The following is a 144179-nucleotide window of genomic DNA, read 5'->3' as shown; positions in this document are numbered from 1 at the left end:
CTTCGTGTCACACCAGTGTTTGTTTTCTTTGCTTTCCTGAAGTACCTTTAGTCCAATTTGATTAGAACCAATCCAGCTTTTTATTTTTTTCCTGCATACAGACATTAATTAAATGCCAAAAATTGGATGATTAATGAAGAAATGATGGTGGGATTCAAAGCAAACCCTCCTAACCTTTGCAGCCCTTTACAACAGAATATTGAAATGAGTGTTTTAAAAAGACCTTTATAAAAGCCTTCCATGAACAAACAATTCAGATAATATTTGTTGGCAGAAGAATTTGAGAGAAGTGGAAAACTAAATGAGCTCTCTCTGATTCCTCACCCAGTTTTCATAAAATGGTCATTTCTCCCAAATAATCGAAGAAAAATTAACTCTGTTCTCACGTTTGTTGCATGAAACCTGTAAGACCTTTTCCTTTTCAGCTCATCAGAGCTATAAATCTTCTAAACGCCAAAATTCTACCTTTTCTCTTTACAAGGACTCAGCCATCCAAATTTTGACTCCCAATAACCATCGGAATGGGAGCCAACAGCTTTTATGCAGATCAGCTCAGGAGCTCAAAAATGGAATTGGAAATCTCACCAAGAAAAAAAAAAATAGATACGGGGGAGAAATAGAAGGACCAAAGAGCAACAACAACTCAGTGGCAGAGGGTTCACCCTGCAAAGCTCGGTTTTACTGCTGAGTGACTGCGCCTCCAACATCTCCATCAAGGATCTGTGGGAATTTGATGGAGATAAGCTCATGTAGCTGTAACCACGTTTTAAAACCATCCATCATGAGTCAAAACAGCAGCTCTGTGAAAGGAGGCAGCTCCAACGAGGGCAATTAGACACTTATTGAGCCAATTTATTAACTGCAGTTTAACTGATTTGTGAGGAGGTCGGCCTTGGCGGGGAGTTGGAACGAGATAATCATTGAGGTCCCTTCCAACTCAAACCAATCTGGGATTCGGTGATAACGCCCAGAATCTTGATGTTATCAGATAAATCCCCTGCTTAGGGAGACAAAGAGGTGCCGAGTGTGGCAGTGACACCTCGAGAAGGGCCCTTTGATAGTGCCTGGGTTGGAGTGATGTCTCCCTGTCCCCAAGAGCCCATGGCTCGGGAATTCCTGAGAGCACCATCCAGGAATACCTGAGAGCACCTTCCAGGGATACCTGAGAGCACCATCTGGGAATTCCTGAGAGCACCATCCAGGGATACCTGAGAGCACCATCCAGGGATACCTGACAGCACCATCCAGGAATTCCTGACAGCACCATCCAGGAATTCCTGAGAGCACCATCCAGGGATACCTGACAGCACCATCCAGGAATTCCTGACAGCACCATCCAGGAATTCCTGAGAGCACCATCCAGGGATACCTGACAGCACCATCCAGAAGTACCTGAGAGCACCATCCAGGAATTCCTGAGAGCACCATCCAGGGATACCTGACAGCACCATCCAGCAGCTGTGCAGGCTCAAACAGAAACACAAAAACTCAGCCCGGAACAGTGGAATTAACTGAAGAGAATACAAATTAGCCCACAGATTTATTCCTCACACTGACATAATAAACAAATATTGCTGGTTTCCCGTGGTGTAATACATCCTTGTTCACTGCTTCACAACTCACTCGGAGCTTCATCATTTTCTCTTCGCTGCTTCTAAATGGCTGATTTATCCCATACTTCAGGAAATATTAGTCTGTTTACAGTGCTCAGATAGCAAACAGATTGTGCATCATTGAAGTAACAATGTGGAGACTTGCCATGGTTGATTGTTGTGCTCTTCACCTTACTTTTCTTTACTTCATGCATCAGAGTTTTAGAGAAGAGAAGCAAACTGCATCCGCTCTGTAGTGAAGGGAAACGTGATTATGGATCTTTGTAATGACTTTTGGATAACTTCAGCAGCTCAGAGTGGCTCCTGCCTTTGGAAAAATGTGATTTGGTCAGTGCATGACTCAAGAAAAGAGCACAGGTCTGCAAAGCACAGGAAAGATGGTGGGCCCCAAGGTGTAAACTGAACCAACATCCTGTGGCCGAGAGAAAAACCGAGCTGCAGGTTTTGAATGAATGGAATCATAGAACACAAAAGGGTTTGGGTGGGAAGGGAACCTAAAAATCATCCCATCCCACCCCCTGCCATGCCACCTCCCACTCTCCCAGGCTGCTCCAAGCTCCATCCAGCCTGGCCTTGGACACTGCCAGGGATCCAGGGGCAGCCCCAGCTGCTCTGGGCACCCTGTGCCAGGGCCTGCCCACCGTCCCTCACAGGGAGGGATTTCTTCCCAATATCCACTCTAGCCCTGCCCTCTGGCAGTTTAAAGCCCTTAGCCCTTGTCCTGTCACTCCAGGCACAATTCAAACACAGAGAAGCCCAAACATTCCTCATGGAGAATTCACAATTCAGAGGAGAATAAACACTTTCTCCTGTCTTGGAGACACCCAAACCCTCCCTTCACACTTCCCAAAGGCAGACACAGAGAGGAATCAGTGCAGGAACGAAGACTGAGACAGTCCTGTTTGATAAACGTTATTCATTGCTCTTCTCTTTGCTCTCAGAATGAGAAATACTCTCATGCATTAAGCATGCAATACTTATTTTTCATAATGAAATGCGCCAAATATTGAAAAATTCTCAGTAGAATTCTTGTAGATGGAATCTTCATCTATAGATAAGTTGACAGAGTTTCACTATGAACTTTCCTAAGGATCTCATTTGTGGGAATGAAGTGCCAGAGGGGTTCTAGGCTGGACTTGCACAATCCCACAGAAATTAAAACATTCCTAGTTAAGACCCACAACCACAAAATTAAATTGAAGGTCTTGTACTAATTCTGAGATTTAAAAAACTCTCATGAGATCCAGTATTATTAAAATTTAAATAAATAAAATGCAAGACTGCTGTAAGTTCTCTGTGCAGCGAGAAGAGTGCTCAGACAGCACCAGTGTTAGGGATTTCGATTGAAATTATCTGACAGACTTTATTCCACCTTATTATGTATAATTGCTTCTAGATTTCTGATTTAGTTTCTTGACATTAACACAGAATATAAATTAGAAGTTACTTTATAAAGTGAGCTCCACTGAGAGCTGAGAGTTTGGAATCAAATTCCATATAGATCAAAATACCCACAATTTGCTCTGTAGCACTTGAGTTTTACTAAATGAGTTAAAAGGCTTGAAAAGTTTCTTCCACACTTTCGAACTCTAGACATGAAACTGTGCCTAATTATGTTATTTTGTGCTGTATTCTAATATGTCTGTTAAGTTATTCTATGTAATATGTAAAATGAATCAAAGGCTGCCAGAAGGTTTAATTTGCTTTTGGAGCATTTTAGCGAGCAATATGTTAGAAAGTGTAATTCACAGTTTGTTTCAAATGAGGGGAAAAACAGATATATCAATGGAAAGTGAAACTATTTTACCTCGATTATTGATCTTAGAACCCGGAACATTTTAATTAAATCTCCCATTTGCAATTTAATGCTCTGGTTTTGCATGAACAATCACTGGGATGAGATGAAGGATGTCTGTGAGAGGTGTGCAAATCAAACTGCTCACAAGTGTGGGGGCTTGAAGGGAGGAAAGGGTCACACGTGGCAAGGGCTGGAAGAAAACTGCTTCCAAAGCATCTGCTTGGAGTTCCTCTGGGATTTTCTACCTCGCTCCAAGGGCTGAATGATTTAGTCCATGGAGAAAATTGGAATTTGAGGTGGATTCTTCTACCCCATTCCCATCCTTCTGCAAGACAGCAAGGACATTCTCACCAGTTCCTCTGCCCCGGCAAGGAGCCCGAAGCACAATTATTTTCCTTGTTTTTTTACTCCAGGTTACAGCAGCTGGTATTTCTGGATGAGTTTCTGTCAAGAAATTCCTACATCCATCCCTCTTGTGCTCCACCCTGGGGAATAAGGGCTGAGCTGAGGGGAAGCTGCCTTTCCCTCACCTCCCACCATCCGTCGGCAGCTTCATATCCCCCTTCTTCAGCCAGGCAGCATTTCTCCCCTGGATGCCTTTGGGAATTCTTGAATCAAGGGAAACATTCCAGTTTTAATCCATCTGTGGCTCTGCCCAGAGCCCTGCTGATCCCTCTGATCTCCGCGGGGGCTGGGTTGGAGCAATCCCATATTTCCATGCTCAGGTTGGGCAGAAATCTGCCCTGAGGACTTGGAGTCCTACACAACATCCTGTAAATCCCAGCAGTGGCTTTTTGGCCTGGCCAGTACAGTTGGATTTGATGGCCCATCCCTTTCAAGTGCCACATCTCCTGCAGGAGATCCAGCACGAGCATATGGCATCGATAGGATGGGATCTGTCTGTTGGAGATCTCTCTGATCAGACCATTTTATCTTCACCGTCGTTACATGCAGGAAAATCTGCTTACAGGAGAGGAATCTGTCCCTAAAACATTCAAACCAAACCTCTCAGGACACTGAGGTTGTTTAGGAGGAAGTAGAAAAGCCCCAGGAGTTTAGAGATGGGCAGGGTCATTAGCACTGGCATTAGCACGGAATCGTTCTGTTTGGAGAAGACCTTTAAGGTCATTAGGTCCGACCATTCCCCAGGCACTGCCAAGCCCACACTAATCCATTTAAATACCCGCACGGCTGGGGACTCCACGCTTCCTTGGAAAACCTTTTCCAACGCTTTTGGTGAAGAAATTTTTCCTGATATCCATCCTAATTTTCCCGTGGTGCAGCTTGAGGCCCTTTCCTCGTCCTATTGCCTGTTCCCTCCTAAAGCCTGTACAAACTACACCAGCTCTTACCCAGCTGATTTTTAAATTTTCTAGAGAAGAACTTAAAAGAACTCGATTTTTAAAATTTTCTCCCATCATACCAATACTTAATTAATAAATTTAATGGGATTGCCAGGAGCCCCAATAACATCTCTCAGCACTTCTCCATGCCCACTGCTTGCAGGAGAAACTTTTCCCCTCAAATATCTTTGCTGAACCTTAATTACAGCCCTGTTATCTGACACTCCTGTAGCAGCAGATTGAATTCCACAGGTGCCACCAGAGGAGCAGAGTCCGTATCCATCACCTGATCCTGGAATCCGTGGACACTTTGGTGTCTCTGCTTTCACCCAAACCACCCAGGACAGATGAGCAGGGACATCTGTACATCACAACAAACACACAGCCCAAGCCTTTCCTGGCTCTCTCTGCAGGAAAACCAATCCCTCCCCACAAGTGCTGATAGCACGAAACCCCCGTGCGATCAAGCACTTCCCTATCCCACTGAATTATTTCAAGTGGCTATTCCTCCGTGTGCTTTTCCATTTCTGCATAGCTGTAGATTTCCAGCTCTCCTGAATAGTGCTGCAAAACATAATAATCCTGCTGCTCTCCATCCAGCTTAATAACACCGAGAGATTGGCTAATAAATCTCATTTTTGAAAAAGAATACATTTGTGATCATTTTGATTTGCTTTCTGCTTTTCCGGATTCGATTTCTCCTGTTCTACACTGCAATTTTTCTTTTCTATATCGGGGGAGGATAGGAAAACAGTTGTTTTTTTTTAGTTCAAAACTGGGACCTAATATTGAAAATCAGTGGTTCCAACTGCAAAGGCAAAATCACTTGAAATCATTAAAGCTATGGTAACATTACAGTGTTTTCACATTCACAGAAATCTTTTAATGAAATGGTGTTTCAACCCATTTGCAAGATCCATTCAAACCCCAAATATCTTTTTTTTCCCCGTCCTCTTATCTAAATCATAAACAGCCAGCTGAACTCATGGATTGAATCTTTGGAAATAAATTACTGAAGTAAATGAGTAATTTTTCTGCTTCTGATTTCTGTGATCTGCTCAGGATTGCTGCAGGTGTATTTATTATTAATATTTGTTAATCAGGTGTTAATTACTAGGCCAGGCCTCTCCCTGCACATGGCTGTTGGCAGCAGACTCCTGAAATTATTGAATATTTGCTATTTACTGTGAGGAATTCGTCATCTGAGTGACATGGGTTGTTTTTGTTTTATGGCAGACCATATAGGAAAATAACTAAAAAATGGGAAACATCTTGGTTTGCATGGAAGTCGAGACAGATGAAGGAAGAGCACCCATATCTCAGTGATGTACGAAAAATTATTCATGAAAATATTAATGAATATTGAAAGATTAAAGGACTGGAATATAACCAAACCCAAATCAGTCTCTGGAATTCAAAGGAGCATATTCAGAATCAGTTTGCAGCAGTCCAAGAGCTACTTGAGGCTTCTCCAGTGTGTAACACCCCTTGTAAAATTAGTTACTGCATATGTGAGCTCGTGTGCATCCAGAGGAGAGAGCAAGTCCCAAGTGAGCTCCTCTCATTCTCTGATTTGCTGTTCCATGACTTTTCCTAAGGAATGGCACTTTATCAGCAGGCAACACACCAGGATGAGAGGGGGAACTCCCACCAGCAATCCCAGTGCTTCCCCACTCCCCCCAAATCTCATTCCTGAGCTCTTCTCCGCTGCTCTGCTCAGCTGCTGTGGATCCCTGTCACTGCTACGGCTCCTGGCCTCTGGAATTTAATATTCCAGCACATCCCTGTATTTATTTGGAGTTGAACACACAAATCACACCTCTATTTTTCATCTGATTCTCCTGCATTGAGCTGGAAGTCAACAGCCTGGGAAGGAGCAAATCTGACCTCAGGTCTCCTGATATTCCCTCCTGGGCTTCCTCTGGGATTTCAACACAGTTACACTGCATTAATACTTGAAAAAAAAAAAAACAGATTTGGCTGGGATTTGTTTTCCTCTGTTGGGGAGGGATAGGGAGAGAGGTGAGTGATTGTTTTAGTAATATTTGAAAATTGCTAGAAATTAAAAATCAAATAACTTCCTTTGAAATTGAGAGCTTGGATTTTTCTGAGGTTTTTACTGGAAGATCTCATTGACAGCAGTGGGTCAGAGGCTGGCCCTGGAAAATGTGTTTTATACCCCAGTGAGTAACCCTGGTGTCTGGCTCAGAGCGGGACGAAACCCTGGCAACAGGAGTTGTCAGATAGATCTAATCAAAAAGCAGGAAAAACAGTAAACAGCACTCAGGACCTCTGGGAACAATTCCTTCCCCTGAACTGCAGGCAGGGGAAAAATCTTTACCTGAGCTACATTCCAGAGCAAGTTTTCCATGGAAACCAGGTCCAGGTGAACACCAGCACCACATCTTGGAATCACTGAGCCCAGAGTAGAGGGCACCTGGAGCCAGGGTCACACTGAGAGAGGCTCTCACTGGGAAGTGAGATAAGCTCGACTTAAATCTCCCTAAGCACTCACCTCAGCAGTGTCTCTCTGCTGGTATCTTGGATCAAAATGTTCCTTTACTATGAAACTCTTCCTTTTTTACATTTCCTACAGTGCTTTTCTGGGCAGAATGGGAGGAAAAGGCAGGGAGAGAATATTGGGTAAAATTGGGCCGCTTGCAGCTCGTTGCAGAGCCCTCCTGGTGAAATCTGAACTGATTTCAGCACAGGAGAGCTGGAGAGGGACTTCTTTAAGGGAATGTAGCATTAGGACAACAGGGAATGGCTTTGAACTGCAAGAGAGCAGCCTTAGATGGGATATTAAGAAGGAATTCGTTCCCTGGGAGGGTGGGCAGGCCCTGGCACAGGGTGCCCAGAGCAGCTGGGGCTGCCCCTGGATCCCTGGCAGTGCCCAAGGCCAGGCTGGACATTGGGGCTGGGAGCAGCCTGGGACAGTGGAAGGTGTCCCTGCCCATGGCTGGGGGTGGGATGGGATGAGCTTTAAGGTCCCTTCCCACCCAAAGCATTGTGGGATTCTGTGATCCACACTCGTTTGGCATCAAAACAAGGTTTAATTTGAAAACTTGTATTTTTCCAAGCTACCACCTCTGTGCAACCCCTAATTGGACTTCAAACTCATCTGATTAAGATGTCTGTCTGTTAAAGAAATACAAACCTAAATATTTCTGGGTCATTTATTTGTGTTCATCGACAACACTAAATATGACCTCTATTCCTGAATGTATTTCAATGTGCTAAAATCAATATATCCAGAATCAATCCTTCCATTCAACTCTGAGCTGAAGAAATGCAGCTCAAGGTTGCAGCAGACCAAAAATTTGTCTGGTTCATTTCTTAGATGAGCTTCACTCTGCTGTTATTTCATTTAGGCTCTGCACAAAAGGCAGGTGAATGGCCCAGAGCCCACATCTCCCACAGCCACATGAAGGATAACAAACCCAGCTTAGAAGAGGTGATATGCAAAAAGTTAGAGGAGACAAATGAATAAAGATTTTTTTTTTTTCCTCGTTCTGAATTACGTACAGTAGAAATAGGAGCCATTTATTATTTTGTGGTTGAAATAGAGCTGCCAGCATTATCCAGGCAATACTTAGATAACCCCCAGGAGAGATAAGCAATAAAAAGTGCCCTGCAAGCAATATTGCCTCCTAAAGCACCACGGCCAGATGGATCTACAGCTGAATTTCATAGAGCATCAGTGATAAATTACTTCCAAATTCATCTGTGATTTACAAATATCCTTTGGAGACTAAAGAATATCTCCTTATTTTAATTAACCACCATTGCTGTCTTCTCAAAACAGGGTGGAAATCTCAAGTGCAGGTGATGCAAACCCTTTCACCAAAATCTGAGCTATTAGCTCAGAGAAATTCAGAGTTCTGCCTCCTTATCTTCTCAAACTGGATTTGTTCTGGGCAAATTTCTAACAGATGGTTCCCAGTACCTAATGAATACAGCAGGCCATTACAAATGGGACACGAGATGCACTCAGATAAAGCAAAAGGAGTTTGAAAGAGTGTTTAAAAATACTTCAGAAGTTCAGGCAAATGTAGCTAATTTAGACTCAGGTACAGCTAATGACTTGAATTAAAACAACAAGACAGAAAAGGTTTTCAATTTGAAATTAAACTCATTTATCATTTAATAAGCCTCCCTCTTGTTTGAGAGCTTTGCCAGAACTCCTGGAGTAGCTCACGTCGCTCTTCCATTAAATACTTTGTGTGAAAATGGACTAGTGATGGGGTTTTTTGTTTCTTTTTTCAAGACTATAAACAGAAGTGGAAAAAAAAAAAAAGGAAACTTGAGTCATACAATCTATTCTTTAAGAACTACAGAAATAAAGATTTGGGGATTAAAAAAAGGCAGCAAAGTTGAGGAGAATTTCCCAGCTGCAGGAATAAAAGAGGTTTCTGAGCAGATGTTCCCAAAATATCCATTCCAGGCTCCAGGTGCTGAAGGTTGAATTGAACAGGATGTAAAAATAAAGGGTGTGCTGGGAAATGGGGTGGGGTGAAGGATATCGTGGAGTTATCATGGAATCCCATGGGATTTTCTCCAATTTACTCCAGACTCCTTCAATCTTGGCTCCTTCCTTGGCTGTGAGTACAGCACAGGATGAGTGAAAGGCGGCTGCAGGATAAAATTGTGTGCGAAGCAGCTTCTCTTCAGGCATCTCCAGAATATTCTGGGCTCGCTGTCGCAAGGTGACAACAGGATTGCCTGGAAACTCTCTGTTCTTCCAGCCGGTGTTAAAAAGACCATCAGAGGCTTGCTGCTCTTTTCCTGCCTGCTGTAAAGGAGAAAATGGGGAGGAAACTGAATTTTGTACCTGCCCCAAGGAGCCCCCAGCTGTCTCTGTCCCCTGTTTCAGGGCAGAAACCATTCCTGAGATAATGAAATGAATTGTTTCAGTGCTTGATAACCCTTTCCATGAAGAGTTTTTCCCTAATATCCAATCTAAACCTTCCCTGGCACAACTTGAGGCCACTTCCTTTTGTCCTGTCACTTGTGATGCCTTTTCCTGGTCTTAAAACCAAGAGTCAAACACGGTTAGAAGGGAAAAAGGGATTTTACCTTGGTATTTATTTTAAGGATCCTTAGGTACACCATGCCCAGGTTGAATGTACTGAAATGCACACAGCAATGCCCACCCCAAAAGATCTGGTACAACATTATAGGTGTTACTAATTAGCACATCTATCAAAGATTCCCCAATGAGAGGCTCGAGTGAGCCGCCCCCCCCCAAGGAACCTTCCCCTGGATGGTTCTATCTCAGTTTACAGAATGTGTTCTGGAGAGGACTTTGGGGTCTGGGCCACACTGATCCCCAGCTACGAAGCTTCTGAGATGTTGAGACTCCTGGCTGAACAAACAAGGCCAAGAATGTAGGCAAAAAGCACTAAGAATACAGGAGTTGTAAAAAGGTATAAAAGGGGTATGAAAGAAAAGGCAAAAAATCTTCATGGCATCACCTGTACAGACCAGGGTTTGTGCAAGTGACTGTAAAAGTGACAACACCTGCTTAGGAGAATGACTGACATGACAGAGCTGTGCTGCATTTTTAATGACAACAAGTGTAATTTTCTAAAGAGATGGATGCACAACCTGAGACAGGGAAAAAGCCAATACCGTCCTGTTTGTCATCAAACACTCTGAAATGTCTTCAGATGGGAACAAAATCCCAGTGTGGCATGTGGGATGGGAATCTCTCATGGAGGTGTATTGACGATGCAAGTGGTTTAATCAGTTAAATTATCATTTTGTGCAGAAAAAAGGCAGATTTGCTCAATGACCTCACTGCTCTGGGGAAGGAAGAAGAAATTGTCAATAAAAGCAATTACAAGTTAAATGAGAGAGGCAAGCACTGTACAGAATGGGTCTTGCTTTTTAAAAAATTTTTTTTTAAATTTGTAATTGCAAATAATTGTCCTGCCACAAAGCAAGCGTGTCTCACAACAGGTCAATACTGGAGGATAACCCTGGAGATAAATACAGTTGGGTAGAAAAGAAAATTTAAGTGATGATTCCTGAGCAAGCTCTTCCTGTGTGATAATAGGAAAGATTTAATTTGCTGAATTGGTATAAAAAGTGATCTTGATGGTGAAGTGGAAACAGAATTCTTGCAAGATTTCAGGCTCTACTATCAGCATGAACCCTAAAAAACTCATTTTCATGTGGTTTAGAGCAATTTTTACCCCGTGAGGTGCTTTCTCAGCAGGTCCATCCCTCCACTGCCCCGTGGGAATTCCCAGGAGTAGCCAAAGGCTTGGTTCGGTGATGTTTTTGGGCTGATTTAAAGTGGAAAAATGGGCAGTACCATCCATAACATGAGATACCACAGTGGACAGCAAGACTACAAGGCATAGTTCAATTAACTCTGGTTTTGTGTGATAATTCTCTGTGGGGAAGGATGGTATCCATATGTATAGATGAGAACTGGGCTGCAGCATCATGGGAGACTTTTTTCTTTTTCCAGAAGTCTTAGCCAGAGTTTATTTTACTGATGAAACAGCATGGACTGCTAAGGAATATTATTTTTCATTCGTGCATGCATTCAGAGAGCCTTAGAGTGGGTTGGGTTGAGAAGGACCTTAAGGATCATTCAGTTCCACCTCCTGCCATGGGCAGGGACATCTCCCACTGTCCCAGGTTGCTCCAAGCCCCGTCCAGCCTGGCCTTGGGCATTTCCAGGGATGGAAATAAAGCAAAGCTCCCCGTGGGTACCTGAACTGAGCATCTGTAAGCAGCCAAAAACAACTTGCAGGGACATCCAAGGCCAGCAGCAGCTGATTTCCTTAGGAGGAGAGTAAATCTTCTTTACAAGTGACGGGGTTCAGTGTGAGACACAACTTCAGTGTCACAAATCCCCAATTTCCAAGTGAGCAGATGACAGGAGTGTCTTGAGTGCTGACGAGTTTACCTGCATAAAGCACTGGAGTGCAAATAATTATGAATTGCATTGATCACAGGGCTTTAATGGCAATCTAAAATGCAGGGCGAGGCTGCACAAACATTTGTGCCATCAGCAAAGCTGCTTTGAGCCTTTCCCGTTGGCTCCTGCCCTGCCTCCCGTCCTGCTGCAGCCTCCAGGGTGCAGATCCCAGCGTTTGAGGGTTTGCTGTGAGCAGGACAGATGGAATTATCCGGATTAAGGAACTCAAAGCACAACAAACCTTCAGGTTATATATTTTCTAACTCGGATCATTCCCTGATCCAATTTACAGAGCAGCCCTGGAGTTACAGTGAGAGTGAGGAACCAGCAGGGGGGGGGAGGAAGGACCAGGAATTCTGATGCTTCAGCCTGAGAAAATGCTCTGCTGCCCACAGCTGTTTTGTGTTGCCTGCTGAGATTCCACTCAAACCTCATCTTAAACTCGGTGATTAGGACATGGATATTAAGGATATGGGGTTTTTTTTTTCAGTGGGCGGGTTTAGATAATGTCAAAGAGCAAAACTTCTCAATATCCAGACTGAGTCTGGCTCTTCAAGGTCAGGTTGGATGGAGCAACCTGGGATAGTGGAAGTTGTCCATGGCAGGGTGTTGGAAATAAATGAATTTTAAGTTCCTTTCCAACCCAAACCTTTCTGTCATTCCTAAATGCAATGTGGGCTTTTTTTTCCAGCTGAACCTTTCAACACATCCACGTGCAATGGTTGTTGGGGTCAAAATTCCAGCCCTGTGGAAGCAGAAACCTCTGGGAATTTGGGGGAGCAAGGGGTAGGTGAGGTGGGGGGACCTTTGCCGCCACTGCAGCAGTGAAGGAACTGTGAGCACCGAGCACCAGAGGCTGCATTCAACCAGAATTTTTCCTAGGAAAATATGATTTCCAGGGTAATCCTGTCATGTGGCTCACAGGAGATGGAAAACAGCTTTGGATGTCTCAGACTCTTCTGTTTCCAGTCTATTCAAACCCACCCGAGGATTGTTTCAAAGCGCTCAGAATGAATAAGTTTCCATTCCAGGTGTCTCTTGGTTTTTTGATTACAAATGAGTTTTCAGTCCACCTGAAACAGATCAAACATTACCACTGGGAGCTGCCAGTGGGGCTTGGGCACTTCTGGAATTCCTGCTGCTGGGTGTATTATGAGAGCAAGGGAGCAGGACTGCAAAACCTGATTGACGTTGTTGAACAGAAAACGGAAAAATAAATTATTTTTTAATAAAATTGGAAATGAAAGCTGAAAGAAAGCTGTATGTCCCTAGCAAGGCAAAAAAGCATGAGGAGAATACCCATTATAACAGAAAGTATTGAAAGCCCTGAATATTTGTTCTCAAAAATAGAAAAGATGAGCTGGCTCAGAGCTCTGATCTGGGCTCCCTGTTGATGGATCTGCCTGTTTCCTTGCTTTGTTTTCCTCTTTAACAGTTATTATCCCTTCAAATATCGAGGGGAGAGAACTTTTTTAATGTTTTATTTTTTTTTACTTGAAGCCTCAAAGTAAGAATGCTTGGACAATTTTCATTCTACATCCAGAAGACCAAACGTTCTCTTTTCTTCATGCTGTGGAGAAACATGAAAATGGAAGGACTGGACTGGGATTCACCATCCCAGTTCTTCATCAAGGGAATCTTCTCTTCCCAGATCCCCAGGGTTGCTGGTACTGGGATGGGGTTCCAACACCAGGGAAGAGCCTTCCGTGTCTCCCCACTATCCTGAGTGTCCATCACTGTCGCCTTGGCAGAAATTTCTGCCCCTCCAGATCTTCCCAGTGCAGTCATTCCTCAACCCAATTCTGTCAAGGAGATCCAGTTAATTCGAGCACTTTTAATAGAAGTTTCTGGCTTCCTTTTCCGAGCTGGGTGTTTTTGACAGACTGTGGAGCTGAGTGGGCAGGGAATGAGTTACACTTGGACAGATGGTCCCTGAATTCCCAGTGTTGTTACTACAGCCATAGAGGGGCTGGGATAATGGAATAAAGGATATTGGAGCTCTTGTGCAGGAGAGATGGAAACAGAGAGATGGACACAAAGCCTGGCCTGGAAAAACTCACCTCCCTATAAGACCAAATACCCAAGAGAGGTGAGAAGCTGAAATTCCATAAGTGGAATGAAGCATCTCCCTAATGCCACAAGCGAGAACAGAGTCCAGATCCTAGAGGAAAACCCCAGTGATGGTAGGATCTCCCAGATTTGTGGGCAGATTCAAGGGGTTTATCACCACGTTGGCTTATCCCAAAAGACATTGATAAATTAGGCCCTTTTGGATAATTCCCTGGGCTTCTCCTGGTGGCAGCAGGGAGGCAGGAGCTGCTAATGGGGTCCAGCCTGCAGAGATCAGCCCAGGCTCACAAATGAACCCTCTAACAAGACCAAGAATTGAACTCCTTTCTACTTCTGTTGACTTAATCACAAAGCCAACACTTCCTGCATCCAGCAGAGCTCTTCCAAGCCTAAATCCAGTCATTTCATTGCATTAATGGGATGCAAAGATATGAATACCATGGATAATATCCTAATTGTCTTCATTACACCACAGCTGGTTTGGGTTTTTCTTTTACGTTTTCATGTCACCCACTGCCAGAATGAATAATCCTGCCTTAATTGCTAATTGATCACTTTTCTTTAATTCACAAATTGGCCGTAGGAAAGAGCTCTGTGTTATCAGGGAAGAGGTGAAAACGTGCTTAGATAAGGTCAGGAATTTCTCTGACAGGTATTTGTACCTGGAAGCCCAATTCAGACACATCAGTGGCTAAAAGGGGAATGGGGATAATCACAACAAATGCCATATCCCAACTGCTTTCTCTGTGGTTTCAGCTGGGTTTTTCTCCCTGCATTTCTGTTTAATGAATCCACTGCTAGATGATGCTGTTAGCAGGGATTCCTGTTCTTTCTTTGATACCTCAGAGCCAACAAAGTGGGTTGTGGTGGTTCAACAATTATGCCATTAACGGCTCCACATGGTTGGCAAGTGTTGCTAAGGAGATAAAATTTTTTTTTTTAATAGGTGTGTAATTCAAGGTGGAACCTGAAGTGAAATTTCTGCCTTGTTTGCTGTCATCCTGCTCTGGATGTGACAGTGAGAGAATCTTGTTCCTGTTGTTTGGGAGCACGAAGGAAGGGGAACAGAGTATTGAATTTTCACTTGTTTTTTTCCATCTTCCTAAAGCATTTTCTGGCCTTTTAAATTTTCTCTATCATCAAGTTCTTACTGTTGGAGTTGTAAGATGGGCTCTATAAATGTCTTTCCCTCATTATATAATGCCTTCAGTCAGGCTGTCGTCTATAATTCAGTTCTGCTCTTTAGTCTGTAAACACCAACAGGAGATTTTTCTCTAAACTCCTTCACATTAGCAGGACTTTAATTTGATTTCCAAGGGGGATCAGCTGGACAGATGAAACACTCCTGCTTAGGATGGGACAGCATGGGACTGTCCATGACTCTTGGAATTCCTTAGGAATCGCTGTCTGTGACTACAGGTGGTTCAGGAATAGGGAACAGAGGTGATGCCACCCCTAAAGCTTTCTTCAGACACGTTCCTACAGCACTGCCCAGTGCCTTGGCTGGAATTTTGATTGAGGAACACTAAGATGAATCTTAAAGCTTAACCTTCCAATTTGTGCCTTTGTCTTCTGGCCGCTCTGAAAACTTTGGAGGAATCTAAGGAGGAATCCGAGGAGGCTCGGAGCAAACTCCCCTTCCCTTGACCTGCGCTACATTTGCAATTCCGCTCTCTCCATTAGCAGGGAGCCTCGGGCTGATGGCAGTGAAGCTTTCAGCTCTCAGGGAATTGTTTTCCAGACTCTGAGGCTCCTGCTCAAGCTATCCTGGGATTCCATGGTTTAATGACATCCCAGAGCCATAGCCTGGGGCAGCAGAAAGCCGTGGACAGGAGGATTCTGTGCATTTCACATTTTCTAAAGATTTAGGGCAATCACGAAGATTTCCTGAAAAATGTGTCAGGTTTTCCAGCATGTAAAATTCTGACTTTTGGGAAATGAAATTTCTGTTATCCCTGTAATCCTGGGAGACAGGGGAGAAAGTGAAAATGGATGTGTTTGGGATCTATGTCTTGGCAGGATTGAAAAAAGAGGTTGATTCCTCAGGAATAATATTAATATTAATAAATACTAATACTACTAATAATATTCAAACCAACATAAATACTATGGATGTGACCCTGTGGCTCCCCCTCACTTTTTATTCCACGGATGTGGAGAACATCAAGGATAGTATTCCAAGGTCAGGTCTATGCCTGTGCTGCCGCATATCCCAACAAGTGGATTTATTTCATTTCAGTTTGTTCACCCACCTGACCAGGCTCCTGATCCTTCTATTTCCTGCTTCATTAATACAAGTTTAAAACCTATTTTTTGACAGTCTGTTTGGATGCTGCTGGCTGAAGCACCTCAAGCCCCAGATTTGCAGGTATCAGGAAGACAATCCAAAGGGAGATTTTGCTGATTGCCACAGATTGATCGGACCAAGACGTGATGGATCCTGAAGTTGGGGTGCACGTTACTGAAGCACCAGAATATTCACTGTGGTTCACCCACCACTTCAAGGTTTTCATTTTATTGCTTTTCTTCTTCTGGAGGTGCCAGAGAGACCAGAGGGAGGAGAATTGCTGAGGGATGATTTGGAATTTCTCTCAGGAATGTGGACAATGTGGAGATGAGTAATGCAGCTATTTCTGATGAAGGAAAATACATCCCATAGACAGCAAGCAGCCAAACCCTTGATTCTTTCTATCAGGGCTCTGTGGGTGCACAGGTCGTTGAGTTTTTGATTTTAAAAGTCTTTTTTCAAGAGCTGTGAGCAGAACAAGGCCAAATCCTCGGATGACGAGCACAATCCTTGTGTGGATGAGCTGCTCTGTAAATGACAAATGAGTCACATCATTTTGGCTAATTGATCTTGTCTTGTGTGTCTGTTTATTAACAGGAAACCACTGACTGCTGTTCCCAGTTTGCTTTTGTATGGAAATGAAGCTTGCAAGTAGTTACCAGCCAGGTTCCCAGGGAACTGGGATGGTGAGGGATCACCAGGCATTTTCAGGTGGATTTGTGCTCATGCGATGGAAACAGCAATTTAGTTTTTTAAATTTTATTTTCTTTTTCTTTTTTTAATGGTAAGCTAAGTCATGGCTTGTTCCTAGCAGCCACTCTTTGGGGTTAGCAGGGAAAATAAATCTATGGACATGGTAATATTCCCAAGGTTTTGGACTATGTTTAGTGCTTCTATCTTCAGGCACCTGCAGCACCACCCCTGACTTAGGAGCTGGTTGTTAGAAACTCCGTTTTTGACCTGTATCAGCATTTCTCCAACTTCCGACACCTTAGAGCAATTTTTTTTCCCTGAATTAAAATTGGTGGATCTCCACTGGCCAAATGGATGTGCAGAGAAGAACAATGGAGCTGGGGAAGGGGCTGGAGCCCCAGGAGCGGCTGAGGGAGCTGGAAAGGGGCTCAGGCTGGAGCAAAGGAGGCTCAGGGGGGACCCTGTGGCTCTGCACAACTCCCTGACAGGAGGGTGGGGTTGAGCTCTGCCAGGTGGGGTCAGGCTCTGCTTCCAGGGAGCAAGTGATGGAACGGATGGGAATAAATGGCCTCAGGTCCTGCCAGGGTCACCATCCCTGCGGGTGTTCAAAATATGGTTTAGTGGGCATTGGGGTGTTGGCCAGATCTTGAATTTAATGATCTTGGAGGTCTCATCCAGCCCTAACGACCCTGTGATTCTGTTTCTGCAGTGCTGGTACAGCACAGAAATGCCCCCGAGCTTTATTTCCCCACCGAGCTGCTGAGCTGCAGCAGTTCTGCTCTACTTGGTGTCAAACCCATCCTCAGAAATGGGATAAGAAAGCAAATATTCAGCTCCACTTGTCTATATTTCTAAGGGGGAAGTGACATTTCATAAATACTCGACTATGCTGTTCTCAACATCCAATTTTCTATATTGGATTCATTGCTCAAATCTACTTACTTTAGGAGGCTGAAATGTTAATCTAACAAGTCCTGCAGTTTTACAAGCAGTGTGTGGCTTTTCTTTTCATCTGGCACTTGCATTTAAATGACCCTACAGCTTTAGGGCATTGAGACAACCATTATTTCATTATAACACTTCCATACAATAATAAATAATTCCATGCATGATAACTCTAGAGAGGAAACAACTTGTGTGTGGTACGGCTGGGATCAGCTACGGAATTAATATGTGCTATTAGGAAAATTTGTCTGTGGGCACGGCAGGAAACGTGTTCCCAGAGGCCAGATATCAACTGTGCAGCAAAACCGAGCTGCTCCTCACGCTGCCGTGCTGGTTCCCTTTTTGACCTCTGCATTGGAACTGCCAGAGAAAAATTCCAGTTAGTGACAGTTCTGGTAGATTTGAGCATTTGCAATTTTGCAGCCAGCACCGGCTCTGCTCAGTGCACCACTGAGCACTTGTCAGCTGTTAATCAGCTGAAGTCAATTAGTGCTCTCACTATGGATTTGTTCAGGGTATGACAGCCCTGAGTGGCTCTGTGGGACTAGAAAGCAGCTGAGAAAGGCGAAAGAGACATTTCTAGAAATTCCTTGGTTCTGCACCACAAACTTAGGACACTTATGCAAATTTTGATCAAAGTTTTACCTTAAAGTTTTGAGTTTTAACCAGTCCCAATGAGCCATTTAATTTAGAATTCTAAAGCTTCTGGCCAGCAGGACAGGGCAGTTGGTTTGTCCTAGGAATGGTCACCTGGAGTTTTTCCCCTCAGAGGAACTTCCTGGATGGGGAATTGCCCAGCAGGTGAGTGTGGGGTCACCCCACTGCCACACCTTTGTCTCAACAGGATTTTTGTGTGGTCATCTGTTGGACCCAGGATTGCTTGTGCCCAGTGACTACTGGGAAACATGAAGGGACTCCAACATTATGGATAATGTGGAATAAGGGCGAGAAATTCCTCCTTTTTGTGAGAACATAAATGCTGGGTGGGGTAAACTTGCCAGAGCTCTTGGATGAGCTTCTTCGGGCCCAAGGTTGGACTTGAGACCTCCAGAGGCCCCATCCAGCCTCACTTATCCTGTGCTCCCAAGAAAGTGGCAGGAGAAGTACAATTCACGACTTTTTGAGACTCTAAGAAGCTTTGAGAAGAAACATTGTCTTGACTTTTCAAGAAGATGCAAATTATCGTGATTCCAAGTCTCCCCTTCCAGAGCAGCACACAGCTCAAACCAATTAACTTCATTCCTTCAGAATTTGAGGAAATGAGCTTTCACATTCAAAACAATTTGAAACTTTGGGTTAAAAATTTTAATTTGGCTTCAAAGTTCACCTCTTTGCTCTCAGGAGATGCATTCCATGGAGCACTGAATATATGCATGTACATGGACAATGGGGATTCATTAACTGGGTGAAGTGTGGGGACTTTCCTCTGTTTTGTTGACACTTCCTTTCATATGGAAAATGCAGCGCCAAACTCTCATCTATTCATGTTGTGGCACCCCTTGTAAAAGTCGATATGTCACTATTTTCTGTGTGTCAGCCCAGACTGATGGCAGTGCTGACTTTAAAGACAGGTCAGGAAGGCACCGGGGAAAAAAAAGCAACAACCTTTGCTGACGCTAAATGTCACAGAACAAAGATTTAGCTGCACTTTCCAGAGCTGACACGCAAAACGTGGCCACTGTGGAGAGCAGGGTTTGCTTAAAGCCCAACAAAATCTGCAATATTATACCCAGATACCTCATTGCTTCCTCATTCCCCTCCGAAGCTCCAGTTTTAAGGACTGAGCTCTCTTTCAGCAGTGCTGCAGCTCTGCATCTCCCAGGGCAGTGCTCGGTGGAGTTTTGCAGCGCTTGCTCAGCCTTCCCCACCAGCTGGGAGTGCATCCACTCATATCCATTTCAGGATATTGTCTCCTTTCCCATTAGCCCATTACTCCCAGTGGATTCAGACTAAAAGTTTGGCTTAAAACTGCTTTTGGCTACTCAGACCGGCATTAGAGCAGCTTGAGGAGAGAGCAGAGGCACCGGCTGGAAGCGCCTCAGACCCGGGAATTCTGTGCTGGCATCAGCCCCATTTCCATTCCCCGTCTCCTGCTATTTTTTAAAATTCATGCATTACCATAAGGCTGCAGAGCACTGCAGAAATCCATCCTCTGACATCCTCAACACGAAAAGTTGAGGCTGAGAGCTGAGCTGAGTCTTATTCACAGAAGCAATTGTCATGCCAGCGAGCCACCCTCCCCGCAGCGACCGGGATGCAGGGATTGGGATGCCGAGATCTCTGCCTGGCACTCTGCAGAGGTCACTGTTTGGGATCGATGGATTGGGAATCAGACAATTTGCCTGGGTACAGTTTAAGACCTGATTTCTGTCTGTTCTTGCCTGTGACCTCTATTGTGCTGCCCATATTGTTCCTTCAGCGCTGGAAATCAAAGGCAAGCGCAGCCTAAAAATACTTGAGCAGAAAAAAAAGAGCTTTAATAACTTGGTCTTACTTTTGCATTTCAAAGGGTCTGTCACATCACTCAAAGAGCCACATGTTTTTAGAGATAATGCCACCTAGACCAGAGACAGGATTCTATTCACACCAAAAATTATTGGTTTTTTAACTGAATTGGAGTGAAAATAGAAGTGAACAAGATACTCTCCTGTCCAGGGGTTTGCTGTAGAATATGTCAGTTGGAGGTCACTTGATTATATATATATATATATATATATATATATGGATATGAATCTGTATAAAATGTGTACAGCCAAGCCTGGAAGTGGCAGAGCAGCTTTGTCACCTGGGTGTCATCCATTCCCAAAGTTTTCCTGGATATTAATGTAGGATCTTATGGGATCTTATTTATAGGAGCATTAAAGAATTCCTAACAATCTTCTGTCATTCCTAGTTCCATGCTGCACCTTACTGGGAAAGCATGAAAACAAAGCCAACCACTTAAAACTCAAATATTCCACTTTTAGCTTCTTCTGGTATTCCATTCCCAGAGAACTTGCATCTTATATCCAACATTTTAAGAACTTTGATCAGCACAACAACATCTGGGAGATTTGCTGGAACTGGAGGATAATTTCTAGTTGCAACTTGGTTCTTAATAAACAACAGATTGAATAATTGTGAGTGACAGCCATAATTATTTAAACTATTGCACTGTGTAGCCCCCACCTCCCCTTTAATGGTTCAGGGAAGAATGCATGTATCCGATTAGCATGAATTTAATTTACTGTCTCATAGAAAATGCAAATCAAGAAGGCAAAACTTTAAGTAGCATTCATTTAGTTTTTCATGCAGCACAAGGATTCTTACCAAGGGTGAGGCACAAACAAATCAGCATAAACTTTGTGAGTAATTTGAATTTATCTGTGAAGGTGGAGTAGAGTGCTGAGTGTTCCCTTTATGGTCTGGATGATGCTGTTCTGGGAATCCTGACTTGCTTGTTCTTTCTCTGCCAGTTTTCTCAAACATGCTGGGATTCATCCCCTCTCAAATTCTTCACTAAGAACCCTTATTTATTTTTATTTTAATTTATTTTGAGGTCAGCTCTTCAGCAATACCAGTGAGCTCTGAGGGTGTGAATTCCCCAAATATTTTCAACCCAAGACCAAGATTTAGCTTTGCTTTAACTCTGACACTTAACTCTCAGTGGATGATCCATCTCCTTCCTTGGGATGATTAACCTGGAGCAGTTTTGAGGGATAGGGGGGTCAGCAGCCAGATCAACATCTCAACATCCCCACTCAAAACAGCCTGGGAGAGGCTGCTCTCCCATACACAAAACCTCCCCTCAGAGCCTTTTTTCTGGCAAGTCTGGGGAAATAAGCAGGCTTTGAAGTACGCCCTGAAATCCTCTCCAAACTGCAAGTTTAGTACAGCTTTCTACAGCATGACAAGATTTTAACATGATTCCCATGTTTATATATGTATATATATATATATATATATATTAAGTCAGAGTTCCTTATTTATCATAGGATTTGAGAAACAAAGGTCTCCTGCCTTTGATTTCCTGGGAGAAAACATTTTACAGATGCCTCTAGAGAGTTCTGAGGGTTGTTTAAAGTCATCTGCTGTTTTTAAAGACGGAAGTTCAAGGGAAATGAATTCAAAGGAGCTCAGAGGAGAGAAGCTGAAGTTGGCACAGCTTCTCATTTGTGTATTCCTTAGCTCTGATTTGAAGGAAGGAAAAATCTCCTTGTTTTGTAGAGACAGAAGGGCTGAAATTGTAAAGTAAATAAATCAGCCCTGAAGGAGGGAAGACTTTTTTTATCATCTGGATGTAAATCCCACACAAATGGAATTGTAAGCAGAGGTTAAGGGAAGAATACAATGGTTGAAGGGCTGCAGCCTCATCTACTCTCTATTAAAGATGCTGTTCAAAGCAAGGTATTGGCATAAAATCTCTTGGGGAAGCATCAAACAAGACTGAAATGTTTATGAAAAATGGTGGGAAAGTGTAACTTTCTTAATTTTCTTTGCAGTTTTCACTGTACATCCCCATCTGTGTTCAAAACACTCTTCTGACATGATCTCCCTTTTTTTTTTTGGAAGTGCTGGAATGCCTGATAACATCTGGGAGATTTTCTAGAATTGGAGGATAATTTCTACTCGTAATTTGCTTTTATAAAGTACAGATAACACTTCTGAAACAGAAGAAGTGGGAAAGAGCATCCTGCAATCCCTTTCCCCAGGAATCACTTGACCTTTGGAACGGACCCTGTCTGAGAAGCTGCTGCTTCTTCTCTTCAGGGCTCTGTTTAGAAACAAATACAGCAAAAAGCTCCACCTTTCCTGAAAAATGTTTCTTTAATTCACCTGCAGCAACAGCAAGAGACTTTATAAACAGCCTGCAAGAGGCCTTTCTGATAATTTCTGCTTAGAACATCACCTTAAATTGTTGCATCACATTGAACTGGAAAAATAAGAAAAAAGCTTAAGTTAATTAAAATAAATTGATTGCCTTTCATTTACCACTGGCGTGTTCGCAGTTTCCTCATCTGTGGCACCTCCTGAACTGCTCACAACATGACACAATAATTTCAGCGAGGATGCAGTGATTGCATTATCTCATTTGGAACACCGTGGCATCACGGGAAGGCAGATTATCAGACAAAATGGTGTGTCAGCTTCATTCCTGAGAAAGAGGAATTCTAGAGATGATCTTTCCATCAGATCCAATATCTGCTGTTCACAGTAAGCAGCTGTATTTTCTGCTTGAGCATAGTTAATTTTTTTTCTGTCTTGGCCATATTTTCTTGATTACCACAGGAATATCTTTGTCATTCTATTTTCTATAAAGCCAAGACAGTCTCTCAATTTCATTTATTTGCGTCTTTATTTAGCTCCACTTTTTTGCCCAACACATTTCGGGCTCAGTGACTTCAGAATCCTCTCCAGAGCACATAAGGCAAGGGTTTGACAGCTCATTTTAGACCTCTCTAAGCCAATCTTCTCCAGCCTGCACATCAGGTACCTCTTGTCCAACAGTCTGGATCAAGCCAGACCTTTGCTGGATTAAGTTGTTGAAGACAAAGAGGGCAGGAAGCACCTTTGACAAAAATTTGTGTAATTTATGATGATGATCATAAATGCAGCTTAAGAATTCTACTTTGCAAAGATCATTTTACTTCATTTTATCAGCAGAACAATGTCCAAGGAGTGTTTTTGCTTAGAGACCTCACTCTTATTGCTTTTCTGACCCCCACTTGCCATCTCACACTCTTGCATGTGATGTTGATCAATATTGTGAGAAACCTGATCTGGTTGTCATTGAAACCACAGCAAAGCTTTCTTCCTTTTTTTTCTGACTGGAAACACAACCAGGCTCTGATTTTTGTCTTTTAAATAACAAGACAGTTTAGAGATGAGTCTGTATGTGGCTTTATTTGATGTGGTGATGCCTTTCCTGGAGCTCTCACGGCCACATCTCTCAGCTCTTTCCATGGGGGCCAGAGAGAAAAGCAAGAGAAGGATAAAACAGCTCTGAAGATGTCCCCAAAATAACAAAAAATGCAACTAACTAAATTTACTTTATGGCAGTGTTTAATCTTTTCAAATGATTTGAGGTTTGTTTTCCAGCTCCTTCCCTGGTAGTTTCTCTGAGCTTGACATCAGTGAATTCTTTGTCCATGCTCTTCCCCAGACTGAATAAAACCCTGGTGAAAATGTCTAACCACGACTTTCATAATCCACTTTTGCAGATTAATATCTACACTGAGCTGTGCTTTCTGTCCAGCCTGCCTGGCATGCTCTCTGCTGCCTTCAGTACACCTTCAAATAAACACTGGTCCCAAAGAAAGGATTAATCTGTCATTTCTTATTTAAATCCTTTATCAATAAATATTTGAAATTAAGACAAATGTGATAAATAAGGGATTTAATTAACAACAGAATTTTGGTGTTCTTTTCCTTTCAGGCTGGCTTTGGCCTTTATGCTTTCTGAAGTCTGTGGAGATTATTCAGTTTCTCTTGCAATCTTTTAATCTCTTCTATATGAAATATTTAAACTTTCAACATGTAATAATTATGAATAAGATCAAGATTGGATCTTACAGCTACCTAAGGTAAATTCTTTCATTTCAGCTGGTGATGGCCTGAGAGTATCCAAGATCCACGTTCTCCCGTTTTCTTTAAGGCAATATTGTTGCCTCCTCTCTTATTTCAGTGTCCTCATCATGTTTCAGACTTGCTGACTGAAAGAGCCAAATTCTACCTGCTTGATTTGCCTATAAAACCCGATTCCTGCAGTTGTTTTTTCTGAGATTTGGGTTTAGGAGGGACCTGAAGTCTTTGGGTTTCTTAGTCAAGTTCTAACTGGAGTGTGAAAGGGCACAGAAAATTCTGTTGCAGAAAATGGAGCTGAGGTCCTCAAAAAGAGTGAATTTATCTCCTAATCCTGTCCATGTACTTGGAAGTGCTGAGTTGCACTCAAGGACCTTAAGGGTCTTCTCCAGCCTAAAAAAATCTGTGATTGTTTGTCCCTGATTTGAAATGGACTGATGGTCGTGCCTAACAGGAATGCCTGCCTTCCTTCCTTCCTTCCTTCTGAATTCCTTCCTTCCGAATTCCTTCCGAATTCCTTCCTTCCGAATTCCTTCCTTCCGAATTCCTTCCTTCCTTCCGAATTCCTTCCTTCCTTCCTTCCTTCTTTCCTTCCTTCTTTCCTTCTTTCCTTCTTTCCTTCTTTCCTTCTTTCCTTCTTTCCTTCCTTCCTTCCTTCCTTCCTTCCTTCCTTCCTTCCTTCCTTCCTTCCTTCCTTCCTTCCTTTCCTTCCTTTCCTTCCTTTCCTTCCTTTCCTTCCTTTCCTTCCTTTCCTTCCTTTCCTTCCTTTCCTTCCTTTCCTTCCTTTCCTTCCTTTCCTTCCTTTCCTTCCTTTCCTTCCCTCTTTTTCCAGCTCCTCATGAACTGCCTGAAACCACATCATTATTCCAAGAGAAGCCTCCTTTGATTCTCCTTTTTATCACCACACAACTTTTTACAGGTAAGACGTGTAGATTGTTCCTTCAGCAGGAGCCTTCCTTATTCCAGCTCCGAGGCACAAACACATTGTTGAGTTTACACGGAGTTTTAGTTCCTTGTTTGTTCTCCTTTACCTTCACTTCAAACTGGGGATGTAAAAATAGCACGTCTTCATTTTGTTGATGCCAATTCTGGCTCTATGTAGGGCAAATCCTTCCTGGTTTTGTGGCTTCATTTTATATCTCAGTCAACATTCTGCTGTTTGATCTTTTTTTGGTCAATAAGGAAAGCAGCTTTGGTGACCCTCTCTCTGTTCCTTACCATGTGCTGTTTAATAATTGGAATTATGTGGCTTTGCTGCAGAAAATGTGACAGACAAGGCACATTCAGAACACCAACCACCAAAATGGGGCAATGGGAACCTCCTGGAAAGCACTCCCTGTTCTGCTGTGGGCCTCACTCTCCCTTTGCACAAAAAGCAGGGGGAAAAATAGGAAAAAATACCTAAAAGTTTCCTTTTTCCCCTTTTTTCGGTAAACTTTGTTTCTCCCTGCCTGGCAGGAGGCAGAAGCAGCTAATGTCTCCCTGCTGAAAGCATTAACTGATTGCATTGTTGCTTGAGCACAGCAGCTGTCCTTATACATTTAGACTCCCAGTGACAACAAAATTAAGGCAGCCTCCCCTTCTGTCAGGCAATAAAATGATTTTGTCAACTTCTTTATTTCTTCTGAGAACTTCTTAGTGCCTGCCTTTCTGTGGCTGTGGTGAGATGCTACATCTGAACTGATCACAATGAAGGAGACCTTTTACTTAGTGCTTTCCAGAGAAGAAGAACAAAAACCAATCTGTATTCCGGTGTGCCCTGAGGGCTGATTTCCTCCACTTTTCCATTTGCTTTGGCTTGGTACATGTGGGTGGGTGTTTAATCTCATTTATGCCACCAGTGCTCTGCTCAGTAATTGCCCGTGGCTTGCTGGTGTCTGATGAAATGGATCTTGCTGTGACACCCATGGAAAAGAGCAGATCCCTGGTTGGGAGGAAGGAGGGTGCTCCTGCAGGGGCTTAACTCTTTCGCTTTGGAGTCTGGAAGGGTCCTAAAGCTTTCTGCAAGATGATAAAATGAAATATCCACTTATGTCTGGCAGGCTGTGCCAGTGACGCCAGCTCACCCTGGCACGGGAAGGGCTCCCAGGGGAGTTGGAGCCAAAGTCCGCCTGCTCTTGCTCTCCTAAAGGACACAGGGAAGGGATAACCAAGCTTTTGGATGTCCTGCAATGACTGTGTTGGTGTCCTGCTGCTGCTCTGGGCTCTGTCAGAACCCACCTAATCAGGCACTTTTGGAGTTGCTCTCAGATCTCCCGCAGGCAGAAGTTCAGTGGTCTCAGGGAGGCAGACCAGGCCAGGCTTGGGCTCGTAGAGCATCTCCACATTCCTTTCCAACAATTTTATACCTCTGCTTTTCAGGGCCAATGGTTCACTCTGACTCACCCACTAATTTGGGCTTTTATTTTTTCATTTTGCCCTTTTTACCAGACAGTGATGTGACAACAAGGCCATCTTTAAAAGCCAGGGAGAAGCCCCACATAGTTTCCCCTGCCAGGATCTTAGGATGACATGGAAGCATAACAGAGTAAGAAAATAATTTTAAACTCGGTCTTTTCCTCTTTCAATGACCTATTTCGGATACTTCTCCTGCAGCAGCCAACCCACCTTCAAGAAGAGCATTGAAGGTGTCTCAGTGCTGCTGAATTGCTGATTTCTGTGGTGAAGAGACCTCTGCATTCCCAGGTGCTGATGTTATATATATTCAAACTTCAATATGCTTTGTTTTAAATGGGAAAATCACCCTTCAATCTTTTAATAACTTCTTTTCCCCAGGTCTGATTGTGTCTCTTTACAAGCAGTTGCCAGTTCCAACTCAAAAAACACCAACTCTGCTATAACTTATAGACTGCAGGGTTAAAAAACCCACAGCACCAGGCTACATCATCCAAATTTGCCACAGCAGGATCCTTCACCTATTTTCAGAAACATTTAGTTTTATTTTTTTCCTCTCCATCTGACCCTTGCAGCTCAGCATTGGTAATTAGCCCCCTGCTTCTCCCGTAGCTACTAAAAACCAGGGAAAAATAAATGTTTCCATTTGAAACCATTATTGCAAAGGCACCGCCGTGGAACACTGGAGACTCACTCCTGATGTAAGGGAGATTTTCATAAAATGACACTCAGGCATTTGGGGTTTAGCCTTCAGAATTAGGAACAGTATATTTTCTTCTCTTTTTTCTTCTTTTTTTTTTTTTAAATTTTAACGAAAACTTGAGGCAGTGCCATTTCTGTGCTTCAGAGTCTGAACTCAGCTGTTAAAATCTCAGCTTGAGATGCTTTCAGCCTAAAATCCCTAACAGAAACCCCTCCAATTTGAGATAATAAAAATTACTATTAATGTAAGCAACGAAAAAGTCTTTGGGAACATCATCTCTTCTCCAATGGTACCCAAAGGAAAGAATGTTTATATGGAAGAATAGTCAAGCAATGATTTTCTTTTTTTAAACTGTTGTTGCAGGAGATCTGCAAAGCAATTTCCCATCACACGTGGTCCTAACAGTGCTTGGAGATTTTTGTAGCAGCTCCCTCCCCAAAATATCCTTCCAATTATTCCAACTGTGCCTCTCAGATCAAACTCAAAGTTTAAGGATGTGGGAAAAGGTTGGATCAGCTGCTCAGAGCTTTCTGCAGACAGATACAATTAAGCTGATATTTCACTGAATCATTAAATATCCAAATCAAACCAGAACTTACCAAAGCCTCACAGGAAGTACTGTTCCTTGTTAGCTCTGACTCTGCCACTCTGCCTCTTGTTCAATCTATGGATTCAAATTTAAATCCTATTTTCTTCCTTCTGCAAGGGACATTTTAGAACAGATGTTATTGACTGAGAGCCTAATCCTGCAATGACACTGTGGCCAACTCATCCAATTTTCTTATGAAATGGGATGGTTTTCTTTAAGCTTCAGCTGCTTGTATCAACCACTTGTTTAAGGAGCTCAGCCTTTCATTCATTTCAAGGGAATTTCTGACAGGATTGAGGGCTTTGGGCTCACACTGAAGGTTTAAAAAGCCCCACATGTCCAAACATCAAAATTATTGCCTGTTTTGGGTAATAATTGTGATTTTTTAATGCTTTCATCCAGAAGTAAGGGGGTGTGTTCACTGGCAGTGCAGTGCTTGCTGGATGGGGCACAACCCTGAGAGCCAAAGATGGGTGTTAATTCTTGGAGGAGACTGAAACAACAACCAGAAAATCATGATGGAACACCTCTCCAATGAGGAAAGGCCAGGAGAATTGGATTTGGCCTGGAGAAGAGAAGCTCTGGAGTGACCTCATTGAGGCCTTCCAGTGCCTGAAGTGACAAGAAAGATGGAGAGAGATTATTGACAGGGGCCTGGAGTGACAGGACCCAGGGAATGGCTTCCCACAACAGAGAGTGGGTTTAGATGGGATACTGGGAAGGAATCCTTCCCTGGGAGGGTGGGCAGGCCCTGGCACAGGGTGCCCAGAGCAGCTGGGGCTGCCCCTGGATCCCTGGCAGTGCCCAAGGCCAGGCTGGACATTGGGGCTTGGAGCAGCCTGGGACAGTGGGAGGTGCCAGGGCCATGGCAGGGGTGGGATGGGATGGACTTTGAGGTCCCTTCCCAACCCAAACAATGCCACAATTCCATAATTTTAGAGTGTCCACTGGCTTAGCTTGAAGACTCTGGTTCCCCCATTTCTCTCATCTGCACTTTATACTCTCAGGGACAAATCCAGAACTAATGTTTGTGTGTTTTATTGAGTTCCCCTTTTCCTGTAAAGGTTTTATTTACTCCACTCCTGTCTCAATGCCACTTTGCTTCAGAAATTCTCCTCAACTTTGGCTTTTCTTGCAGCACAAAGGCAGCAGGAGAGCCCTTAAAGACATCATCAAAATCTTTATTTTCATGCCTTCCAAAGCCCCTGGAAATACAGATACTACACATCATTGTAAATAGCATTTCTCTTAATGCAATGATCTCGTTCTAATCTTCCAGTGGTGTGAATGTGCTTAGAGAGATAGATGCTAAATAAATTAAAATGAGCTAAGAGAAGATGCTTCATAACCCTAGAAATATTGCAGGCATTATTTAAAGCAGTTAATATTTTTACTGCCTCATGAATGCTAATCTCTGAGAAATCTCAGGTACCAAATATAGTTTTAATTCTCAATTTTAGTTCTCACAAACTGGAACTGTAAATTAATTTCAACACTATAAAAAGTAATAGAGAGGTTTATTTTCTTAAGCAATCTGCCTCATTCAGCTGCAGACTGGGTCTGAATTAATGGTCCTGGCATGCTGAATACAAAATTAGCGATAATGTGAAATGCACGTAATGATAATATCTGCTGCAAGAGTTACAGTGCTGGGGTCCAAATTTTTTCTTGTTAATCTACTCCATTACTACTAAAACACATGATACTGAGCATCCTCTCTGGCACTTGAGTGCTTTTATGAGGGCTTCTTTACAAAGAATGGCTCCTTTTGCAGGATCAGAGTAGCCCGAGCGTGCTTCATTCTTTTGGGAATGCTTTAATTGTAGAATTAAGGTCCCTGTTGTATTTCCATAATCCAGTGTCAGGAAAGATAAAACTTTGGAGAAGTCACTGGATGTGACTCCAAAGTTCAGTCTGGAGAAAGAAAAGGAGTTGTTAAACTCTTCTTTTACTGAGAAAAATTGGAAGGAACAGGGATCCACAACGAAGCCGCCTTGCAGCTCAAGGACAGCACCCACTTTCCCTGTCCCACAAGTTCCCTGGATTATAGACTGAGGGTTTATATGGATCTGCAGGAACATTCACAGAAATGTCAGGACAAAAGGTGAGAAGCAACCCAGAGGAATGCATGAGGGGGTTGAAAATGTGATCAGGAAAGGAAGGGAAGAGAATCAGAGGCTGTGGGAAGCACACGTGAAGAAAAAGTGGCTTCCAGTGATCCTGTTGTGCATGAGAAACCGAATAAAAACCTTTTTATTTCCTCTTTTATTTTATTCACTTTGTGTTTTATATTTCCTGCCAGTGATAGGGCACTGCCAAAGAGATTTAGTGCTTGGTTTCTCTCCCTAACAGGAGCAACTCACAAGGCTTGCTCTGTCCCTTGGCTCAGACCACGTTTATCAATGAGCTTTATGCAATCATGGGGTTTATCTCCATGCAGCTCTGACAGTGTCCAGGTGGGGTTGGGGGGGTTGGACCTGTGCAGACCTGGTGGAGGGGGTGGGATCAGGAGCCCAGATCGCCCCAGGGCAAGCTCAGCCCATGGTGCCTCCACCAGGCCCAGGGTTATTTGGAAGCTCTTCCAGCCAGGCTGTGAATCACTCTGTGCTTGTGGCATTAAACAAAACTCAAAGCAAATAGCAAAGCAAGAACAAACTTCTGCTCCAGTATTAAAGGTGAGATGCTTAACCTAAGAGTGTGAAGAGAATCCCAGAATCCCAGAATCACTGAGGCTGGAAAAGCCTTCCAGGATCATCCAGCCCAAGCTGTGCCCAATCCTTGAAGACTGAAAGCCACCTCCAGCCCTTCCTTGGGCACCTGCAGGGATGGGCACTCCAAACCTCCCTGGGCAGCCCCTGCCAAGGCCTGAGCACCCTTTCCATGGAGAAATTCCTCCTGATGTCCAACCTGAGCCTCCCCTGGCCCAGCCTGAGGCCGTTTCCCCTCGTCCCGTCCCTGTTCCCTGGGAGAAGAGACTGATCCCCACCTTCTTTTATTTTTTCTTGCTGTGGGAGGAGCTGATAGCCCAGAAAAAATCCAGGGACAGTGTTGGGGAGACTGGGCTGGAGGTGGGGACAGCTGCCTGGGGCAGTGGTGGCACCTTCTGCCTAGAACACAGTGGCTTCCAAAGGGTTTTATACCTTATGTGGTGAAAATGAAATATTTGGTGCTCAGCAGTGTTTATTTTGTTTTCTTTCCTTTGGACTAACGAGGCTGAGTCAGGAAACCATGCAGGGAAAATCAGTATGCAGAGTGCAAGCATCAATTTAAATCTACAAAGTTGCAGTGGGCTATATAAAGATTTATTAATCAAAACATTTGCAAAATATTGACTGTGCACGTACGTTGTGAGGCCTGAGAGATCATCTGCAAAGCAAAGCTTGAATTAATCACTTCTTCTCATCTGTTAATCTTTAAAGAATTAAAAAATTATGTAGCAGATATTTGTGGGTATTTTTCGAACTAATTTCATTCTCTACGTTCAAATTATTTCTACTCAACAGTTGTCGTGTAGAGGGAGGAAACAACAGCTCGGGGCAATCAGCCAAATTTTGGCTCCCAGAACAGGGGGTGTTTTGGGGGGGGTTATTCCTGGATCTTTCCCACCCTGAGGGGACAAGTCCAGAGCCCAAAAATCCTGAGGGACAAAACACAACCACAGCATCACACCAAGAGCATTTTGGTGCCTCTTTTGGCTTCAACAGCTCTGGGAAACACAGATCTGGGGAAATCTGGTTAGAAGGATTTGGCAGCACCCGTTCTCTGCAAAAATAGATGTATTACAAGGGAAAAACAGAAGGAAATGTGGTTTTTTTGGAGGAAAAACCCTCATGTTTTAGTATCCAACCAAAGAAAAGTTCCAATTTTTCTTTTTAAAATGGTGCTTTGTTTAGACTTTAAAGTTTAGACTTTAAAAAGTCTATCTTGAGTTAGCAAAATGCAAAATATTATTCAAAAGAAGTAATTAATTAATTGATAAATTAAAGAGGGTAGTGATAGGACAAGGGGGAATGGCTTTAAATTGACAGTGGGCAGGGATAGATGGGACATTGGGAAAGAATTGTTCCCTGTGAGCGTGGGGAGGTGCTGGGATGGAATTCCCAGAGAAGATGTGGCTGCCCCTGGATCCCTGGAACTGCCCAAGGCCAGGTTGGGAGCAGCCTGGGACAGTGGAAGGTGTCCCTGCCTATGGCAGGGGTGGGATAGGATGGGCTTGAAGGTCCCTCCCAACCAAACCATTTCCATTATGAAGTCAATGTTAAAATGGGAAAATTCTCTCGGCTAAAAAATGAGCAATGTTTAGGTTATTCAGAACCAGAAAAAACCCCCCAAAGCAGCCCAACAAAAAAGGAAAGCTGCAAAGGACTAAACCCCAAATTTTTTGGGCACCTCCATCTTGCCAGCTCTTTAAAACCATGAAGGCACCCAAATTTCTGCCTGAAAGTCTCTGTAAACCATTGCAGCTCTTCGGTTACCAGCAAATTGCTTTAATGAAGGCCTTGCCTGGAAAAACAGGAAAATGTGAGGGTGTTTTGGTGTCCACAGACCTCAAAAGCAGAGCCATAAAAGTCCAGTCTCTCTGATTAAGGCGACTGGGACAGAGATGTCCCTGCCAGTGCCTGCCTGGCTGGGAGCAGCCCATGGAAACACATTCAGCATCCTGCCCACTTTGAATGATGCTGAAAGCCTTGTCAGCCGCTGGATATTGCAGTGATTAAAACCCAATGCCGTAATTTGGGCTGGGCTCTTTAATTGTATGGAACGCCCAGGTAGGTGCCAGCACAGCCCAGAGTGGCTGTGAATCAATAAGTGCCAGCAGGCTTATTTTACTCCAAGTTGTGAAGTGCCACAAAGCAGCCCTGCTGTCATCGATGGCTTTAATTTAAAAAAGAAGAATCAATTTGTAGGGCTGGCATGATGGGGAGCAACGGCCATGATTGTATTTCAGATGTGCCTTTGAGTGGCTTTATGAAGATGTTTTATAAACAAGGTTTTAAAGTGCAAGGCAAGTTGTTATTTTATGTCCTCCAACAAGCAGTAAGTGAGAGAGCCAGGGCTGTATTTATAGCAGGATGGGTTTATGGAGGAAATCTTGCAGTGGCTGGAGGAAGGAATGCACATCTCCTAATGCAGAGGGAGGATCGGGAGCTCCTGCTTGGGAATGTGGTGCCAGAGATGAATTAGACAAATTATTCTGGGCCCTGGGCAGCAATGTCTGTGCTGTACCCTGCCTGCTAGTGCAGGAGCACTCCTGTGATTCCCCTTCTCAGGCAGAAATGTGGTGCTGTTTTCATTACACAGCTCTCTGTTTCCTGCCCCTCAAATATACACACCCACTTGGGAGTTTGCATGTACCTGTATTTCATATATCTGTAGGAAAGATCACTTACTTGCTAACCTTTAGTTTTATACTTTTATTCTGAATTTCCTTTTTGCTGAGTGCACTCAGCTCCCCTGTGTGGGCCAGCGTTGGAGGGGGTTGTGCCCCTCATTGCCCCAGGTGCCCAGAGCTGCATTCCTTCCTTGGGGACAGAAATTCCTCCTGAGCAGAAGCGTGGAAATGTAAATCCATAAACCCAGACTGTTCCCTGCCTTAAATCCATTGTTTGATGGAATCAACTTCATCTTTTGCCATAATTACAACAACAGAGCACAGCTCTCCTAACAGATAATTGTGATGCTTGGATGTTGGAAGAGAGGTGTGTGCATATTAAACAGGAGCAAAGGTTTATTTTATGAGTCAGACTTAAAGAGAAATTTTAAAAGCCTTGTGAAACTCAATGGTCTGGAAGAACTTTTCTATTAGAGAGTATTTCTGAACTGCAACAGTGTGGGTTTTCATGGATGTTCTCTGTAGAAGCTGTTTATTGATCTATATTAATTTTATTTTACATATTTCACCAGAAAATGCAAATATACAAACATGTAAAATATATAAAAATATAAATATAAAAAAAACCTATAAGTATCTATTAAAAATATATAAATACAGTAATACTGATTTGTAAACTGAAAGCAGCACAGATGACATGAAATAAAAGTATTTCATCCTCTAACCTGGGCGCTGGGATATTTGAAGGGCTGTGGGGAGGATGCAGCTCTGCACCCCAGTACTTGTTAAAAAGTGGAATTTCCTTGGCCTGGCGGAGCAATTCCACCAGGAGAGCAGCTCAGAGTGGCTGTGATTAACAGCCAGGTGCTGCAGGAGCACAGGGCTCTTCCCTCCTACTGGGAAAGCCTTGGAACAGCCAGGATCAGCAGCTGTTAGCTCCACTTTATGGCGCTGCAAAGCCACGAGGTGCTACAAGAAGCTCCAACTGCAGACAGCACCTGCCCTAAAACAGCAGGAAAAGCAACTCTCCATTCTCTGGGGAGACACCTTGAGCCCTTCCTAGGAGCCCACCCGAAACCCCCAGTGTCTGGGGAAGGGGACAGTGACATCAACTTTAGGAGCAGCTCTGAAAAACCCGTCCAGGCATTGAAGTGAGAAGAAGGAAGAGCAGGTCAATCCTCCTCCTCCAAATCCAAATGCCTGCCTGCCTTTTTACCATGCCAGCCTTCCAGCCTCTTGCCTGCCTAAGGCTGGGGGTTGGACTTAACTCAGGCAAGGTAATTCCAGAGGGGTTAAGCCTTGGAACTTCTTTCCTCCGCTTTGCAGCAGTGATTGTCTGCTACTTTTCTCTGCTGGAAGCAGGAATACAAAAAAAAGCACTTCTGGCTCAGCAAGTGGATGATTTTTATCAGCTCATTTTAGTCAATAAAGAAAGAAGTCAATCACTGCTGGAAAATAGCACTTTCCAGTGCTGTATAAACCTGGCCAGTAGAATTGCAGAATAAATCAATAACTGCATTAATCAATACGATGTAAACTGCTGATCTCTGTGGATAAATTGTACTGGTGTAAGAAGGCTTTTAAATAAATTCCAAACCCACTCAAACTGCACAGGCTTTAAATCTACTGAGGGCGCTGGGATCCGGGCAAGAGTTGTGCTGTTTCTCTTTAAAATCTCTGGGATAGCAGGGCTGCAGAGTAATGTAATTAAACATGGTCGTAGTGCTCCCACAGACTACTGCAGTGAGAGCTCCAGAAAAGATCTCTTCACTCAAATTTGCCAGAAAAAAGGGATTTCAGGGTCAATAGGGTGAGCAGGCTCTGGCACAGGGTGCCCAGAGCAGCTGGGGCTGCCCCTGGATCCCTGGCAGTGCCCAAGGCCAGGTTGGACATTGGGGCTTGGAGCAGCCTGGGATAGTGGGAGGTGTCCCTGCCCGTGGCAGGGGTGGCACTGGATGGGCTTTGAGGCCCCTCCCAACTGAACCCATTCCATGATTTCCATGATTCCTATTTCTGTGATTCTGAGAACAGGAAGGGGTGCACAGAGAAGGGAAGGCTCCTCTGCCACCACCTTATTTTACAGCCCCAAGAGCTGCAGGAGGTTTGGCCTCCATTTTCTGTAAAGCCCCACATTCAAGCATCTCAGTTTTTATTTTACCTCTTGCCATAACAGTAACCCAGTGCAAGGCTACTGGCAGGGCCTAGGGATGGTTTATAAGGGAAAAATGGGATTAGGCCTGAGGAGATGGGACCCAGGGAGCAGCAGAGGGGTTGGGGCAGAGGGGTGTGGCTGGGAATGTGGCTGGAAAAGCAGCACAAGGAGACAAGCAGGTACATAAATGAGGAAAGTTTCTGTTGGACACTTCACTGAAGGTGATCGGGAAAAAACAATTTTTAGGAGGTGACGGCCAAAGTGCAACAATTCCACCTATCTTATTGAACACACCTTACAAAAAACTTCTGCCCTTCTGGGATGCCTTAGCACTTCAGGATTATTCCAGCTCATTCCATAAAGATGACAAACATTTGTAGCTGGTTTTCAGTACTGAAATATATTGGTGTCTAGAAAATAGGCCAGGTAAAGAAACAATGCACAGCAGTATGATTAATATGACATTTTAATTGCTACCTCAGACATATTTTCAAGTAGTAAGTGCTAGGAACTGACAAAAGAAGTTCCTAATAAAAAAGCCTGGGTGATTTGAGCTATTTAGAGGCCCTCATTGTACCGTGCTGTCAAAATGTCCAACTGACCTTTCCTCATGGTAAATTTTTCCAAGGAAGATTTTATACAGGCTATTTTAATAGTGCTGATTCCCCACCCTCTCCCCCAGTTTTGGGATTAGATAATGGCCAGAGAGCGAGAAATGTCAAATCCTTACCTAGACTCTGGATTTGGCTGGGGGCACTCTGTGTGAAGTCTGTGGAACCTTATTTAAATTTTTAGGTGGATATTTCTGAATGCATCGTTTGCCATTATTTTACATTTTCAGATGGGAGCAATTCTGGAGGTGCTGTCCATTCCATAAATTCAGTCAGGAGCAGAAGGAGCATATGGAAAATAACTCAGCTCAGTGGAGGGAGGCTGGGCCACTCCTTGGCAGGAATAACGCACGGACAGCGGGGAGGGTCCTGCTCTACCTGCACCGGGGAGAGCTCATCATCCTTGTGGGAATAGCCCAGCAGTCCTCTGTGACTGCCACCAGCCCTCAATCTGCTCCATCCCAAGGCCAAAACATCCCTGGCAGTGCCCAAGGCCAGGTTGGACAGGGTTTGGAGCAGCCTGGGACAGTGGGAGGTGTCCCTGCCCGTGGCAGGGTTGGCACTGGATGACCTTAATGTGCCTTCCAACCCAAACTGTTCCAGGATTCTGCTCTTCCATGACATTGTGGCTACACCTACAGAGGCACTTGAAACCTCATTTTTAGGAGCACTGAGATGTAGCAGCCCTTAGGCACATCCAGGGCAAATTTGGGGGATGATATCTTGGAAATATCAGTGCTGGAGGGGAAGAAACACATTGGTTTATTCAAGTTCTGATGTCTTTTGTGTTCCCTGAGCAGACAGAAATCCATGGAGGGGGTCCAGAGGGAGCCAGGATCCCCTGACACCACCCACAACACCCCAGCGAGTCCCCAAACCTCTGTGAGCAGGTTAATTCCCTCCTCCACAGGGGCCCTGCAAATCACAGGGGGAAATTCTCTGCGACTGAGGCACAAGCAGATATTAATAAAATCTTTTTTGCACATTTACAACACATTTGTTCGTGAGTGTGATTTAGAGCTCGGTGTCAAGGCGTCACCAGGGCTGCATTCCAACGACCCACAGAAAACAGGGAGTTTCTGCACTCCAGGATAATGTTGATTTAGGGGCTGGTACAATAACACACATGGGCTCTTTTATTTCATTTCTTGGCATTCCTATTCAAAAATTGCCCTATAAAGAAGGGAGAAGACGTTAAATAAAGTTTAAATGCTCGTAAATCACAAAGAAACATTGTGCTTGGAGTGAGCGGAAACATTTGGAGAGGCTCAAAATTGCTTTTTTCATGGAGAAATATTTTGTTGATGTGTTAAATTCAAAATGAAAATCCCTGACTGTGAGTCTCTTTCATGTTTTGGTACTTTGCTTAGGTTATCAAAAGAAAATAGGTATTATTTTTCCAGCTATCTGAAAACTTTGGCTGGTCTGTGATTTTCTCTAAAATCTGCTAAGACTGGGCCCAAAATTCCCTTTACTGGGCACCTTTAAATGGGGTTTTTAATTCAGGTTCTTGGCTGTTAAAAATCAGGAGCACTGCAGAGTTTTTCTGTTGTTTTCATTTCAACTTCTGGTTTTAGGGGATTTATGCTGTTCCTATTTCCAAAGGTTTTCCTGCAACTCTGAGTGACAAAACTCTTTTTTGACCCTTTCTCTTTTCTTTTTAATGAAAGCTGCCAGCCATGTGAACTCTTTCCATTTCAGCATCAGCTGCTTTAATAACATTTTCACATGAAAAGAGCTGGACTTTCAGTGCTTTGGGCAGCTCAGACTCAATTCGTCCTGGTGAAACACCAAAAAAAGGACTGGGCAGCTGAAGGAGAGAAAATGAACCTGCACAAGTTCTGCACAAGTGATTTAGGGAGGATGGGAGGAGCTGCATTTAAAGTTTTTCTCCTTGAGGCTGCTTAGTTCTGCTCCTGAGGCAGAATATTCACCGTGGAAGCTCCATCTCCGAGGGAGCTCAGCAAGGGAACAGATTCACTGATATTCCTGGGATTCCTCAGTTGTCCCTTTTTTAAAAAGGGCTGATCCCATGGGAGTGGCAAGATGGAGAAATGCCGAGGTTAAAGAGCCTGATTTGGATCTTCTACAGTGAGAAAAGAGCATCGGTGCTGCACAGAAATGAGAAGAAATCTGCAGAAGTGATTCATTGCTTTCTTCCACCGCAAAGAAAAATGTTTTTACTTCATTAAGGCATTATCAGGATTTTTAATAGCACGTTCACTTCTTTCTAAAGCATTCTGCTCTTTTGAAAGCTGTGTTAAACCTCTTCCTAATAACTCCTGTGATTAGGAACTTTGTAGAAATCCCAGAGGACAGACTTCTAATAGTGGCATTTTATTTCCAGAGCCTCCCTGTAATTAAGCATCTCTCAGACCTTCTATTGAGCTCCAACTGCTCTGCAGAAAATCCCTTTTTGCTGGAATGAAAAGATGTTTTGGGTAAACTTAGCAAAGAATTCCATTTATGTTATGAAGTACAAGAATTTTAAGTTCAGTTTAATGAAGGGAAATAAAAAATATCCATTGCTTAATGGACACAAGAAGGTCTGGGAGTGACCAGAGGTGCTGTTGGAGACCTGCTGGGAAGGGATGATGCAAAAAGCTCTTTCAAAACCAAATAGGGGTGACCTCTATAAAATATTTTATTGAATTCAGTGTGGGGGTTATTGAACATTGCCAGCTGTAAGTGATCTTTAATGTCCCTTCCAGCCCAAACCATTCCACGATCCTGGGAGGTGATACTTGCTTGGACATCATTCTCTACCATGGGGCTTTGCAATGATTTTGTCATTTTGGAGTTTATTTTCTGCCAGCCCAGCCCGTGGGCTCTGTGAGGAATCAGAGAATCAGAGCAAGGTTTGGTTTGGGCAGGACCTTGAGGAGGGACCAAAGCTTTGGAGCTTCCTCTCTGAATCCATATTCCCGTGGATAACAGACACGGTGAATGTGTTCTTTGAAGGATTTTCATGCACACATGAGCTTCTTTTACTCATTCATGTGCTGACACATCCTCACCCCCATTCCAACAGTCCTCCTTTTAAAAATATTTGGGGTATTTGGTTATCTATGTAGTGAAAAATGTTTACAAAGAAGATACAACGTGGATCTGACAGTGGAGAAAAGAAAATAAACTTCAGAGCAAAGAGAGAAGGAAGAAAAGATTTCCCAGTTATGACATCAGGCAAGAAACACCTTTTATCAGCTGCAGTTCAAGCTGGCAGGAGCGTGGCTTCAAGTGTTGAGCTTCATCTCCTGACTTGAAAGCCAAACTCTGGTGTTTAATTTGTCATTCTGGGGACTCAGGAGACTGCAGGGCTTAATTAGCTGCTTTTATTTATATTTCAAGATGATGAAAATCAATGTTCTTCTCATTTACCTTCACGCCCAACCCAAAGATGAATCTTCACTTTCAAGCCACAGCAAAGAATAATGAAATCAGGAGAGACCAACTGATCCTGCTTAATGACAGATTTATTTCAATCTCCCTTAAGATATTCAGCTTCTCTGGAAGATTTTTTGATCAGAACAGTCCTTGCATGGAAAAGTCCTTTGAGAATAGGCAAAAAATCTGATGGTGTAAAAGGTGCTGCTTTTTCAGCTCTGGTTCAAGGCCTGCTGATGTCATTGAAAGTTTTTCCATGGAATTCCAGGAGTCTGTAGGACTCCTTTTATTTAAATTCCCCTTTTTCTGCAGAAAATAGCACAGGGCACTTCAAATAATGCATTTTATGACACCTCCTCTAATACAGACAAGTGCAAAAAGTAAACAAATAGCTTTTATTTAATTGAAAGTGGGGTTTCTTTTAACAGGTTACATTGAAGAACACAAGATAAATAATATCCACATCACAAGAGTTTTAAATCTCTTCTTCCCTCTGTGGTATCAGCTTAGCACAGGTTGACATTCCGTTAAACTGCTGTTCCAATAACAACTCCTTGGAAAAACATTGAGACCACCCACGTGCCAATCCCAAATTAGGTTTGGCACTGCTCCATTTAATTAATGCATGTTGATTTGATTTATCCATTCATTTCCAAGCCTGGTTTTAAAAATTCATGGAATACTGATACCTAATATTTTCTTAATGATAGACCACTTCTACCTCCCTCCCCCTCCCCAGTGTTGTTCTTTAGCAGGAATGGTGGTTATGGTGAGGAATTAAGATAAAATCTACATTTTTTATTTTTAAAAGTCCACAGCTGAGCATTGCTTGAACCAGCAAGGGAAAGAACTCAACAGCAGGATCCCAGATGTCAATGCATGATTTATCCTTTGGGATAATTTTACTGCTCCAGAGCTTAAACCTGTAAAAGTATAAACAGACAGAGGTAGATCTGTGTCAAAAATTAGTTTTTCTTTGCATTTTAGCTTAACAGCAATCTCTGTTCTATTTTCAAAATGAAACGTTATCCACAAATGTTATTTCCATTTATTTGTTTATTAAGATGCAGTGGCCATTCCATGGAGTAGGGTTTTGGATCAGCTCCCCACTCTTCCTGTGACCATCCTATTTGAGAGGATTTTGACTATTTGGTTGCAAAACTATTATAAATTTATATATTTTAATATATTTATGTTATAAAAATGCTCCCTTTCCCATGAATAATAAGTAATTTATGAAAGCAGAGGCTGCACCCTGGGCCACCCCACCCCAGCCATGGGTCAGGGCTGAGCCTCTCTGTCCCAGCAGCAGCTCCAGGGCAGATTTAGGTCCATGTTATGTGTGAGTTCTTTGACTTTCACAAGAAATCTGCTTCCTCTGTCCTTCCTTGAGCTCTGCAGGCCGGGGCAGTGGAGACCTGCACTAAAAACAAGGTGTGGAGCAAAATCTTCTTTAATGAATGTGAGAGTATAGGAGACGAACTTATGGGAGCCAGCACCAAAAAGCACCAGGAGGGAGGACACCTATGGCAAGGGAAAGGCTGGGAATCTGTTGTGCTTAGAGGCACAGATTTCTTCTTATGCAACAGCATTCAGAGGGGAAAAAAATCTCTCACTTACTCGATATTTTTGGAATCCTAATTTCCTCACTGCTGCTGCCATCGCCACCATCACTGACGGTTCTTATCTCGATGAGATAATCTTCTTCGAACGGGACCAGGAGTTCAGCTGAAGTGTTGTTTGTCTCCAGGATATGGGCTTTGCTGTGCCTGTTCTGTCTGTACAGAATCTAAGCAGAAGGGGATTGGGAAACAAGAGTTATTTCATTTAGTTTTAAGTTTTAATGGATTTTTGGGGGGGCTGAGAGATTCTTCTGTTGTGTCCCAAAGTTTTCTGAGCACTCTCAGCATCCTGCAGGGGATTAAAAGCAATTTAAAACAGGGGAATAAATTCTGTAGGATTTTGGTGTGGGTACCACAGCAGGTGGTTTCCTAGGACCCAAGAATAATCAAAGAATCCTGAACTGCAACCGAACTTTAAAATACATTTTTATTCCTCTAGAATGAGATTTATGGGAGTGCTTTTTAGTTCATTCACATAGATCTTTGTGTGAGTATCTTCCAGTCTCCGTTCTAAAGGTACATTTATGAATTGACAGAGAGTGAGAATGTTTAAATGTGGTTTATGACTGTCTTTAATGCTTAAAAAGCTATTCTCTACTTCTTCTATATATGTGAAACTCCTTCCCTGGAGATGTGAAAGCAAGATGTGTAAGTAAGATTACAAGGGGACAAGAAAAATCCAGGTTTGGGGACAGAGGGTCCCTGTGTTGGGATAATGAAGTCCTACTCTGAAGGAATATTTGCATAAACATCTGCCAACCATCCCAATAAATCCAGAAAACTCACCATTTTCCAGGTAATGAACACCTGCCTTTCTTCAATCTCTCTTTGCACCTCTATTGAAACCAAGATATCTGATTACTGAGGTAAAGAAATCACTTACTTTGTAGCCCAGCACCTCCGATTCATTCTCCATTGTTTTCACATGCTCCCAGTTCAGACAGATTTTGGAATTTGTCAGCTTCCAGGCAATATTTGCTGGAGGTTGACTTGGTGCTTTAAAAAAAGAAAAGATGATGATAATAATGAGATACAATTGAATATTAATTTTCATGGAGTAGCTGAAAGAGCTGCTGATATGGGAGCAGCAAACGCTTGGGTGATTCAAACCTAAAAGAGTAAAAAACCATTTTCCAGTCCGTCATTGCTCTGGTGTTAGTCAGAATAAAGATCTATTCATAGCACAGACCCTCTTGCTGTGAGACTTCATTTGCAAAATTAGGCACAGCCTGACACTGTCTGACAGTTCAAGTTATATTTGAGAGATTTTGTGGAAGGAAAATGTTGTTCCTCTCTGTATTTCCATGTCCTAGAGGATGTTTTGCTGTCTGGATCTCAGAAAAAGCTCAATCCGAGAGCAAACTACAGAAGCCACGATTTCCATCAGCCAGGACAGGTTACAAAGAGCTGCACATGAAAGTCTCCATGTGATGCACCATGAAACATTGTAGGATTTTAGAATTTCTCAGCACAATAGGCTGAGAGCAGCTTTTTCAAAGGCTTTTTATGCCTAAGTGCGAGGACTTTGAAAATTTGCCTACAAGTGACTGGAATCGAATCCCGTGTGAACATGTGAGGGTGGAACTGTGCCTTTGAACTGGAGCTCGGATTTAGGCCAGCACATTCCCTCCTGTTCCATGGCACGTCCTCCCAAGCCCTGCTGGGTGGTGGCACAGGAAAGAAGGATTGGAACAGAAGTAAAAAAAAGAGGAGAGATTTGGAGAAACACATTCCAGCCTGGACTTTAAATTGCTTAACTCTGGGATCCTTCTCTTCCCCCCTCTATGTTGGTGATTAATGGATGTCACTTGGAAGGAACAGTTGATTTGGTGACAATTCCTTTCATTTCCCACAGAGATAAAACAAATTGATGGGCCCTGCTGTTTCATATCCATCTGCCTCATGACTTTGGAGAAGTTGAATCCATCCCACTGGTAGGGATTGAGGTGTTGAAGGAGCTCCCAGGTGAATAGCCAGGGATGTCCTTCCATCAGCCACACTGTCAGTGTTGGAAAAGATTCATTTCATTATGAAGACATTTATCTACTCTCACATACATCAAACTGCAAATTTATTTAAATATGGCTTGAAAGCTCTTTGTTGCTTTCAGGAAATATTTTATATAAGGAATTGGATAACAAAAACAGTCACAAGAGGCAAAGGATGTCAAATACTTCATTGGCTGTGCACTCTGAAGAGGTTTGAAATCACTCAGAAATGGGTGAATTACTGCCTTGTCCATAACTTTTTGAGATAGAAACTTAAAGCCATCTTAACTCATGATCTTGAGTCTGAAAAAACACCACAGGAGGATCTGTAAAACAAAATTATCTGGGTTTTTTTTTTTCAACCAAAAACTGGAATAAGCGGCAACAGCACTTTCCCAAATCCATAGGAATATCTGCAAGCAAAAATAAAGAGTTCCAGGTCTAAGACTGGCAGATTATTTCCTCAATTAATTTCTTGTAATCAACGCTGTCAAGAATAACAGAAATCCCAAATATCTGCTTAAGTTTGTTGAGATGCTGATGTTATTGTCATGGCTTAGGTAACACCTGGCTTTGTTGCTGTACTGAGCTGAGGTTTACCCATGCAAGTATTTCTAATATCTATCTGTAATATTGATGGATTCCATGTGTATATGTATTTATTTGTAAGGGAAAAAGAAGAGGAAAAGGAAGAAGAAGAGGAAAAGGAAAAGGGAAAGGGAAAGGGAAAGGGAAAGGGAAAGGAAAAGGAAAAGGAAAAAAAAGGAAAAGGAAAAAAAAGGAAAAGGAAAAGGAAAAGGAAAAGGAAAAGGAAAAGGAAAAGGAAAAGGAAAAGGAAAAGGAAAAGGAAAAGGAAAAGGGAGGAAATGGAAGAGGGAAGGGAAGTGGAAGAGGAAATAGGAAGAGGGAAATAGGAAGGGGAAGGGGAAATGGAAGACGAAATGGAAGAGGAAGAGGAAGGGGAAAACAAATTCCTAAAATCCATGCCATGTAGTTAAAGAAGCAAAAGAGAACTCCTCATGGAGCCATGTCCATGGTTTGAGGACATCAATTCCACCTCCCTAAGTACTTTTAACTTAAACCAGGATGCCACCTTAGACCTTACATGGATCTTAGAGAAGCACATTTCAATCAGAATTGCACCTCTTTGGCAGAAGGAGCATTTCAGCTCTGCTGAGTCCCTGCAATAATGGGATGAGCAGGACACTGCAGGAATGCTGGATGCTGAGCAGGAAGACAGAGCTATTACTTTGGAACTCCATCTCCTGCTCCAGATGCACATTGTTTATATTCTCTTGACATATTATCTCTTCTCATATTGCAAGTGCTTGCATCTTCCACAGACAGAGCTTGAAATTTTAATCTATATATTTAAATATTAAAAAGGTTATTTTGACTTTAATTTTTAAATGAGCCATTAGCACAACCCTGAATTTGACAGAAGATAAAGCTGATGTAAAACAAAAGCAAATTTATTCCTTCTATGTTTTGTCATTTGACTGCCATGTCTTTAACTTGTCTTTCATACAGATGTACATAGGAATAGAGGGAAAAATTCCCAGAGATGAATTTCTTTTCCATTGAAAAATGGACTGTGAGAAAAGTCACAGAATGATAGAATGGTTTGGGTTGGAAAAGCACTTAAATTTCATTTCACTCAACCCCCTGCCATGGTCACGGACACCTTCTACTGCCCCAGGTTTCTCTAAGCCCCACCCAACCTGGTCTTGGACACTTGCAGGGATGGGTCCTGTTTGAGCCCTTCAGAAATATCTTTTCTGGCTTTATTTTTGATTGTTTTATTTACATTAAATATTGGTTTTGTGGCAATTAAAAGTCAATTCATTCTACCAGTTGTTCCTATCTTGCACTTGGAGCAATGGTATGGAACAGCACAGAGACAAGAGGAAAACTGGTGAAACTTGGGAGAAATATTCCCCTTTTATTGTAAAGTGCTGATCAGTAATTTACTGGGAAAATATAGTCCAAGGAAACAAAACAGCAGAGGGCTTTACTTTTAGTATTAAATAAAAAAATTAATGACTAAATTGCAATGATATCAATGCATCATTCTGCCCTCCACAGTGCAAAGTTTAGAGGTCTCAAAACCCCTCTGTATTTGGTGCATTCAGCAGTTTTCTTTAAAACCCCCAAACCATCACATCCTCACTCCAAAATCTCTCGTTTGACCTGTGGAACATCCTTCCTTTATTGACTCTGTATCTCCCTGAAATCCCCTGAAAGCAAGGGGGCTGCTATTCCAAGGAAAACAGAAATCCTTCCTCGTGGGCACTGATTTGGGACAAGAGGAAACTTCTTAGCCTCAGATTTTGTTTTGTGATTTATGAAGCAATTTAGGATTTCGTTTTCTTTGCTGTTGAAGCGTTTGGCAGCGATGAGTCACAGTGAGCTGGAATGTGCCTGTCCCAGGTGGGAATATGGGACACTTGTACCAAATCCAGTACTCACGGGATTTTTTGGTGGTGACGTTCACCGGGGTGCTGGAGGGCCCTGTCCCCGCAGTGTTGTAGGCTCGGACTGTTGCAAAATACACCGTGTTAGCTCTCAGTCCTGTGATGTTTTTGGCTGTCACATTCCCACTGACTCTGACCTTCCCAGCTGTGCTTTCCTTGGGATCATCTGTCCAGTATAAAACCTGAAAAGCGAGGACAAAGAACAGGCAATTCATTGTTTTCCAGCAATTAGAGGCTTGGCTGGGAAGCAGACATGCTGACAAGGAAGATTTCGAGGAATACAGGATTTTTTGTACTCCAATCTAGCAGGATGTAAACCCAGGCATGAATATTTATAGGGAAGCAATAACATTTCAGAGACTGAATCCCAATTAAGGAACTAAATGAAATCCTTAAATTTACAGATGTCCAGAAGGAAACCTTTGATAAGGTGAGAAATGATAAAAGCTTTGTTGGTTTTATGGTTGAACACAAGGAGAGAAAACCTTAAGAGATACAAAAGAACATTTATCTCAATCATCTAAGAGGTTTTTAATTATTTTGTGTCCTGGCTGTAGTTTTGATACAGTGACACATATTTAGACCTGTTTTTTTTTTCAGTGCATAATTGATTTAGGAGGGTTTGTGGACTGTACATGACTCTCATTAACTTCATTTATACATTGCAATGATAGGACAGAATTTAAAGTATTATTGACTTTTTTTCCTCTTATTTACAAATTAAAAAAAAAAAAAAAGAAAGAAGAAGAAAAAAGAAATTGCTTCGCTGTGCAAGTAAAATACCCAAGAATCATATCTGACATTGCTTAAACATAAAATCACAGAATCATTTAGGTTGGAAAAGATCTTTAAGATCATCAAGTCCAACCATTAACTCAGCACCGCCAAGTCCAGCACTAAACCATGTCCCCAAGTGCCACATCCACACAACTTTTAAATCCCTCCAGGGATGGGGATGCCACCACTGCCCTCTTCAAAAGTTTGAGTTAATGGTTGGATTTGATGTTCTTAAAGATCTTTTCCAACCTAAATGATTTTATGATTCTAAGAGGAGGGAGAAGTTAAAAGCCTTTCAGTGCACCACAGCACAAGCTCTGGGTAGCAGTGGAGGACATTTATCGTGCCCTGTCCTTTAAGAAGTGCCACGTGTGCCTGGCCCCAAATCTGAGCACAAAAAGCCTGGGACAGAGCTGCGGTTCTAGGCTGTAAATCTGCCTGATCATCTCCGGTGAGATGTTGTTAATGAGAGTCAGGGGAAGAGCTCCACGCTCTGTTGACTTGGAAGCAACAGTTTGTTGATTGGGAGGAGGAGCAACAGGATTCTGGACAGGAAAGGGACACCTTCAAGGTGTAAGAGCCCCATATCCAGTAGCCTAGCCCCTCACCCCATAGCCCAGCCCCTCACCTCGTAGCCCAGCACCCTGCCCGTGTGCCGGTTCCAGGGGATGGGCAGCCAGGACACCTCCACGGCCGCCGCCGACACGCTCAGCGCCGAGGCTCCCGCCGGGGCCATCTGCGGCTCTGGGACACAGGAAAACACAGCTGCTGGGACATGGCTGTGGTCAAAGAGACAGTGCAAGGGGAGGAGATGCTGGGGGGAGCAGCAGGAAGAGCCCCTGCTGTAACCATGAGCTTTACTCTCCACTTCTGGTGGAACTTCAGCAAAACCTTTCAAAATTGATCATTTCCTGTCTTCTAGGGCAGATTTTTAGAGACTGGCTGCACTGAGTGGTCTGAAAATCCAAACCCTCTGAGAGCTACACCTTTGAGTGTCTCCCAGTTTTCCCAACACACTCAGCAGGAGCACCTTGAGGACAAATTAGTTGAAACAGGCCCTCTACTGAAAATCATTCTGAAAATCCACCCCTTGTCATTTTTACTTCAGCGTCCCACCTCCTGCCTCATGTCTGTTATAAATACTCAATGAGCAGGTTTGAGCAGGGTCCTTAATACCCCTGTGAGGTCTGCCTGATCATATCTGGGACCTGTTGCTGCTGCACACCCATTACTACTAAGAGTAACTTGTGTTACCATCCTCTCCCGAGTAGACGATGGAAATGGAGCTCAGGGTCCCTTCTCCCTCGTTGTTGTAGACACCAACTTTCACCTCGAAAGGAGAGAGGGGTGTGATACTCTCATTCCTATAAACATATTTGCTGGATTCCACCGAGGCCACCACAGCTTTGGTCCAGGTTGTTGAGCCAAGGGGACGGAGCATGACGATGTAGCCAAAACCTTCCCCATTTTGGAGTTCTTCTGACACTGGCTGTGGTGACAAGGCAGTCAACAAAGATTTGCATGTATCTACTGTTTTAACTGAATCTTCATTCCCTGACTATATTTTAGTGGTATTGATTTAGTTGGCTGTGCCTTGGAGAAGATAATAATGTTTGCCCCATCTGTCAATGTAATACTGAAATAAAAATCAAAACAATAAATCTATTGGGGCAATCAATTTAGAAACAAAAGATCTGATGAGCTCCATTAAAGTTGTCTCTTTCAAGCATGAAGTTTGCAAAATTAAAAAGCATTTCATTCAGTACAAGTTGTAGCTTGTAGATTTTTTTCCCCCCAAGGGGCATAGGAATGCTAATTTTAAAGAAATGATTTTAAAGGAAAAAAAGAGTTGGGAAAGAACAAATGTATACAAAGAAATGTGTGTCAGTTGTATAATTGCCTGCCTGTGAGTACAGTACTGATGTATTTTCTTTTAGCAAAGAGAAAGCCTCGAGTGCATGACCATATTCTTATTTAAGTTTTCAGAACAGAAATGTTCCAGCAAGTCAACATGGCAAAATTGATGTTTCTACTAATAAAATCTCATGTCAAGATACATATGAAAGGCTCAAACTGAAAAGGCAATTACAGCAACACCGTGTCCAGCATGAAGTTTGGTTTTTCACGAGATAAAAATACTTCCACGTTGGCTTCTCAAAGCAAGAGGACATTTATGAAACAAAACCAGGATTAAATGGAAGAAGGAAGTGTTTCTCAGTAAAACTGCATTTATTTCGGATACTTGCATCAAAGGAAGGGGCATGGAAAAGCAGGCATGGAAAATGGTGCAAAAAGGCAGAAATAGGGTCAGGACCTGAGTCCTGGCTCCAGCCTCTTCTGCAAACTCTTGGGAGCACAAACAATGTGAGATGATGGGGGAAAACGTGGAAGCACCTCAGAAGATTTCAGGGCACTTATGTTGTTATTTTCATCATAAATTCCTTCTAATTCTAATAATAAAAATAATGATAATAAGCCTCCCCTAGCATTTATAACATGTCTTTCCTTGAGTGTTTTAAAAACATTAATTCCCCAATATTCCCCTTTTCATCTCTTTTCCCATCCTGAGAGAGTTAAATGTGAGGGATGGTGGCTCACTGGGGATTTATAACAGTTCAAGCTACTTTCTAGAGCATTTAATTTGTTTTTGAGGCTTCTGTGACCTCAGATTTAATCAAGACATTTAGTGAGTTCATCACAGAAAGCTGCAGAGTTGTGTTCAGAGTTGTTAGCTGGCCATAATTAGGATTTCTTCTGACTGTTTTTCAGGACACACTACGGAGTCCAACGGGATAATTTGATTGAGATCGCTCAGGTTGTTTTCAATTTTCATGTTCTTCTGCTAACAAAGAGGAGACCAGCAGAGGAGAAAATGAAACAAAAGAGTGAAAGGTGCAGATGGAGGAAAACTTAGTTCAGGCAAAGTGGAATTTTGCTCTGTTTGCAGCACAGGAAGGGGAAAACATCAGCGGTGTTATTTAACTACTGGGGATTTTTTTTATTTCTCTTGATCTGATTTTTGACATTTTGACCAAGGAGCTGCCCCATCACTTCCCAGGTTTTGCCAGAGGCTCCATGCCTTTATCCCAGTGCCTGTGGGAAGCTGCTGGGAGGCTGGAAGAGGAGGCTCCTTCCTACAGCACTCACTTTCTACTCTCTGAAATGACCTGCACTCACCCTTTGCAACTTGTCTGGTATTAACTGCTCTGAAAATGTGTATTCTCTGCTCTCGCTGGAGTGCTGGAGAATTAAAGGGCTCATCTCCTTTAACGCATAATAGGATATGTCTTGTCAGCACAGTGTTCCAGAATGGGGAACATGTAAACAAAAGTAGGAAAAATGTAAATGCAGAAAATGGCCAAGCAGATTAGTGTGTTAAGCACCTCCTGTACAATGGAGATAAGAGGGTTATACAGACTTCTAAACATCTTTACAACATGCCTCTTAAACTGTTTATTTTTGTAAATTGTTCCTTATAACACAGCAAACTTGCTGTATATCTTACAGGCTGCTTGCTCTCCTCATCCAGGGTGAAATCCAGGCTCCACCAAAGACAGTGACCGAAAGCCTTTGGATTTCAGCAGGGCTGTGATTTCACCCATGGATTCGTCCCCATTAGACAGCTGAGGTTAATTGAGCTAAGAGTTACCTCCCATGTGATGACCAGCTCGGAGCGGCCCCCTCCTCCTCCACTGATGTTCGTTGGTGCCACCACAGGAACTGGAGAAGAAAAGATGCTGGTGTTTGCAGCTGGTTCCCCAAGGCTCAGTCCTGGGGCCAGTCCTGTTTAATGTCTTTGTGGATGGTCTGGACAAAGGGATCGGAAGTTCAGAGGAAGTTCAGAGAGGACACTAAGTTGGGTGGGAGTGTGGTTCTGCTGGAAGGCTCTGCAGAAGGATCTGGGCAGGCTGGATCCATGGGCTGGGGCCAGTGGTGTGGGATTCAACAAGGTGAAGTGCAGGGTACTGCTCTTGGGTCACAACAGCCACATGGTGAGCTCCAGGATGGGGAAGAGTGGTTGGAAAGTGGCCCAGCAGAAAAGGGCCTGGGGTCGGTGGTGACAGCAGCTGAACATGAGCCCAGGTGGCCATGAAGGCCAAGGTCACCTGGCCTGGATCAGCAATAATGTGGCCACAGGACCCAGGAAGTGGTTGTCCCTCTGCACTGGGCACTGCTGAGGCCACACCTCGAGTGCTGTGTCCAGTTCTGGACAAGGTGGTCATCAGCCAAAGGCTGGGCTTGATTACCTTGGAGGCCTTTCCAAATGGATGATCAGAGCATTTCCTACCTCACCTGCAGCTATTCCGCCTGTCAACAGGTAGAACAGGGATTACACTGCACAGCAGCCTGTTTGAAATTAACTGAAATGATGTTTACACGTTTTCTAAGGCTGAAGCCTCAGATGCGTTTGATACATGAGTACCCTGGTTCAAAAAATTAATTAAAGAACTAGGAGCATCAAGTATCTGACATTATTATGCCTCATCAACTAATTGGCAAAATGATGTTCCATTCAGACTGTAGCTGCAACACTACTGATTTACTAATTATGCATTTGTTCAGTAAACATGTTGTTGGAGCAATATATTAATTTTTTTAATTGGTTGTATGTTTTTCTTAGCAAATTCAAAACTCGCAATTTGCTTTTCTCCTTCTCCCAAGACTGCAAGTGTCCAAAAGTTGGTTGATTAGGGTTGGGTTTCTCCAGCATTCCCCAGGTGTGTGGCACCAGAGGTACAGGACTGAGATCAGGGAACTTTGTTGAGGCTGAAGGGGCTCATGGTGGAGAGGCAAAGAAAATATCAGCATTTCCTTCCTCTTGCTTTATATTTCTTCTTTAAAGTCTCTGCCAACCCAAACCATTCAATGATTCTGCCATATCATATTCTTTTTCAGCTGCTAGGGAAGTATAAGAGAAGAGGACATCCCTGGAATGGGCAGAGACAGGAACCCTCTACAGGACATTTGGACTGGCGCATCTCTGAACCCTTTCTTTAGAAATTTCAAGATTGTTTTGTCATTGTCTTCTTTCGGCTCTCACTGTCTGAAAAGCTGATGTGTAGGGTGAGAAATAGGTGGGGTATTTGCATCTCAGAAGGTTTTTTCAGAGATTTTGGGCAAGTTTTGACATATCTGGTTGTCCTTCCCATTGATAAATGCATTAGCCCAGCTCCAGGGGTGGCAATAAAAGCAACAGTGCTTAAGTTCACAGAAATTAAAGTCAACTCATTATCATTTACAGATTCCAGTCCATGTATAAATCTTTATCTGCTTTCATCCTCTAGAAACGGGAGGAGTTGCAGGATAATTTTGCTGTGCAGCCATAAAAGTGAGTGCAAGTGCAAACAGCCCGGCTCTCCTGGAGGGTTTTGCAGAGCTGTTCATTTTTGTCACTCACAATCAATGTCTTTGGGCACATCAGAGGCAAATAATTTCAGACTAACAAGAACTGCATGGAAATGGCAAAACAAACTTTCAAGCCTGGTGTTTCACTGTTTCATGAACCAACTGATGCTCAATTAGCTCATGTGTTAAATGTGTTCAGTACTTACTACATTTGCACAGGGTAAATTTTGTGCTGCTGCTCAGAAGAGCTTCAGCTGGGTCAGAGTTGAGAAACAGATGAAAATTTACAGCTGAGTGCACCAACAGAGGCTCAATTAATTCTCAGCTCCATTTTAATGAAAAGAACAGTGGCTCATTTGCATCCACAAACCTACTAATGCTCATATTTCAGCTGGCAAAATAGTTATTACAACAGTGGAGCCCAAATTCACCCTTTCCTTGCCAGGCATTTGCTGTTCACACCATCCTGCTGACTTCAGTTCCTCATTCTGATTAAAAAATTAGGATAACTTGTTATTTTCCCACAGCACTGTAATGTTTTGAGACAGAATTTACAGCAGTGAAGGGGGTGAGCAGCTAAAACCTGAAACGAGTCTTTCTGTCCTTTTGTTAAACTTCAGAGCTATGCTGTAAGGAAATAATCTTCCTTGTGTTATTGCCATAATAAATAACAATAATTTTATTGTTTCTTTCTCCTCTTGTGAATCCCTCTAATAAATAAATAAATAAAAGTTTCAGAAGATGAAAGCTCTCCCTGAGTGTCTGGTTTTGAATCTCCCACTTTGCAAAGCCCCACGGTGGTAACAGCAACAAAAACCTTCTCAAGATTAATTTGGGCTTTGTGATCAATCATGTAATGGAAAATATTTATTTGAGATAGTCTGTTGGGAAATTTTTAAAATCTGACCTTCTATGGAAGGTGCTGGGGGTTGGAACAAGATGGTCGTTAGGGTCCCTACCAATCCAAACCATTCTGGGATTCTATTCCCAGAAACAAATGGATTCCATGTTCTAAAAAACCCTGTATTTTCTTCTGTATAATGTACAATACTGTATTTTGAGTTCTGTCCTGAAATGCAGCTTGCCAAACTTCAGAGCTTGGCAAATGAGATAAATAGAGAAGAGAAAGTGGATTGTAAAAGCTGCTCCCATTTTACTGCTTTCCATCCTACAAATACTGATTTTATAGGCGGGAGAGAATTGATAAGCAGGGGGCTGTGAGAAACATAAACCAAAGGTTTGGGCTGCAAATAAATCGTACCAGATTGAACAGGTCAAAGGATTGACAGTGTTGGTCACCCAAGAGTGAGGCAGCTTCCCGTGAGGTTCCAAGTCCCCAAAGATAAAAGAGTGAAGGTCAGACAGATAGCAAGGATCCCACTCTGGAGTCAGTGGAAGCTGTTGGCTTCACCGGGCTTTGGATTTATTTCCTCCAATATCCAAAGTTAAAGCCAATATCCTTTTCCTTACTGATGCTCAGATATCAAACACCTCTGCAGCCAAGGGATATTCAGAGAGTGGAGTTATCATTTCCTGTGAAAGTCCCTGAGCACAGTAAAAACTTGGATTTAATTGGGAGAACAAAAGGTGTTCTCCCCAATTGCTTGAGTGAAAGGTTGGTTGGGACATATCAAAGGGAGGAGCATAGGCTAACTCCAGCTTTTATCGTGGAATCCCAGAATGGTTGGGGTTGGAAGGGACCTCAAAGCCCATCCAGTGCCACCCCTGCCATGGGCAGGGACACCTCCCACTGTCCCAGGCTGCTCCAAGCCCCATCCAGTAACGCGCTCTTGTGGAAGGCTTCCTGCCTATGGAATTGGGTAAATAACCCTGTAGGAGTGAGTGACTCTGCTGCAGTGAAATCCCCACAGTTGAGAGCTGGGAAAAAACTGGCAGAAAGTAGGGCCTTACCTGCTGCTTTGGTTTTCAGCAGAGCCGATGGCCTGCTCGGCTCCCCAATCCCAACGCCGTTGCTGGCAACCACCCGGAACTCGTACTCAACCCAGGGGCTTAAATCCACCACTGTGGCCTTGTGAGTCCTGCCATTAATGACCTCGGGAGCTAAAGGTAATTGTGACACCAACAATGGATTTTTGAGGTAATTCATTGTATAAACAAAACAAAAAATCCAAGACAACTCCTGAATTGTTTACCTGTGGCAACCGCCTGCCATCCCACCGAGAAGGGAGTCCTGGTCTGCACACTGTAGATCTGCACTGGGCTGTTGTTATCTACTCCAGGCTTCCAGGATAACCCAGCAGTCGTGCTAGAAACATGTTCAACTTTAACATCTTCTGGTGGACCTGGGGGGCCTGACACGATCAGCATTTTAAGAGGAAGGTATTGGGAAGAGAAGATTCACTGCTGGAATGGGTTGGGCAACTCTTACTTTCTCAAGTCAGAGGAATTATTCATGAAGCTGCAGCGTCATGAAAGCAGCACAATCCCTAAATGATGGCTCCACGCCTGGATTACATTTTTATGAGTCAGGAAAATTAATGTCTTGATGTCACTAACATGAAAACTGCAAACAAAGGAATGATTTCTTTTTTGTGTCTGACAGAGAAAGGCACCCAATGTTGTCTTTTGTTGAACCATCGAACATTTTGAGAATTCCTACTGAATTTAATCAAAACTGAGGTTCAGGAAGAATGCAGGATGGTGCACTACACAGATTCCTGATTTCTCTTAGGGCTTACAGATCTGCTCCCATGACAGCATTTCCTCACTGCTGGTGGTAAAAAACTGAGTTAGAAAATATTATTTCACATTATCTCCAAGTAGGGGAAAGGAATGAGGTCTTTTGATTTTCCCAGCCTGCAGAGTGACCCAGAGATTCCTGGAGGAAACGACAACACTGCTGAGATCAGAAGACCTCCCTCTGACCTGTGTGGCTAGAAAATTTTGCAAATAGACCACAGCAGGACTGCAGAGGTTTCCCTGAGTTGGCTGAACACCAGGATCATGCTGGCCACAATTTTGGGGCCAAGAGTACAAGATATGAAACATTTCACTATTGAGATGTGGAATTGATATGCCAGGAGTCATTCAAACAGCAGCTGATGTTAAGTATTCCTAATTCCTCTAGGACATGTGTGTGTCTCCCTTACAGACATACCTCTCACAATTATATCTGCTGTTGCAGATTGACTGTCTAAAGAAGTTTGCACCATGCACACATATTTCCCAGAATGATGCAGCTGAATATTTCTTATCATCAAATCCCCAGCAGATTCCTGGAGAGATACAAAAAAAAAATAAAAAAAACCCCAAACTAATCACTCACAACATGCTTTCCATACTGGGCATTTTAATAAATTGCTCAATATTAATAAAAAATTCAGCTTTTAAATTAAAATATTCATAGCTATCATCAGTTTCTTTCATGGGGACATTTTTATTATGGCTTCACAAATAACTCAAGTGCCTTTATGAAATTTAGGGAAGAAAAATAAATGGTTGCAGCCCTTGTAAAGAAACAGTGATTTGCCAGGCATATAAACAGCGAGGAAGGAATTATGGCAAACATTTGTGTCGTGTAAAGACTGTGGCAAAGAGTTTCATTAAGGAGTTGGGGAAACTCACTCTTCCAATCCTTTCAAAGTGATGGATTCCTCTGCTCAAATCAATTCTCTGGCCATTGAATGACCACGAGAACAGCACGTCCAGGGAGGGGTCGTGGGACACCTGGCATGGCAGGACAATGCTCTCTCCAACTGTTGCATCCGTGTCAGAAGGTGGAATAGTGATGACAGTCCTTTCTGAGGAGGCAAAAAAATTAGATCCTTTTCTGTTAAAATGCTTGTAAAAAGAGCAGCTATTGAGGGAGTTTTGTACCATTTGGGAAGTGATTTCAAATTGGCCCCAATGTTCTGTAATAAAGGGAATTCTCTCTAATCCAGTGACAATTTTAGACCACTCCTATGGCAGCACCAGCCCCACAACCGAGTTGTGTGCCTGAGAGTGAGCAGTTGTGAGAGGAACACCTGAAATTAGTTTATATTTGTATTAGGAACACCCTAAATTATATTACATCATACAGCCCATAATCAACAATTATGATTTCAGTTGAAAAGTGCTGATTTCTCTTAAAAACTCTTAAAAAAAGATTTGAAGAATTCTCCTGGCCAAAACTTGCAGCAAAACCAAAATTGCTGCTCATCTCCACTTACTTTATACATTGACATCCTTAACCTGTATTAATGTTAGCGGTAATTTACTCCACAGCACCACTCATATTACAGCTTCAAAGATGTTCCCAGGCAGGAAAATAATTTATTTGATCATTTTTAATCCATTAGATCGAAACCCAAACTTGCAGCTCTCATGAAGGGAAGTATCAGCTCACTGAAGGGGAAAGAAATGGGTTTATACGGCTTCACTTTTGTTGATATGACTGGCAGAGAGATTAGAGATAACAACCACTTTGTTGTAAGCAATTCCCTTGAATAAAGCTTTTGTGCATGGAAGTGTTATAAAGTGGTGAGAATTTAGACCCATGTAGAAAATGAGAGCAGAATCTCTTCAACAATATTAAAATGCTCTGAAAATAATGTGAGAGGAGGAGAAATGTGCACGAGCTGTGTTAGTTCAGTGCTCATCACGGCTTAACTCCAGAATTTAAGTGATTGTTACATCACAGAATTCTGCAAAGATTTGGGTTGGAAAGGACCTTAAATCCCACCCAGTGCCACCCCTGCCATGAGCAGGGACACCTCCCACCATCTCAGGGTGCTCTAAGCCCTGTCCAACCTGGCCTTGAACACTGCTGTTATCATAAGAAATCTCCTTTATTACTGGCAGGCACCTGTTTACCTCCACCAAATAAATATTGAAAACTGCCCTTTTGAGAAGTACATTGGGTTTGAGCATGAGGTGTGTTTTTTAGTAGTGATAACAAAAAATAAATTCATTTATTATGGTGTTCCCATCCCCTTGCACTTCTCATTGTATCCTCCTCATCCCCACTAATGCAGAATGTTCACCTGGGTGATATTTGCTGCTTCTTTTATGGGCTTGTACTCAAAACTTCCACCTCAAATACTTTTAAAAGCTTCTTAAAAGCTCTTGGTTCTGCCTTATCCATCCATCTCGCTTAGCAACAGCCAACACACATTATATGGCAAATCCCATTCCAGAGGAGAAAAGAGGGAAGATGTTGTGAGTGCTGGAGGTGTAATAAAGACTTCTCCCACAAAGAATAAACAACTCGATGAGCAGCAATAAACTTAATTTGCACATTAGCTATGCTTTCCCAAGTTCTGACATTTCAGTTGAAAATAATGCTGAAGCAATGAGGCCTATAATTGAACAGCCCAAACTTCTCCAGAGGGGAAACAAAACCAAATGTTCCCTGCAAACAAGATCATTTTTATACCATGTTGTTACTCAGTGTTTTAATAAACTTCATAAATGCCAAACAAAATAATTTTTTTTTCTCATGTTTTAGTGGGATTTTCCCATATCGCTGCCATGTATGGGACATGTGAGAGGGGACAGAACCTTAATGAAGTCAGAGCTGCTGAAACCCTGAAGTTCTTGGTGTTTTCATTGCTGGCTGTGCTGCAGCACTGTCTCAGGCCACACTCTGAGCTGTATCAGTGCTAATTGCTCTGTCAGAAGGTGAATATTAAAAAGATTTTTGCCAGATGCAAAGTTAGGGAGAAAACCATCCTTCAGGCTACAGCAACCATTCTGATAGTACTGAAAACAAGGATATTAAGGAAAAAAATTACAAATTCAAATCAGAGAATCCTAGAACGGGTTGGGTTGGAAGGGACTTTAAAGCTCATCTCGCTCCACAAAAGAAGGAAACCCTGAAGTACCTTTCACAATCAGGTTCCCTGAGTTTCTGGCAGCTCCAAACTGGTTGGTGGCTACACAAGTGTAAATCCCAGCGTCTGCCTTGGAGATGTTGTAGATCCTGAGGCTGCCATCCTCCAGGAGCACCACCCTGGGGAAAAACAAACAAAATGGAATCATGGAATCCCAGAATGGTTTGGGTTGGATGGGATCTTAAAGCTCACCCCACCCCCTGCCGTGGGCAGGGACACCTTCCAGCATCCCAGGTGGCTCCAAGCCCCATTCTACCTGGCCTTGGACGCCTCAAGGATGGGGAATCCACAACTGTCCTGGGCAACAGTAGAAAAATAGAAATTGAAGAGTCCTCTGGCAGAGGCACAGTAACAGAAGTGCAGTGCTGCTTTTGATATTTAAACGTTTCCATTGTGATTTTTCTCTTCTCCAGCAAGCTGAACACGTGTTAACCAATTTTCACCTCTGCTGCTTATTAATTTCTATATTAGAAATGTTTTGTTGGCAAACTGGGGCTGGTCATTCACTTTTCCAGGTGACTTTCTTACAGCAAAATCTGGAGTCTCAAGAAAAAGTCAAAAGACTCAATTTGCTACTTACTTATGTTCTATTTTACCATGTTCTGCTTTTTTTTACAGATCCCAGTGCTCCTAAGCCAAGATAAGGCTGTGTGTGAGCCCAGCTGCCCATGGAATTGTGTCAGGATTATTAAAAGATATTATCAGACTGGCTGAGATGCTCAAATGCCACCTCACCAGCCAAGGAGCCAAATCAAATCCATCAGTGTCTCACAGGGCCCTCGAACCACCTTGGAGTCACTGAGTTGTTTTATATCAGTTTGCAGAGTATTGGGAAAATTGCATTTAGTGGTAAATTCAGGACCACTCTTATGGACAGAATTCATTTTTAAGCTTGTTCTTATATTTTTTTTTTGTGTTAATGAGATGCTTTGGGATGTAAGTCAGGACAAGAATTGGATATGATTTCCTTGGATCAGCTGTCACTGTGTGCCTGGCACCCTTCTGCTGTCACATACAAGGCCAGGACTTCAGGATCTGGGGTTTTTTCTTCAGAATCACACAGAACACACATCTAAAAGTAGAGGGTTTTAATATCAAAGCTGAATTAGCAATGAACTTTAGGTCAGAAAATATTAGTCTGTAATATTTTGGAGTGTTTTTTCCCAGCTCTTCAACATCCACCCGCTGCACCTGGTAAACGTGGAACTTCTTGAACAAATTTTTTTCTGAGTTTAAAGGAAATTTAGGACATGAAGGTCCTGGAATTTCCATAGAAATGGAGTCAGGGTCTCTATGTGCATCTCCTCTTGACACTAAGCTCAGTCCGTAACAGGCATCAGAGGATCTGCACCCAAATGCCACATTTCCTTACATTCAAAAAAATCCACTGTAAGCCCCAACTCCACAGGAAACCAGGCTCCACTCACTCACAGCAGCACTGTATCATTTTTTCTATCCCTCATTTAATTGATGTTTAACTCTAATACAAGGCTCCTTTCATAAAATAGAAAATATCTAATTCATGCATCACAGCTTGAGTATTTAATATTTATTACTAACAACATAAGATTGGGTGATGTACTGAATTATTAAAGGAAATGAACAGTCACAAGAGCAGAAGTTGGAGCTGGCAGGAGCATGAGAACCATTAAACACACAAAAAAACCATCACAGTGTGTTTCTGTTTCCCATTCTGGCATTCATACATTTGTAGCTGCAAGTAGAACACACATCAGACCTTGTCCTGCTTCTGTTACACCCTCCCAGCCTCTCAGCTGAAAAGCAGAAGCACTCAGCTTGCATTTCTGCTGATCTTCTCGCTCACAACCCCCCAATCTCATGTCTCCCACACTCATCTGACCTTTCCCTGCACAAAGATCTGCTCCTGAGTAGGGCAAGGTGGGTTTAGGACCGGCAGAAGAGCACGTGTTCCTGTGGTGCTGGGCACGCTGTCACTGGGGTGTGCTGCTGAGAGGGGAAGGGATTTAAGCTTGAATGAAAAATCTTTGTTTCCTTGGCAATAATCACCAGGTACTGCAGCACCTCCTGGTTTGCCACTGGTGGTACAGTGAAGAAATAAGTTCAGGTTTAAAAATCCATCGTATTGAACTGGAGCAGAGCAGAATAGGAAGCACCAAAGTCCCCTCCTCAATACAGTGATGCATCAGCTGATTGATATTTTTTGGATAAGGAAGGATGAATGAAGTTGTGCCAGGGCGGGGTTAGGTTGGATTTTAGGGAAAGGTTCTTCCCCCAGAGGGTGCTGGGCACTGCCCAGGCTCCCCAGGGAATGGGCACGGCCCCGAGGCTGCCAGAGCTCCAGGAGCGTTTGGGCAGCGCTGCCAGGGATGCCCAGGGTGGGAGTGTTGGGGTGTGTGGGCAGGGCCAGGGGTGGGACTGGATGATCCCTGTGGGTCCCTTCCAGCTCAGGATATTCCATGGTTCTGTGATCCCATGAACTGAGCTGCTGTCACTCCTGTGGATCAACACAGGAGCCCCTGGGTCCTTCCTCTCCCTCTGTGTGGGGACACACCTATGACACTGTTTCAAAGGCAGCTTTGAAAATGAAGAAACATTTCCAAGTATTCCCCTTCTGCCTCTGCAATATTTTTTGCATTAATGATGCATTTCTTCACGTCAGCTTGCACCAACCACCAGAAGAACTGCTGGTGATAAAAGAGGGGATGCAATCGAGTGCCTGGGTAACATATGGTGTTCATCAAACAGTATCCAAAGGGATTCCAGTGTGAATCAGCAAATGTTCAGAAATTGGGTACCTGAATAATAATTTATAACAAGCCACCTCAGTGTCTTTCTCTCCATCAAATATTGACAACCTGTTACTTTTACTGCAGTTGCACCTAAAAGCTCTTAGGTGGAAATCAAAATCCAGACGTGGCATAAAGCAAAAAAAAAAAAAAAAAGAAGAGACAATCTCTATTCCCAAAAGCTTCAATGTAGGTAAATACACAGGAAAAACCAATCTGTTAAATACAGAATAGCAAAGGGAAGAAGCTTTGAAGCCCCTGTGGATTCTGCTTACAGCTTTTTCACTGAAACTTGGTCATGCCTCAGATTTTTCATCCCTGTATTCTTCATGATGAATCGAGACCTTGATAATTCACATCTCTCTCATTTAGTCACTAAGAGGTGTTTGTACCCACTCAAGAGCTGACAGTGTCACGTTTGATCTGAGGAAATGCTTTTCTGAAACAATATTTCAATGGCTGGGCAGGCTGGGGATGGAATGGCTCTTTCAATGGATCAAAATGGAGCTTGGCAGAGAGAAAATCTGCTCAATAAAAGCTGCAGAGTTGTTTGAAACAGGTCACGCTACCTAACAACAATTAGAGTGAGCAGCAAATAAGATACTCAGGCACAACTTGTGTGAGAGCACAAAGGACTCCAGAGTAATTAGTTTAGTGGGGAAGGGAATGAAAGAAAATTGTTTAAAAAAGTGAGAAATTTCCAGGTGTCCTGAGGTCTCTGTCAGGAGAAGGCTGGGAAGACAGAGCACAGCAGAAAATCAAGACTATGCATTTCAAATGCCAGAAGAAAACCAGCAGTGCCCTGTGAAACACTGCCACAGGTGCCAAGAGCAGCAAAGTTGCCCTAAACTCCCCCAGAGCAACGATTTTATGCTGTGGGTGGGCTCAGAGGGGCTGCACTTCGTCCTCTCCCATTTGTCTCTCAAATCAGGGAGCTGTGATGCAGAAGGCAATGGGAATATTGCCTTTAATGGGCTTTGGATCAAGCTCTGACAAGTGGTTTAGAAAGAAGCTGTGAAAGGCACGTCTCACCTGCTGAAAGGCTTGCTGGAAACCATTCCTTTTCACAACATTTGAGGCTGTGTGAAGGCTATAGATAATAATTCTCAACAGCTGCATCACCAGACAAGGTAATTCCCAGTGCTGAGACGAGACAGAAAAGTTTAACTTGTCCGACATCATGCAGGGAGAATATTTTGTCTGCCAGGAAAACTGGACTTCTCTCAATAAGTAAATAAGTGCCTGTCAAAGGACCAAAAGCATGAGATCTGAAGCAGATCTGATAACTGCACGGCTGTGAAAGCAGGAGAAGGAAGAACTCAGGACCCAGATGTTCGTAAAGCCCTGAGGCAGCAAGGGATTGCTTAAGCACGGGCCTAACTCTAGACTGGCATCTCTGACTTACAGAATGTTTAAATCCTGATCAGAGTCCTGCTGCCTCCTGTGCTCCTGCCTGGTGCTGCCTCTGGGTGAACAGCTCAATTAACCCAAGCTGCTGTGAGGAAAAGAAGAGATGAAAGTCCAGTTCATGCAAAGTTCCTGCACACCAGGGCAAATTGGGAATACACAGAAATATCATTCCATATAGAATTGTGGAATGGTTTGGGTTGGAAGGGACCTCAAAGCCCATCCAGTTCCATGGGCAGGGACACCTTCCATGATCCCAGGCTGCTCCAAGCCCCAATGTCCAACCTGGCCTTGGACACTTCCAGGGATCCAGGGGCAGCCACAGCTGCTCTGGGCACCCTGTGGCAGAGTTTTATCACCCACACTGTGGAATATTTCTTCCTGCTTTCTTCCTAACCTGACCCTCTTTTACTTTGAGCCCATCAGATACAAATATTGAAATTCTCCTCTGAGTGACTCCATCAGGAGAGGAGATGAGCACCATGTGCAGGAAGAGAAAACAAACAGCCTCCCCAGGATCTGCTGGAGTCAGAGCTCTGTGTGATGTTCAAAAAGAAGAGTTTGCAAAGTTTGTGCAGAAGCCATGAGGCTATGGGGAAGAAGTGAGAGCTCATTAAAATTGTCACACATACTTTTTAAGTAAAGAACTTGAGAAATCAAGCAGGGATTTTACAGCTTTTAATTAACCAGGCCAAACAAACCATCTCCGAATGTGTTGTCTCGTGTGAACAAAAGATTGTTGATGGCTATTTGCTTTGAACTTAAGAGCATGAAAGAATAATATGTATTTAACAAGGCTGATAGAAGAGATAAAATCTGAGAAAAGAAAGAGGTGTCATTAGATTTAAAAGTGCAGCAGGGGTAGCTTTGTGCACTGCTGCATCGTTCAGCCAATCTGTTTTTGGGAGAGGGGGGATGTTAATTCATGGATATGAAATGCATCCAGCATTCAATACAGCAAAGGCCTTTGAAATCCCCATCAAAATCTTGAGCTGGATCGGTGTAAAACCAGGGTGAATTCTGCAGGTTTCAGCACTGCCAGAAGGGCATCTCTCCTTTCATGGACCTAATTCCTTTCCAAATAGAGTAACCCTGATACTGTGTAAAGATTCCCTCTTCTTGTCTCCTGCCTGCCTCTAGCACCTGACACCTCCCAGCGTTATTGCAGCCTCATCCCGGCACTGTGCTGATAAAAAGGGAGGAATCTGGATCTGATGGAATCAGAGGCAAAGTAATTTTTATTATCTGAGAAATCCTATTTGAAACCGTGTCTGCTCAGCCTCCCTTTGCTGCTCAGGAGCAAACCCCCTCTTTATTTCCAGGCTGTGCAAAGACATATTGTTTATAAATTTCTCCAGACACGCTGCCAGACACCGAGACAATATCTGACTCCTCTAATTTTACAAAGATTGAGGAGCAGCGGAGGCTGCACTAAAAACTACAGAGGGAAGAGAGTGAGGGGCAGAAAGACAAGCACAGCTCCCAAGTGACTCGGAATTAGCAGAGATTTATGCAGATGGAAATGTGAGTAAAGTTTGACTGAGTGAATGACTTGTCCCTGCTGCTGACAGCCCTGGTATTTTTGAAAAGGTCCCACTGAATCCCATCTGAGATCTGACTGTCTGTATCATATGTTAATGATCTTTGTACCTGTTTATTCTATTCTGAGCATAATTTGTATGCTAATGGTGTTGCCATTTAATAAACTGTGCTTAAAAGATTTTCCTTATCTGCATGCTGATATAAATGAGCTTCAGGGTTGACTGACAATTAACTGGAAATCAAATAAATGCTTTGGATCAAAACAAAATTACACAATCTGGGTGAACATTCTTATTAAAATGTAGAAAAAAGTCTTACCAGAAATTATAGAATGTGACGCTAGAAATGTTCCTTCCTATTTCTTAAAATTCCCCCCTATCTTCCTAAAAATAGAATTACTTCTGCATCAAATCCCTGCAACTGGGACCACAAATATTTATTTATGTAAATATAAACAGACATCTGAACTGAGCTAGGCTCCATCATACAGATTCCAGAGAAAACACAGGATTTTCAGGAGCTGCTACTGCCTTTAACATAAAATAGCCAAAACTGGTTTGCCCTGTCTGTAACACACTCAAGGATTAAATGTGAGGCAGATGTTCCCCTGTGATGGCCAAAGAAAAAAGTGACAAAAACACCCTGTGCCCAAATCTCTTGTAGTGACTCATCCCAGAACTCGCAGCCAGGGAATACTGGGCAACAGCACCTCTGTGTGCATGGGAAAGAAAACCAGAAAAGGAACTGAATTGCCAAATAAAACAGCTGCCAATTTCTCTATTTGCCAAGTTCTGCTGGTTTTATGAAATCTTGGTAATTCTGCTACATCAGACAAAAGCTCTTCCAGCACAGGGTGGGATGTCCACACTGTCACTATTCTAATCCCACCATTAATCATCATTTTCGCGATCCAGACACTACCAGGGGTTCTGACTCAGCCCTTCACACAACCAAATTCACTCCAGATGTAAAACTAAGCCCTTAATATGGGATTTAAGTGGAATTTCAACAGTACAGAAGGCCCTGAATTACCCTCTGTGTGGGAGTTTCATTCACTTGCAGGAAGCTGCTTCCCTCTCTACTTGTCAAAACACATTCCAGGAGCTCAAGAACAATAAAACCTGCTGGTAACCTTAAAGAATTCTGTCCAGACAACAAGCACCTGACACCAGCATGGCCCTGGCTGGATTTCAGAAACCCTGGAACTCACTCCCAAAATAGAATCAGAGAATCCCAGGATGGTTTGGGGTGGAAGGGACCTTAAAGCCCATCCAGTGCCACCCCTGCCATGGGCAGGGACACCTCCCACTGTCCCAGGCTGCTCCAAACCCCAAACCAGCCACATCTCATCACCTCTAATTTCTTGTGCCTGTTGGTTGGGCTCCCTGTGGGCCTGCAGGAAACCTGGGACAATCCTCCCTGGGCTGGTGAATTTATGCCCAGTTTGAGTGACAGTGATGGGCACTTGTGGTTCACTGAAGCCCCAGCCCCATATCCTTGCTCAAAATACCACAGAGCACAGGAAGGTTCTGTCTTTTTGATGTGTGAGGCACATTCTGCCACTCGTGTGTCCCTTCAGCTTTTCCTTTCCTTTTCCAGATTTCCCTTTCACTGAAAATCTGTGGAAAAGGAGCGATGAAAGAGCAGCACTCCTTTGTACCAAAACCCCGTGGATAAACCAGAGCTGTTTGTGGCCTCTTCACAGATCTTTCATGTTGGCCAAGCTTCAGCCACTTTTTCAAGGTGGTGTTTCTGTGCTCTCATTCACATGAACCTTCCCACTCCAAATGATCCCAGAAATCCCTCCCTGGAAGACTCTTTCTCCATCACACCTAGAAACTGCCTGGCCACAGTCCCTGTGCCCATCATGTGTGTCCTGTGCAGGGCCAGCAGTTGGACCTTGATGCTCTTCATGGATCCCTTCCAACCTGGGATATTCTGTGATTCTTTGTAAATCAAGATCTCAGTTTATAGCAGTTCCTGAACACACCCTGCTCTGTTCCCTCTCATGCTACACCTTCTTTGAAAACTCTGGGGGTCAGAATCTTTGATTTGGTGCCTGTGCAGAAAATTTGGTGCATGTTTCCCAAATTTGGTTCATGTTTTCCAAATTTGGCGCAGGTTTTCCAAATCTGGGGCATATTTCCCAAATCTGGGGCATGTTTTCCACCCACGCTGGCATTTTTGATGCTGCAGCAATCCCCCCAGCAGTAATGATGTGCATGGCAGCGCAGCTTGGACTGGAAGAGAAGCACAGAAGGTTGCATTCTCTCATTACTATTTTTTTTCTGCAAACTCCTAATTAGGAAGCTTGATTCCCAGCCTGCTCAGTGGAAAAAATCCAATGAGATTAGCTGCCTTTGGATGGAGTCCTGAGCATCCACCAGAAAATGTGCATGGAGCAGACAGGACACGAGCTGGAAGGGGAAGAGGGCACAGCACTGACCCTCGCTGGGGTTTGGATTATCGCGATTCCTCGGGACAGGGAGGAGTGACGGATTTCCTAGGACATCTCAGCATGCAGGACAGCCCCTTGGGAAGGCTCACCTTAACAAGGCTGCCACGGCTCGAGTGGGAACGATTCCAAATTGTATCAGAGAGGTGTCCTGCAGAGGGGAGCTGCAATAAACCCAGCAGCACGAGGTTGCTGTTCTTTCCCTCTTTCACCTGAGAACATCTGCTTCATTTCCTTCCTCCACGCTCACGTTGTCTGCTGGGCCAAACACTGGCACTGAGCACTCAGCACTACAGGATGAAATTAGGTTTATTGGCTTGTTCCGTTGTGAAACTCTCCAAGGAAAGAGAAAAGAAGGGAAAAGCCCTTTTCTCCTGTCTTCCCCTGCACCAGCATCCTCTGTCTGCTGCCTGGGTCAGCTAGCAGTGGGGGTCCCCTCCTGCCTCCTCGTTATTCTGCAGTGCCTTGCTTCAAACAGAAAAGAACAGGCAGAGAAGGAAGGGGAAAACCAAGGGAAATAAGATAAAGGAGGAAAAATAAAATATTGCCTTTTTCTTCCCATCATCTCTGCTTGTTCTTCCTTCTCCTTATCTCCTTCCTCATCTTTCAGTCAGGTTTTCCATTCCCCTGCCTTCACCCTCAGCATGGGGAGCAAGAACAAAATAACCAGAAAGATGGAGAAGAAGGAAAGACTGAAGGTACTTCAGGAGAGTTTGGGGTGTTTTTTGATAAGCCTTTGTTGTAGGACTTCTCTTCTGCCAATATCACCAGTTCTGGTGATTGCTGTGAGTGCTGCCATGTGTGATGTTCCTCCCAGACCCAGTGGCATTGTTCAGGAGGCAGCACTGGAAAAAGCCTACAACCAACCCCAAAACCAGACAAACTTCCCTGCTGAATGCGAATAAATCCTCAGTAAATACATTGGAGCTGCCTCTCCCAGTCCTCTGCAACACCCTTCTCTTTCCTGTTCCCCCTGAAAGCAGGACCCCTGTGGTGCCAGCAGTGGATATTTTTAGCTAGAAAATACTTTCTGCAGCTCTCAGCACTCCCTCAGGAATGGTGTGATGGTGGGGTTTGTCTGGTTAGCACCAAATGTGACACTGGGGCTTCAGAGATAAAAAGCACTTCTGAACAGCAAGCCCAGGTTTTGTAGGAGTTTTCACATCTTAATGAGTGACTTCAAACCAAGCAGACCTGCTGGAAGGCAGGCAGGTAAACCTGTGCTTTTGATTCCTGTCAATCTGTTTGTATGCAAGGAGTGGAGCTGAAGTGATTAATCAAATTTAGCAGATGTGGGATCAATCCCATTGGTTCTCCAGGCAAAAGTGGGATTTCATCAACAGATAAGCTTAATTTGTATTCATGTTGACTTTCAGCAGTGGTGTCTGAGATAGCTGGAATTGCTCTGATTGCTGATGCCCACATTTGAAGTGCTCTATTTAAATACTAAAATAGGAAATGAACTTCTTTACAAGCACACAGACACTGATAAGATAGAAGGGTTAAGGCATCTCATCAAAGCTATGCAAAGCTCCTCGTGGTAGAAAAGCAAGGAGGATAAAACCAGAGATACACTTAATCCAGGCTTCAAAAACCAGCCTTAAAAAATAAAATAATAGTAAAATTAATATCCCAGTGCTATTCACCCAACTGCAGTGCTGTAGAAAGCTGGGAACAGAAAAGTAAGTGCTGGAATGTCATAAGAAAAGTGGATTTTATGTGCAACTTGGTACCTGCAAGCGAATATCTGGGGTATTTTATGTGCAAGCAGTGGGTGAGGAAAGCAGGGTGGTTTGTGGCACTGAGCAGCCTGACAAGCAAAGCTCCTCTTTGCCTATGCTACTCATCTGCTTTGACTTCAAGGCAGCTGAGGGTTTTTTCAAACACTGTGGATGGGTTTCATTCCCCCAGCTTTGCTCGTCTAAGTTTGGTGCCTCATTTGAGAGGGAGGCACCTGCCAAGTAAAAGTAAATAACTCCCTTAGGCTGCATATTGACTTCAGCTAAAGAATAGTCAAGTGCCATCAATCTCCTCCTTTGTTAGCAGACTAGTGCAAATTTTGGAATTTTCTATCCATTTGGTCTTGATTCCTCCCCAAGCAGATTTTTTAATTTATTTTTAAGGATAATGGATATTCTGAAGCTAAACCAACAGCGCTGACATTCTGGTAATTGAAATGTTTCCCTGAAGTTTGCTGAGCTGTCCTGACACATTTCTGCTCAAATTGGTCGGAGCTGAAATGCTGTTTCACAGATGATACATTTTGTGTGTTGTATTTGATCAGGGGATTGAGGACTTCTCCTGTTTACCAAATAATCACAGGACGAGCTGAGCTGGGAGGGACCCACAGGGATCATCCAGTCCCACCCCTGGCCCTGCCCACACACCCCAACACTCCCACCCTGGGCATCCCTGGCAGCGCTGTCCCAACGCTCCTGGAGCTCTGGCAGCCTCGGGGCCGTGCCCATTCCCTGGGGAGCCTGGGCAGTGCCCAGCACCCTCTGGGGGAAGAACCTTTCCCTGATCTCCATCCCAAACCCCCCTGACACAGCTCCAGCTGTTCCCTGGGTGCTGTCCCTGCTCACAGAGAGCAGAGATCGGAGCTGTCCCTCAGTAGCAGCTGCAGACCTTTTAACTCCCTCTTTGTGAAATTCCCTCCACAGACACGAAACAAACCTTTTCCCAAATAGCAAAAAAGTTTAAATGTGTTAAAATGCTCAAGGTTTTGAAATCTGGCTATGAGCAGTGGAGGAGCAGAAGGAAAGCACAAGCAGGGGGTGGCCCAGAGTGCCCAGAGAGTGGTGGGAGAACAGACCCTAAGGAAACCTGCTGGGTCCTGGCTTTTCATGTGGGAGCAGGAGAACCCCTCGAGTCTGAGGATCCAAGGGGCAGCTCCAAGAACTCAGCAATTCCCAGATAATTCCCCCACCCAGCCACAACCCCTGCTCCGTTCTCTTTCCACAGTGTTGATGAAATGCAGCTTTTCATGTCGTCGTTTCCCCACATTTCCTCTGAATAACAACTTGAGTGTAAAACACCAAAACCAAGAGTGCCACGGCACACAGAATTCCCCAGCTTTATTTGTGACAGAAGATCCATTCCCATCCTTCACAGAAGTGGGACTGAACCATGTCCTACAATCAAGTCATGGTGCCAGCAGGTATTGAGCATATTTTATGATCCTTAAATGTACTTCTTGCCCAGGCCCCAAAAAACAATTTAAATTATGAATATTTGCTTATTACTGATTATTAATGCATGGAAAGTGCTGTATATGACTAATGCATTCTTCCAGCCTACCTCATTTCTCAGTTTTCCCTCAGCTCTCCTCATTGAAATTCTGAGTGAAGTGAATCACATATGTTTATGCACATTCACTGCGGTGCTTGGGGATCCTCAGCCCAGGCTGGGGGAATAGCACCTCTCTCTGGCAAAGCAAAAGGAGGGCCAATTCCCATTTATTAAAATGCTTCCATCAAAAGGAATTTTTTGTAAAATAAGTTTTCCACGAGGGTCCCGAGTCTGAATTCGCTGAAGGCACGAAGACAGACGTTTGTGACGAGAGCAGTGTCTAGACTTGCAAATTTGTTTTATTTAATATATGAATTGTTCCTTTCTTCTCCTTTGTTTCCTCGGTGGATACGAGGGGATAGAAGGGAGAAGTGAGATGAAGAAAACTCCTGTTGCATGCACTGATGATGTGACGCCCATGAAAACAGCTGAAATCTGTGTCAGACTCCACGGGGAGGGAGTTTGGAGCATAAAGCTTGGGTTTTGTTGTGTTTCATTCCTACACTGAGCTAAAACCCACAGCACATGCCAGGGAAAGTCCTTTATTCCACAAAAACCAAACTGTTGTCCTTTGGAGAAGTGGCATTGCTCCCAAAACCCCATTTCTCCAGACTTTGACCCAAAGAAGGAGGTTAAGTGCCCAAGAGAGCACCTGAAGGTGAACTGGTGGCTATCAAGTGAGGAGGGAGCAGGAAAACCAGCCAGGATGAGCCAACTTTGAGATTTCCATTGGATTCCTGCTGCTGCTGACCTCAAATTCCCTCTCTAAGGTGCCAGCAGCGTGGCCCATGGATAAATCCCAGTACTCAGGGACTGAGTCCTGTCAGTAAGAGTGGAATGGAGTTATTTCCGAATATTTTGAGGGAAAACAATCAATGGAGAGGGCTGGGAACATAAACAGATCTGGAACTGGTATGTCCAGGATTACCTCACCATCTAATGTGAAAAAGTGATTATTTTGGCATTTTCTGCAGGACTTACATGTCTTCATGTGCAATATGATTACAATAATGACTTGCATGACTTCAAGTGCAATAAAGTATTTTACAGAAATGAGAGCAGCCAAGCTGCTGAAGAGCTGAGTTATGGTGGGTTTGAGCCACAGAAAGGATGGAGAAGACAAGTGGGTCTGGAGGAAACTCTGCCCTGAAAAGGGGACTGAGGGCTGAGGACATTCACTGCTGATCCCTGGCAAGAAAATTTCCCTTCAAAGAACTGTAAGATATTTTTCAGATAGCAGGGACCCAAATACTGCAGCTTTGTAAACTTAAAAATTACCTCAAGAACTCAGGGAAATCTAATTAAAAATATTTAATTGTGCATTTGTTAATTTGGATAATCTATTAATTAGTGTTCCTATTTAGCACACATCTTTGTAGCCTTACAAACTGAATGTAATATAGAGCAGAGTTCTCCTGTCTTATCGAGAGTTCACATGATCAGGGAGAGTGGTTACCACATATTCAGGACAATCAGGAATGAACTATTATCAGGAGTGAAAGGAAAAATGGAAAAGAAGGAATATTCTTCCCCTTTGGGTGGAATAGGTCTGGTTTCACTACTGCTTTAACAAGAGATTAAATTCATCTAAATAATTTAAAAGAAGCTGCGTGATCTGACTTATTTAGGAATGGGCCCATCACAGTTTGGCTGCCAGAACTGGAAGGGATTGGTATTTCCTTTTTCTAGCAACTATAACCCCACCAAATATTTTAAAAAAGGCCAATGAAGGAGCCCATAAATGTTATAATTGCAGCACGATAAAAAGGGAGCAGAAATAAGGGTTTGTCAGGGTTTAATCATATCAGTGGAGAAAGGCAGACCACGTTCCCTCTCTTTTTATGTGTGATTTCAGCACTTTAATTAGCCATGTACTTTAGAGCCACACAAACCCTTCTTTCACTTTTGTTTTCTGTCAGAGACACCTCCCGACTAACACTGATTTATTTCCCCTCCTTTTGAAGCACAGCAGCAGCCAGTTTGTCATTTAATAATCAAACAGCCTCCTAAACTCCCCTTTGCACCAGTGGCCACACTGGCACTGGCGTTGTGCACGCAGGGAGTTTATACACTGTCTCCCTCTGTAAATCCTGCTCCTGCTGTTTGCTCCTGCCCAGCAGCAGGAGCCTTCTGGGATGCTCAGGAATTATTGTTAGTAAATTAAAACAGCAGCACAAGTAAATACTGGACAGAGCGTGCAAATATTTTTTTTAATCAGTAAATCAGGTGGGGAATAGCAGAGTAGTGGAACCTCAAGACCCAGGCTTAGCTCAGCCTCTGGAATAGGCCACACAATCAAAATACAATTGGAAGACAAATAAAGATTTGATTAAACACTGGTTAGAAAAGTATTTTTAATAGTGAGTGGTAAAAATGGAAATAAAATTGCCACTACTAAAGGTGGGGAAAGTCGTTGGGAAGCTCTTTATGGCCATGGGATTGATTGCTCACCCAAATGTTTCTGTTCCATTGCCAGCACCTATGTAAAATTCTCAGATCTGCACCTTCTTTCATAAATGCTCCCGTGATTTTTCTCTATCGTACATTCCTGCAGCATGGCATAGGGAAATAGTTATTTTATCACAGTTTGGGATAATGTTTTAGAGAATTTTCTTCATTTGAAGTCTGATGTGACCCAGAGTAACCTCCTCGAGCAACTGGTCCTGTGTGCAAAATCTGGTGTTCAGTTGCCAGAGCTTTAAGAATTACTGATTATAGATTTCCAAGGCTGACAACAGAATGTGACAAAAGAGGGTTGCTGTTATACTCGTGAACTGAAAGAGATGCTGAGAAGGACTCCCAGACATTCCCAGCACTTCTTAAAGACACTGCTGCCCATTTCATCCATCTGTCTCCATTTGTATATGGAAATATCTTCAGGGCTCTATGTTGCATATAATATCCATCATTTTTGCCAGTAAGACTCTTTGATTTTAATATTTCACCATTTAGTTGCCATTAGTGAAGAATCACAGGATTATGGCATAGCCTGAGCTGGAAGGGACCCACAGGAATCATGGAATCCAACCCCCTGGGCATTGTCCACCCCAACAATCCCACCCTGTGCCTGAGAGTATTGAAATATAGCAACAGAGATGGTTCCCGGCAGGTCAGAAATAAGGAATTAGTCCTCACCAAACCCCCCAGCACCCACACCAGTTGGTGTGGGCATGTGCCAGGTGCTGGGCCAGCAGCTAAATCCTGCCTAAACGGGAGCGACAGGGAGGGGAGGCTGATTGTGCCGGGGGTTATTGTACAACCTGTACAGCTGCAGAGTAATTATGCCTCAGCCTGGGGGCACATCCTGCTTCCCTGAGCCTCCAGGGCTGTGTCCTCGTGAAGCTGATTCCCTCCAGCTCCGTGGCTTGCCATGAATTAAGTGCTGATGAGCACAAACATATGGATCACACATTTACCCGCGTGGGCTCGCTCGGGCTCTGTGCTTATCCCTCTTTGCACCCCCAGAACTCCACGGCAGCTCTAAAGACAAAGAGGCCTCTGGCATCCAAGTTTTCCATCAATGAGCTGCCCAAAGCAAACCTGAGCCAGCTGTGTTTCAATGAGCTTTAAATGATACTAAAACAGAGAAATCACACTGCCCAGTCGCCGCTTGCTGCCCGTACCTTTTGTCCTGGCGCAGAACCTCCGAGCCCTTTCTCCAGGAAACAACAGCTCTGGGAGAAGCGCTGGGTTTACACCCGATTGTAACTTCTCCTCCAACTTGAACAACAGACAGCTTCTTCACGGGATTTCTGGAAAAATCAGGGGCTGCAGCTAAAAGGAGAGAAGGAAGAAGAGACATTACTAAACTTGCCAAAGTCTTCTCTCGGTGAATTTAATAATTTCTTGGGTTTTGAGATTTCTGCAAAAGTAAATCTAAATCTAACATTAAAAATGTATCTAAGTACCAAAGAATTCAAATTCTGTTTCCAAAGCTCTCTATCTAGAACTGTGTGCTCCTACAAACTTTCCTGAGGAAATCTGGAGACTGGGAGAACTGGTCTATCCGTGATGGAAGACAAGATTCGCGAACAGGATAAACTCCACACTCCTGGTCCAGCCACATATATTCATCTGCAGAGAGTATTCTGTCACAAACAAGTTCTACTCTGGCTTTCTTTTCATAAACCTACTCTAGTTTCTGAAAATAGGTTTATTTTTCCAGCAGTTTATGTGAAAATTCAAGCTTGGAGAATGAGAAAACACAAGACATTGAGTGCTCCTAAAGTCTGTGTTTTACTGGGTTCACTGATATTTGGCTCTTGAGCAAACTTTACATTTTGAAATCTAGAACAGAATACTTTTATAATATATGAGCAAATTCCATTCATGTCCATCTCTGGTTATCATTAATGAGATTCCTTTTTCCATGTTATTTATGTCCATATTTGCCATATGCTCTTTGTTTACAGCTCAAAGTATTTCCCCTGCTTTCTGAAATCACTTTGAAAACCTGCAGAATAACTATTAATAACTCAAACAAAGCAAGAAACAGCATTCATTAAACTGGTGTATATGAGATAATGAAAAAAGGCCACACATGGATTAGATTCTTCCTACGAACAAGCCATGAAATGAAACTAAAAAAACCACATTTCCATGTGGGTGAAAAGCAAAGAAATATCAGGTTTGAACTGCCAGGTGGGATTTCATCTCTTCTTCTCTTAAATTCAATTTATTTTCAACGAGTGTCCTTTTTACTGGGTTCTCGCTCATTTTAGTGACATTTACTCACCGATCACCCTCAGCTCAGCATTGGCATAAATCGCGTCATATTTATTTTCTGCCACGCACTGATAGAGGCCAGAGTCTGACAGATTCAGCATGGGGATGAGGAGAGTCCCATTTTCTATTTGAATTCTTTCCTGATAAGAGGAAAACAAGGAAAACGTTGGCAGAGCTGATGAGTGAACAAAGAAAAGGTTTTTTAGCATCACACTGGCACACCTGATCACAATTCAGAAGCAGAAATGTTATTTTCTTGGGAGCAATGAGGATGGATACATCAGAAACAGGATGTGCACCTCACTGTGTGGTGGTGGTGGCTGTATTTTCAGCCCTCTGAGCTCTTCCAGCTTCTCAGGAAATCCAGGCACATGTTGCAGTAGTGGCTCTGGGCAGGTTTGTCCAGGTTTTCCAGGTGTTTCCCTGCACTGCTGAGCTGGGAATCTGTGGTTATCCTTCACCATGAAGGTGGCACAGAAGGAGCTACCTGTAGGGATGCTCCACACTGGGAGCCTGGGGCATCTTCCACCTGGATCCTGAGAAGCAGCACCTCATCCCTGGCTGGTGAAACATCATTCCATCATCCCATCAGATAAATGTGATCAGAAAAGCTCCACAGGAGACAGAGGTGCTCCAATAACACGAACCTTTTGAACAGCATCGCAGCAAGAGTTACAGAAAAATGAGCCACTGGAAAAGCTCCACTGAAAGCCAACACTTAAATTCCAATTGGAAAGCCCCAGGCAGCTGCTCAGACACAGGGAGAGCATTCTCCTCCAGGCTTGGATTTCTACACTCACCAACTTTCTTCAGCTGTTCTGCTGAAGCAGGGGAAGCTGCACAGTGGGTATATTTGGACCAGAGCTTGGAATCTGGTGTATTGAAAGAAGTTTTACTTGCTCTGTTTCAGGAAACAGAAAAAAGCCTTTTTTCATGCTGCAATTGTAACTTAAAGCTAAATATCTTGTGATTTTACAATTACTACTCTCTGGAGACAATAATAGCTGCACTGCAAAGTGTAGCACTGAGGAGGAGAAAAAAAAGCATTCCTCAAAGATGAGTTTGGAAGATACCCACAGGGAATATAAATCCCGTCACCACGTGCAAGCCTGAACAACAGATACCACTGGTAGGATGCTGCTGCTCATTCAGTCTGGCTCTCCTGCCTCTGGAGCAGGAATTGAAGAGTTTGGAGCACATTGTTAGGGGATGCACTCCAGCGTTTGATGAACAGCCGCAAGTGTCTCAAATGTATTTGTGAAGTGCTAAACATCATAAACATCTGTCATAAAATCCCAGAAAGGTTTGGGTTGGAGGGATCTTAAAGTTCATCAATTCCACCCCTGCCATGGGCAGGGACACCTCCCACTGTCCCAGGCTGCTCCAAGCCCCAATGTCCAGCCTGGCCTTGGACACTGCCAGGGATCCAGGGGCAGCCACAGCTTCTCTGGGCACCCTGTGCCAGGGCCTCCCAACCTTCACAGGGAACAATTCCTTTCCAGTATCCCATCTAGCTCTGCCCCTGTCAGTTTGAAGCCATTCCCCTGGTCCTGTCACTCCAGGGCCTTGTAAATAGTCTCTCTCCATCTTTCTTTCGAGCACAGGAAGGCCACACTGAGGTCACCCCAGAGCTTCTCCTCTCCAGGCTGAACAATCCCAGCTCTCCCAGCCTTTCCTCCCTCTCCATCCCTCTGCTCATCCTGGTGCCTCCTCTGGGCTCTCTCCAGCAGCTCCAGGTTCTCCCTGTGCTGGGCCCCAGGGCTGGGGCAGCTCTGCAGGTGGGGCCTCACCTGAGCACAGGGGTGCAGGGGCAGAATCCCCCCTTTCCTGCTGGGACCAGCCCAGGGCATGGGGGGGTCTGAGGGCTGTTACCCACAGCTGGGGCACGTTTTCCAACACCCCAGCTTTTCTTTGGAGGTCTCCCAATCACAATGACCCAGCCCAAGCTTGTTTAGCTTGGAAACGTAATGAGAGCACAGCCTGGGGCTGCATGGCTGGTGTGTGGCAAACTAATTAACAACATTACTTAGCCACTGATAATTTTTTTCGAGGCTCTCACTACAGATATCTTTTGCATACTTAGTTTTACCTCCAGGCTGTTTGCTATCCTCTCAATGCATTCTATTTTTACAAACATCCTTTGAATACAAAACCCCTCTCTGAAGCGAGGCTTGTGTTCCATACTTGTCCCAAATTCCCCACCGTTCTCTGCCGGCTCTTTTGAGCTGTCCAGACAAAGGGAAGAATAAAGCACGCCGTGTACACGAGCAGGAATAATGCTGGGATGACCAGCCAGGTGGTCAGGCAGAGAGGTTTGACAAAGAGGAGACAATCAGAATCGGCCCCAGGGTGAAAAGCATCTGGATGTTATTCTTCCTGGGAGAATTCTGACACGCAGGGTGCTGCGACAAACTGAATATTTTATTACATCTCCCTTGTACTTTCCCCTCCGAAGTGTCCATTCTGTCCATTGAGCAATAGCATCCTGCATTTTGTTGCCTGAAGAACTGCAGTTACAGCACACTGTAAATGCTGTGAAAATGCTGGTTGAAAATGTGTCTGTCGAGCATTTCATTCCTCTTTATTGAAACGGTGCAAGTGGAGAGTGACAGACTTTAAATATTGCTGCCTTCAGAGTGAGAGAAACAAGATAATCTTGCTCAGAAAGAGGTGACAATGAGTGCAATGAGCAGGTTCAGAAGAACTGCAATCCAGATAAATTCTGGCTGTTTTCTCCAGATGCAGGTTGGGTCTGTTTAGGACTGATCCAGCAGAAAATTATAGGGAAGATTGGACCCCACTCCAACTTCTTTAAATAAATACAACTAAATCAAATAAATGCTGGTTCTGCAGCCCAGCAGGTGCTAATTTAGCCCATATGTTTTGGAAATTCTCCTGTATGTGTTCTTGCTAGACAGGAATGAATCACAGTATTATTTTTTTCCATCCAAGTGCAAATGCCTTGAGGATGAACCATCGTGTGCCCCAGAGATGCTGGATGAAGGCTTGATTAAAAAATAATGGAAAAACTTGGCCTCAGCAGAATGCAAAGAGTCTCTTGTCACACCTTCTCCATGAGGGTGCCAACAACTGGAGGCTGGAGGACGGATGTGCCAGAGCTTGGCAAACACAGGAATGCAGGGATTGTGCCTGGAAGCTGGGTTCTCAAAGACCTGGCTGGTGAAGGCTCTGCTCGTGATTCTCAAGTGTTTAAGCTCCAAACTTCCCCTCTCCTCCCGCACTCCTACTTCCCTTTCCACTTGGTCATTCAAGTGACATTTTGCACTTATCCTTCTTTTCCTTATACCTTTCCGTGGCTTTCCTCGGTCTATTCTCCCTCTGCAAAGCACAGAAATCATCCAGCTCAAAATCAGCTGATTTTCAGAGCTGACTGATTAATTAAGGTAAAAGATTAACACAGCAGGAGAGCAGCCACTCTGCACGAGACCAAAGGCCCACCCAGCTACTGATTAAGAACAGAAACAGAAGAAAAGTGCAATTCAACGCTGATCATTTTGCAATTCCAGCTCTGGAATCCTCTTCCAGTCCTTTGGCATCCTACCAGTTCCCCAAACTGCAAATTATATCTACAAATGCATTTGGTGTTTCTTTCACCAAATAGAACTCATATTTTTAAGCCCTTCTATACCTACAGCCATGTCTTGAAGCAATTAGATATTTCACATGAAGAAATTGGTGTTTCTCTCTCTCTAAACTGCAATTTCATACATTTCCAGTAAAGGCAAAGGCCAAAAACTGAGGCTCTGTGTTGCAGAGTTTGCACTATTATGTTTATTTTGATATATGAATCTTTACCTATTTTTTCTTGAAACTAATCCACTGTGAATTGAATTTTATGACTAAATCATGAAAAAAAATATGAGTAAATAATCAAAGAAGACAACAGGAATCTTACCTCTGACACGAGGGGCTGGCCATTTTTTAACCAGCTGTAGGAAGGGCTTGGTTTTCCTCTTGCCTTACATTCCCAAAATAAACTGTCATAGAGAGACAGAAAGGCATTTTGGATTTTTTTATCCCATTCAGGGGGTGCTGAAAAGAATATGCAAAGCATTTTAAGCAAGAGAAAAGTGATTTTGCTTGAGGTATGCTGCCATTAATTAATGAACTGAGCAGGGCTAATTAATATCTATTCAACACATTTTTATTATGCTGCAAGTGAATTCTGTACAACAATTTCCTGGCATTAAGCTTCAGGACAAGCTTGGGAAAATAATAGAAATCAAGTGGTTAGTGGGTAGGCAGTTTGGTTAAGATTTTATCCCTTTTTATGGCCAAAATGTGCAGGAACAGTGATTTTAGATGCCTGAAATTCAGGATATGCTTGATAAGCACCAGGACCCCTAATTTCTGCAAAGCCTTCCTCTAAAGAAATTCACTGAGGTGTAAAAGCAGAATTTGCAGGAATCACACAGGAGCTCTGTAGACAACTGAGACTCAAGGACTGAGCTGAGCAGGGATTCTCCTGGGGAAGGCTGACATTGTGAACAGTTGTCAGGATGGAGGTGAAGGTGAGACCTGGGGAGAATAAATAACACCTCATTCCATGGGCAGGGCCACCTCCCACTGTCCCAGGCTGCTCCAAGCCCCAATGTCCAGCCTGGCCTTGGGCACTGCCAGGGATCCAGGGGCAGCCCCAGCTTCTCTGGGAATTCCATTCCAGGGCCTGCCCACCCTCACAGGGAAGAATTCCTTCCCAATATCCCATCCATCCCTGCCCTCTGGCAGTGGGAAACCATTCCCTCTGTCCTGTCCCTCCATCCCTTATCCAAAGTCCCTCTCCAGCTCTTCTGGAGCCCCTTTAGGTGCTCTAAGATCTTATAAGGATGGAGTTCACCCTGCTTAAAAATGCTTCTAATTACATGTAATTTTTACTGGTCTCAGAGCCTGAAGCACGGGCTGGAGGGATCACACTCAAAGCAGCATCCAGGAAAGAGTCCCTGCTTCTTGGAGACAACCTTCCTCCAGAGAAAAACCCCCAGAGAACAGAAAGGAGCAAGAGGAAATCAATTACAGAGATAATTTACCAGCACACTACTAATATGGCAAAAAAACCTCATGCCAAGGCTTCATGAGCACTGTTTATACATTTCACTATGAGCTGCTATTAATTAATGTACAAAGCACAGTTAATAAGCACATTGTTTCAGATTGAATTAACTGATCATAATTTTATAATTGCCTGTGCTGTTATCAATCACGTCCAGGTAATCTACTGAACTTAATTTTAATGGAACTGCTTGATTGACGTGTTGAAAAAAATTAGTGTGCAATGAGAGCAACAACTACCCCCTGAAAGCAAGGAAATAATGAAATATTTAAACTAGCAGCAGATTGTTCTATTCCTGGCATATATCTTGATATTAGCCATGGCTGCAGGAGCCTGGTAGCTTATCAGCAAAGCCTGCATCTCTTCATTAGAAGAGATTTACTCAAATAAAAAAAAAGGAAAATACTTGCCAGAGTCTTCTCAACAGATGTTAACTGGAGGCTCAGTCTCGCTTGCTGTGATTGTTTTCCCCTCACTGTTATGTTTCCTTTTTTTCTTTTTGGCTTTCTCCTTTGAAAGATTTATGAGCTAGAGAAAAGATCTCTCCTCTTATTCCTGTCAAAATATGTTCTTTCCCTGGGTGTTAGCAATTGGACTACAGAGATGTAATTCACCCTGGCTATGAGGGACCATCCCGTGTGACTGGGACTGCAGGAAATTAATGCACATGGGAAGGGACAAGGAAAGGGAGAAGAGCTTCCCAGATTATTCTCCACTTTTAGCCAGGCTGGAAGGAGAGGGAGGAATGGATGAGTTCCCCCTGCTTTGTCCTCATCTGTTTATGAGACAACAGAGCTCAGCTCAAAGAGGAGGTGAAATCACCTTCACTACCATGAACTGAATCCTTCCCTGCTCTCCATCTGCTGCTGCACCCTGACTCCCTCACTGCCTTTAATATTTCACAGAAATGTACTCCCTCTCTGCCTTGTATTAACCTTTCCAACTTCCCACATTTCCTATCCGAGCTTTGACGCAAAATATCTTCATTTGCTGAGGCTGTAATTCAGTGAAGGTCACTGAGAGCCCCCAATCAGTTCTTAATCAGCTTAACCTGACCTGCACTTTCTACCTCCAGCAAGGGGCTAAGAGACTTCATCAGCAAAACACAACGGAACACCATCCTGTTCCACACTACAAATCAAAATTCAATTAATCTGCTTACCATAGACAAATAATTGACCTCTTGCAATGTTTATTCCTCGAGTGTTTCCTGCGATGCACTCGTAGGAGCCTTCATCTTCCTGCTGAACATTGGGGATTTCAAGAACTCCTCTGGCCCTGCTGTGTTGGATTTTCTTTGCCAAGGAGTTTCCATCAGACCTCTTCCAGCTAATACTTGGGACAGGACTAAAGAATTGTATTTATTAGAGAAAAGGAGAGAGCATTGGTTACAGCAGCGGAAAAAGAATGTAAAATCCTTTTTTGAGAGTAGCAATTTTTTAAAAAGAAATAATTTCTAAGCATGACATACAGAGGTTCATATAAGACTGAGATTTTATAACATGTCCAATTTATTCAGGAGCACAGGTCCAAAGTGGGATGAAATCCTCAGTCAATTCTATGATTTTTCCTTAGGCCAATTTGTATTTTCCCCTTAGTAACTCTTACTTGGGGCTCAAACCTGCTTTTAAACCCTGTGACACTGAAGGAACAACTCTGCAAGTCCAAAGAAACACCACAGAAGTCCTGAATTATTGACTGATTCTTCCAGTAAACAAATTCCCTCTAGCACTAAAGGTATTTTCACATGCCAAAATAGGAAATACTGGCCAAGATTTCAAAAGATCTAAAAATACCAATAAATCTAAATATAAAAACCAGGAGCCAAGGTAGAGGAGAAACTGAGAATTGAGTGAGGAAAGAACAAAATATTGAGGCTGGAAGGAGATAGGGACAAAAAGGAATATTTCTTTTTTCATGTTTCTGAAGTTTTCTATCATTTTCATTTATATTTGGATTAATGTATCCCATACAACAAAAAATAGTGAAGTGTGAAGGCAGCTATAAATACATCTTGGATTTCTGGTAATATCACAAACCATAGGAGCCTCACTTTCATGATCTATTATGTCACCAAAACACTTTGAAATATTAATAGTCTTGGATTTCACAGTTGTTTGCTCTATCTGCAAACTGAACTAAGTTGCTTTTTCTAACAACTTCAGGTTTGAGCTTTTACAGAGGCTTTGGCTAAATGCTGACTTCTTTTCCATTGGAAGTAGCATCAACAGCAATTGAAAACACAACTTTCATGGAAATTAAAAGTCCTTGTTTCCAGTCTCCAAGGTCTCTGCCTGCAGTGCTGACTTACAAAGGATTTATTCCTTTTTAGCACAGACTGTAACTGCTCACACCTTAAATTATTTAAGTTCGAGTCCTTGTTGATTGAACAATGAAATCAAGTCACAAATACAGTTTGGATTAATTTCTTAATAATTCAGGAAGTTTGGGCCTGATTTCTGCATTTTGAGTCTGTGTAATGCGCTACATTTTTCCTCTAAGAAAGAAGAACCAGGATTTGGGAGAAATGTGAGTTCTCTGAACAATTTCCTACAAACAGGAGTGCCTGGGATGTGTCAGATATTGGAAACCAGTGAAAGAGCTGCAAAGAACAACAGAGATTTTATTCTGCTTTTCCCCATTTTGGTTCCAGTTGTAAAAATTCCAGATCTTTCTGGACAACAGTCACTGTCACCACCACCTTTATTAACTGTCCTCTACAATGAGACCAAAAGCTATTTCAGATTCCTTCCCAGGAAATTTCTAAGGGTTTGCTTTTCCTGAGTGAATTTTTAAAAGGTGCTGTCTCCTCCAGAAATCTTGGCATAGAATCACAGGATCATTCAGGTTGGAAAAGACCTCCAAGATCATCAAGCCCAACCTTCCACCAACACCTCCATGCTCACTAAACCATATCAGGAGGTGCCAAATCTACTTGTGCTTTGAAGCCTTCCAGGGCTGGTGACTCCACTGCTTCCCTGGGCAGCCCTTCCCAATGTTTATCCACTTTTCCAATGAACCATTTTTTCCTAAAATCCAATCCAAACCACTCCTGCTGCAGTTTGAAGCTGTTGTCCTGTTGCTGGTGGCCTGGGAGAAGAGCCCATCCCCACCCAGCTCAAGCTCCTTTCAGGTGTTTGGAGAGAGCAACGAGGCCTCCCTCAAGTCTTCTCTCCTCCAGACTAATCCTGCACGACAGCATTCCTGCAGGATTTCTCCACAGCAAGGTAGTTTCAGTTCTTTAGGAAGCCAGACACTTTGAGGTGTTTCAAAGGAGCACAGCTCCAGTGCAGACCGAGTCTGGCTCATGAGTGCCGTGCTGCAGGCAGGAAAACAGCCAGGGGAGCTTCCCAGCCTGGTGTTGGACTGATCCACATGAAGGAGAGCACGGCTGGCTTTGCAAATCCTCCTGCATATTAAATACAGGGTGAGCAGCGACTGTGGAGCAGCAGCCTGCAGAATGCCAGGAGCATTGAACTACTTGCTTTAAAGGCATCTCTTCTGGATTTAATTTCATCTTTTTTTGATGTAACAAAGAGATTAAAGGGAACTAACAGCCGTATGGGAGAAGAAAACAATAATTAGATGCATTCTGCCACCTGAAAGAGCTTCATCTCCATACTTTTTATTGTCTCAGCCATTTGTTTTCTCTCAGCACTGACTATTCATGAATGAGGGATTTCTGTGCTGACACCAAGGCCAGAGGCAGCGCTTGGTGGGAAAAGGCCCCTTCTGTCAACTTGGCAAGTCAGCTTTGCCAAGGTTGGAGCCGAAGGCGCTCCCCCGTTCTCCTTCTCCACACCACAGACTCATAATGACATCCTTGGGGATGTTTCAAGGCAAGCTCTGCTCATTTTTGGCCAAACATGAGGCTGTTTCAAGCTCACTCCTGGTGTCAGCAGAGCAGGCAAGAGAAACCTTGGAGTCCATCAGCTTCACTGTGTTTGAATTCAATAAATAGTTAACAGTGCTTTGTTCTCCTGCCAGGGAGCCTTGATTTTATCAGAAAAAGGAATTCCTTTGTCAGGACAGCAGCTCCACCTGAGCTGCAGGTAAAGGAGCAGAAACTGGGAGGATCCATAGCTCAGCCAATTCCATGGGAAGGACCTTCCTAGAGAATATCTGCATTTCTTCATTGATACCTCATTTATAGAATTCCCAGCCCCTTCAGTCACTGTATTTTCCAGAAAACAGGGTTTTGGGTTGGTTTCACCTTTTTCTGCTGCTAGTTGACATCTTGATAACCAAATCTCTTAACAGTAACTCTCACTTGGGCCATGTGAGAGTTAAGTTTAACCTTTCAAGGTTAAAAAAAACCAAAACCAGTTTGATTAAATTGGATTTTGGAACAAATAATCTATTTAGAAATTGATGTTTTAAGGAGTGTCCTTGAGGTGTAGGTAAATATATAGAAAACCTGGTCCAATAAATATGGCCTTATGAATTTTTGTGGAATTATTTTGCATGTTCATATTCCTTGGAAAATCAGGATTTGACATTGCTCCACAGACCAATGCCTGCCCATGTAGGTTTGCAGTGGCCCTGCCTCTCATGGGTCTTTCTGTCACTTAGTCCCTCCCAACAACCAGATTAAAACCATTACTGCTTGGGCCTAAAAGTTTTGGAATACATAAAGAAACAATGAGCCCAGTTCCCAAATTTATTACACTTCATAGACAAAGTCTGGCTTTCTCCTGAGTAAATAAGAAAACAGTGCATAAATATGAGAGTGTCTTAGTACATAAATCTGCAGTTTATTTGAAACCTTCAGAGCATCCAGGAGCACTAATTTAATTTATATTCCACCATACAGGCAGCAGAATCACAAAACCATAAGTTACTAACTGGGAAAGAAAAGGAGATGGAAAATATTTTGTGGTTGGTGACAAGTTCTTGTCACAGCAAACGTGAAATTAATTTGTCTGCAGAATTAGAACCCACACCAGGAGGGAGGCTTCACCTTCTTCAGCAAAGATGATGCATTGGGACCGTGCCTCATCTTTTGTCCTGTGCATCTGGGGGCCCTTCAAAGGGAAATTCAATCTGCATTTGGGGTAATGAAGCCTGTGGTTCGTTAGACAAATGAGCCTGAGCTGAGCTTTGAAAGCTGCATCACTGCTGACACCAGGAAGAATTAGGATCCGAGGGGCAGCATAATTGAAGCATTTAATTTTGGATCCTCCTGATGGATTACCTGAAAACAGTGGTTTTCTGCAAAGTGCTGAGTCTTGCTCTCCTGTAGGCACCACCTGAACTGTGTGAGAGGGGATCTGCTCACCCCTGAAAGAACAAATCCTCAGGCCTCGGTTTGATCAGGGATGGGGGCCGAAAACTTCACCTGTAGTGCCACAGGTCATTCCCATCTCTATGATTTCAGAATCCCGTAATCGACCCTTTTAAAGCCTCCCACACAAACAGCTTGAGAATATACCAGAGGTGAAGCCTGGGATTCTTATGTAAATTTAGTAAAAATAGTTATTTGGAGCCCCCTTGGAACTGTGTGATTATCTACTTATTCCAAGCGCTACGAGAAAAACCCTTCCATTAATACATTGAGAGGAAGAGGTGGGATCTTCCCATGAAAAACAAATATTCTGGGGTGAAAGAAATCTTGTTTTATATTATTCACGTATGCTTTGTACAACCTCAGCTGGCAACAGCCCATCTACAGGGATTCTGAACTGATTATTTCCCTTTCTTTGAGAAGGGAATGAAGAAAAATATAAACCACGGACACAGTTTAATAAATATGTGCACCAGACATGGAAACTACTTTGCTTATTTTTGTTCCAGGGACTATTCTTATTTGTGCAGCAGAAAAAGAAAAAAGTTATTTTGAGACAAATCTGCAGAAAGCAGCAGCACAGTATAACTCAACTGAACATAATTCTTCCCCCTGAAAGACAAGGAACAATAATTTGGATATATGGCATGATTAATAGAGCTTGATCCAAACCAGGACTTTTAATACTGGCATAATATTAAACACTGTCATCGTAATGAATATTGGTGCAGAACACAAAGTCTCATCTCTTCTATTAAACTGCCACGGGCTGCAGGATTTGAAATAGTGGAGCCACTATTTCATATTTCAGATTTCCCTCTTTTAAAGGATTAAGTATAAGGTGCAGTTTTCTGTTTAGACCCATCAGAGAGCTGCACTTTTTCTTATATTTCCGTTGCAGCGAGCACTTATTTCCTTTTCAAAATCTTCTCTAATATTTGTGGTGTCTGCTCTGCGAAATCAGGTTCAAAGTCAAGGACTGGCCTGAGATCCTTTGTCCATTTGGGATCCATCCCTCCAAACCCTCTTTCCAGGGATAAATTCTGCCATTTGCAACCCTTTATTTTCCTCAAAACAAGAAGAATTTCTGCGGCTAATAGATGATTTGTAAAAATCCTTAGTGATATTTTGATGTGAAATGCAAAAAGAGCTTTGCAACAGAGCTATGTGGAATGTACCTACCCGAGGGTGTCCCACAGGAGCACATTTTGGGTGACTTTGAGCTCCCCCATGTGAAAAAAATGCATCTTTAAGATGTTTTAAACTGAGTTTTAAACTCAGCCGTGAGTCGGGCCTCTCGCAGCTGCGTTTGAACTGCAGAAGTGCAGTTTTTGAGGGAGGCCCAATTGGTGTGATTTGCTGTTCCATACAGAAAAGAGATGCTATTTCTCTAAATACCACAAAACTACTTTCATTTAAGACTTTTGCAGACCAAAACCCCAGCGGGTTGCCTATGATCTGCCTTCGGTGTGAAAGATTTCTGTTATTCACAGTGCCCAGGTAGCAGCAGCCACGGCATTGTCTGAGCCAGCGGCCTAACAGTGTGAATATAGAAAATTATGGATAATGGGGAAGCAGTTCTGAAATCCAAGCGAGATAATAACCACCAGTGCTTGTGGCAGATCAGAGGTACAGCTCAACGAATGCTGGGCTGAATTGATTTTAACATAAACAGACAATAGCAGGGGCCAGGGTTTTAGTGGAATTTGGGAATCTGGAGGTGCAGGCGGCCACGCTGCTGCATTTAGATGGTTCTGCCTGCAATTGTAAACAGCTGGAGGCAGGAAACTTCCAGCTTTTCACAATGCCACTAATCACCTGCATGCCTTCAGAAAAATGGACTTATCTAATAAGTTAAGAGTGTTTCACCTGCAATCTCTTTCGCTTGCTTTATTCACATCTGAATGCCAGCTCTGAAATAAAGCTTTTCCACTGATGGACATGTTGGTGAGAAGGTGGTTTAATGCTCTGTTTGGAGAGCAAAAACCTGAATGAAACCTGTGCGGTTCTGTACGAGACATTGAACTTACAGAAATAAAATTTAAGAGGAGAAATTCTGAGAAATTCTCCAGTATCAACACCAAAGAGCCTCTGCTCCCAAACAGCACCTCCAACACGTGGTGCATTCAGCAGCTTGATAGCAGAGAGCGTGTGGAAAATGGATTTTGGCTGGTGGATCCCTGGCATTTAGGCAGGATAACTCCAGGGGAGTATGGCAGCACTGCTGCAGTCCTGCCCATGAGGAAGAAAATCTACATTAAAGCTGCATTAACCCTCTCAGCCATTCCTCAGCACTGCATAGAAGAGTGTCCCTGAGGGATCTCATTATCCTTATGTCCTTCCAGTCCCCTGTTTTCTCCTTGTGATGTTCTTAAAATGACCAAATCTGTGCATCACACTAACATGGCCCATCTTTACCCCTTCCCTAAGATGTCACTGCTTTGTAAAGCTCATTTACTGTTTTTTTCTCTGTCATTGCTCAGTGCTTCCCGTGCAACAGATGGAAATGAGAAATGACAACTTGAAATGTAAAGCCTGCATGGACTAACACACAATTAAGGAGGTATTTCAAGAGAAGTAGCTTGACAGTATTTGGAAAAGAAAATCAGCTTTAGCAAGAGTGCTAAAGTCTGGTACTGCTTTTGGGCCAAAGAAGTGTACATACCTTTAATAAAAATTAGCTCTAGTATTAGTTTGTATAAGAATCTCATCTGAAAGGCAAGGCCATTTCAATCTTATTAACTTTTTATTTGCTTTATTTTTCTACTTCCCAGGGTAGGTTCCAGAGGAACATTTGATTAATTTGTGCTGTCTGCAAGTCAGGCTTTTAACCTCTGGGAAAGCTCTAAACACTTCAAAAGCTTACAGCCTTGAAATGGATTGTCAAAGTGAACTTAAACTAAATAGAGGTCAACAATCTAAGGGTTATTTGGGCTTTTCCAGGGAAAACAATGCTCATTGGAAAGACGGGTTTGTGGGCTGGTTACAGTGATTCAGTCCCCCAGCTGCTCCCTGAATGCAGAGCAGCTGCTTGAGCCACCACTGCAGCTGGGATCGGGCACAGCAGCGCAAGAAAACTTGGAAAAATGCAGGAAAATGGATTTTTGGAAGGAAGGGCTGCTGCTGGGTCTTCCCAGGGCTCTTCAGCATTGCTTGGGAGACAGGAGGGTCAGGAGATCCCACATGTTCTTCAAACATATCCTGATTCCCCACATTTGATTCTTAGCAATGAGAGAGTCCAGAGGAGACACAAAGGGGATCAGAGGGATGGAGCAGCTCTGCCAGGAGGAAAAGCTGGGAGAGCTGGGACTGATCAGCCTGGAGAGGAGAAGCTCTGGGGTGACCTCCCCCTGTGGCCTCTCAAATCCTGAATGAGCTGCAAGAAAGATGGAGAGAGACTATTTACAAGGGCCTGGAGTGACAGGACCAGGGGAATGGCTCCAAACTGAAGAGGAATAAGTTTAGATGGGATATTGGGAAGGAATTGTTCCCTGGGAGGGTGGGCAGGCCCTGGCACAGGGTGCCCAGAGAAGCTGGGGCTGCCCCTGGATCCCTGGCAGTGCCCAAGGCCAGGGTGGACATTGGGGCTTGGAGCAGCCTGGGACAGTGGGAGGTGTCCCTGCCCATGGCAGGGGTGGCACTGGATGACCCTTAAGGTTCCTCCCAGCCCAAACCATTCTGGGATTGTGTGATGTCACACAGGCAAAAAACCATTCCTATTTGGACATCTATCAGGTGTGACTGTGCAGTTACACTGAGTGCTGTCACCTGGGCTCGGGCCTCATCTCTCAAGAAAGAAAATCTTTGTTCCAGTTTTCCCTCCTCTTCCCACATTCCCTCCCTCTGCTTCAAGCTGCACCCAAGAGAGCTTCAGTTACAGCACAGAGTTCTGTCTCATTTCCTTGGGAACACACGGCACAGAAGCAATCAAAGCAAAAATATGAGATTCCCAAATCCCATTCTGACCAGAATAATTCCAATGTGCAAACGCAAAAGAAGCAGTGTTAAACCCCACATTTAATAAAAACAAAACTCTTACTTTCCAAGGGCAAAGCACTCCAGTCTGACAGAGGAGCCCTTCGCTGCGTAGGTTGTCTCTGGAAAACGCACCTCAATCTTTGGCTCATACTCCCCCATCACACCTGTGGAACATCAAACAGCTCGCTCCAGCTGAGCCCCAGGCCTGCCTCGTGCAACAGAATTCCAGGGTGAAAGGAAGGGTGGCATGAATCACTCCAGAGCCTTATGTTCCACCCGTGGTGAGCAGCACATGATGGAGCAGGTTCAACCTCCTGGGTGGAGTTCAACCCTGCGCTGACAATTCTGTGAAATCTCTACATTCCCTGCATTTAGGAGTCAAAGAGCGTGACTTTATACAAGTTTTACATCACAAGTCTGCTGTGCATCAAGGTTTTAGAGACAATTTTGGGTTCACACCTCTTTTTGCCACTAGTCACTCTCAGGATACTGAGTTGATTCTTTCTGTGCGCAAGAAAATTAGAAAATTCCGTGTCCAAACTGCTTGCAAAACACTTAAAACTTCTTTAAAACATCCAAATGTGAGCTGCAGACTTGAGGAAGGCCGATGTAATTAGATGGAATTATCATATTTGAAAATCTGGCTGAACATCTGATAAATCACAGCTAATCCAGTATTAATTTAGGGTATTTAATTTTGCAGCAGGTTTGGGACGGATTTAGGAAACTAAACTTTTAGCTAAACTTCTTAAATGTCTTTTATGTGTCTCACAGTGAAGCTCATTCCAACAGTAGGGATGAACATAAATCAGGTATTTTCCTGCAGTGTCTTTGCCTGCATCTCACACAGAAAATGAACCAGTTCTTGTTTTATATTTAACATAATTTGGATAATATTGCACATCCAACTTCCACTGTTGCCTTAGAGGCTGCCAGTGTTGGAGGCAATCCAGAGGCCACCAGAGCGAATGGGAGAAGATAAAGAGACTGATAGAAGGAATCTGAGAAAAGGAATAGAGTGATGAAAAAAAAGAATCAGAAAAGATCTTGAACATTTGCAATCACAGTTTGTGCCAAATTATTAACGCTGGAGCTGAGGAAGTGCAGCTTTGCTTTGTGTGATCTGCTGACGTTATTGAACGGCACAGCCTCACAGTGAAAGAGTTATTCCACAATGCACAGCTGAGCTTTGTTTGTCCTCCAAATCCAACTCTGCACAGACTTTTGTCACTGACTGTCGCCACTGCTTTGCAAACAGCACGAGTGTATTGAAATTTCGGTGGGCAAGTGCACAAAACAAACTTCGTGTACAGATTTCCAGGTCTGTATTTCTGCCTGTGAGCATTTAATTACAAGTGTTGCCAGGAAGGCATTTGTACATGTGCAGGGGAGTTTCTCACCTCAGCAGCTCGATTTGAAGCAGCTCTCTGGATTTGCTATTTGAGCTATACTTAGATGATAAATTTAGAAAGATTTGTTGGATTTAAACCTCAACACGGGCACAAGGTGGGAAATATTAAAGTGTCACATAACATTCTCTTGTTGTTCAGTGACACTGAGAACTTTCTTTGCATGCTCATCTCCTCACCCCCGTCCCGACAGCCCAAACCTCACTGTGGGGTCGTGCCCCGCTGCACAACCTTCACTGGGGGGATTTTCCCTCAGTGGGGACAAATTCCCAACAGCTGCAGAAGGAGCAGCTGGATGTTTTGGGGCAGCCAAGCCCCGCTGTTGACTCACCATCGCCTCGGAGGGTGAGGGCGGTGGGGGGCCCCCACACTCGGCGCTGTGCCGCGGCGCTGCTCACGGCACACGTGTAATTCCCAACATCCCACGGCTCTACCTTGGCCAGGTACAGGTTTCCCGTTGCCTGGGAAACGAAGCGCCGGCTATCTTCCTGAAGATACAAGGTGTTATTGTTGAAGATCCACGTGTAGGACAAGCCTGGAAAACACGAGACACACGTCACGCATCCCTTCCAGGGGAACCCACTCCCTGGCGGGGCCGGCGCAAAGAACGAGGCAGCTGCAGGGAAAACCACTGGGGATGCACAAATTAGCACAGGCCAGGTAAGCGTTGCTCGAGTTTTCAACTCATTTCAAGCCACTTCAGGAGGTCACAGCAGATTCTGTCCCCTGCTACTTCTCATTTTCCTGCTTAGCCTGTTCCTAAGCAGGAACGGCAGTGCTGTGATGGCGTGGGAAAGCTGCTTTAGTAAACAATTTCTGTTTATGGCGCTTTCCCCCCGAAAATCCAGAGGGCAAATTGCTGCTCAGTGCTGCAGCTCCTTTCCTCACCCTCAGTATGGAAAAATTAAACTGGTAACATGGAGCGTGATCATTGGATTTTCATGGAGGAAGGAGCTGAGCTGCACACAAGTACTTTGGAGATTACTTAGTATTTGATCTCATGGCATGTTTGATAACAAACATCCCCTTATCTTCCATACTTCTTGCCCTGTTCTCACTTCCTGCCCCACCTTTTCCCACATGGTGCTCCATAATGCAAACCTTCATAATGTAGATCTAGAAGACCAGGCAACTTAAAACTGATTTATTTGGCCAGCCCACCCAGAAAAAACAGATATCCTTGGGAGTTTACCATTCCCTGCTTTTGGGAGAGACTTTTGGGCCAAGCCTTGGGTGCTGAGGAGCAGGTTCAGAGCTGATCCCCCAGTGTGGGGTCAACCAGGGTGTCCTGCCAGTCCCACTCTGCAGCTGCTCCACACCCAACAGCAGGAGCCGGACTCAAATCCTGTCTTTTACAAGCCACAGTAAATCAGAACTTTCCAAATCTACCAGTTTAGCTCCCCTTAATTAAATGCATAATTCATAAGCCAACAGTGTTCTGCCAACGGCTTCATTTTTACACATTTCCCCCATCAACAACCCCATTCCAAAAAGATTATTTATGTCTCTTTCCCCCCCCCCCCAGCTCCGGCATGGGAGCAGTATGGTAATAAGTCTGCAAACTCCAGTAGTTTTGTGGAGTTTTATGTTATCAGCTTGCAGCATTTTAGGACTCTCATTAGAAATGATGCATCTCCAGGGAGCAATCAATGACACTTTCTATACTTGGCTAAATCCTGCAACAGGCTCCGTTTTACTGCAGATAATGCGAAACTTTCCCGAGGTCTGCAGTAAACCTGGGAGATGCAGCAATTAATTCTAGTGTAATCCAAGGTGTGTGCAGGTACATGTGCTCACCCACAAGATTAAAGCCCTACGTTGGCACATTTACCTGCCCATGCACTTTGAGCATCCATTTACAGGGGAAAATCTGGAGATGGAGGGGTTTTCCTACAGGAAGGATCAGAAATGCTCTGTCTTGCAGAGATACGCAGACACTTTTCCTGTCTCAGGCACCGGTTTTGCTGATGCACACTGTCTGGGCAAGCAGACCAAAGTGTGCAAAATTCGGATTTCAACTCATTTCTTGAAGGTCTCTAAGCTGCAAGATGGGGAGTCTACAGAAAACGCTGAAGATTTGCGAGGTAAATACTTCAATCTATGTTCAATTAAATGTTGTCAGCATTTCTTTGGAAGAAATACCTTGGATCTGCCGTCTCCCCAGATTTCCCAAAGCACTGAGGGCTGGTACTCCGATGTGCTTTTCCTGCCAGCTGGAATTTTTGCCTTCCTCCTCACCCAGACCTGCACCAAGGCACCTCTGGGCAATAAAACCACTCTAAGTGGTTGAACCTGACATTTGGATGCCCAGATTTCCATGCCAGGATAGTGTATCCAAGAGAATCTGGAAGTAATTTTGAAAATGACTAATAGGGAAAAGCAGTTTGGAAATTTCCCTGCCAAAGTTCTGGTGGTGGAAATTACAGGGTTGAAGAAAGCCCTGACCCTGTCTAAGGGCAGCCCTGTACCTGCCAACACTCCAAAAGGATTCCCAGGAAGGTTCTTTAAAACATTTTATGGCATGGCACCAAAACCCAGACTCCAGCCCTGGCAGCAGGTGATGCAGCTAAATCTTCTGCACAGGATGGAATAAAATGAAACAAAACTCTAATAAAGCCAACTTTATGCTACACAGGCATTCCTCAGGAGGTCAATCTGTGAATTAATTAATCACTGAAAGAGAACCAGACCTTTTCTGTCCTGATTTCAGTTCTCAGGGGGTTCCAGCTGACTTCATTTTCTGGAGTTTCTGTGCCTCTCTTCCTCTCTGCTCCCCACCATTGCTTTGGGGACTACTGATGAATTTTTCCATTAATGGGGAACAAGCACAGACCCCTCTTATTCATATTTAAATCCCTTTTCCCCCAGTATGAGGGATATAAACACTCCCCCTTTCCTAACAGCAGGTTCCTCATCACCCATCCGCAGGCCATCCTTGCCTAGAGCCTAATTCAGCTCCACTAAAGTCTGTAGAAACCCTAATTTTAATTGACTTCAGTGGGAGTTGGATGAAGTCTCAAGAGAAAGGAGCCAAACTTAGGAGACTGAACTTTTTCTCATGCTTTTAAGGCATAATACCAGCAACCTACTCCCTTACTCAGTATCTTTCCTTGAAAAGTTACTGCAGCAACAGGTAATAGAGTAGAAAATCCAATACTGTGTTACAAAATCTTCCATTTTGGGTCACTTGGATTAAATCAGAGGAGCAGATCCACTGATTGAGCCAAAGAAAGGAGAAAAAGCCCCTTGCTCCCACTTTTATGGCAAAGCAGGAGCTATTTCATAGTGCTGCAATATTAGGGTGTGTTTATTTGGGGCCTTTTTAATCCAAGGGAAGTGATTGTGGTGTCAGTGTCCCTTCTCACCCCAGAGACCCCAAAAACTGGTTAATCCACCTCACCTTCCAGGTGGGAAATTCCTGAGCTTGGCCAGGCTGGAGAGCCTCTCCCAGCGCTGAGTTTTCCTTTAGAGCTCAGCTGGGAAAGAGGAGGAGCTGATAATCATTCCTGATCTACTGATCTGGGGAACTGAACATTTCAGTGCTTCCCTCAGCCCAAGCAAATCCCAATGAATCCTGCTGGATCTGCAGCAGAGCAGCTCCAGCCAGGCTCAGGGAGGGGACTCTCCCTCCCTCCCGAGCTGTGGGAAAGCTGGATTAAAGATTCATAGGAGCAGAGAGAAAGGGACTCTCAGCCCATGACTCAGGCACCAAATTTGATAAAGGGAGAGACACTTCAGACCTTCCCTTTCAGATTGTGCACTTTACCAAGTGCAGCGTTTAATATAAAATGCAGAAACCAAAGGCCCTTTCACAGCATTGCTCATCCCATCCCATCCTCTCCAAAGCCCAGTTTCACCTCCTTTCCCAACCTTCTGCAGGCTGAGGATTGGGAATTTTTACCTCCCAGGCAGGTCTATAGGACTCCTACTTCCTTAGGAGTGTTTTGGGGTTTATTTAGTCTCCCTACAGCAATGTCAGCACAGAGGAAAGCCCAGAGCCTCCATCCCACTCCTGGCCCTGGGCAGCTCTTCCACACAAATAAATGCAAATGCAGAGTGATCCTGCTGCTCCTAACAAGATTAGCAACTTCCTTAAAGCTCTGCAGGGAGCCAGCTCCAAGGAAACAAGCTTTAGATCAGGCTTTGCTTCTAAGAAAATAAATGAACAACAGTCCACCCCACAGTCTTGTGTCAAGTATTACCATTTAGGCAGCAGCTTCTTAAGCACAGGCAGGTCAAGCTCATGTGTAGCTGCAGAAATTAAGGCTTCTTCCAGCCTCCTCCCTCCATGCCTTTCCCTACCTCAGAGCTCTCTATAAACTGCTTTTTTTCACTAGTAAAATATTACCTGTGTTGATTGTACAGGGAAAAAGGGCTGACCTAAAGAACTGAAAGCAGAGCAGGGATCTGGTTCCGGGAAAAAATGCAGCTCACCTGGTCCCCCCTGCCCTGCTGAGGGTCTCTTAACAAGCAGAGGGATGGCACAGCTGAACTTTATAAGGTGTGGTAATGAGCCTCATAAATAACAACAGAGCCACCTGTGCATAAATAGGTGAGGAGGAGCTGGTTGAGGGAACAGAGGATTTGGAGTGGGTCAGGTAGCCTTGGGCAGCCCTGCTCTTGCTTGAAAAGCTAATTAGAGGCTGTGATTTTGTGTTCATTTACTGTAATTTTTAATAGCTTAATTGATCTAAGAGATAAACTTAGGTGGGTCTTTCTTTCTTTCATGTTCGTGTTTGAAAATCCTGAAAGTCCTAACATCAGTTCACAGCAATATGCAATTCTCTTTTTGTTCTCTGAGGTAGTTTAAAGCTGATGTGAAAGCTGCTGGAGCAGCCTTTTTGTTCATTTGTTTGTTTGCTTGGTGGGGTTGGTTTGTTTGTTTTTGTTTTAAGCTAATATATTCTTATCCTCTGTTTAAGTGAGTCACTCATTTTTCTTGTACAAAAATAGCTTGGCAATGCTCTCAGTCAAGAAACCAGCATACAAAAAAGAAGCAGCATATCTTTCCTTGTCAAATGTATTGGAAAATCAAACTTAATTCCAATTAAACTTTAAATATTTTGACCATGGATCAACACTTGTGGTGTCTAATAAGCAGCTGAATGTCCTGGTGAGCCCTGCAGAGTTTTCCTGCGAGCAGGAGGTTTAACTCCAGTGCTGTGGTGCAGGACCAGATAAACCTGGCAATGTGAGGGGTAGAAAGAGAAGTAAGGCACCTCCCTAGAGACCACAGGTGGTAGAAACACTTCTGGAGCTCTTGTTCCATCTTCTGGGTATTATATGGTGGGAATAGAATTAATGAACCCTCCCTGTTTTCCATTCTATTATATCTATTCCTCTTCTTCAATTGTTATACTGACTTTTATAGGTTGGCAGGAGGTTTTACCCTGTCTTTCCTATTTCAAATTTCCTATATTAATAGCAGCTGCTTCAAACAACTGCTGTACAGAGGGTTCCTGTCTTCCTTCAAGTCATTGCATCACAGGAAAGGCAACTCTTTGCTGCTGGTAGGGCTTATCTTCCAAATTCCTTGACATCTCTCTAATTCCCACCGCATTTAAAGTGCTGCACAGAACACTTGTACTGTGAGCTGGAAGCACAGTTAGCAATCCTTCCTCCTGTAGGTGTTGTGAGGTGGACGCAAGGGTTTCAATTAAAAAAAGCCAAACAACTAAATATGCAATCCTTTCCAACAAAAACAACTTCCCAAGCATCCTGAAATAGTCTGACTTACCATGGCTCACACCATGCACTTCATCCCCCTGTAAGATAATTTTGGATCCTAAACACAGTGTTTAGGGATGACAAAAGGACTCAGGCTCTGCTCTCTGGAGACTTGTTATTTCAGGGAATGGATTTTCCAGGCCTGCTGGTCAGCAGCTCCCAGCCCCAGCTGCAGGAACACTCTGGTAAAGGCTTTGCTCATGGATCCCATTTTGTCAGTTCAATTAATCTGGGGGTAACTCACCTGGTAACCATTTATTTGTTCTGAACGTTTTCTTCTCCTCCTTCCTATTTGTCAAATCATAATTTTACCCTGCAGCAGGAAGAAAATGGGTAGTTCACTGGCTCTAGGATGGATGTGTTGTCTTTCTGCCTACCCCACTAATACATTTGAGGAACTCTTTGAAGCTTTCGTGCCCTTAAGGACCAGGTTTCACTTAGTCTCCTTGATTATATCCTCCTCTCATATGGCTGTAAACACCCAGTGAACCGACACTTCCTCTTGGTAGGACTGGAGGCTTTCTATTGATTGATGGGTTTTTCTCCCTCTCTGAAATCCCATATCCTCTTTCTAGATCACTATTTACCTTCTCCTGGGAGTTTGTCTTATGCCTCTGTTTCTTTAAGAAGAATTGAGGATTGCTGGGAGGAGGACATGGAAAACTGCAGCTCCTGTGGATGTGCAGTCACTGCTGCCAGAAGCAGAACGTGAGTCATCCAAGAAGTGCTGCTCCTTAAGTCCAGAACAAGATCATTTGGTAACTATTTCATTGATATTTCCTCTTTATTAATAGATATTTGCTTTACTAGGGTAAAATTTTCACCTGGATTCACCTCACCCAGAAAGGAAGATCTCCAAGGTCTTATGGTGAGGAAACAGCAAGAGGCAAAGGCACCCCCAAATCAATTCCTCAGCAAACTCCTTTTCATTCCCCATCTGAAGCACTGATGATTCCTAAGAACCCTGATGTGGGCCGTCCCCCTTTAATCAGGCAGTTCACCTCTCCAGAAGCCCCTTCCAATTTAAATTATTTTATGACTATTAGGAAGGAATAAAATCGGGGATTCAAGAGCAGAAGCCAAGCCTTCATGGCAAATCCAATGTGACTGGTGCAGGATTGAAAGGAGAGCATTGCAGCAGCAAGCACTGAAAATTCCATGGAGACCTGGAGGAGTTCTGGTGTAGGAAGAATTGCTGAGGGTTGCTCTTCTGCCATTCCATGAGGACCAAGGCCCTGGGATAATCAGGAATGACAGCAGAGGGTCTTGCAGACCTTCATGCTGTTTTTCCTGTGTGCCAAGGAATGGGAGGCTCTACTCCCTCACAAAACAATAAAAAAGGGCCCTAAAACAGCGTGAACCCCGTGTCTTTTAAAGAAACAAAATCCAAATTTGTTGTAAACCCAGTAACTGATGCACAAGCAAATTCCAGTGCTAATCCCATAGGGAATTCTGCTTCTCCTGAGGCAGAGCAGGGGTGTCTCGGGGTGTCCCTCGCCATACCTCCGTGGTGGGGGGGAGTTCCACAGAGCAGGACCACTCCTTGTCCCTCTCTCACGGACACCGGGCTTCTCAGTCTCGTCTCAAAGTTTTCCAGGTCTTGAGGGAGAAGGAGAAAACAAAGCCTGGTTATTGTCAGCAGATTTATTCCCAGCTGCACCCCGATCTATCCATTTATTCACTCAAGAACAGAGTCACATATTGGCCAGCAGAATATAATTTCATTGAGAAGTTGTATGGGAAAATCCCTTGTCCAATCTGATAGCATGGAATTACAGGATCATTAAGGCTGGAAAAGGTGTCCCAGATCATCCAGTCCAACCATTACCGAGTCCTTTGGCATGCACAAAATATTTATTCCTACAGCAGTTCTACTGCAACTCTGGGAATTTGTGTTTACAGCTTCTACTTCCAAAGCCAGTCTATTATTCCATGACTTTTCCAGCACCAGTTTTTGGAACTTGCAAGACTTAATCTGCATGAGTTGGAAAAAAAAAAAAAAGCATTTGGTAGTGTTTCCTTTTCTATAAGAATAAAGAACAGCTGTGGTCTAGATATAAAAGCGATAATTAAAGATCAGCAGCACTCCCACGGAGTGCAGGTTTAAATGATGATAAAAATGTGTTGTTTTCTTAAAGATTCTGTTCTGTCCCAAACTGGCTGAAATACTTGGATACGTTTTAATTGCCTTGAGCTTTAGCACTGGTTTTAAAGGGGAGAAAAAGGGGACTTTCAGTGGGAAATCTCCTGTATGAATATGAATCTCCTATATGAATATGTCCATGCCCGTCTCCCACAGGTGATTTTTATGGCTTTTCATGTCTATTTTTTACCCAGCCTAACACCACACTCAAGCTGCTGCTTCCTCACATTTCACTGAGATGTTGAAGAATTATCAGCCTGATTTGCTGCAATTCAGTTACAAAACATGACACAAAAGTCGTGCTTTAAAAAAAAAAAAAACAAAAAAAAGACCACATTATTTACTTTTTGATCCAGTTCTCATCCTAATGAGAAGCCTTCCCATTTTGCCAGAGCCATTTGGGAAATGATTGCTCGAAACACATTCAAAATATGCTTTAATACAGTAAATATCAGCTTCCCTTTATACCGCAGAGCTGCAAACTGCCTGCCCTAAGCCCATTTTATTTACCTTGCTGCAGATTCTTGTTTCAAACAATTGTTCCATTTTTCATCAGCTGAACACCAACCCGAGCCAGAGTTCAATAGAGAGAAGCAGCCCTTGCTGGTCAGAGCAATAACGATTACTACCTGTACAGCCTCAGCTATTTATGTCAATATATCAATTTTCTCCCCCTTAGCTGAACTTTACACAGTTAATTTTTCTTTTCCTCCTCTTCATCACCTGGGTATTGGTCTCCTATGAAGACATTGTCTGCTCAGAAGGGGCTGGATTGAATTAAGCACCTGTAGCACCTCCTGGTGCTGTCATAGCACAATAGATGGGGCCTGTCAATACACTGGGAAAGGGCTTTAAACGCTGATGTTCTTTTAATTGCCTGCTGGTTACAGCTCTGCCTTGGATTATGGGTAGTTCAAGGAGGAAAAAGACACAAGGAAGGCCAAGAAAAATAGAAAAAGAATTCATTTATTTAGTTGTTTTCCATCCTGTAATTCTAAACAAAAGAGAAAATAGTAGATGGGTGTAATATGATTAATTAGAGTTTGGTTTCATGCTTAAGCTTAGGCCAGTCTCTGAAATTGTGTGGATTTATTTAGTCATTTTGAAAATTCCATCTGAGGAAATGTACCACGTTTTCTTTCTTTCCTGGGAATTGTTCTCTGAGAAGAAAAAGGCCAGCACCAAATATTTCTGTGGAAAAATGGTCCCTTGAACAACCTTCAAGATTTGCGTGGGGTGCCTGGTCTGAGGCTTTGTGCTCTGGGAGAAGGGGAAAAAAGGCCTTCAAATTCTCTTATTTATTGTATTAAATTAAAAAAAAAAATACTAGATAGGTGCAAAAATTCAGATTTTTTTAAGATTCAGGCACTGACAACAAAATGGTCACAGTTCCCCTTCCTATCTCTTTCCCTCAGCCGCTAATAGGAACCAAACTGCAATTTCTACTTAAAAATAGAGTTAAACCCTCAAAAAACTCTTGGGCAGTATGGAAAATCTGTGCAGTCTAAGTAATGCTTCCCAATATTTTCACTGTGGTAAATCAGCCCTGGGTTTTTTTTTGCTGAGAACAAAATTTCACTTCTTATGAGACACCCGAGAAAGGAGGGGGGGAGGAAAAATAAAGGAAGCGCAGAGCAGCAGGAGGAAAAGGTTTTCCTGACAATTGAGAATTAGCTGTGTAATACCTCGCTCTGAAATGGGAATAGATTTTGGAAAGTAATGAGCTGCTGGTAGCAATTTTTAGTTTAATGGCACAATATGTCATGTTATCATTTTTACTCTCATTTTAGGTGCTGTGTCACCTGTCTGTGTCTCTCCATTAAAACTGTGACAAGTGTCCCTGACTTGAATAATTAAAAGTATGAGGATGAGATCTCTTGGGGATTCACTGTTTTATAGGAATAAGGGACCACCTTTGGTTGTATAATGGAATCATGGAATGGTTTGGGTCGGGAGGGACCTTGAAGCTCATCCAGCTCCACCCTGAGACACCTTCCACTACCCCAGGCTGCTCCCAGCCCCATCCAACATGGCCTTGGACACTTCCAGGGATCCAGGGGCAGCCCCAGCTTCTCTGGGCAACCTGTTCCCCTCAGAGGGAAGAATTTCTTCCCAATATCCCATCTGAACTCGCTGCCTTTCAGCTGAATCCATGTGGGGAAAAAGTTGGCTGTGCCTTTTCAATCTCCACTTTTCAACCTTGAGGATCAAAACCCCTAGGCCGGAGTTTGGGTTCTTTCATGGCACATTTGTAGTTTTGTTTTACAAAGCAACTTGAATTTTCCAGTGCAGGAGAAAAGATTTCCATCCCTTTATGCTTATTAATCATAGGTATAAAAAAGCAGCTGTGGAGGCACATAAATCATCATTTAATCTCTTCATCTCACCCATGGCAGGGACAAGTATGCAGTGACCTTATTTAACCCACTTTTTAAAGACCTTTAGAAAAAGACATTTTCTTTAGAGAATCCATTCCACTGCTTAACTCCAAGGTCTTCATCACTCTGCATCTTTTAGAAACCCTCACCTCCCCAAAATTTCACAGGCCAAACCAGAAATGATCTTTTGCTTTGATTGATTTTGATAGATAATTGTACAAAGGGAATTTATTCAGTGTCTGTCTCTGTCAAAAAGAATCATTGAAGAACAAAAAACCCCGACACCTCTGCAAAAGCAAACCAAGGCAAAATAGATAAAGAGAATTCATTAATGGAGTCAGTGTTGCTTCTGTTTCCATCTTTATTGGACTCTTCCTCGAGGCAGGCACCATCTCCCATGGAATATTGTGACAGCTCATTCAAATGGGTTCAATAATGAACTATAAAATAATCTACTTTTGCTTTGCAGTCCAGGTGGGTGAGAGGGGGACGAGGTGGACCCTCAGAAGTCATGTTTGTCTTTGCCACAAAGATTTCTCCACCCATTTTCCCACTTGTGGGGTTGTATTTGCAATGATTTGTTGCAATTTGGAATGTGTTATGTGCATATATAGAAAAAAAAATAATTACCTGAGGATATAAATGCAGATATTCTACTTTGCTCTTGTTATTCTGAAACTCTGGCTGCTGTCAAAACCACTTCTCTTCGCCCTGGGTGTGCATTTACACCAAGAGAGCACAACCACTGTGTTCTCCCAGCTCCTGTTCCCTAGCACAGCTCTATAACATAACATGACATAACCTAATAAAGCAGAATGTTGCTTGTCAAAAGGAGTATCAAATGAAAAGGCTAAGATCAGGTGTTTGGCACACATTTAGATTGCTAATATGCACTTAGGAATAAGATGACTATTTAACAGATGGTATATTTGCTAACTTCAGTGTTTCTGCAGAGATCTATAAATAAATTATCACCTAGTTCCTACATAATTCCTTTCATTCTTTGTCTGTATTTATCTCACTTGAAGAACAACGAGTTCTCTCATACTCCATTGCTCTCTCAGCTGTGAGATTTAACAAAAAACCACTATTTTTTCCCCTGTGATCCATGCATATTGGCAGACTGCTCTTGGTGGAGCACAATTAATCAGCTGGATGTGATAATGAGGTGATGGAGGCCAAGCAAAATGCTCAGATGCTCAAGCCATTCTTCCCAGGAGGAGTGGGAATGTATGGACTCAGCTGTGGGTGGCATGGCCTCGTCTCTGGCTGTGAATGTTGCAGAGCTAAGCGAGGAGGGGCTGTGCTCACAGCACCCCAAACATATGGCATTTTGTGGGATGGAGCTAGGGAATGGCACGGCTTTCTCTGATGGGAGCAGGAATTCTTGAGGTGGAAGAGGCTGTCAGCTCCTCGCCAGGAATGAAGAGAGGAATGGGGAGAAGGAATGGGCCAGAGCTTCTTTCAGCTGGTGTAACCCAATTTTACCTGCTGGTGTCAAGGATGTTATCATGGAATTACAGGGTGGTTTGGGTTGGAAGGACCTTGAAGCTCATCCCATTCCATTCCTGCCATGGACAGGGACACCTTCCGCTATCCCAGGTTGCTCCAAGGCCCGTTCAACCTGCCTTTATCCCAGTTTATGGCCTGAAAGTCTTCCAAGTAGATTTGAAACAGAATAAAAACAGAGGCTGAGAAGAATATGAGCGTTGGATGAAGGTGACCATCGGTGTCACTTTGCTGAGCACAAACCTGCCAGTGAGAGGAGCAAACCCAGCGTGGGTGAGGTGTCTGCCTGGAAAAATGGCCTCTGGAGACAGAAGCAGAATGGCAGTGATGGACAGAAATCTTTCCTGCTGAAGCACTTGTGTTGATTAACAGGTTAATTAATAGCTTCAGCCATGCATTACTATTTCCTTAATGTTTTAAAGTTCATAATAATAGAGATAATCATAATTCCCAGACTGGTTTAGGTTGGAGGGGGCCTTAAAGTCCATCCTGTTCCACCCCCTGCCATGGGCAGGGACACTTTGCACTAGGCCAGGTTGCTCCAAGCAACATCCAATTGCTGTTCATAAATATATTTTTTCTTATTTCCCCACCACCACTATTACCCACACATCTGGGTTTTTTGTTTGGTTTTTTTTAATATAAAACTGCCCTACAGGTGCCAGAGTCACAGATTTAACTACACAACAGAGTGAACACAAGGTCAGTTTTCCTGGGATTAGGGAGCTGCTTCTTAAATATGTCTGATAGGAACAAAAACCTAATCACAAGCAGCAACTCATTCATTTCAACCTCCCAGTCACGTGTTTGAAATTCCTGAACCTGCTCAGGGACAGTCCATCCAAACCAGTCCATTCCAAACCAGTCCCTCTTAAGAAGGAGCATAGAACTTCTCCAAGGAAACCAAGGAAACTTGGGTGTTTTAATATATGAAATTGTTACAGACAATTAGAGAAACTCCAATTTATCACCTTGCATAATTACAACAGTTCATCTGAATTAATGTGATTTCATGCTTTCTTGAACTTTTGATTTTTTTTTTCCCCCTCATAAATGTTTTGTCATTTTATAATCCCAAATATAATGGCTGTAATTACTTGCTATTGAAATGTGCAATGAATGTTAAGGCATGAGGAGTAAGGGCTCCTTACAAATTAGCCACGCTCCTGGGGACAAATCAATACAATTCCTCACATTTCCATGTGGCTGTGTCAAATTGTGATAGATCACTTCTGTTCCTTTTTTCTGGGTCTCTTGTTGCCTGTGATGTATTGCAACAGGAGTGGTGCTCCTGCAGTGATGCAGCACAACAGGGATTTCCTCACAGGGAAGAGGGATATGAAGGACAAGCTCAGCAGTTTTCCAAGGAAGCTCACAGATATGATCTGAGTATTTCCAGCACCTGTGTTAGCACCTGACAATTTGTTACCTTCCTTTGCTCTGACTGTAATGAATCAGGGGCCCCATTTTGGGTCTGAATTTGATGCCTGAATCAGAGAATTTAGGTCTGTTTTAACCACAGACAATAAAAATTAAGTCTACTGGATCTTTACAATTATCTCAAATTCTGGAAGAACCTGTACTTGCAGATTTCGGGTTTGTTCTGTGTTCTCTCACATAAAGAAAGTCCCAAAAAATTTGGGGTTAAAGCCCTTTTAGCTACAGCCTGTGCCTGTCCAGACCACTCCAGAAGCCCCCCTGTTGGACATCACTCCCTGTTTTTTGCTTCTCCTCAGTATTTTTGTACTGAATTGCCTTCTAGGAGATGAGCACCAAACTCTTTCAGCCTGGGTACTAGAGGGTGTGTTATGGAAATATCCTTCTTTCTCCAAATACCCAAATATCTCCCAAAGGAATGGCTAATCTCCTTCCCTACAACTTCCACTGCAAAGTAAATTCTCTTTTTCAGCTTTCCAAACTGCACTAAACTTGCTGAACAAACCCTCTGACAGTTCCTTTGTCTTGATAATGCTGTCAATACATTAATCTTTTCCCGTTAGCATCTAATCTCAATTTTTTAAATGTTCTAATTGATTTTCTATGAGTTCAATTCTGAGATTAAGAGCGGTGTTATCTCTAATTAAGGTGTCTGAAAGCCGCTTAGTATTCCCCATTTCCTGCTTTTTAAGTACTTGGATTTTCTCCTCAACACCTGCTGAGTTCTCCTGCTCCATTTGAAGCACTCGTGAGCCTTTAACACCTCAGGTCTGGAAGATTTGGAGCTGAGTCAGCCAGGAGCAGCCTGGGTAGTGCCTGAGTATCTCCATTCACCAGAACAGGTTAAAAATCCATTGGAATTCCCACTTTTGTTCTCATGGGGAGGACTGCATCCCACTGTGGGTAAAAGGAAAGCTGTTCTGTCCCCCAAAACTCCCTGACGGAGTTGCTTGTCATAAAGAGAGGGAAAACCACAACCACTGGGTCCTGTCCTTCTCCAAAGCTGTGTAATCATCCAAGGACCTTCATCAGTGCTTCCTTACCTAGCTAAATTACTTTGGAGCTTCCAAGGGAGAGGACCTGTAATTTACACTTTAGGAGGAACACAGGCCCCGGGTTTTCAATTCAGCTTAAATGATCTGAATGGCCAATCCAGGCACTAATTTTCAAAGTGGGGAACAATAATTCCTGCCAGAACCTGATTGTCTTATTCAATTAAAGAGTGAAAATGCCCTTTACAAAGTAATACCAAGCCTCTCTAGAGGAAAAAAGTGGAAGGTCACAATTAAATTAGACACAGGGTGAGTTGAGGGAGGGGGGAAAACCCTGAGCTGGCTTGATTTTTGTTCATGCACCAAGAAACCCAGAGCACAGAAACATATGCTGGGAAGCGGTAGAGCTGGTCTACATCTGGCCTTTGTTATTTTTTGCCTTGCTTTTACAGAGTTAGCAGCATAAAATATTAAATTTCTCTTCTGAGCTGAGCACAGGACTTGCTCTGAGCAGTAAGTGTTGATGCAGCCTTAGGGCTCCTGCTCCAAAGCCCATCTGCAGGCCAGAGGCACAGCTGAGGAGCTGCTCCTCTCCCAGGGAGGGGCACAGAGGGAATATGTGTTTAATATTTTATATTCCCAAACAGTTTTCTCACTTGTCACGGCACGGTTCATTTGTCACCTGTCATCACCAGAGTCACTTCGCCGTCTGCAGGAGTTTTCTCCAGATTGGAGAGCTCTTAAACACAGATTTCTCTTCCTGGGCTGAACCTCGAGGGCCAGATTTAGCCCTGCCATGACTACACTGATTTTGCCCGACTTCCATGGGAGATGGCCCTGGCTACTGTGGCAAGTGTCCTTTTGGCAGGGGGTTAATTCTTATCCAAACCCTTTCTCCTTCATATTTCCCGCTGCTCCCACAGCAACAGGTTTTTAACTAAGTGGAGATGGGTCAGGAACTTCTCCCTTCCCTCAGACCTTGTTGTTGAGGACCTGTAGTTGTGCCCTGGTCCTGCAGAAAGTTTCTCTTGCATCCCTGTCCTGGGTTCTGATGGGTACAGTCCCACTTCAGGCAACTAATTCTCTTTATAATGTTTCTACCAACAAAATAATAATCAAGGATTATAATACATACAATAAAAAATGGCAAGGAAGAGAGGAAAAGTGGCAGGGAAGAGGGGGCTCTCACACACTGCTGACAGTGTCTGTGCCTATTTCAGCCCTTCCCAAATTCCTGCCCAGCCCTTTGGAGATCCAGCACAGAATTACTTCTTGTAGAATTACCCTGAGTTCCCCCCAGCCACCACTGCTTTATCTCCCTCATTCCAGCTGCAAAGCCCTCAAAGAATTCCTTCCAATGGGAATTTCAAGATTTACCCAAGTGATTGATGTAGGGGATTTTTGGATGTGAATCTTGTCAGTGGGATTTCAGGTGTAGGTTACACTATTTGTTGTTCTTGCTGTAGCATTTAGAAATGGGTATTTACAGCTCAGTGCATTCTCTGTGCCAGATGTGGTTTTCCTGTTGAGAAAAGCGATGCATGTGACCTCATTCCTTCACTCCACGAAAAGTCCAAATGTTACACACTGATCTCCTTCTTCAATATAAGCTACAGAATAGACAAGTTTATCTGACACCTTAAAACATTTACACAGGATCAACCTTCACTGCAAAATAACTGATCAATTAATTTCATTGTTTTGATTTTTAAAAAAAGCCAATCATTTATTCCAAATAATTTAGTATTTTTTTTCCCTTGCAACCCTGCACCATGACTTTTTTTGTCACATGAAAAAACAAAGAATCTCATGAGAAAATCGTGGATATTTCACTCAACAATTTATTGAAATCTACATCATCTTGTCTATAGTGAAAGGGGAACAGATAAAATAGCAAATCACCCAGACTGCAAATGTAGACTGGTTTTATCCTTCCCAAGTATTAAATTTTATCAATCAGAATCTATCAGCTCCGGGACCTGTGGATGCTTTGTTCCCCACCATATCTCAATCACATATATTGCTTTTCCAATACAACTGGCAATGGGCTGATTTAGGATAAACACTCTTAAAGGAACTGAAGAAGAGTAAGTAATATAGAACCAAAAGATAATCTTCAAATACTTCTGTGTTCCCTATTACTACTTTATCTGCCTGGTTCACTGCCTGTAATGCTCCTTACAACCTCTCTGCAATGTAGATGTCTGTTTCATAGATAAAAATCCTCCTTTTATAATAAAAGTCTAAGGAACTAACCCGGAATAAAGCAGCCTTAACCAAGTGCTGATACAGCAGAGCCTTGAACACACTGGTTAAGTACTCTGGGAGAGAGGTTTAAACCATTGGAGGGGCAGAAAAGTGGAATTTCTGATGCTGTCTGGTCTGTTACAATATAAAATAAACAGGGAATGTTGCTCCCATGAGCTACAGGATGTGTTTAACAGGAGAGAGGAGGCCGTGGCTGCACTTGGTGTTGATGGGCATTGCATGGGCTCTGAGAATGCAGAGAAGACTAAAATAGGGGGTGATGGAGAAAGCAAAGCCCTTCCTTATGGAGACACGCCCCTAACTTCTGGTTTTAAGATTCCAGGCTGTTCTCTGTGTCTTCAGGAATGTCAGGAGATTTGCATAATCTTATTCTTGTGATCTCAGCGCTTTAATATAGAAACTCTATTATCACCCTGCCTTGTCCTGTCAGCAGGCAGGTGAAACCCTTGCAGGCTTCCTGCTTCCTCACTGCTGAGTGGTGGTTCCTGCTTTTTCTGGAGCCTGGGAGAGGCTCTGTGTGCACAGAATTCTGCAAAGAAATGAACAGCGGGAAGTTCATTGGAGATACAGGAAGGCGAGCTGAGTGTGATGAGGTCTTGCAGAGGTTTTGGTCTTGGAGTGATTAAATTGCATCACTTTAGAGGGTTCTCTGCATGTGCTCTGCTCAAGGTGGCCTTGAAGGATGCCCAGTGCCCCCATTTGGGGTGGGTAGAGCAGGATAGAGACCCCTTAGATATCTGTCCCTGTTGGAATCAGCCCAGAGGAGGCCACCAAGTTGCTCAGAGGGCTGGAGAACCTCTCCTGTGAAGACAGCTGGGAGAGTTGGGGCTGCTGTCCCTGGAAATGTCATATTCCTTACAACAATGGTTCTCACCAGGTTTTTCCTGATTTTCCAGGGAAACACTTTGAAATAAAGGGGAAAAGAAGAAAACATGCCTGAGGCTGCTGGGTCTGCTCCATGGAGAACATCCATTAAGCAAAGACCTTGATGTGGTCTCCTGCCATGGGAACTGCTGCAGAGAGAGCTGGAACATTGGCACAGTGTCCATAACAAACAGAAGTGATAAATGAAAGTTCCCTTTCTTTTCACTCCAAGCAGAACTTTGACAAAATACAGGGTTTATTTCCTGTAACTCATTCTGCTCAGAGCCTGGCCCTCACCTCCCCACACCAGGGAGGGTGGCTGCTGCTGCTGCTGCAGTGATATTGGATTCTGTACCTGTGATTCAAAGTCCAAAAGGCAATTTTGAGCTGTGAGCCTGTTCACTGACATATGGAAGAGATGACAGCAGCACTTCCATCCTCCAGACAGGATCGATCCACAGCGAGTGCTCCCACTGCAGGTTGCATTTTTTCCTCACTGGCTCACAGGAAGATGCAGACTGGGAGGTGTTACCAGGACCACCAGGAGGGCTGCCCAGAGCATGGAAAGGAGAATTTTATGGCTGATTCTCCATATATCTGCAGTTGAGATGTGTTTCTGTGTCAGAGGAAGGTGTCCCTGCCTGTGGAAGTGGGGTTGGAATGAGATGAGCTTTAAGGTCCCTTCCAAACCATTCTAGGATTAAATATAAGGCCACCCTTTTAAAGCAGAGAGGTGGGGTCAGTGCATTACTCAGCACATGTAGGGTAGAGAATCATGCTGGAGTGAGGACAGAGGCTTGGGGCTGTTCAGCCTGGAGAAGAGAAACTTCACAGTGGCCTAATTGTGACCTTCGAGTGCCTGAAGGAGCTACGAGAAAGATGGAGAGAGACTTTGGAAAAGAGCCTGGAGGGACAAGACAAGGGGGAATGGCTTCCAAACTGGCCGAGGGCAGTGTTAGATGGGATTTTGGGAGGAAATTCTTGGCTGTGAGGGTGGTGGGGCCCTGGCACAGAGTGCCCAGAGAAGCTGTGGCTGCCCCTGGATCCCTGGAAGTGTCCAAGGCTGGATGGGACTTGGAACAGCCTGGGACAGTGGGAGGTGGCAGAGGATGGAACTGGATGATCTTTAATGTTCCTTCCAACGAGGCCATTCCATGATTCTGTGTGGATGTAGGCAAGTCTGTGGCTTTACCTGATGTGTCCCTAAAGAGGAAAAGGGAATGTAGAAAACCAAGTCAAACTTTTGGGGATGTATTTTGTATTTTTGATGATGACCTTTTCCTGGCACTGGCAAGCTGAGCTCTTCCTCCTTCCTGCTCTTCAGTTATCAGCTGGTCATCCCTGAGTGCCTGTTGAGCACTGGACTGAGCAGTTTATACCTCCTTTTGGAAAAGAAAGGCACTGCCAGAGTTCATTCCTGCAATCCAACTGCCAGGGAGCCTGATCAGTATTCCAGCCCTCGTGTGCAGTGATGAATTAACAATCAGCTTAAAGACCCAGAGAGCTTTACTCCAGGTGGTAGTTACAACAGCTAGCACACCTTTTAATCAAATACAATTGTTGCAGAGGGATTTCTGGACACACACAGCACCACAACACAACCCAGCCAGAAGTGTAGGTGTCATTTAGTCTTAAATTCATGCATGTCCAGACTTTGCAAATTCAGCCTATCTGATCCAAGCCTATTGATTTTTCCATTTTCTGTTTCAAAGCATACACTGCCAGTGAAAAGGGTTATGACATCTTGAGGCTGCTGGATTGCTTTGTGATGTTTCTGTAATTTGTGTGCACTTGAAGGTAAGTAACACGATGAAGTAATCAGATGAAAAGTGGGCTTTCATGCTGGCTGAGCATCTCCCAGCCAGCCCTTCCAACAGGGCCCTGCTAAAGCTCAGCCTGTCACCATCCAGCAAACACTAAATGGATTTGATTTGGTTTAATATATTCCTCCCTGAAATGGTTAAACGCTAATGATGGACTGTTACTTTTGTGTTTCAGAATGGCAAAAACTCAGTCCACAAGGAATTATTGCCTCTAATTTATTATTTCAGCAAAACTGTGTCTTCTGTCTCTGACAAAGAGCATGTGGAAGCTCTTGGGAGCTGCAGATTTTATTCCAAGTGCTCCAGCAGTGTCACTCTCAGCCACACGGCTGTGAGCACATCATCACTGGCCAAGAGCGGGGAGGGTGGCAGTGTTGGAAAAACACTGTTGAGAAAAAGCACCAAGCAAAACCCTTGAGCACCACTTTGAAAACCAGGAGAATATGGTTGGAGCCCAAAAAGTCCAAGGAGAAATCCTTCCTGGGTCTGTAGCATTTTGGGGAACTTTAAAATATGGGGTCTAATGGCTCCACTGTGTGCCCTCCTGTGTGGTTCAAGGCAAAGTGACTAATTCTAAGCATGAATTTAGATTGTTGTCATTGTTTCTCAGAATTTCGGGCCTGAGAAAGCTGCAATCAGCATGACTTTTATCATCAAGGGTAGAATAATTTGACTGAGAATGGAATTTAAGATCCCTAAGCAGCAAGATGCTTTCAATTAATACTGAATTTGCTGGGTTTATGCCCTGAATAATTATTAGGTTCATATGTGATTCCTTTTCATTGTGGAGTCCTTTTTTGTTCTAGTTTCTTTAATTGCACTCTTATTTCTCCTGCATCTCTCTTAATCTTCTGCTATAGATGCGTTTGGGAAGTAAAAGAACAAGTAACAGGCCTGGACAGGCTGTTTCATGCAGCCTGTTATGGGGATTTCCCTCAAGACTACTTGTTTGCACACAGTTATTTTTGCTTAAAACTGAGGAAATAATTAAAGCAAATCCCCTGTGTGCCTTTGGAGAAAGTTCTGGTTGGAGCCATACTGAAGCAGTTTTCCCTAACAGCTTTTTTGTTTGTCTTTTTTTAAGGCATGAAATGCCTTAAACAAAAATGCCTTAGGAAAAATTTCATCACTGAAAGAGTGGCCAAGCTTTGGAACTGGCTGCTCATGGCAGTGGTGGAGTCCCCATTCCTGGAAGTGTTCATAAAACGAATAGATGTGGTGTTTTGTGATGTGGTTTATGAACGGGGGGGGATTTGGGCAAAGGTTGGACTGGGTGATCTTGGAGGTCTTTTCCATCCTTAATCACAGAATCACAGAATTAGAGATGTTGGAAAAGAGCTCGGAGATCACCCAGTCCAACCTGTGACCTGAAACCACCTTATCAACTAAACCATGGCACTGAGTGCCTCATCCAGTCTTTTTTGGAACACCTCCAGGGACTAGACTCCACCACCTCCCTGGGCAGCCCATTCCAATGGCCAATCACTCTTTCTGTGAGGAATGTTTTCCTAATGTCCAGCCTAAACTTCCCCTGGTGCAGCTTAAGACCGTGTCCTCCAATGATTCTCTGATTCTAAGTTGTGTGAAAGCTGAAGGAAAACCTTCCATGTCCTCATCTCTTCCTTCAAGCTGACTCGTGCCTAGTCCCAAGATGAGCTCCCCAGGCCTTTGACTTCCCTTTAGGCTGAGCTGCAGCGTTCCAGGTGACCTTGTGCTGGACCTCACCACTGAACTGGAAGGGGAAAAGCCCCGTGGGTGGCAGGCCATGATCCCAGACTCCAGCCTGGATGGGGACCCTGCTCCTGTGTTTGGCTCTGGCTGCACAAGCCGAGGCCTGACACCAAAGCTTTACAACAACTTCCACCTCAACAACTCCAGCTCCTGCAAAACACACGTGGGCTGCTCCAAGTGTGCAGCAGGCAGGGGAGCAGGAGATGTACAGGATTTATAGGGAGCTTTCAAGTTTATTTATGACAAAACAACCCTTGTGCAGGAAGCAGGGATGCCAAGGGCCTGCCATCCTGTGTATCCCGCTAATGCATTTACGTGCTCCCTCTCCCTGACGCTGTCTCTCATTTTCAGCTTGTAGCTTTAATAATCTATGCCACTGCCTTCTGTACAATATTCCTCCTGCAGCTTTCCTTTGACAGCTCTGGTTTTAATAGAGGATAAGCACCAAACTCCAGCTGAATCTGAAGACATATTTCTAATCTCATCCTGCATTTATTTTGCTTCTCGGAGAACTTCCTATCTCGAACAGAGGAAAAAAGTATTTTTCACATATTAAGTTGACATGTTGAATAGGTTTCTGGAGGTATCATTAATTCAAACTCCAACTCAGAGTTAGTTACCTTGTAGTAAAGAGACAAATACACATAAACCCTGTTACTTGGATAATAGGTTTGATTCAATTCTTTATCAGGGAGATCGCAATAATATGCCAGTCATTCCAGTCCAGGGAAGAATCCCATTTTGTGAGGGGCTGAATGAAAGTGTCATAACAGCAACGTGCTGCCTGCCTGGATTTGAAGATATAGCCTGAAGTATTGGTTGAAACAAAGAATTAAATTGGATGGCAACATGAAAATAAGAAACAAGGAAATGTTGACTGCGTAATAAGTGTTTCAAGGTAATTTGTTCCACTATTCTCATCAGGTCATTATGATGTTTTCCATGTACTGTGGGGTTTTTTCCCTATTGTAAGACGACTTAAAACTCACAGTTCTGCAGTGATGCCACTAAATTGAAGCATTTTTCTGTAAATTTGAGTTTGTCAGTGTAAATAACAGCCTTTGTCTGTCCTCTCTCTTCTGCATGGGGAAGGATGTAAATATCTGTCACCACTACTGGAAAAGTGGTGTAGTGCTTGATTATGGGATAAATTTAGCATTCCGTGGTGCTGTTAGAGCTGGAGGACTGGAGCAGGCTGGGAGCTGGGGCCAAACCAGACCCAGCTCTGGGATCTGCTCCCTGCAGGAACTTTGGGAAGTGTTTGGGTGGGGGTATAAAGCTTAAATAAAGGAACTACTTGACATGAAATCCTGAGTAATCGCCAGAGCCTTCTTTCTTTTGCAGATATTCCTGTTTTTCCCTTCTCCCCCCTTTTTTAAAAAAATTGTTTTGCACCTCATTTGTGCCTCCATTTAAGGATATTCCCTTTCCCTAGATCTTTTCCCAGCTCCCTCCCTGGCCTGCCTTGGTTCCTTGGGGATTACAGACTCCACGGACAATCTTGAGGTGGTTGTCTATTCTTGCTCCTTACTAAAACAGCATTTGTTCTGTCACTAAACAACTTTCACCTCCAAATCTTGAAATAATTTCCCACACAGAAAGACTGGCTTGTAAAAACATTTCAGCACAAAAAGTGATAAAATAATGAATCAAAATTTTATTCTTTTTACATTTGACCAGCTCTTGGAAATCAAAGCTCTTTGAGAAATTCTGGGTAAAATGTTATTAAATGAGATACCAGTGATACACCTTTTGATCAGGTCTGCTGAAAGACACTCTGTGAACCAGCCCGACCTCTGATGTCTCCTTTGTGTAACCCCTGTGACACAAGGTTTGCTATGAGAAATGGAACAAGATTAATAATTAATCCATTTGCTGGTGTCTGAAATAGCGACACAAGGTTGGCTTTAGACACATGTTTTATTAATGAGCTTTGAAAACAATTGCTTTCTCTGAGCAACAGACTGCTCTGAGCTTTAGACTGAAAAAAAAAAAAAAAGGCTGGAGGGAATATCTGGAGTTTTTTGGTTGCCAGTGTTGTTCCCCCTCTCCCCTGGGCATTCACAGAACTCGGTCACCGTGTCCAAACCTTGTGAAAAAGGTTGTGAAGTTGTGAAGAAGTGAAATGGGGAGCAAAGATGAAATAAATTTTAAATCATCTCAAGACAGACAACGTGCTCGACCTGAGGGAGCTGAAATATGAAATATCTCAGAGCGCAGCTCACACTTTTACACATTGTGTAAGGAAAAAGAGAGTTCCTTTGGTAACATAAGGAAATATCAGTGTGGCAATTAGGGGAGCAATGCTTTTGTGTCTCAATTAGACCTCATTATCTACAGAAAACTCAAAGCACAACTTTTTGCAACAATTCCCTCCCTGCCCCCCAGCTGTAGCTACCTGTGGGATAACAACAAAACCACTGTCCTGAAAAGTGGAAACACCTTTATTAAGTGAAAATAATTGTGCTCATCTTCCTTGACCTTTCAATTTCCTGATTTTTATTCTGCCTCCCGAGGGCAGCAGCCATCAGATGTCTGGTTTTGTTATTAATATTTACTAGGAACATTTTGGTTTTTTAGGAATAAGCAGTGGCGAAGGAAGTCAAACCTTTTGGACAGAATCCCCAATGATCCTTTAATTACCCAATAAATTACAGTCCATGTGCAGAATTAATAGGAAAATAATGCTCTAATAAATATGATCTTCCCAACTTACATGCAAATTGAAGCTTTGCCTTCCTGCTCAGAATTGTTCCAAATGAATTTGTGGCCAAACACTGGTATGTTCCAATATCCTGATTTTTATGTGGGTTATTGATTGCCAAGCTGCCTCCAACCAACCTGTAGTGATAACTCATGGTAAGATCAATATCTGTGCCATTTTGCTTCCACCTTTGAGGGGAAAAAAATCAAATTATGCTTATAATTTACAGAGCCTATTCATATTTATCTTAAATAGTGTGCTGTAGCATACCTGTAATGATAAAAATGTAGTTAAATATCACAAAATTAGATCATTTTTCACACACGACTGCTTCTTACATCAATCTTAACGATAGCAATAATGGTATTCTTTGGAAAATCTTTACTTTTGTCACCAGTGTTGACCCAAACGTCCACCAAAAGTAATTATAACTTATTCACACGAACTTATCCATTCAGTCAGGAGGGGGCTTTATACCTTGTCCACAACAACATTATTTTTGTTCGTTGAATGGTACCTGAATGTGCTTTGCAAATGATTAACCATGAATTTGGCAACAAAAATGCTTTGGCGATGTAGATCAGGAAGGATTGCACTTCAGAGGGCAGAACAAAAGCTGGGAGGGAAGTTTTTGTACAGCAAGTCTGAGACTGATCATTTAGTGATGAGAGCACTGCTATTTTAAATCATCATTTGTCCCAGTGAGTCCCCTAAGCAGGAAATGGATTGCGTCTGCAATATTACCCAGCTGTTTACAGATGTCAAAATACAATTTCTCTTTCAAAGAAAATAAATACTGTGTTTTTCAGGAAGGGAAATTTTGGGGCTTTGCCATTAGTCACATTAGGGTTGAATTTTCCTTGCTCACGTGAGGGCCAAAGGATAAAGGACTCAGCCACTGAGGCCTTCAAGTCTGGGGTCTGTTAATGCCACTTCTTAAGTGGTCAGCAATCCTAAAACTACACAGCCAGGTATTTTCTTCTCCTGATTTTATATCCAGAGCCATCTCCTCAGCCTTTATCATTTCTGTTGATCCGTGGGTGTGATTCCAAGCCCTCCATTGGATGGAAGGATCACACAAAGGTTGCCAGTGGCTCACCTTGGGTTCCTGGCAGTGCCCAAACCAAGGGCAATCATATCCTTGTAAATTATCTGAAGGATCACAGCAGAAAAAATATCCATTTCTGCTTATGTGCAGAGTTCCTGACAGGGAGGGCAGTTTTCCCTGGTAACAAATTGAAGCACACTCACACTTTATCCCTGGAAATCTGACCTGGATACACAGCACAAGATTCTGCCAGTCACCCCCAGCCCTCTCTCCACACGCTCACACTGCTCAGGGGTTGTTTTTGTGCAGGAGGGTTCTCACACTGAGCTGTGAAATGCGATTCTGTGCTCCCAGGGAAATCTCCACAAATGCAGGGAGTGCCCTGACCTTCAAGTGAGCACTTGTTGTTTTGAAAGATAATGACTGATTAATATGAAATCAATGGAATTCTGTGAGCAAGGTCTAATAACACAAAATAATTTCTCTGGATGCCTCCCCTTCCATGAATTCACCCACACTGAGAGATTTGGATGCAACACTCAACCCTCAGGAATTCTTCCTACAAATTCCAGCCTATTTTTTGTGTTTCTGTACCTCTGCTGGATTCCCTTTTTTTTATATTTGCTATAGCTGGTCTAGTTTTTGCTGTTATTTTAGTCTATTTGGGCTATTTTTTTAAATTTAAAAGCAAAAATGAGGAGGCCTTGTCTGGGTTTCTGAAGGGATCACATCCCAGCATTAGGATTCTGCCATATTTCAGGATTTACATTTGCTACAAGTTGTCTAAAGCTTTCCATTTTCTAATCTAAGATATTCTGGTATTTAATTTGCCAGTTCTCTTTAATTTTGGAATCAATCACTGAAATAACTGCTGTCATCATTGCATGGCTCCCAATTAAGATCTATAATTGTTTTTCCAAACAAATGCAAAGATGTTGGCTTAGTTGCTGCAAATGAATTCTTCACAGTATCCCCATAATCATTCTAATCACCATGGTACAATGATTATTAAACTTTGCATATAGATCAGGGTTCAGCTCCTGGTGTGGGCCTTTTCCCTAATTAATATGTTTACATCACTGAAGGAAGCGAATTAATGAATTCATGTGGTAGACAATGATTTAATGGCTTTGTGTGTTCTGCAGTGTATTAATACACAGAAATCTGGATAATTATTTTAGGGAATTTTTAACATAAGCCCATTAAGGCAGGGATCATCAAAATATTTTTGTGAATTTTTTCATGCAACCATTGGAAAATACTTTTCCTCAGTTGTAGGAAATGCATCCTGGATTGTTTTTTTTTTCCACAATCGTTTCAGAACCTAAACTTTAAAAAATTTCTTATATTCTGATGCTGAATAAGGACTGTGAGTGGGTGTGTGCTCACATGATTGAGTAAATTATCTTTTCAGTGTGCTGCTATAATAAAAATATCAATATTTTTAAGACTTCATTGTGTTCTATACTTCTCAGATTATTTGCATTCCAATGGAAATGTCCTGCCAAGCCACCTGAGACTTTCTTGTGGTTGGGAAAAGGATTTGCAAAACCGCCCTTCATGTACAGCATTTCCAGTGAGGAGGAACACAGGAAGTTTAAAAACTCTTGACTGTGAACAAGACACCAGAGGGTGAAGGAGTTTTTCATTCCACTTTTGAGGCAGGATCTGCACTGAGCCAAGGAGCAGCATTCCAGGGAACAAGGACATGAGAGTTGGGCTGCAATTTCTGATTCAAGGGTGGACTTTTGGGATTGCTGGGAATCACTCTCCACTTTGATTTGATGCAATGGTTATGAACATATTTGATGTCATTTACAATCCTTGTAGGTTTGTGCTCTGTTCCCTCCCTCACATTTGTGTGTTCCAGTTATCCTCGTGGTGCTTGGATTTGGATTGGATTTGAATCTCTTTATCTCCTTTTAGTGCAACACTCTGAGTTGGGCTGGAATATTAAAATGTTGTTCTAATGAATGCTGCTTCTGCTGCCCTTGGATTTATTTATTGGTTCCATTGACTCCTCTCTGAGAAGATTATTGAGGGGAAAACACCCTCAGTCACCAACTTGCATGAAAATGCAGGATTGTGGGATTGCTCTGGATATTGAGTGGAAGCGCAGGAAAAGAGAGCACCTGAAATCAAACAAAAAGTGTCAAAATGCTGCTGGAAGCACTGCAGGGTGTTCAAGCATAGGCTGTAAGTAAAAAAAACCTGTGTAAAATTCACTGAGTTACTTGGTGATAAACCCTCTGGTGACTATAAAAAGCTTAGGTGCAAAAAATGATAAATCTAATTTTAAAAGTTGTGTTTATTTACCAGCCACATCACACCAGGAAACACCTGGAATAATGTCCCTGATATTATAGGCAATTCTGACTTTATAAAAAAGACGTAAGGGACAAAATGATATTTCTCAGAACATTTATAGAGATTTCTTAATGATTTTAGAGATGCTTCCATCCATATTTTTTGTCTCCAGTGTAATCTGTGTTCTTTGTTACTTCCAACAGGAAAACTGTGTCTCATTTTTATTACTCAGCCCTTCCACCTACAGTTCTACACAATTCTTGCACTGTGCTTTGCAGACACACAGTATTTTGAGGAGGAGTTGCAAAAAATTATCCCTATATTTGACAAGTTTGTAAGAATAAAAAAGTACCCAACAAAATAAAACTTTTAGGAAATGCTAAGCATTTTTTTTTTTATTTCAAGAAAAGGCATTTATCAGCATATTTCTTGATGTAAAAAAATGCTAAATAGCAAATTAACTCGTCTCTAACTTTCTTCCTGTTGGAGTGGTTCTGTATTTCTGAATCAAAGAGAAACCTCCAGCAGTCCTTGCTGTTCTCAGCCATCACTCAGCAAAGGAAATGATTAAAATTTCATACTGGGCTTGATTTCTCAAAAATTGTCAGAACTTTAAATATATGGGCTCAATCCTTATGTGACAAAGGCAGCATTAGCTGTGGTGAAATCAAAGCAAAGTGAAAAGCTCCCTGTTCCCTCCAAATTGTGGTGTAATTGCAGCAGGGATAGTCTGTTAACTTCTAATTGACCTCAGGGCTCCAGGATCCATCCCCAGATGTTGATCCCATCTCCCTGGAGCCACTGAGGCTTTGAAAAATGCCCTTATGGTGCAGAAACCCAGGGAGTTTAATTAATGGGTGGGTAGAAAAAAGTAAAGGTAAAATGTGGATATCAAATATGTGATGAGGGAGACTTCCCAGCTCTCCAGCCTGATGGAAGCTGCTGTCTCTGCTCTTTGTGGGTGGGAGGAATCCATGGGAGGACACGAGAGTCCAGGAATTTCTAGGAAGCTGCTTCAATGGATGTGAAAGCAAAGGGTGGATGAACTGGAAAGACTTGAACTTCATGGCCTGAAGCAGTTGATGTTGGTGTTGAGAACAGGGAGAACAAGTGGGTTGGGAAGTAAGTGAGGATTTCTACTCCTAGGAGGAGAAGTTGAATTGTGAAAAGGAAATTGAGGGTTCCTTTCATAAAGGAAATTAAGGGTTTCTTTCATAACACAGTGTCTGGAGACAAATCAAGCCATGAAGTCCTAAAGCCAAGCTGATATCCAGTGGTGGCACTCTCCAGGGGAGGCTGTGGTGGGAGCAGTTAAAAGCTCTCCAATAAATATTCTCTAAGAATTTGATAGGATACGATTTTCTTTCACGTCTTGCATGAATGATTTATTTTTTATGGGTAATTTTCCTTCACCTCAACCATTACTTTCCCCATTATTTTTTGAAGAAAGCACAATGTCCTGGTTTTTTTTTCCCTCCTAGATTCCCAGCTTTTCCTCTTATCCAACTTGGATTTCCAGATCCTTGGGCAACGAGTTCTATTATAAATGGTGAGCCCATAGTTACTGAATAAACAAAAAATTCTCTGTACCAAGGTTTTATGAAGGGAGTCTTGGAAGGTATTGGAGATAAACAAACACCGTAAATGTGTACATGAAATGTTGGAATTAAGAGAGGGGAAGGGTGCTGCTTTTCTGCTTTCCAAGCATTTATTAATGCATGGAAAGTTTTATCAACTACAGATGTGCAGCACTTCCATTTTCTCATTTTTCACAGCTGTTCTGTGGATTTAGAATTAATTCTGTATATTTTAAAACACTTTGGGGGTGATTTTCAATTATTTTCTTTCCCTGTGTTAATTTTCTTTACAGCAAAGCAGCAAAAACATTTTTTCCTTCATTCCTAGAATTTACTCTAAACTTTGTCTGTTCTTGCTGTGAGCACTCAGCACATTTTAGGGTGTTTATTTATGGTCGTGCAGTGACTAAAACACACTTCAAAGAGTGACAGTGGGACAATATTTCCCCAAGGTTGACTTCACCTGTAGTATGGCAGCGGATATCCCTTGGCTGTGCAGTTCAGGAGGATCTCTGGATTTGCTGAGCCCATGGAATAAGTGATATCATATGGCTCTTGGATAAAAATAGGCCCATGAAGGGTTTCTCCCCCTGTGAAAGAAAAACAATAATTTAAGATTAGGTGTCTTTAGCGTGTCCTTCCACATAAAATTGTCCTTTGGAGTCCTTTGCTTTCAGCTGCAAGTTAAGGTCTGCTATGATATTCAGCAGAGAATCCACCCCCAGACACTGGACTATTAAGGAGGAAATATTTCAAGGCTGATTGATAATAAAATCGCAGAGCTCAGGTGCTGGTGATTTATTCTGCAGGTGACAGTGAAGCCTCTTTGCATATTTCCCATGGAAGCTCTATGGGCAAGTGCTAAATGTGCCCATCCACCTCATCCTTGTGTTGTGGATCAGGACTGGCAGCAGGGAAGGACGGGATTGTGGAACTGTGGCTCTGTGTTTGGTGCTCCCTGGTCACAGCACAGTCTAAGGGAACCACTCACCTCCTTCTCTTCTAACCCTTCCCGTCCTTTGAGGTATTATTTTTGTATATTTTATGTATACGTCTTTTATAGTGGCCTGGGGTTTTTGTTTGTTTGTTTATTGGTGGTTTGGGCTTTTTCCCCTCCCTTTTTCACTCCTTTTAAAACAGGAATAGCATTAAATAACCAACCTTTATTTCACATGCAAAGTGAAGTGATTAATTGCAAGGCAAACAAGAACTATTTCTATTTTTCGTGGTGATCTTCCTTGTTCTGGGGAGCAGGGGAGAAGACAATTTGTTCAGCAAACCTCGGGGGCAAGGCAGAGCAGCTCTCTGAGATGGTGGCTGGGTCTGCTTAAATAATCTTTGTTTCTTTTCCTACTACTCTTCCAGGTTTAATCCCTTGACAAATTTGAAGGTTTCTTTTTTCACTGTTTCTACAATTGACCATTTGACTTGTCTTTACTTTGGGAGGAATTTTCTTCCCTTCTGGGTTCATTTTCTCAGCCTTTCTTGTTACCTTTGCAGAACTGCCAGGGAGAAGTTTTTCTGAAGCCCCAAAATGACCCAGGGATCATCATTCTGCATTTTAAATCCATAGACATGGCTGGGCTAGGGGAGCTACCTGATGTACATAAAAATCCCTGCTTCATCTCATGAAAATGTAAATATTTTGGTATACTTGGAATTAATTTCCCATGATTTTTCCTAAATGGAATTTGGACTCATTTGTCATTTGCAGACTACTGAAAATCCTAATTTTATATCCCCTTCCCATGTCCTTAGTGCAGCGGGCCCTCAAGGTGTAGAATGAGGACATAATATTTTACAGCTCCTTTCCAGTGGACATGTCACAGTCCCTGTCACAAAAATCCTGCCCATGAATTTTAGTAGAGGCAGCTTCTTGCTGTTGTTTTGTTTTCTCTTTAATATCCTTTTCTTGCTGGCTGATCTGCAGCAGAGAATAACATCAAATTTGTGAGAAATGATGTGCACTCTCAGAGCCAGTGGTGTCCTAGGAGTCCATCTCTTATTTATAGAGAAGGTCAGGCTGGTCATTTCTAATTTCCTGATGCATCCTTTTGTGTTTCCTATAGAGAATGGCCGTATATTTCCTCTCCATCCTCCAGGTTCAATAAAATCCCCATGATTTCTCCAGAGATACACATGACAAATGCATTCTTGTAGAGCTGTTTGCTTTTGTTAAGATTTAAATAATTCAGATTTTTTTTTTTTCAAATCTATTGGAATACAAATATTTGATTAAGTGCGTGGTTTCTATACATAAAAATCATGTGTGAATCCTCAACATGGTGCTTGAAAGAAAATATAAACTCTTGTTATGGAATGTTTGATAAGAAGTTAAAATGTATTTCTTTATGGTGTCAAATCAGTTTGATCTCCATAAAGACCATAATTATGCCAGCCTGAATTCAAAGCCAAAGGAGGAAAATGAATCAACATTCCTTCATTCATTACTTGGTATTGTCTTCAGCCAATGCAGGGATTAGCACACTGCCACTGGAAGAGGAGGAACGCTGGTTTTTCCATAATTATGGAATCAGGAGGGAGTGTCCCAGTGCTTCTTGTCACTGTCTCATGGGCAGTGGGTGCTTATATCACACCCTGATATTCCTATCAAATGGAGTTAAAGAGGTTTTACTCAGCCACAAGAAATATTTAAATATTTATGCTCTGCCTCATCCAGACAGGGAGAAAGAGGCACAAATCTGGAGTTCACACTTAATCAACCTAATTTCCAGCCAAATCCTGCTCCCTGTTCTTTCCTGTGTCTGACTCTGGTTGGCTTCATTTTCAGCTCCTTGTGAGGCCTCTGCCCGGCTGCAAATGCAAAGGAGAACAGCCCAAGAGCAGTTTAGGCTGGCCCAGGCCCAGTCTGTAATGTGAGTAAAGATAACTCAGTAGGCCAATATTGCAAATCAGCTGACTTTTATCCCTTTCCTACACAGATCTTCCTCCCCATTAGGTTTTTTTTTGCAAAGTGGAGTTGGAATTACCATTACTCCAAACTGAGTGGTGACAGCAGATGAAAACTGTTTGGTGAAACTGAGAGTGTCCCAGAAGCATCACCCTCCTTTTGCAGGGAAAGGTTTTAGGTTTGCCTGGGAGAAATCAGCTCCAGGGAGACAAACTCCAGAGGATTCCCTGCTCCAGGACCAGAAATGGGGAGTTCTGGTGGGCTGAGAGCACAGAGCAGCTGTGGCTGCCCCTGGATCCCTGGCAGTGTCCAAGGCCAGGCTGGATGGGGCTTGGAGCAGCCTGGGACAGTGCAAGGTGTCCCTGTGGGGTGGCACTGGATGAGTTTTAATGTCCCTTCCAATCCAAACCATTCCATGATTCTGGATGGACCATATCAGTGAATCCTCACGGAAGATCATAAGAAGAAGCTTTTAAATGCAAAACTGCCATAATTCACATAAGCAAAGCAGATAAGGAGGAATTTATCCAGGCTATTAAGTTCCAGGAAGGCTGTAAATTCCAGGGGTAGTGAGTTTCTAATGAATCTTTCTTAATGTGCCTTAGATAGAGCTTCATATCTGATCCAAAACATTAATATGACTTTATGGGCCAAAGCTGACACCTGATTAAGAGGCCTCTTTTAAATCAGTGTGATAGTAAAACACCTGTCAGCTCCAGCAAAAGGGATGGGATAGGTGAATTAGACCCTTCCCCTTCTAATGACAGCAGAAAAGTGATGCAAAATCCAACTTATTCAAAATCTGTTCAATTTTTCAGCTGAAGATGTTGGTAAATTTTAATTGGAGGACAGGGAGTTTATGGGGTCCACAGATTTTTAAATGTCGTGGAGGGTTTCCCTGCAAAGAGCACTGGGTTTTTTGATTGAATCTTGTCAGAAGCAGAATGAAATGATTATTTCCCTCCTCAAAGGCCTGGACCAGGGAGCTCAAGGACTTTAGAAGGAGCCTGACAGATGCAAAATGAGAGGTAATGGATGAAACTCTGCTTGGTACCACCTAAAGTAACACACATCTCTTCAAGGAGTCGGATTTTAACCCTGAAAGAGAAGATGGGAGAAGAGGAAGCAGAAAAAGGGCCATGAAAGTGTTCTGTGGAAGAAAAACCACTTGTCAGGAGCACAGGCAGCAGAGGCAGGATTCCCTCACTCCCTCCCAGTAACACCCAGTGAAACAGCAACACAGAGAAAGGGCCATTAGATCTTATAAGTTTGAGCAGGAAGAAGCAACCTGAGACCTGTAGGATTTTCCCAAAGGGCCTTCAACTTTCATGTGTTTTCTCCCTTCAGATGTTGATGTGCAGAACTCTGGAGACACAGGGCTCCTTTCAAGTCTCAGATTCTATTGACAGAGTCAAATTGGGAGTACTGGTGGAATTCCACAGCGTCTCCGTTAGCTGACACCAAACCAGGGAGACATTTAGCTCCCTGTGATGTTGGGAGAAGGGGAGGCACTGAGGAGGCCCATGGGAGGAAGCCCTGGCACTGCTGAAGTCAGAAAAACTCTCAGTAATGATGGGAAATTTGGCACTGGAGCCCAGAGTTTATAAACGAAACTGTCTATAAAGCGACAGCCAAGAGTGCAAGGCCTCGCTTTCACAGAATCGTGGAATCATTGCATGGAAAAGACTTCCAAACCAACAAATCCATCCACTCAGCACCATCACCACGTTCAGCACTCAACCATGTGCTCAAGTGCCACATCCACACTTTTTTTGAACGCTTCCGATGCTAGTGATGCCACCACAGCCCTGGGCAGCCTTTAGCAATCCTTTAGAACCCTTCCCATAAAGAAATTTCCCCTGATAGCCAACCTAAACTTCCCCTGGCTCAACTTGAGGCCATTGCATCTGGGAAAATGGTGCTCCCTCCTTGAGATTTAAAAAACAGTGAGGGCAGGCAGATGAAAGGAGGCACAGCTGGAATCTGGCATTTCCAGGAGCTGGCACTCCAAGTGCCCCTTCCTTTGTCCCCTCTTCCCATGCACGGTGGGTGGAAGTTGCCTGTGGCTCACTCGGAGAACCCCACTCTTGTTTTCAGTTTGGAGATATAACTTTTATTTAATTAAGGCTCCTCCTGCCCTAAATGGCACAGAAATCTGAAATGTTTGCAGTAAATGGATTCTGCATCCTGTCAATTGTATTCCTTGAGAAATGAGGCAAATATTCCAATATTTTCCCTGTTATTTAAACAGGCTCTCTGTGGTGGGCCAGGTAGGGTGAGCTGAGGCTGATGTGGCGAAAAACATGTTCAGGTTATGAACTGACTGCACATTTTCCTTGGGTGTGAAAACAAACAATTAAACTCTAGAATATGAATTGAGTTCCTAATATAACCATTATTGTCAGAATCTAGCATAGAAAATTAGGGTGTAATATATCACAGGTGATAATTAAGGAAGTATTATGCAAAAACTGTCATATTTGTGAGAATTATGAGCCTTTTTCAACTAAATATATATAGGGACAAAAGATATTGTCAAAATGTGATGCTCCCAACATTTTTTAAAAGTTCTCCTGTGATAACCAGTATCGCTTCAGCACTTTCTGAGAATATATTTGGGTAGCAGTGAATTTATTACCCATCTAACAGATACACACGTTCTAATCCCAAAATAATTTCGGATGGATCCTTAAATGCCAAGATGTGACATTTTCTCATCACGCTGAGTGCAGCAATCAAGCCTCAGATTTACAGGATACCGTGTTCCCTACAAACCCCCAAATATTCCCTCAAGATTCCAGAGCAGGAGTTCAAGTTGCAGAGAAGGAAAATTGCTCCTCATGGATGGGTTATGGAGAGCATTCAGTGGAGCTGCACTGATTTAAGCTTTCCACTGGAGATGAGCACAGATTTATGACCGATTCATTGTGGGGATGTGTGGAAAGGTGCTCCAGGAGAGGGGCTATAAATACACCCATGTGTCACCTGTGTTAATAATGGAATATTTTACTGAAAAATAAACAAACATGTGAGCAACAGTGCTGAAATTCCTACCTGGGCCTGACTCTTTTTGGCTTTATGAGAAGATTTTCCCAAGACTTTGTGCAATTGTGGGAGATGAGACAAGTGAAATAAGAGGTGAAAATCACCTTTTCATTAGCGTGGGTGATTTGTTTCATGTCATGAACTTGGGCACGTCCTTCAGATGGAGAACTCTCGTGGAACAGACATTTAATTATGGAGACAAATATCCCTGATGAAGTTGGAGGGATGTGCCTTGCTGATGGATACTAATCCTGACTTGCCCCCTTCTCAATGAAATTTCATTAGTTTTTTGTGTTACTGGGCAAGATGAATAAATAATAATGAACCTTTTCCAATCTAGTGCACAAGCATTTTGTTCGCTGTAATTTCGGTTCTAAGGGAGCCCTAGATTCAATGACAGATTCTGTTTGCTGCACTGTACTCCTGTAATATTCATTTGGCACTGTTGCCACACTGATTGAAGGCTTAATTCAATAATTTATACTGCAGGAAGTGATAACAGCTATAACATTTAATATCCTGCCACTTAAATAAAGCCAGCACTTTGTTTCTCTCTAACTTTTCTCTGTTAAAGATACAGCTGTGCTTTGCTCTCTTAGAGGATGGGGAGTGATTAAGCTCAGATGATTTTTGGCATTGGAATTTTGTGTGGTGACTCCCAAATTTCATGGAGGAAAGAGAGTGAAACAACAATTGAATAAGCACATAACAACATGAGAAACGGCAGTTCTGCTTACACAGAAAACAAGGGGGAAAAAAAAGAAATTTGGGGAAATTTCAGACCCATTTGAGTCTTTGCAGCCCTTCGTCCCACCCAGTGACTCTGGAGAAAGAGGGGGACAAAGGAGAATTGCTGCACTCAAAGATCCAGCCACACTGGAATGGAGAGAAACCGTGGAAAGGGCTGGTTTGCAAACAGCTTGAATTTACTAAAGCAAGCAATGATTCCTCTTTGTTTGCAGAGGCCACACTTGGTGATTCCCACTCATGCTCAACAGGAAAAGTGTTGTAATGTGAAGCTGTGTTTTGGTTCTGCAGCACTGTGAGTCCCAGACCTCATAGAAATCCAGATACAATCTCTGTTCTACAGCACTGTGATGCAGGTGGGTGTTTAAGCTCCTTGTACAAATAATTTAAATCTTGTTTATTTATTTTGAATAACTGGAACAAAATGGCTCCTTCCCAGATGCTTGTTTTTCTCACCAGGGCTTAAATAAGAGGCAGGAATTAAACCAGTCAGGAATTAGCCATAAGAACTTGACGTCAGCAATGACTTTATCTGTAGATAGCAAGGTTTATATCCTGGGATAAAACTTCAAAATTATTGAGATCATGGAGATAATAGAAAAACACGTGGAGACCATTTATTTTTGTAGCCCAAATTTCTGCCACAGCAAAAATTCTTCAGGACACAGAAAGATCTGATATAGAAATTTCAGGCTGCCACCCACTTCTTGCTTTCAGATGATTGATAACTCGGGAAGAAAATCTTGGGATATAAATCATCTCAAGTAATGATCGAGGCAAGATTAAAAAACTCTTTATTTTCTTACATATAATTGAAGAGGAATGCAAGGGATATTTAAAACATTTTAAACCTAAGGCAGGTCCTGATTTAAATTAGATTATTCAGGCAGGATATTATCAAAATATTTATTGTACTGACTGACTGATTTGCATGCATTTGTCATCACAGCACTGGCATGCATTTGAAGGACCAAAACTAAATTTGAAACTCAAACTTTTAGAAAAAAAAAAAAAAAAGGTCTTTCTTACCCAAAATCAGGATGCAAAATTGACAATTGGCCAGTGAAGATCTACCTGGGGTAAATCAGACCTGGTGTGGCTTTGCTGTGGCTGTTTGGGTGAGATGAGTTTTCCTGGCCAGCAGCACCTGCAGATGTGCCTCATCTTGAGGATATTTAATTCTTATTTTGGCATTCTGGGCAAAAAAAAAAAATCCCAACTATCATGAGCAGCAGAAGGGAAATAGAGATTTAAACAGCAAAATGTGGTTGGGATTTCACGGGACATGATTTTATCCTTTGACTCCTACTGCATTCCAGAAACCTGCTGAAAACAGGGAGGTGCAATCACTCCCCAGGAAAAGGCAGCATCATCCTCTGTTGTGGAAAAGATCAGGCAAGGAAAATATAATTAGCATTGTATATTCTGCTATTGTGTCTAGAGCACTGAAAGCTCCCAGGCACTTTCAAAATAAATAGAATAAACAGAGATGAATGAAACTGAACTCTGCTAAATATCATCAATGAGGATCTGCTTTATTACTGGCAATTAAGAAGGGAAAGTCAAAACACAAGCTCTCATTATCACTCATTGATTAAAACCCAGTTAGAACTTTGCAATCCCAAGCAGCCCACTGCTCTGCTCGTTCCGCACTTCAGCACAGAAAACAGCACAATATTTCAGAAATAATTAGGAACACAGAGTTAGTGATCAGCCTTAATGTTCCCCAATAAAATTGCCAAAGCAAATGATTATGGATCAGCCAAAAGACACTGTTTGAAGCCATCATCTTTTGTGGCTGTTTAATACCTTCATGATGATTTTTTTTTTTTTTTTTTTCTGAGCAAACGTAAATGAAGTTAAAATCCTTCCAGTAATGGCAGCCTGGAATTTAGCAGAAGCCACAAGCATAACTTTGCAAATGCTCATTTTTTGGGAGATAACTGCCAGACATTGAGTTGCTCAGGCAATTTTTGTCTCTAGTCTCTATTTTAAAGGAGCTAATATCAACATTTCTGATGTAGAGCAAGCTGGGAATGTCTCACTGTCAAAATTACTGTGCTCTTCCATTCAAGGAAAAATGACCTTTATCTGATGTGTGCTCCGAAAAAAACCAAAAAAGAAATGACAGCATAAACAACAAAACAAAACCCAGCTGAAAGGAGGGGGGAAATGTGGGCTGATAGGGCTGCACTGAAGCTCTGCCTTGAGGCAGAGATGGAAAGGGAAGGGACCAGCAGGAAGGGCTGCGAGCCAGGGATATGTGGGGTGGAAATGTTGCTGTCCCTGTCAGCAGGCTGAAAATCCAGGGAAAATTGGAAGTTATCCCATTAAGACACTGCCTGTCCCCTCCTGATGTCTGTGTTTGACATCATTTGAAAGCTGCCCAGAAAGAGCAGCAGCCCAAAACCCTGGGGTTTGAGGTGTCCCTGTGAACCCTTCCCGAGGCTCTCACTCCGCAGAGGAGCCTGGAGAGCGTGGGACGACAGCCCATGGGAAGAGTTTGTACCATTTGTCCTCCGGTAACTCCTGAGCAAGCTTCCAGAGGGAAACCAGAACCAGGAATGCTTTCCATGAGCAGATATGAAAAATTCCATGACTCTGGCAGCTGTTCCATGGCCAGTGCCAGTTTAGCTGCACCATCACCATCTTACCTCCTCCTTTTTAGCTCTACTTTCGTTACTGGTTAAAATGCAGCAATTTTAGGAAACAGGAATGATTTATTCATAAAAAGTGCTCCTATTTTCATCCACTTTTACAAGCTGTAATTTCCAATCAAGCCTTTACCTATTCTATCATCAGAATTATTTTGCAAACCCATTTTTTCCTGCTGGGATTTATATTGATCCCTCCACGCTGCTGTATTTAGGGCACACTTTGGTTTCTACCCTTGCCCATTATTTCACTTCAGCTCCCTGGTTTTTAAGAAGCTCTAAGAAATTAATTTATATCTCTTTACCCCCATGGAAACATTCAGAAAAGACACGAGTGCGGGAGAAAAAGTGAGTCCAAGTTTAGGACTTCTCAGTCCATTGAGTTCTCTGTGATTTTGTAAAATTTCACTGCTTGGGCTGGAAACAGAAATAAAGATCAGACAATCTACAGTTGAAATGGCCTGATGGGAGCTTTAGCATGGGGCCAATAATGGAATGCAGGGAAAACATTTCATATCTATTACTTTGGGGTAATTTTTCTCTAATCCAAAAATCACAAAACCGCTCTAATTCTGTGGAAATCTCGCGTACTTGGCTGGCATATTTTCCCCGGCTCTAGTAGGAACTGATAACAGGCTGCTGAATTACTGCTTAATAAACCACTAAATGAGTACCATCCAAGATAACGGGGCATTAAATGACGGCTATTCAGGGAAAAAGCAGAAGTGCAGAGAGAAATGCAAGATGGCTCTCTGCATAGAGGGAAATTGGTTTAGTCATCTCATCTCTGCCAGTGGTGAAATTCAAACTGCAGCAGATAGGGAAAAATAAAAAAAAAGGAAAGTGTTTTGATACCAGTGGAAGGAGGACACTCAATGTAGGGGCTGCTTCTCATCACCTGAGCTGGAACAGAGTGTTTAAATTGGGGGGGTAAAGTGAGCAGTGAAATGTAATAAATGGAAAGACAAAATAAAATGAAATGAGAAAATCCAAAAAGTGAAAATAATGTAAGGATGAGATTATAAATCAAAAGAAATCAAGAGATATAGAGGTGGTGGAGAATTTCAGGCTGTAAAGACAAAAGGCCTAGTGTTGGATTCAGTCTGGATCATAGACTCATTGAGCCATGGAATGGTTTGGGCTGGAAGGGACCTCAGTTCCAACCAGCCCCACCCCTGCCATGGGCAGGGACACCTTCCACCATCCCAGGCTGCTCCAAGCCCCATCCAACCTGGCCTTGGGCACTGCCAGGGATGGGCAGCCAGCACTCCCCTTTTTCCCTGGATTTCTGTGGGATTTCAGAGTTGAAGTGCCTGTCCTTCCCTAAGGATTAAACTCTGATCACACCACAGAGGTGTGTGAGGAGCTGCCCTGCTCCTGCCCATCCATCACAGCCTGGTGCCATCCGTCTCCAGCAGAACTTGTCCCACAAGGCTGAGAACACATTTGCTTGACTTGTAGTCGTTGGGAAATTGTATCCTCCTGACTGATGGCTGCCGTGTCCACAGTGCAGCATCGCCAGCAGAGTTATGACAAATCTGCTCAAGGCCATATTTCTGGGGAATGACATAATCAATGATGGATTCAGCTCTAATTTCAGCAGGTTTAGACTGCAGAGTTTTAAAGCAAAGAGAGGAGGGTTTTCCATGTTCCCTCTCCTCAATAATTGCATCTGACTGAATTTACAACACATCCCTTTTTACCACACTCATTTTCTGCATGTTTGTGTTTTCACATCTCTAATATCTTGAAAACTATGCAGGCATTTGAGTAAAATGTCCGTGCAATACAATAAATGTTTATTATTTTGACTTGCATTGGACATCCACCTTTGGGCTGACAACAACTCTCTTGTCTCAGTTTCTCCTGTAAATGAGTTGTGTCTATGCACAAGCATTTTACACATATCAAACTGGGACAGAAATCTTGATTCAGGTTTGGTTTCCTTAAAATATGCATGCATTTCTGCTGATCACGTGGTTCAGATTTTATCCAAAGCTCCTAACCCAAGTTATTTCAAGGCACAAAACGTGAATCAGGCTGGATTCTGTTCATAGGGTTTCACTCTTTTCCATAAAAACTCCAGTGCTCCCCTTTCAGGTCACTGTTAATCTGTAGATCACAGTAATAGCTTTTAAAAATAAGGAACTTGGGCATTTCCCTGGGAATGAGAGGTTTAATAACATCAAGATATTTCTGCTCTCTCCATCTCACTGTGCACTTTTAGTCTTATGTGATTATTCTTAGATTCTCTGAAGAAAAGACATTGTTGTTCCCTGCCAGTGAGCACTGAAAGTCAGTGGCATCACTGGCAATAAACCCATTTTAATTTGCAGTCAGACTGGTGGGATATTAATGAGGTTTACCTTTCTTTAAGGCAAATTTGTGGAGTACATGTGCAGCACCATTTTAATTGCAGCACCACACATAATTTCGTGTATCGCCAACTTATCTCCTAGAGAGGCTGGGGGTTAATTGAGTGAATAAAATAAATGTAGACTAATTAGGAGATGACAAGTTATAGCTGATAAGGTCACTTGTCAGACAAATATGAATTCAATATCTATTGCGGAAATGGTTACATTTTCTCTGGCCTAGAGCAAACAATTTGTGTTTTGCAAACTCACAAATGTACAAGGAAGACACAGAGAAAAGTCTTTTGTTTCTACCCTATGCAGTGTAAATCAGAATAAAATAGAAACAGCAGTTGGAGGTATCACATTATATTTGGATTTAAGTTGTGTTAACCCATCAGTGATTTTAGTAGCTTTAGACTAATAAGACTGAAATATGGATCTGATTAATGCTCAATAAATTACTAGAGATTAACCCCAGCAGTTTTGTTGACATTGTATTGATACCCATATTTTTTTATCAGCTGTAGGAAAAGTAATAAATCATCAAAACCGATTTGGCATAAAGTGTATGAAGTGAGACAATGTTAGAGGACGAAGAGATTGCATTTCATAAATCACTTTGGGGCTGGGGGAAAAGGCCTTCTGAGCGTGTGGACCAAAGTTTGGATAGATTTTACTCTGAAGTATTCTATATTTTCCAGGGTGAGCTCAGGGCACTGAGATGGAGACTACCCCAAGGTTTGGGAGGAGCCTGGGTACCTGCTGGGCGGTGAAACAAGACAAACCCCAATCTGGCTGAGAGCACCCAGCAATTCCACTGAGGGGAAGCCAATCCCAAGGGACAATGTGCTCTGATTTTATAGCAGGCTGCTGTTTCCCCAGACAATTCTCCCAAATGATAACGAGCTTTGCATCTGCTTTTCAGGAAATCCTGTGGCAAACAATCCACCCAGACTGCAGATCAATGCACAGAAATAACCTCTCATGGAAATAACCTTCCACTGGCTTTGGAGTGCTGCCTGAATCCTGCCTGCCTCAGAGCCTTCCTCCCTGGGATACGGGGATGCTGTTGGTGCTGGAGGTGCTGAGGCCCTGGCACAGGGTGCCCAGAGCAGCTGGGGCTGCCCCTGGATCCCTGGCAGTGCCCAAGGCCAGGCTGGACATTGGGGCTTGGAGCAGCCTGGGACAGTGGGAGGTGTCCCTGCCCATGGCAGGGGTAGCACTGGGTGGGCTTTAAGATCCCTCCCAACCCAAACCATTCCATCACTCTGTGATTCCGTGATCAAAGAAAGGTGAAGCTGCTGCAGGTGTGTGCAGGTGTGTTTGCAAAACAGCTCCAGCACAACTTCAGCACAAATATCTGCACCTTTTTTACATCTTTCTTACATTCCTCTAAAATGGCTGCAGAAAGAATTGCACAGAAATAAATCCTTTTTTCTGTTTTTCCTCAAACTGTTGTGATGTTCAGGCTATGTCAGAGGTTCTGTCACTAAGAGAGAGTCCTGCTAATGCCAGACACACACCAGGAAGCTCCCTGGCCATTAATGTGAGTTTTCACTCATGACTCAAGCATGACCTTTGTGTGTCTTCTGTTTGTTTGGCAGCCAAAGTGAATAAATTTCCCAGGCAAATAATGAAGTGATGTTGCTTCTTCAGAGGAAATATTCCCCCAGCAAACAGTGTGACAGATCTGATCTCACAAACATTTAGTGCTGAGAAGACAATTTAAAGCTGCAGCGATTTCCTTGCTGATACCTTGAAGAGTTGGATTTTTCCAGCCATCTTTCACTTTTTTCCCTTAGAACTCTCCTCCTTCTATTGTGTTTGGAAGCACTGAGGACAATTATTCTATTTCTAAAGAGCTCCAGGGCTGCAGTGAAAGGTGCATTTGTCATCACAAATATCTTTGTTCATGAGAACTTTTCATTCCCACCAAGAGCAGCTCCCACCATGGCAGAGCTTGGAGAAGTTTGATTAAAAGACCTGATTTCTAAGTAGAAATGAATGAGTTACAGGTAATTAGGGCAGGCTGAAAAGCAGGACGATGATGCTTGGAGCTAAACAATGTCACACACAGTGCCTTAATTAGCAGCAAAAGTGATTTAGCAAAGTAATATTCTAATACCAATCCAATTGCTACAAATTATTAATAACAATAAGCATGGAATAACCAAGATCCACTAACAATGAGATGCAATATCTGTCACAGGAAAACATAGGGCCCCTTTAATAATGACATTGTAATTAGAATAGAACAATAAAGCAGATATTAATACTGAACACAGAACAAAATACTGGTCATGCTGTGCAGAAGGGGAAAAAGGCTATTGCTAAAGCTCTAAAAGGGTCTAAAAATCAAATATATCCAAATAAAGTTTATACATTTTCCTCTTGCTGCAAACCAGGCGGGACTTTCGCCACTGTCTGACCCACAGGACAAGGGTTGGCACACAAGGGTTCCCTCGCACACAAGGGAAGCAGAGAGACCCAGGGAATTTGGGGCTGAAGGTCCCCTCTGTGCCTGAACTCTGCCTCCACACTCAAAATTTGCCCTCTTGTTCCCCTCTTACCTCCTCTAAGAGAAGCCTCGGAGAGCCTTATTTGCCTTTGGATGCTGACTGTGATAACTGTGCCAGCAACCAGAGCAACTGCTGCCATAAATCCCCACATGCTGCATGTGGGGTTGTTTCTCCAGCTCCTGAAACGGTGCAATTCCATGACAATCAAACATGGCTTTTAATTTTTAATTTCCTTTTTTTAAGAGTTTAATCCTAAATATGGATGGAGTAATAGAGAAAAGGGGTGTTCTGGAGGGTGAAAAACAAATGTAAGGTAAGTAAAAAGAATCCATTCCTGTTATTATTGGCTGGTTCAGGACTAGAATTCAGTCTCCTGGGAAATGTGTGGTTGGCTTGTGATTCTGAATGCATTTGGAGCCAAAACTGGGAAAACTGTGGGATCGAAATATCACAAGAGCAATGAAAGGAGTGCTTTACACATGGCCCAGCTGTGACAGCTTCAGTCAGAACACCGCTCTGAGCGATCCCAGATATTTCCATCCATCCAGCCCTCACACATGGCCCCACTGGACTAATCCATCCCTATATCCCTCAGATTGTCCCAGAGCTGGCTTCCCATCCAAACTCCACAAGCAATTTTCATGGCAATCACAAGATTTCCTCCTGCAGATAGGGATGAAAAAATGCCTCCAAACCCCAAGAGGTTTATTTTTGTAATGTAGGCCTGATAACCACGGCCTAAATCATCCTGAGGGGTTGGAAATGACTCTGGGCACTCAAACCCTGTGACAACCACATCTCCTGTCCCAGGCAAGTGCCAACCATAATAATAATACATTAAAAAAGCTTTTTGTATATAACTTTTTTTGCTGCCAAGAGACCAGAGGAGAAAATGCCGATTTTTGAAACCCCCAGTTGGAGTGGGAACGTGGCTGCAAGATTTCCCCAGGAATGTCAGGCAGGTGTGAATGCAGTGAATTCCAAGAAGTTTTCAATGTTAATTCCTGCTCAACAAGAAACACACACATAAACAGCGATCAATAGGCGCTAAATGAAAAAGAAGTAGCAAATCAATAACTCCAGACGTTTTATTTTCCCCCTTCTGCAAACAATGGGAGGGATGATCAGCCTGTGATTACGTGGCAGTCGCAGATATTGTTGCAGCACTTAAAAGTTTGTGGGCAAGGTCTTCACCCGTGTCAGGGTGTGCAGAGCTGCTGGGTGGGAATGTTAAACAGCAGGGAAGTATGGTCTGGGTTTTCATTTCAAAACAAGGCAGATTTAATTTTTTTTTGCATTTCCAAGGTCTGATTTCTGGAAAAAAAAAAAAAAAAGTTCTCATTTCTGCTGGTGGAAAATTAGACCACAGGTAGGTTTCTCTCCGTTTCATGTAGAATGTGGAAGTAGATGATCCTTAAGGTCCCTTCCAATCCAAACCCTTCAGTGATTCCATGATTTTATGGCCATCATTCTCTCCATAATAAAGGTTTCACGTGTCAGTTCTTTAATTGATGCATTGGTTAGGGAGATAAAAAGGGAGTGGTATTGGCTATTAAACTCCAAGGAAATCCATGTAACTCTGAAATGGGGGAGCTCAAAATTCAGCTTCTCTGAGCAAGCTGTGCCAGGGCCTCAACCCCTTTTAGGGAACAATTTATCTCTAAATTCTGATCTAAACCTACTCTCAGTTTAAAGCAATTACTTAAAACCAGCAATTTGCCTTGAAAATTTTGTGCTTCAATAAACTGTTTCAGTAATATATTATTGTGCCTTATAAGTTTAATTTTTTTATACTTAAATTTGCCATTGTTGATAATAGAAAATGGTCAAAATATTTGAAGTGCCTAATCACCTGCTAATTTCAACTTCTTGGCAGTGATAATAAAGTAAAATTGAATTGTCTTTGAAGCTGTTGCAAACAAAAAAAGTGAGAAAAAAATGTAATGACTTCTAAAGTACCAGGATGTTATTTTACAAAGTTAATGAGCCTTTTGTGTTGGGAGATGAAACGGTTTGATATGAAACAGGAAGAAATCATGTAAAATTTAAATAAAAGGGGAAAAAAGAATGTAAAATAGCTAATTGAAAAGATTAGGAAGCAATAATTATTTAAACCAGTGTAAAAATAGACAAGGCCTTTCAGACTACAGAGCTTAGACACCAGAGCCATACAGAAAACATAAACCTCTGGTGATGACTTCCATGAATTCCACCTTCTCCACTCACCCCACAAACTGTAAATAACACTTCCCTGGCAGAGAAACCAATGCAGGCTCCAATCTCAAGGTGCACCCTCAAAGCAGCACCTGAGCTCTCACCTCTTCTCCACCACATGTCCGTGCACTCAGGGGAATTCAAAAAAAAGTTTTTCTGGGACATGAAGCACAATGAGGGGGATTCTTCTGCAGAGTGAGTCTAGCCCATGGTAGGGAATATTAAACTATCCAGTTCTATCCATCTATCCAGGTTTGAGGTGGTGTGGAGTCCTTGGGAAATACGGCAGGGTGGCACTGGTGTCCACCAGGATGAAGCTTTGAGGTGGGTTTATGTCTGTCTGGTGGGAAGCTTCAAACCCCCTCACATTCCCTGAATATAAAAGTGCATCTCCAGGGCATTAGGTTCCCCCTTTTGCCGGCTTTGTTGCACCAGAGGATGGCTGCTGTTCACTGATGTTGGGGAATGAGCTGAACCTCCTGGCACCCCACAGAATGGAAACAAAAGTTCTTCAAACATCACTCCTCCCTCTCCTGGGAAAGTCATTGCAGTATCAGCCATGTCCTGCCACAGTCTTGCATGTCACTTACAGAGTTACAACTTTTTATTTCCCAAACCCATGGAAACCTCCATGTTGTCTAAGGGACACTAATTATCATCATTGTCTGACTCATCAGTAGATCTCCAAATGCCTCTGGTTGTTCAGAGAAGCCTTGACATTTCCAGGCTGGACTAGTTCCTCTCCACATTTTGCTGTTAGAAATAGCAAAGATGTCACTTGTCTTAAAATATATGGTCTGCTGTTCCATCCCTAAAGGTGCTGTTATGCTAACAATAAATCTGCGAGAGACTGCAGGCAGAGCGTGGGATGTGATGTATTCAATATTCATCCTGCTGTGACCCAAAGGAGGATCAGGACACTTTACATCAGGAAATGTCTCTCTCTAATTTAACAGTTTCAAAATGATGGGCCTAAAATCCAGCCCGGGAGATTGCGGTTGCATCTTCGATTGATTTGGAGGCAAGAAGCCAAAGGGCTGTGTAAAAATACAGTTGATGCCTCATTTCCAAAATGCAGGTCAGACTGGCTGGCAGGGCTTGGAATATTTATATTGTCCAAACAGCCTGATAGAATTTACTGCCATTCTCCTTTTCCTTAGCTTTAATCCTGGAAAACCCCTTTGCTTCCATGGTGGGGTCGAGACCATGAGCAGAACAAAGGAGAGCTGCAAAGGCAACCTCTCCATGCATGGATTTATTTGGAGGGCAGAAGCCACCAGGAATCAGGGCAAAGAGGTGCTATTTCCCTTTAGGATGGGAGGAACACAGAAAAATGTGGATAAGCTGTCCAGGAGGAAGACAGGCTCTAGAAATAGTCAAAGGTAGCTACTTATTGGCAGAGGAAAGAATGCAGGGGCCAGAGAGACGGAGACATGAGGAAAATCCAACCTGAAGGAGAACCTGACCTGGCACCCACACGCAAAGAGCAGCCTGAGGTGCATCTGATGGATGCTTAAGACAGAAATATGATGTTAAAAATGAAAATAAAATCTTTCCTCATCAAGGTATTGTTGGCAACTTGCCTCACCCATCAACTCCAGAGGAACCAGCACAATCCAGGAGCAGCCATAGGAGGAAAACATGAGAGAGTTTTGGTGTGAAGAGACGATTATTTTATTTTATTGAGCACTTTGGACAGGTCTGTTCATTTCAACTTCCCAAAATCCTGTCTACATCTTTAATCCAGACAGTGAAGGCTCTTTCTTAACATATTCGTATCAAATAATGTTTAAATTTCAACATCAGGAGATGGTTGTTGTACATCCCTATAGCAAGTACACAGAATTTAAAGTAATGATCTCTGAGTTTATCTTCATCACCCTTCTTGCCTCTGGTGCTCTGCTTAGATCAGATTATCTCATTTAAATAGCAATGGGTTATGAAAAAAAAAAATCTAATCTGTTTCCTCGCTGTGTCACTGTGCATGCATTACTTTATTTTATTTTGTCCCCTAAGGCACTGCAAGAAAACCCTAAAGACCCTCATTGAGACACATAAAAAAGCTCTGCTGGAAAATAAGAGTTGGAGGGAACATTATTCTTTCCACGATTTTTCCCTATAAAGAGAATATAGAGGGCAGTTTGATTTTTGAGTAATTGAATTGCCATTTTGGAGGCTAATAATACCCAACTCTTCTGCACAGCACATTTAGTCCTGAGATTTAAAATTAATTTATAGGTCAAAATGATTTTCATTCTACATGTCAGGTAGAAACAAGGAGGAAATGAGTGACCAATGCCATCTAACACCCTGAATTACCTTCCCATGCCCAGCCTACAAAACTGCTCTGCTCAGCACCGGGACTGGTTCCTCATTTTCCCTCTCAGCTCTATTATTCCTAAATGGATGTGAACCTTCCATGTGATAAATCAGAGAAGTTTTGCCAGAAGTGCAGTTTGACTGTTACCATCAGGCATATTTCAGAATGTCACGGAGTGAAAATCAACAGAGCTCCGCTGAAATCAGTGGAGTTAATTTATACCCAGGTATAAATTAACTCATCCCAGTGAAGTCAGTGGGACATTTGCTGTTCTGAGAGCAGGAGCAGGACAAAAGTGCCGTTGTGAGCTGCTCTTGGTGCCTGGGGATATGGAACATTTACATTTTTAGCTATTTTTAAGTCTTTAAAAGCTGAACATGTTCATCTAGAAGTGAGCTCCCGGTACCTTTTAACTCAGGTTTAGAGCCCAGGACCGGGCTTGTTAAAGATGATCCTCTGGCAAGAATGATGAAGATGACAAAAAAGTTTCAAAAATGAAAGCTTTGGGGGGAAAAAAAGTGAAGGGAAATGTTCTTTTTGGAGATACAAAGCATGGGTGTCCCTCACGCAGCTGTCCTGCTCCTCCAGTGATTCAGATTCCAGGATCTCCATCAATTTCCCAAGAATTCAAGGAATTACAGGGGAATCATGTCCTCTGAAAGATTGGTACAAGTCCTTTACTCAGAGTAGTAACGAGGAGAATGATCTGTGAGAGGTACCTGAGAGGGCTGAGTGGGTCAGTGGGAAATTAAAGGGAAGGCTTGGGTCCTAAACATGTGGTTGCTGTGATTAGTTCAGCAAGGCTGGGCTTAAATGAGCAACTACTCACCTGAAATATTTTATATATTACAATATTTTATACATTCCAAGATTTTTAGTCCTTAACATGTGGGTTGTTTGCTACTGAAATAGAAACTTTATATTGATTTAACAGAAAGCCTGCTCCTGAGATTTACATTTTTGTGTCCCGAGGTTTATATTTTACATTTAGATAAAACAGCATCGAGTTTCATTTAAATTGTATTTTAAAATGCTACTGAAGCCTGCCCTCTGCTCTGTTTCTTCACTTCAAACAGCTGCTGACTCATGCACTACATAATTAATTTAAGTATCATTTGAGGTTACTTTAATACAATTTCCTTGTAAGTACATGAGTAATATCCTGGCTATTTAGAGTTCAATACATTAATTGGAGACAAAAGCCAGTTGTCATGGTTTCTATCACAGCCAAGTGTGAAGGGTCAGTCCATCCCCAAATTCATTATAACCTCAAAGAGTTCAGCTCCCATTCAGTGCCTGTTTGGAGATGAGGCTCTAATGAGCCACAGGAGTTAATCCCATTTTTATGGGTATATGAAGCAGGATTGTCAAGTTATATGCTTTTAATTAGAAGAAAGGTTCAGAGAAGGAACGAACTCAGAATACCAAACCCTCACTGTGAGCAATGCCTAGCCAGGCAGAAAAGAACATTTTACCTCACAATATGCTACAAACTGTTGATATTTTAATTAAGCACAAGGGATATTCAAGAAGGAGAATGGGGGAACGCAGTCCTGCTTCCTCCAACCATACTTTGTCCTTTGATTTCAGCCTGAGGAGTGTCAGGATGCCAGGGTGGGAGGATGAGGGTCCATCATTGCTCCAGCAGGAGGCAAAGAAGGAATGTCAGCATTTGCTCTGAGTTTTAAGCAAGATTTTCTTTCCTTTTTGTGTATTTAGATTGATAGTCCTTGTGATTCTCACCCGTTTTTGGACTTCATAAATAAATGCTTTAATTTGCCTTTCCATTAACTGTGATTTAAAGACACTTCACTTGTATGGAAGCATTTGAAGGCTGCGATATGAAATGTGGAACCCAAACCATTCATTCAGTGCTCCTAAACTGGCCTGGTTTTCAACCCAGCTTCATTTGCTGATGCTGTGGCCAAGAAATATCTTCATTATGTTGTCACCCAAGAAACAATTGTTTTTCTTTCTCACTGTTACAGCTTAGACTATTTTTTAAAGCTATTACCTGGATTCCAGCTTTCTTATGATCTTGCAAAGTGTTTTCCTGGTTCAAAGGCAGCACCTGGAGTTGTTTAAAATTAAAGCGTGTCCTAATGAAAAGCTCCTTAGTCACTTGTTCATGCAAAGAAGGACTGTTAATTTTGGTAATTGCTTCTCTTTTCTCCCAGAATTATGACACTGATAGAGATTTATCAATCACAAACACTAATAGCGGAACATTTACCTGTGCTGCAGCTCATGAATGGCAGCAGACTTATTAGTTTCCATAGCAACACCATCTCCACTTTCCAAGGTCAAAAATTCCTCCCATCCAATCAGTGGAAGAAAGTAAAGTGTGTCTTCCTGTGACTACCTGGGTATTCTGCAAAAACAGGAAGAGATATTGGGCAATTAAAGTACAGACTCCAAATAAATACCCCAAGTTTCCCCAGGTACAAACACATTCTACTGCACCGTTTGGAGACTCAGACACTAAAAATGCAATAAATAGTCTGGATAGGATCATCCCGGCATAAAAATAATTCCAAAGTGACACAAAGTTGGAATGAAAATCATAGGTGATGTTGGGGTTTCTCCCATCCACTCCCTGCCACAGAGATCTCTGGGATGGGAGGGAGTTTCTCCAGGCAGGAAAGAAAAATCTGCCTGTGGTCCCTCTGCCAGACAGTGCTGGGATGGAAGAAAAGGTGTTTGGAAAAATGGGCTTTTCCCAACTCCTAAATGTTCATCAAACTTTAAGGTATTTCTTGTTCCATCATAGGCAGCCCCTCTCCACAGAGCCAGGCTGGCAGAGCTGGGGGTGCTCACCTGGAGAGGAGAAGGCTCCAGGGAGAGCTCAGAGCCCCTTCCAGGGCCTAAAGGGGCTCCAGGAGAGCTGGAGAAGAACTGGGGTCAGGGACAGGACACAGGGAATGGCTTCCCACTGCCAGAGGGCAGCAGGAAATGGGATATTGGCAATAAATTCCTCCCTGTGAGGATGGTGAGGGTTTGAGATGGAATTCCCAGAGAAGCTGTGGCTGCCCTCGGATCCCCAGAAATGTTCAAGGCCAGCTTGGACAGGGTTTGGAGCAGCCTGGGACAGTGGGAGGTGTCCCTGCCCATGGCAGGGGTGGCACTGGGTGATCTTTAAGGACCCTCCCAACCCAAATCTGTCTTTAATTCCATAATTCCATAGTGGTGTGGTTCTGATCCCAGACAGGATCCTTTGGTAAATGTGCTGTAACGTGAGCAGATCCCGATGCAAACGACTGATCTGCCATGGCAGGAGAAGGGATCACAGTGGCACACACACCCCATGTAAAGGAAAAAATCACCTTTTCACTGTGAAGTTTTATCCTTCAGAAATGAACCATCCACCCGCAAGGATTTACATAACAATTTCCTTTAATTTCCTTTGACATTTCAGTCAACAGTTGATGAATTAAGCCAGGAAAAAGTATCTGTTTGGCCTATACTCCCAAAGGGCAAACGGGTAATTTACTGTTGGGGATCAGTTCATAAAGCAGCTGAAACCAGAAATCACTTAATAAAATGAGTTTGCAAAATTGTAAAATCATTCCAAACCTTTTCAGTGCGGAAAATTTTCCACTGAGAAATTACAATTATGAGCCACACTTATGGATCCATATTCTCTCCTCACTTGTCTCATTTTTCACAGCACTGTGAAAAGATTTCATACAGGGCTGCCCTGGAACTCCTTGCTGGTAGGAGTGAGAGAGATGTTTTTTAGAAAATTAAGAAATCCAGATCTTCTGGAAGCCATTCCACTTCTCTGAGGGGCTTAATTCTGTTCACATTTTCTATAAATTCCACCTAAAAATCACAGGTGGTCTCAGAGGAGACAGAAACCCGAGGAATGATCAAAGCTTGAGAAGTTTCTAAGTTCTGGAAGAAAAGGATGGAAAAAGCCCAGAGTATCTTTTAGCCTTTCATGATGTCCTACTTTGCACACAGCTGAGATCTACTGAAGAACATTTGCAAAATTTATAAGTGTTTGAAAGGAAAAGGATTAAAAAATACTAAATTATGATTCTGTAGAAGTAGAAACAGAGAAGGAGGAGCTCGGTTGTACCTTTATACATCAACCCTGCCCCGAGCAGCACTAACTGCACCTAAATACCCTCAATCAATATTTCCTTTCTTTTAAAATACTTTTTGGTGCTTTTTTTAAAACACTTGCCTTCAGTTCAGGTTCCACTCCAACCCTTCCTTTAAACCACCTGTCGATACTGAAGGTAGGCATTGATTATTTCTGCTTCAGTGGAAAACCTGGGGCTTTTCCTTATTGAATCACATCATATTTATTTCACACCCTTTCTCCTGCTTGCCAATATTTGTCTTGAAGCTCATGTACATATCTGTGATATTTGAGACAAAAAAAAAAACCACTGTACATTTGTTTTCCCTTGCCTTCCTGAACAGAATGTATCCAGAACAACAAATGTAAGTTAGGATTTTAATTAATTACTTAGATGTCATGGTAATTCCTCCTGTATTAATTTTGTGACTTTACCTGTGTCCCAGTTTTAGGGTTTTTTTCCCTGATTATAGCTTAGCAAGAGGGAAAAAAATTCCTCGAGCACCCAGGACCTGTGAGTGCAGCAGCAGCATGGGGTGAGGAGGCCCAAATTGCCCATTTACTGACAAATCATCCTGGTGGATGCCAAGTTGGCTGTTAGCAGATAACAACCAGTGTTTGGCTGCAATTTATCCCCTTTTGCTGAAGTTATCACCACGAATTTTGCACATTCCCACGTGTTTTCCTTGGCATTTCTATTTGGATTCTCCTCTCCTGCTGGGTATTTTTCTGTGGTTGATTTCCTTGGACAGGGAGCACTTCCCAGTTCTGGTCCCACCCAACTCCTTTTCCTCAAGGTCCCTCAAATATATCCCATTTCTGGTCCTTGCACATTTGGTGTGTGAGTTATCTAGTGCAGAAATCCCTGCTAAAGGTGCAGGAGTTACCAAAGAAAATTGGAAATGGACTTAAACCATCCAGAGTTACTCACATGCTTCCTGGTATTCCAAACAAAAAATATTCCAAACCAAAAATAGCCAATAAAAGCCAAATAACTGGCCAGACCCTGCCTTTCCCAAGAGGAAAGATCCTTTTTTTGCAAGGAAATCTCCTTTGAAACCCTCCCTGCTTTCTATTCTCCTCTCGTTGGGTTAGGGATGAGTCTTTTGGAATCCCGAAACAAGAACCTGCAGCTGCCAATATCCAGAATATACAACCCAAACTCTTTGTATTCATACAAGGTATTGATCAATCCTCAGAACTGTAATTCTTCTGCTCCTAGGACTGCAAATTATGGGGCATTACTGTAAATACACACACACACACACACACACACATATTTCCTTTAAGTAACCCAACTGTTTTGCTCCCTTCACTCTGACAAACACAAGGACCGAACTGGCAAGCAGGCACTTCATAATTTTTACAACATCTTTCCAACAGCAGCTTCCATGGGATTATTTACTGTCAAACTAAATCAAGAATAAATGAAAAAACTGAAATATTTATAGCATAAGAAAAATCTGGTTCAGACCAGAAATCCCAGACTGGCATTAAATCAAGAAATGTAACAAGATAAATTCTGCCATCATACCCTTTGTTTTCTGGATGTGCTGCTATCACTTATTCTAATTGTTATGCCACAGTTTGAGCAGAGAGATAGATGGAAAACAAAATATGTTAAATATGATCACGGGGGAAACATTACACTTCCCCCTAAAAATCCTGATTGCATGTCCATTTGTCAGCAGGATGTAATTTATACAAATATGTTTGTTACAGAAGTAGGCAACATCATTTTTTGTTGTTTTCCCATTAGAGAAAACAAGTCCATAGGAAAGATCTCAGTCCTCAGATACTTTACACCTGTCATTTTTCCTTCTTATCTGTGGGGGAAGGAGAGATATCTGCTCCTGAGCCATCCAAATGTGATGTGTGGGACACACAGGGACGTACAGGAGGTGAACAAATGGAAAAAGGTGGATAAAATACCCAGGTCAGCAACGGCTCTGCATGGGTGAGTTGTGCAGCACCTGCTTCTCCTTGCAAACCCTCTGGGTAATACCACTGGTAACCCAAGTATTGCTGTCATCAAACATTCCCTCCTGGACATCTGGGATATTGAAAAATTCAGGCGAAAAGTGGGATTCGAGTACTGACTTGGCACTCAGCACACAGAGGGAAAGGCTGTGGTGCTGTGTGGCTGAAGGTTGCAGCTGTGCTGCTGTTTTCCTTGGAATTTAGAAGGGGATAGGAAATGGATTCATTTATTAATTAGAATCATCTGACATATATTTAACACATTAACATAAATGCCAATATCTTGGTCTTTACTGGGCCCAACCTGGTGCTGAGGCTTTGGCTTTCAAGACCCTTAATTTCTACAACCCCTTATTTTTTGAGTAGCAAAACCCTTACAAGACCAAATCTGTGCCAAAGGACAAAATGCTCTTCTGGTGTCATCCAAATTTTCATGAAAATAGGCCCCATTTCTGACTTCTGCCACAATCTTCTGTTAAGTTTTGTAAAAGCAAAACTTGGTTCAGCTGGTGATGTGACATCGAACTGGGGTAAAACCTGTCAGCCACTGGGAATGATGAGATTTTGCTCTCGGCAAAATTCCAGCAAATTGACATTTCTACCCATGGCAAAATGTAGCTGTGTTTGCAGAAAGAGCAACTTTTTGACCTGGTGGGAGAGAAAATATTTAACAACAGGGATTTGGGGCCAAATTCCACAGTGGTGCTGGTGGAGGAGCTTCACTCCAGGCCTGATCTGTTGGTGTAACCACCTATGGAATGAGACCTGCTGCATGTATGGGAGAAGAAAGGAACGGAGATGTGGAGAGAAAGGCTCTAATCCGGGGAGTGCATGCACAGCCTTTTCATTCTGCAGCCTCAGCTTTCCCTCCCACCAGCTTCCACGCAGCTAAATTATCTTCTGAATTTGCCCTTCCACACTTCTGTATTCCTCCTGTGCCAGCAAATAAGCCTGTCCCAGCCAGGCTTGCATTCCTGGCACACCATTGCTCCTGATCTCTCTATTGTCTCCTGAGCACCTGATTTGAAGGCATCTAATGTGAATTTTCTCATGAATGCCAATGATATACAGCTACATTTTTCTTTTCAAACTTTTTATCCCTGAGGCGCTTTCTGCACTCAAACTATTTTCCAGATATCCATAACAGAGTGAATAGCAAACACTTGCAGCTACCAGAGCAGGAGCAGAAGCGCCCAGTTTTCCAGGTTCCAACAAGATTTACGTATGCTGTTGGAGTACTTACTGCTTATTTAGAATTATTGAACCATATTTCAAGGGAGAAAAGCACCCCGTGCTATTTAACAAAGGTTTCCGATACTGATCACTCCTATTTTTCCTCTTTCACAAAAGGACTTGGGTTTTCATTTGGTTTTCACTCCTGACTGCTATTGCTTACTTTTCCCAGGGAAATGGAAAATACTGTGGCTCATTTGCAATTCAAATTCGGGGCATAAAGC

At 43.0% G+C, this 144179-nt stretch overlaps 1 protein-coding gene across 1 annotated transcript; it reads right to left on the bottom strand.

The window, feature by feature from the left end:
- Positions 1–40213: 40213 nt before the first annotated feature.
- On the bottom strand, positions 40214–138943 carry CNTN6 (contactin 6; the record flags this gene model as incomplete). The annotated part of the gene is made up of 22 exons (XM_082288498.1): positions 40214–40332; positions 41030–41198; positions 41915–42027; positions 45489–45675; positions 46899–47014; positions 47525–47759; positions 49920–49990; positions 53528–53677; positions 53770–53928; positions 54735–54852; positions 55202–55377; positions 57442–57569; positions 72537–72687; positions 73649–73778; positions 77555–77691; positions 79872–80056; positions 88033–88135; positions 89712–89915; positions 96611–96706; positions 112969–113144; positions 118352–118478; positions 138889–138943. The coding sequence occupies 22 exons, from the start codon at positions 138941–138943 to the stop codon at positions 40214–40216; spliced, it is 3105 nt and encodes a 1034-aa protein (XP_082144624.1).
- Between the last annotated feature and the right edge of the window lie 5236 nt (positions 138944–144179).

Source organism: Coloeus monedula, assembly GCF_965178545.1.
Source record: "Coloeus monedula genome assembly, chromosome: 11".
In the NCBI taxonomy this organism is placed as follows: domain Eukaryota; kingdom Metazoa; phylum Chordata; class Aves; order Passeriformes; family Corvidae; genus Coloeus; species Coloeus monedula.
Note: the sequence above shows the minus strand (reverse complement) of the source record. Positions and strands in the feature narration are given on the sequence as shown.